The sequence below is a fragment of the Gymnoscopelus braueri genome, assembly GCF_963280865.1.
Source record: "Gymnoscopelus braueri genome assembly, chromosome: 4".
Lineage (NCBI taxonomy): Eukaryota > Metazoa > Chordata > Actinopteri > Myctophiformes > Myctophidae > Gymnoscopelus > Gymnoscopelus braueri.
This window is the reverse complement of record NC_137605.1, coordinates 9,155,409-9,299,587: the sequence shown is the minus strand read 5'-3', so window position 1 is coordinate 9,299,587 and position 144,179 is coordinate 9,155,409. Positions and strand designations below refer to the sequence as shown.

Here is a 144,179-nt window from a genome sequence, read left to right as displayed (position 1 = left end):
AAAAAAATTTAACATTGTCACTTTCTGACCCTACCTTAAAGGGATAGTTCAACCCCAAAAATTACTTATTTTCTATCAATTACACACCATTTGTTGTCCTAAGCCAATAATTTGATGACTGGCGGAAAGATGCTAATGTCTCCAGTAGGAGACATTAGCATTAGACATTAGCACCGGAGCCGCCGTGGGTCATCAAATTATCAGCTTTCGGAATGCGACAAGAACAAAAAAAGTTCCATGAGGTGTGTAATCGATAGAAAAGAAGGCATTTTGGGGGTGAACTATCCCTTTAAAATCGATTATTCAAGGCATTGCACATGTGCGTGCGTGTGTGTGTGTGTGTGTGTGTTTTGACCCATTAAAACCGGGAAAGCATCTGTGTCATTTATATATATCAATTTGTGGGTCCGTGGCACAAAAAGGTTTAAGAACCAGTGATTTAGAAGGCATTGTGTAGAGGTCTTAATGGGTTAATAGGTCAGTAGTTTCTGTATTGAGCTAAGAGGACGTTTTAACATCACAGCAGACTGGAGGTGATCGATTGGATTGATCAGAGAGCTAACGATCTCCTCTGTTCTGTTCTCTCTCTTCTCTATCTCCATCACTCATTCACAACATCTCTCTTTCTTTCTCTCACTGTGTTTTGCCCTCGTTTTCTCGTTTGCTCTCCATCCTTTCTTTCTTTCTTTCTTTCTTTCCTTCTCTCTCTCTCTCTCTCTCTCTCTCTCTCTCTCTCTCTCTCTCTCTCTTAATTCAATTCAGGCATCATGGCAAACATACGGTTCCATCGCAAAAGCAAGTGTGGAATGAAAACTAAAATGTATGCACAATAAAATATATAGGTCAACTAGAAAAACAGAAAGAAAAAAGAAAACAATGTAAAAATACAAAAAAAGTTTGCTCTTGCTGTTAAAAATAAAAGTAAAAATGTGCTGTGTTTGTAACAAGTCGTATGAGGTCAGTCCAGTGCAGATAGTGCAGGAATACTCATATCTGATAAGACAGTATTTACGGCGGTTATTACATTAGATGTCCTTTTAGCAGACAGGGATTTAAATCAGTGAGATTGCTGGAGAGGTGCTGGGTTCTCTGTCTGGCTCCGTGCTGGGGCGTCCTAAATCAGACCTCCAGCTCCGGGCCTCAGGCCATCTGAGGCTGACGGCACGGGGAAAACGCACGTGCTGGCCCACCGCTCACACGGCCGACCACTTACTAGCCGTGTTAAATGGTTATATGGGACCATGGGAGGGTCACGAACGCTTTCGAGATTTTCGTATGGGCCCTGATCCAGTAAAAGGTTGGGAATGGCTGAACCAAGACATTTAGCCGCAACAAATAGTATTGTGTGCACATTGAAAAACAAGTATATATAGGCCTAATCATAAAACAACCTGTGATATGTCTTCTTTTATATTCCTGGACCGATTATAAGACAAAGGTCGCAATCGTTCGGAAATAATGTTTGTTTACAGGATGCTCCTGTTACTGAACAAACACTCTATACTATATGATTATTATCAGAATATAGAGCTATTTAACACGTATTGTAACAAAACAATCAATTACCCTACCTTTAAGGCTTGCATTCTACATAACTGCTGCAGCATAAACACCAAGTCAAGTTACAAAGTCAAGTTACTCCACAAAGTCAGCGTAGTTTAAGTAATTGCATAGATCTTTGGGTATACCACATTCTCTCCCCTCCACTCTGAGTCACTTGAGGCTATAATGAGCAGGGAGAAGATGTGATCTGGAATGGAGTATAAAGGTCAAACCAATTTATTTGAGAGATTTTGCTAGCGTTCCAGGATGTGCAGGCATTGGAACACGTGCCTCTGCCAATATTTCAAGATGACTTCTATCTACAAAAGTGGATATTCTGGCTGGAACTTTTAGTTTTTGATTGACCTTTCCAGATAGTTTATTGTCTAATATACTTCTTGCTTGGCTGTAACAACTCTGTTTAGGGGTGACCGTAGCTGAAGCGGCCAGGCTGCATGGGGAAACAGAAGACCACAGGTTCGATTCCCAGCCCCGGCTTCGTGTCGAGAGCTGTCCATGAGCAAGACAAAAGGTTCACCCCCCAAAAAAATCGTATTTTCTATCAATTACACGTCCAGTTGGCTCTCGTTCCCTGCAGTGTTTTTCACTGAACGTCCGGTGCGAGTTTACCACCCATGAGCGACTCAGGGGTCATCAATGTGTCCGTACACGACACATGTGTCCGTGGCAAGACCTGTCCTTGTCCGTGACAAATTTTATATTTTTAGTTTTTTACATAACATTATAATTTTGTTTGTTTATTTGTTTGTTTATTTGTTCGGATCCCCATTAGCTGTGCCCTAAAGCACCGCTAGTCTTCCTGGGGTCCACATATAAAAACAATACATACATTTAAAAGTTAAAACATACATTTAAAAAGACAAAACATAAAGAAAAAAAGAAAGAGTACATTAAACTTTATAGTCCATATACAAAACACTTTAAGAACACATATACAGTAAGACTAATTAAAATGCATTAAAAACAATCTAGAGAGCATCTTACAACAAATATTTTCCCAGGTGTCTCTTTACTAGCTTTTTGAAAAGAGTGATTTCTGTGTCACTTTGATGATTAACAGTGGTAAAGAGTTCCATGTTTCCATTTCTCTGCATTCTACTGTGCGCTTCAAATAATTTGTGTTTGCCTTGGGAAGTGAAAACCGGCCTTGTGTTGCCTGTCTGGTGGCATATTATATGACTCTAAATTGTGTTTCAGCTGACCGTACCGAAATGATAAGGTTTGGATTGTAAAACCTTCCATGTTGAAAGTAGCAGTGCAACAGTCATTTTGTCTGTAACTTTTAGCCATTCTAAATGGAAGAGCATGGTGTTGATGTTAGTTCTAAATGGACATTGGCAAGCCGTGCTGCCTTGTTCTGCACTAATTGGAGTTTGCTTAAGTCTTTCTTTGAGGCATTCGACCATGTAAGTCGACCCAATTACTGAATGTCAGTCTCCAGGTTTTCTTCAGAATTTGTATTTTACACTGATTTACTATGACACTATTATGGCACATTAGGAGTCCACTAGGACACACACACACACACACACACACACACACACACACACACACACACACACACACACACACACACACACACACACACACACACACACACACTAATAATAGGGCGTAGCAGTGGCGGCCATTTTGTGGTGCCACAGATAGAACACCCATTCATCTTTCCCATAGCAATTTCCCCCCCCAAAAATATATATACATGATTTTAAGCCTGGAACCAAGCCATTCAGGCTCCTGGTGAATCAAGACCATAAAACATTTGTCACAAAATATTTGAAAACCGCAAAAAAGGTTTATATAGTGTCCTTTTTTAAATATTCAAATATCTTTTTGACACAGAATCAAATGTTTTATGGTCATGATTGGTTCCAGGCTTAAAATAATTTATATTAATATTTTCGGAAATCTCTATGGGAAAATTGAACGAGGTTTCTGTATGTGGCACCGCAAAATGGCCGCCACTACTATGCCCTATACTATATCAATGCTAGAAACATGTTGGGAGCGTATAAAGGAATCCAATTACGCATGTGTGAATGAATCCCTCTTATCTCGCAGAATGGGTCCCATGTACAGCCCATAGGCCTAGATTAGGCCTATATATACATCTAGTTAGAGTGTAGCTGCCTGGATACTGAAGAGGTCTGTTTCGTGCATTCAGTTCCACCATCGCAGTGTGTACTGACAAAGCATCTTCAAACTAATGAAAGTAATTGGGGTAGAGAGACACAAACACTTAAAGTCTAGTGCTCTGCTTACGTGTCAGCATCCACATCAGTGTGCATTAATTACAGTGGTGGACAAAGTACTCAGCCCCAGCTCTTGAATCAAAGTATAATTTAGATAGTCTACTCCTGGTCAAATATTACTTTACTACAAGTGGAAGTTTCCCTATCAAATCTGTATACTTGAGTTAAAGTATACTGGAGTGCTTGCTTTAAAAACATACTCAAGTACTCAAAAGTACTAATTACAAAGTACAATGTGTTGCTGTATATACAAAAAAAATCACAAAAGAAATCAAAGATTTCCCCCCAAAATTTAAAAAATACCAATTATAGTCAAATTAGAAGATATTCAAGCTTGGGTGGGTTAGGTGTTCAGTTCAGTTAATACAATACATTTCCCCCTTCCTAGTGGAGCCAAAAGTCCAATATTTGTCTTTGTAGTGGAGTGAAAGTATATCCAAAAATACAAATACTCAAGGACAGTAGATATACTCAACAGATGCACTTAAGGACAGTAGCCTACTCAAGAAAATGTACATTGTTACTGTCCACCACTGATTAATTACGAACACAACAAACAACACGAAAACCGGCAGTTAATGCGTAACCAGGTGTCAGTGCTCTGACATGTACTGTAACTCCTTTCGACTATGAAGGGACCCAGAATCTTCCACAACCTGAAACTTCCCCGAATCCGTGAAGTTCCGTGATTGTTTTCTGTTTATGTTCCCATTACAGCCACAACCACCCCTGAAGGGAGAGGTATACCATAAAACCCACGAAAATAGCCCATCTCAAGCTCACAAAGCTCACAAGTTTGTATTTATTATATACAATATTTGTGCTATTTTCACAATTCTTTGCTATTTTCACTATTTGCGTAAATAAAAGAAAGGGCACTACACATGGTCATAGCCCTGGTCACTACAGAGTCTTAATCCGACCCTGGTCCCGGTCTGGAGCCTGCTGGTCCGGTCCAGGCATTGAGGCTACAGAACCACTTGCCAGACTGTAACAGCTCAAACAGTCCATGTTTTGGGTCCTTGATAATCCTACGGGCTTTACTGACACACCGTCCATTGTTTACGTCCTGGATAGAGGGAAGCTCACATCCACTGATGTATTGGCTGTCCGCACAGCAATGCTTTGTGGTTGAGCTCGGTACAGTTCCCATACCAGGCAATGATGCATCTGCAGAAATCCCAAAGAACCTTGGGACCCATGCTGAACCTCTTCAGTCTCCTAAGGAAAAAGGGAACTACGGTACGCTGTCTAATGTGATGATCAGGCCCATGTCCTGTTGTCTGCTAATCTCTCAAGAAAGATTCAGCTAAGGGACTAGTGGAAATTTACAGAAGGTGGTCCCTGGAGGAAAATAGGGGGGGGGGGGGCATGCCTTTCTAATTTTAGTCCAAGGTACGGTGAGCTAATTTTATTTCGAATCCAATGGAGGGTCATGCAAATTTGAATTAATAAAACAATCCGTTTTTTATATACCTTTTTAGTACAGCAATGACCCCTCTCTATTTCAAATGATACAAAGGATTCAAATCAAGTAACACATTACTCTCTACACATTAAGTTAGAGCTGTGGGTGCGGCCACAATCGTGGTTGTACAGAGAGGAGACGGGGGGACTCAGAACACAGCACTGTTTATATCCCCTGTTTCTACTGTCAGTTGGTGTCATTGAGCCTGGATTGGACTCAACAATTCCCTCATGATCAAACACTTGGCAACGGTGGCGGGGGAAAAAAACTCCCCTTTGACGGGTAGAATCCTTGAACAGAACCTGGCCCTGGGTTGGCGGGTTGACAGAGAGAAAGCGTGTGTGTGTGTGTGTGTGTGTGTGTGTGTGTGTGTGTGTGTGTGTGTGTGTGTGTGTGTGTGTGTGTGTGTGTGTGTGTGTGTGTGTGTGTGTGTGAGAGAGAGAGAGAGACAGAGAGAGAGAGAGACAGAGACAGAGAGAGTAACTGACCCATTGGCAGCCTTCTGATTGGTCCCTGGCCAACCAATTAGCAGGCTCCTTCCGCCTTGTTCCGCCTTCTGGTTGTTTATTAACTACAACAAACAACAAAAAACAAAAACAAAACAAAAAGACCTGTTATGCCCACTTGCCCAGTAATTATATTGCACTATATTGTTCCTTTTGACCGAAAAGACAAGTTTTAAGACAAGAATTGAATACATTAAAAATCAATACGAGTGAAAAACATGTTTTTTTCAATGGTAGTGGATGGAGAAAAAGGGTTTTTGTCTATAACCAGGCAACAACAACAACCAATGGGTGCGAAGAGGGGGCGGGAGTTGGGAAGGACCTGCAGGTGGGGCTTGACAAAGAGTAAAATGTTTTTGTTATCCCCTTGCTCTTCTTCTCATGTCAGTGTCAGAGCAGGGCCCTCAGCAGCGCCAGCTGTTGAGAGAGTTGCTGAGACATTACAACCCCATGGAGAGACCGGTGGCCAACGACTCGCTGCCTTTGACCGTGCGACTGTCCTACACCCTCCTACAGGTCCTAGAGCTGGTACGTGCACAAACACGCACACACACACACACACACACACACGCACGCACACACACACACACACACACACACACACACACACACACACACACACACACACACACACACACACACACACACACACACACATACACACACACACACACACACACACACACACACACACACACACACACACACACACACACACACACACACACAAATACACACACAGATGCAGGGCTGGACTGGGACAAAATTCGGCCCTGGCATTTTGGCCCAAACCAGCCCATCACAACCGGCACGCAGATAGCAGATACCCTACCGCCCCACACACCTTAATATCTTTACTGAAAAGCATCCCATGTTCTGGAGTTCTGAAGCCTTCAGTAAAATAAATGATAACTACACGCGACCCATACATAACTACACAACCCATACATATGATAGTTAGCCTACAGTACTCACAAACAATTAGAGTGTGTTGCTCTTATAAGGAGCTCTACTCTGGGGAGATCATCTCCACTCGAGATGATGTATTGGACCTATTACAAACCTGGACATGAGCAGTAGAGGACTATTATGAAAGGGTGAAGTATGTACATAATTACATGCAAAAATGTGTGTGCATGCAATCAGAACTTTAGTTTGCTAAAGTAAAGAAAACAAGGCTAGGCTATAATGATCTGAGAATGCATCTGTTATAGGCTAGATCTACAGCCTTCAAGGCCACGGCCCAATGGCTTATCCAGCCATGGTCCCATCAGATTAGCGCCTTTTCTCTCTTTCTGCCAAGTGTGCTGCCAGACACATGCCTTTATTAATGTTTCGTCACACAATGGTGACTCGCACTTAACATAGAAGATCTACAAGCCCACAACGCGTCGAGGCAGCGACGCGTTGTGGGCTTGTATATCAGTTATATATATGTTTGGGTGGGCCTGTGAATGGGCCAGTAGGCCGGAATTCAGATGATAGACAAGCCAGTGGGCCAATCATGTGATGTCTCTCAGCTCTGTGAGCCGGTGCTACTGAAGGATTGGCCCTCTCCACTTAGAGGCCACCCAGCCCAAACATTACCATAACTATCCTAAAACGGGGTCAAAAATATTTTCAGTAAAAAATAAATCTTTTTTTTTTAATTATTTTTTACCACTGGCACACAGGCCCACCGGGCATGCCAGATGCTCAGTCTGCCCCTGCACAAATGTTAGTATTGCGAGAACATGCATTCTGTGAGGGTGATTTTATGAATGTTTTGCAATTTTTAGGAACTGCAGATGTCAATGAGCTCGTATAGCTAGCAATAAATATGTTGTGCATTGTCCCTCTGCCAAATAAACAATTAGCAATTCACACACACACACACACACACACACACACACACACACACACACACACACACACACACACACACACACACACACACACACACACTGAATGAAATATTTCTGCATGGTATAATAAGATAATAAACACACTCATCTGTCTTGTTGTTCCAGGATGAGAAGAACCAGATATTGACAACCAACGCCTGGCTGCAGATGGTGAGAGCATGTGAGTGCGTGCGTGTGTGTGTCTGTGCGTGCGTGCACGCGTGCGTGCGTGCGTGCGTGCGTGCGTGCGTGCGTGCGTGCGTGCGTGTGCGGGGTTGGGGTCAAACAATATGTTCTTTTATTTACTCCTGGCCATCTATGTCTGTCCAGACTGTATTACTATGCGTAGTGAATAAAGACTTAGAAGGAATTTAATGAACGTGGACGTGGTTTGTGAGGTCACAGTGACCTTCACCTTTGACCTTTGACCCCTACTTGTAACCAGTTCATCATTGACTCCAAATGGACGTTTGTGCCAAATGTCATGTAATTCCATCAAGATATCGCAATCAAAACATTGAGAGCTACATGTGTACATATGGTACATATATGTACGGATGGACATGTCTGTCTGTCCTTTCGTTTGCTTGGACTGACAGTCGGACAGATGGACAACCCGAAAACTTTATAAATATAAAATATACAATGATACAGTATACAAAACTGCATTTACATACAGTATTTTGAACTAACTTAAATGACCCAGCAGCCTCTAAACTAGATGCATGAGCCTGTCTGTCTGTCTGTCTGTCTGTCTGTCTGTCTGTCTGTCTGTCTGTCTGTCTGTCTGTCTGTCTGTCTGTCTGTCTGTCTGTCTGAAGCATGACCTGCCACTGATGATACAGTGATACAGTATGACAATCGGTTGACCCTTATGTGTATTTACCAACCCGATCGCCAGAGGAAACGTTCTCATTAAACGTTTTTCAAATTCCGTGCATAGACAACTGGAAAACCCGAAAATCTGTGCATAGCCGCCTCGCATCTCCCCCATTGTGACTAAACCATTTCGGAGGCGCACAGTCTCAAGGGAACTGTCACCACGTAAGGGACCACCGAGTGAGCTAAAGCGAATGAGTTGCCGTCCCGAACGTTGCGACGTTCCCTTGAGCCTACTCAGCGCCGTTTGAGTTACGTACCGATAGGCACAGAATCGTAAAGCTCTGCTTCCGGGTTTTTCCTGGTTGCAACTGGTTACGCCCACCATGGGACTCGCCGTACATATGCACAGATTTTTGGCGTTTCTAGGCGACTATGCACGGAATGACGTGCACTGGATCCGTGCAATGTATACTGAATTCTCTGGCGATCAGGCTGGTATTTACTGTGGTGTGTGTGTGTGTGTGTGTGTGTGTGTGTGTGTGTGTGTGTGTGTGTGTGTGTGTGTGTGTGTGTGCGTGCGTGCGTGCGTGCGTGCGTGCGTGCGTGCGTGCGTGCGTGCGTGCGTGCGTGCGTGCGTGCGTGCGTGCGTGCGTGCATGAGTGTGTTCTCAGCAGTGGTATGACCACTACCTCCAGTGGAACCAGTCTGACTTTCCTGGAGTGAAAAACCTTCGGTTCACAACAGACCAGGTCTGGACCCCAGATATACTGCTGTACAACAGGTATACACACACATGCACACGCACATGCACACGCACACGCACACGCACACGCACACGCACGCACACACACACACACACACACACACACACACACACACACACACGCACACGCACACGCACACGCACGCGCACGCACACGCGCACACACACACACACACACACACACACACACACACACACACACACACACACACACACACACACACACATACATTGACCTCCGGCGTGTTATGTCTGCAGTGCTCATGATAAGTTCGACGCCACGTTTAAGACCAACATCCTGGTGAACTCTAGTGGCCACTGTGAGTACCTTCCTCCAGGTAAGACCACACACACGCACGCACGCACGCACGCACGCACGCACGCACGCACGCACGCACGCACGCACGCACGCACGCAAGCACACACACACACACACACACACACACACACACACACACACACACACACACACACACACACACACACACACACACACACACACACACACACACACACACACACACACACACACACAGGACATAGTGAGAGAGTGGGAGTGATATTTGGAGGGAAGAGATAGTTTATCCCACACAATAACCCGGCCAATGCTGGGTACTGGAGCTTGCCTTGAACGCGCTGATAGATGATGTGTCATGAAGCTACGCGCCGTCAGCACAATAACCCCGGCAACGCCGTGCAAGCTGATAAACACAGTGCACCGTGGCACATTTATGTATAGCCTATATCCTATATTAGAACTGCCTTGTGGGTGGACGGTGGACACCACAAACGTAACATGCCCATATGGAGCTGCCCCCACGCCCCACTCTATAGGGACTCTTAAAAACAACAAGCTTAAAACCCAACTTTTCACTGTGGAGGTTCACCTGTTGTTTTGTTTTATTTTGTTTTGTTTTGTTTTGTTTTGTTTTGTTTTGTGAGTGTGTGTGTGTGTGTGTGTGTGTGTGTGTGTGTGTGTGTGTGCGCGTGTGTGTGTGTGTGTGTGTGTGTGTGTGTGTGTGTGTGTGTGTGTGTGTGTGTGTGTGTGTGTGTGTATGTGTGTGTGTGTGTGTGTGTGTGTGTGTGTGTGTGTGTGTGTGTGTGTGTGTGTGTGTGTGTGTGTGTGTGTGTGTGTGTGTGTGTGTGTGTGTTCTGCTCCCTCCTGTTGTGACTGACAGTGTGACTGAGTTCTTGTTGTCCTAGTCTAGTCTTTTTTCTCTTTTTTCTCTTTCATTCTTCTCTGTATGGAGACTTTTCTGATGTGCAGACAGATATATTAACCTTTTTTTTATTGAATACTTTATTAGTCACAAATGTAAACAGCACGAGGTACAGTCAGATATCAACCACTTGAAGTACCCCAGCATCCATATTGTGGCGAAAGCTTTCGCTGAAAATAGCAGAAAACAGAAAAGACACTAACTAGTATTGAGCCCTGAGGGATTCCGGTTTAACCCATATGGGGTTTAAGTGGTCGAGGCTAAAAGGATAACACAACAAAGTCCCAGGGACTCGTTTCCATTGTGGTCCTATGTATTCATGCTGGTGTCACTGATGATGTCTCAGCCCCCCAAGCCCCCAGAACCCAGTGGTTGCATTGAAGCGCATTGGACATGCTGGCCATTCATAGGTACTGCAGATGGGGCCACTGTACGTGAACGAGCGAAAACGGTTTCGACCAATGGGCTCGACTCACGAGCTTGCGCACAAGCTCGCACACGGGGCTGCGCACCGAGGTGACGCAAAACGCGTCACAGAAACACGTCGCAGAAGCCCCCAAATAGGCCTCGCCCATCACATTTCCAACCCGGAAGAAGGGATGATTTCGGCCCAGACGCTGGGTGAGCAATTCAATGCAAGTGGATGGGAGGGGATATCCGGTGCCCTCTCTATTATTTTAACTCTATGCAGCTCCTGTGTGCATATCGCCAAGGACCCAAGGGAGTGCGACACCCGGCGTGAAGTCGGTCGGAGCGGCGGTTGTTCTGAACCGCCGATCCAACCGATATGCTATATATGGGCATATACTGATGACATCAGGGATCTCCATATATGGGCATAAAAGGGATAAGGACAGATACTGAGATGTATTATACGTATATGGGAATAAAAGCGACACAGGCAGACATGCAGTTATTACGTAACCGGGTGGAGCATGCGTTCCCAACTTGCATCGTTCCCGACTTGAGCTATTCTCGAGTATGGGCACCAGTCCAGTATAATTGCAAAATACCCGGGTTATAAGACTGATATATACTCAACATATTGATTGATGGATTGATTGATGTTTTTCCTTACAGAAATGCATGTACATGATGACCATATTTCTGCATATTTTGTCAAAAGGATAAAAAATCGAAAATGCTCGAGAGCTTATTTCCATTGTGGTCCTTTGAATAAATGTGTGTAAACATAGATGTGTTCACAGGGATCTTCGTCAGCACGTGCAATGTGGACGTCAAATGGTTTCCATTTGACATCCAGCGCTGTGAGCTGAAGTTTGGTTCCTGGACGTTTGACGGCTGGCTGTTAGACCTCCAGATGAAGGAGGCCGACATTTCGGGGTTCATGCTCAACGGAGAGTGGGAACTGATGGGTGAGACGGCTGCTGTCAGCACTGTCAACACTTTGATTTGTGTTTTATAGATATAAATTGTTTCCTTTAGTAGTTATTTGTATTAGTGTTATTTTTCATTAAAGGTGCTATAAGATTCAATTTTTGTGTTAAAAAGTTGAAGCCTCAGTAATCATTGCTATTATATAAAGTGTTCAGTAACAGGGGTCTTCCTGTCTCCCCATGTCTTTAATAAACAGAAATGTCATTTTTAAATGGGTCACCAATCCTCCTATAATTTGAGAAACCTTTGTGGTGGTGAGGCCAAAACTGTCTGCCCGGTACTCCTCAGTGGCTGGAGCAATTGATCTGAATTTGCACACAGCCATTGCCCATTACCATGTGCACGGAACTGCAAAGCCCGTTTTTTGAGTTAACCAAATCTCAGCTGTTTATTAGCGTTTTTGTGTAAAAGAATGTCGCCATGGCTACGGAGCTGCCCAGCTATGGGACAAACTGCCTCCTGGGTTGCCAGATCATGTGCGCATATCCCCCCACGGATGCGTCGACCGGGTATGGACTAGTTCATTTAATCAGGAGAGAGAACCCATTTATCAGCTTCAATTATATTGCGTTCCATTGCCAATTATGTGTTCGTTCACTTCCAATTCCGATTTATCCTGTATCCTGATTGGATAAGATTGGTATCCCAACCTGAATTTTTCTTTTGTTCACTAAAGAGCTAGAGAGATGGGGAGATCCCTGTTATTGAACAAACACTCTATAGCAATGATTATTATTATCAGCATATATAGCTTAATTCGTTTAATAAGCTTGACAACATTCAACTGAACAGAACCACTGTTCATGAACATTAAAGGGTTATTTTTGTCTCCCTCTAGAGGTGCCGGGAGATCGTAACGAGGTGTTCTATGACTGCTGTTCAGAGCCCTACCCGGACGTGACCTTTGTGGTGACCATGAGGAGGCGGACTCTGTATTATGCCCTCAACCTCCTGGTGCCCTGCGTGCTCCTCTCCTCCATGACCCTCCTGATGTTCATGCTGCCCGCCAACTCTGGAGAGAAGATCAGCCTGGGTAAGACTGAGGAGAGGAAGAGAGGAGAGGAGAGGAGAGGAGAGGAGAGGAGAGGAGAGGAGAGGAGAGGAGAGGAGAGGAGAGGAGAGGAATAGAGGAGAGGAGAGGAGAGGAGAGGAGAGGAATAGAGGAGAGGAGAGGAGAGGAGAGGAGAGGAGAGGAGAGGAGAGGAGAGGAGAGGAGAGGAGAGGAGAGGAGAAGCGAGATAATGTTATGTACAGACTCCTCCACCATAGTCTCTCACCAACAACCTTCTAGAAAGAGTCTGTAACTGCACCTCGCAAATTAAATGAAGGAATTTCCATATAAACAGGCTAGATTATGCTTCAAGCAATTTCATTTTCAGTATACTGTAGGATTTACTTAGTGACTGATAAGATGAAATGGAAGTGGTGGAGGTGGGACATCTCATCATTGTTTGCGCTTCCCATATACAGACTGTTATGGTGCGTTCACAAGGGCCAGATACAAAGATACAAAAATACATCTTTATCGCTGTGTCGCTTTGTATCTGTGTTGCTCAACATGGTCGTTGACGTCATCTTCATCATCATCATCATCGGAGCTACAGTTAGTAGTTTTGTATCTTTGTATGTGGAAGTTGAACCCAGCTCAACTAGCTGTATCTTTGTCGTTAGAGCAAACAGCGGATGCATCTTTGTCTCTTCATGTCGCTGGCTTCTATTGAAAATGAATGGTAGCATGTATCTTTTTATCTGTGTGAACGCACCATTAGGCTGAAGTGTTGGAAATGGTATGAGCAATGCAACATTCTGTCTTCAGAGACCCTTTGTGGGGGAAAAAAATCTATTCCGTAATTCAGAGCTTCTCAAAAGTGGGGTCCAGGGGTGGGGTGGGGTGGGGGGGGTCTGTAACTCTGAGAGTGTAAATAGAACCAAATGGACCAGTAACACACACACACACACACACACACACACACACACACACACACACACACACACACACACACACACACACACACACACACACACACACACACACACACACACAAACACACTGTCTGTGTGTCCTATGTCCTACAGGTATTACGGTGCTGCTGTCTCTAACGGTCTTCTCCCTAATGATCGCTGACATCATGCCTGCTACTTCAGACTCTGTTCCACTCATAGGTGAGTGAGTGAGTGAGTGAGTGAGTGAGTGAGTGAGTGTGTGTGTGTGTGTGTGCGCGTGCGTCGTGTGCGTGCATCGAATAGATGTGTTCTAAAATCACGGTAAACCGCAGCCTCGTGTGGCTCATAGCTTTTATAAAATGACTAACAAATACTGTATCCTAATTGAAACAATTGTAATAACAATATTACTACAAAAATAATTCCATCAAGGAAGTACAAGTCCCTGTGATTGCCTGCACAAACAAGGAAGTTGCTGTGCAATTGCATGGAAGGTTCTGTTATAGAAACTACAGTGAGTAACTCTGTGATAACCACGACAAGTGACTTGACCCCGGAGACAATGATGTGGTCAAAAATATGTATTATAATCAGCACTGATGTCTCCAGGTCACATTAAGCATTAAAAGGTTGATGAGAGTCGAAGCAAAGCACATAGTTACATCTTAAATACAAGTTATAGATCTCTGCCCACACAGCATGTGCACGTCACAGACTTCACAGACTTCACAGACTTCACAGACTACATCCTGATTCTGTAGAACAGGACGTGAACCATTTGTGGTCCAGAGAAGGACACATACAGCTGAGCTAGGCCATTACAAGAGCGTAGATTGCCGAAAAGGTGACAAAAAGGATGATAAAAAATAGTTACATCTGCCGGGTGCAAAGGCAACTCAGGCAGTCTACGTGACTTCTGCCACTACAGATCCCATAGCCTGTGGCAACATTTTTAATAAATAGCTAGAAAAGTAAAAAATCAGCTTCAATCAGTTTTGAACATTGCCCGTCTCCGGCCCTCTGTGTCATTTTCTGCATCCATGCATTCACTACATCCCGGCTTGATTACTGCAACATTATCCTCCACTACTTTTTGGTTTTCTCCATCCGCCTTGTGAAGCGACTTTGAGTCCTTAGAAAAGCGCTATATAAATTGGAGATATTATTATTATTATGATATACCAACCCACTGAGGAGAAAAATGAGATAACAGTAACAGTAACTTAACTGTATAAAGTCCCAGTCCGACGATTGGTCGTTATGTGTCGCTTTATTGACCGGCTAGCCCAGCCTTGCATTTAAATCAAAGTCCTCGATAAGAGAGCACAATTAGACAATTGGAAACACCTGATCAATCAACCCTGGCACTTCTCCCATGATGAGTCACTCCCCTGTCTCCACCCACAGCATTGGGTGAGAGTTCAATGGAATGCTAATAAACAGCTTAAATTGAAAAGTTTCCCTTCATGCGTCAATGGTGGTCAAGAAAAATGGTTGAGGACAGACAGACAGACAGACAGACAGACAGACAGACAGACAGACAGACAGACAGACAGACAGACAGACAGACAGACAGACAGAGGTTACTAATTGTATTCTTTCGGCTACAGTGACGTCACACGTTAGTAAATCATCCGTCATCTTGTTGTAGGTGCAAACCGGTGCATAGAAACCATAGAAGCGCAAAGGCAAACAGGTGCTTCTTTCTCGGATAGTTTGTGATTATCTTGATTGATGCTTTTTTTAATGTCAGCCGACCACATTTGCGGGCGCCAGCCAAGTGTGCTGGTGCGCTATAAGCAAATATTGGCACTTTGCACACTGAATGTCTATACAGACTGTCTGCCGATGTCTGGATTAATAATCCTCAATAGTGGCCATTAGTAAAATTTGGGAACATTTACATTTAGCTGATAGACTCCTTGTCAGAGCAGTTTAATCTTGAAATATTTCCATATGTAATGGGTGGCTGGTATTGATTAACGTTGCGTTGTTTGAAATATTAGCATGATGTTGATGATCTATGTCGTAAATATTTGGACCTGTTTTTAGATCAGCTGTACTTTAATTCCATTTATTGTAAACTATCCCAAAACAATTGATTAAGTGCTCCAATTTTTCCCCAGATGATTTGATTTATTTATTTTTGTCCTAAAAGGGTCCATTTAGCAGATGACTATACTTGTGAGAAAATCATTAATCGCTTTCAACCTGGCATCCCTATTTTTTTTCAAAAATAAGCCCCAGAAACTCTAAAGGGGAGGGGGGGGGGTCCGTATAATTATTTTCATGAGATGGTGGTTGTTGTGGTTACCTGCACTAATACTTAACCATAGTTTTGCACTAGGACAGAACAAAAAAAACACTGTATATTATGTTCCGTCACGCAACCCCATGTGCTGTTTGCTGGTGATGGTGCATTTGGCCATGCCCCGAAATACCTGTGTCTCATAGAATAGTATAGAGGGAAAATAGTAGGATGGTAGGATACAGGAGCACTTCTGTTATACTGCCATAGGAAAAACTAAATGGAACATTGGGGAATACTGTAAAAACCAATGACTCTCAGACTTTTTCATTTCAAGGACCACCAGTTTTTTCAGGCCGTGACCCCGCAAAATAATCATATTTGAACTGGGAATATCCCACCTTAACAACCACTTGGAATTGTAGGAGTTGAGGCAATACATTTAGTTAAATTTAGTTCCTCAGATAAATATTGTGAAAATAGCCGATCTACAAGCTGCACAACGCCTCCCATTGGTCAGGCGTTGTGAGCTTGTAGTTTGGCTATTTTCACATATTTGCCTCTTTAATACTTGACAATTTGGATTATGTTTGACCATTTCTATAGCATAGTTTGTTGGTTACTTTCGACGTAGTAATGGTCTTATTATTACTTTTTTATTTCAGAGGTATTAAAAAGGTCACTCTCAGAGTTACCAATCATTTAGCTGGGGACCCCCTGGAACCCCCTCAAGGACCCCTGGTGGTCCCCGGACCCCACTTTGAGAACCACTGCTGTAAACTAAAAGTTGGTGGATTGATAGTGATACATGCGGTCCTGTCTAGGGACTTGTACAATTCTTACGAACTTAACCAATCAGAATCAAGCTATGGAACTATCCATTAGAGAATGTGCATTCTACCATGGTAAAACGGTACATATACTGTAATAGTTATTGATTGATTTTTATTAGGATCCAGAAGTCATCCCATGAGAACAAGAGGCGATAAAGAAATCCAGAGGATGGCACTATAAAAGCATTACTTTTAACATTTAATTCCACTGTGGTCTTTGAAGTAAAACTAACAAAACACACTCAAATACACATAACATAACAAATACCGTCTAATTTCACTTACAAAATAAAACCAACTCACCTAAAAAAAAATGAAATAGAACTTCAACATATAAAACTAGAAAATGTGCTCCTCGGAGCACAGGTCTCCGCCAGTACTGTTCCTGATTAATCCTGTCTTACCTATTTATATTACATATTGTCACGTGTCACTTGACCAATGTTAGCTTGACCAATGTTACCTCACTTCAAAAAACATAAATGGCTTTTTGAAGTGACACACCTATTTATAGGATTTTATTTCGTCATGCGTCTCGCTAGCCAATCAAAAGCATTGGTGACAACATATTGTCACGTGTCACGTGAAGCTTGACCAATGTTAGCTTGGCTAGGGGGGGGACACACAGCGGGACGGGAACGAAAACATACTCTCCACCTCTGGCGGAGACAACAAGCAATAATTTAAGTTAGATCTAGAGTCTACATGTGAAATTCTAATGTGAAGTAACATGGACTGTATGTACTGGGTATCAACAGTAAAAAGGATCAATATAAGTGTGTGTGTGTGTGTGTGTGTGTGTGTGTGTGTGTGTGTGTGTGTGTGTGTGTGTGTGTGTGTGTGTGTGTGTGTGTGTGTGTGTGTGTGTGTGTGTGTGTGTGTGTGTGTGTGTGTGTGTGCATGTGTGCGTGCATGTGTGCGTATTTGTGTGTATAGGTGCAGCTGCATGTGAGTGTGTGTAACAGGCAGACAGGCAACAAGCCTCAAGTGTCTAATGTTCCTAGAAGCCTGGTTGCCTGGTGTAGAAAAGCTGTCCAGGAACCTGATGGCCTGGACCTTGAGACTGCGGTACTATCCGCCAGACCGTAGCAGCTGAAACAGTCACAAGCTTACAATGATGAACTGGGCTGTCCGCACGAAGCTCTGCAGTGCTTTGCAGTCGAGGGCAGTGTGTGTGGGTGCTTATGTTGGTGCTATATCCACTCAAACACTATAGTCTTAGTAAAACAGAGAGTACTTTGAGCACTTTTTTTTCCATCCACACCAAATCCAGGGTTCCTATACGCAAGTATGGAAGTATATGGAAAAGTGATTTGAGTCATTTCCAGGTGTGGATAATGGAAAAATTACAAGAGAGCATTTCATCTAGCTTTTTGTACCTAATATCTTCAAATATGGTCAGAAGAAAATGCAGAAATGCCTGGAAATTTGAGTCTGGAAAAGTATGGCATTTTCCAATGGAAAATTTATAGGAACCCTGCAAATCTCTTTGCCAAAAATAGCAGATCTACAAGCTCACACCGCGTCGGCACTGCAGCACTTGTAGATTGGCTATATTTGGTGAATGTTCCCCCCCAGAATAGGCAGGCTGGGGCTCAAGTGGCTAATAGTCAAGTTCCCCCTCAGCACCCCCACTAAAAATCTGCTGACATGGCGTGGGCGCCATCAGTTCATCACTCATAATGAACCAATGATTTATATTGTAATGTTAGAAAAATCAATGCTTCATTACTGCTGCAATGCATACTAAACAGAACTGAGGTCAAGACTTCAATTAAGACAAAAGACAAGACAACATATTTTAGTCCATAGACCAGTGGTTCCCAACATTTTCTGGATCAGGGCCCACTTGAACATTTTTAAAGTGTTCGCAGCCACCCATCTGACCACTTAACTGTTATATCATCAATAGGCCACCCATCTGACCACTTAACTGTTATATTATCAATAGGCCACCCATCTGACCACTTAACTGTTATATTATCAATAGGCCACCCATCTGACCACTTAACTATTATATTATCAATAGGCCACCCATCTGACCACTGAACTGTTATATTATCAATAGGCCACCCATCTGACCACTCAACTGTTACATTATCAATAGGCCACCCATCTGACCACTTAACTGTTACATTATCAATAGGCCACCCATCTGACCACTTAACTGTTATATTATCAATAGGCCACCCATCTGACCACTCAACTGTTACATTATCAATAGGCCACCCATCTGACCACTTAACTGTTACATTATCAATAGGCCACCCATCTGACCACTTAACTGTTATATTATCAATAGGCCACCCATCTGACCACTCAACTGTTACATTATCAATAGGCCACCCATCTGACCACTTAACTGTTACATTATCAATAGGCCACCCATCTGACCACTTAACTGTTATATTATCAATAGGCCACCCATCTGACCACTTAACTGTGATATTATCAATAGGCCACCCATCTGACCACTTAACTGTGATATTATCAATAGGCCACCCATCTGACCACTTAACTGTTATATTATCAATAGGCCACCCATCTGACCACTTAACTGTGATATTATCAATAGGCCACCCATCTGACCACTTAACTGTTATATTATCAATAGGCCACCCATCTGACCACTTAACTGTTATATTATCAATAACATCTTGAAGGTTGGGAATCGCTGCCATCCAACTGTGGATGGATTCAAATAAAGCATTGAAATGTGTGTTTGAGTCTAATCCTCTCCTCTCCTCTGCTCTGCTCGCCCCTCCCCCTCACCCCTCCTCTACCATCTCCCCTCCCCATTCTCCTCTCCTCTCCTCTCCTCTCCTCTCCTCTCCTCTCCTCTCCTCTCCTCTTCTCTTCTCTTCTCTTCTCTTCTCTTCTCTTCTCTTCTCTTCTCTTCTCTTCTCTTCTTCTCTTCTCTTCTCTTCTCCTCTCCTCTCCTCTCCTCTCCTCTTCTCTTCTCTTCTCTTCTCTTCTCTCCTCTCCTCTCAGCTCAGTATTTTGCCAGCACCATGGTGATAGTCTCCATGTCAGTTGTAGCTACAGTCCTCGTCCTCACGCTCCACCATCATGACCAGAACTCTGGCACCATTCCTCACTGGGTGAGCTGCAGTGTGCGTTCATACAGTACGTGTGTGTCTACTGCGTCTTAATGTCCCCACTTATAGCAGAATTTGAGAAATAGACAGTGAGAGAACAATTTCCCTGCATGGTCCTCACAAGAGAAATGGTTGTTATACTGTTAAAATCAGTTGGTAGATCTCTCGCCTTTGGACCACATGGGTTTGATCCCGGTGCAGAAAGTCGTGCGGGAGCTGATAGGTGTTGTGCTCCACCTCAGTAATCAATCTCCCAGGGGTCTAGTGCAGTGGTTCCCAAACGTTTTAGCTCAAGACCCAAAATAGTCCATGGGCCAGACGAGATGTCGGTACCCGAAAGGTGGCAAAGGTTACTTATCATTTTTGAGAAGCTCTATGTCTGTAGATAACATTTTGGTATGATAACCCTTCCTGAGTCACAGCTAAATTGGTGTTATCAGCTGCTGCAGTTACCCTCCCCCATTGAAAAAAGCCATTTTAGATGCAGGTGCATATCTTGCTATTGGCTCCTGTTGAGTACATATTTCAATATTTATCACTATAGTGTTTGGTATCATTTTTAAGGGGACACTTTAAGCTTTCATTCAAGCCCTTTTGTGTATATGTAGGACAAGTACAGTGGTTACTGGAGCTCTTCAAACTTCGAATAAAACATTTTTTACACAATATTTGCCTAAATCATATATTTTCTTTTAGTCCTGTGCCATCAAGAAACATCAGTGGCACAAAACACAAAATCTGGAATGCTGACATGACCCTAAGGATTCAGGAAATGTATAATTTACCCATATTATTTCATTCTGAGGGACAGATTTTCAGCCTTATATTAAACAAGCAGTTTTAATGCGAAACTAATCGGACTATAGTCAGTTACAACACAGACTCGTTTTAAGTATTTGTTCAATAGTAGCATTTTATAATAAAGCAGTTCATGAGTCACAGTAGTAGTCAGATCAACATGAAAGTATGTGCATGAAATGATGTGTCATTTTATCTACATATACTGTATATCAGCAGTAACAACAGTGTAGTAACATCAACAGTATATAGCTATAGTCTACATTGTGCAACATTGGGTTGATCGCACTATACAAGAGACTTCAGTCCCTTGTGCCAACCCACTTTATTTTTTGTTCAGTTTTGTCTTTGTATGGCTTATTCTTTATTTGCTTTTTTCTCTTTTTTCCTTATGTCCTTGTTCATGGTTTAGCTGCCGGGTAGATGTTTTTTACAAGCCTAGGGCCATGTCACACATTAAAACTGGTCATCAATTTCTTCATCTGACTCCCCAAGTTCAAATTCTGGTTGTGGATCATCTGCCTGTTTTTGGTTGCTGCAGGTCTGCAACCTGCACATGTCGGTGCAGGTCAGTCCATTTGACAGGCACGTGCAATCTGGCAGTTTGCACGAACGCACACACTTGCAGGACAACGGCTCCAAGACCACATCTGGTGCAGATGGGGAACGCATCCAGTGAATGGCCAGCTTGCCATCGTTGTCAGTCCATCCATGGAGAATAGGGCTTGGCACAACAGGAGATGCTTGTAGACAGCAGTTCTAGATTGCTGCCTGGTAGTTTGCCCGTTCAATAACACGTTTCTTCGCAGGTCATGTACAGGACTTTGCCTTGCAGCAGGTGTGTGTACTCTGGGAGTTTCCACTCGACTAGAAATTTCACTCGACCGGAAATTTGATAAGGCTTCTCTTAATTTTCGCCACTGCCTTACATAGTGTCCACCAACAAGGTGCTTGTGCTCGAGTGTTGTGTCTGCACCCCGGTTGACTCGTTCTGCATCCTTGGTGGAAGTCCTGCGGTAGACATCGAATACAGCATCAATACGTTCACTTTGTGCGCCTTCCTGGAGGACCCGGTTCAAAACTGACTTTGCCCCTTGTTTAAATGTTACGTTTTCACCATTCAGTTTTTGAACTAGGCTCATTCCGTCGATGATGCAAGTAGATGGAGTTGGGATGTGTTTTGCTGGAGACACATTCTTTTCCAGTTCTCTGGCAAGTGCATCCTTGTTGGTTTTCCGTGAAGTCCCATCAGCATTTGCCAGTGCCCATGGCAATGGGCCAAGTGGGTGAGCAAGAACATCCTTCATATTGACCTTCCTACTTTCAGCCACCAGGATCATGTGACTGAACAGGTTCCTATCAGCCTTTAGAACAACATTCTGACCACTCTTTCCATGAGATCTTTTTGTGTAGATATTGGAGAATGTTTTTAGGCTTTGCTTGGTCATCTTGTCATGGAATTTAACAGTTGGTGGGCCTTGTTTGTCTGAATACCTGGTAGGCCTCTTCGCCTATCTCAGGATCTCTCAAGAGATCCCTGGTCACATCAGGCGGAACAATGGAGCCAGTGGAGAGGCCAACCAGATCAATGCCATTTGGAGCCACAGGATTGAGCCTGTTATTCTCCATAAGGTCAATGAAAGCCTTGATATCCTCATCATCTCTTTTGATCCTTGGACCCTGTAGATCTGGATGCATGGGACACCTTGGAACTGCCTTGACCTATCGAGTCTCTCAGATGTCTGAGGAACACGGTTCTGTACTCGGCTGTAAGGTAATATTCAGTCACAGTTCCTGGCTTCAAGCTGAATCTCTTTGTCCCTCCAGCTGTCTGGGTGTCTTTGTTCACCGTTTCTTCTATGGCTTGGTCAACAGGGATTCGGGTAAAGGGATTGGTGGAGCCCATTTGAACTGAGAAACCCCCTTCCATGAATTAACAGGTGCAACTAACCCATGCCTAAAAGTTATTTAATCATATTTACTCTATTACCCCTTTTAAAATGTTTGTGACAGGACTTTAACACTTTTTAATTGTTTGCTGTTCTGTTTTCATGGGACTTAGTTAATTGTAATTTATGAATTACAATATTTACACCTGGATGAGTTAGAAATACATTAATTTATATTATAAATTATATCAATAAATTCAATCAAATTAAATGATATCACTGTGTCACACATTCATGTGTCAAAATGAAATGTGACCTTTGGTCTGTTTAGCTTCTTAAAATTGTTTGTGTAATATAAGGCTGAAAATCACCCCCGCAGAATGACATATTATAGGCAAATTATACATTTCCTGAATCCTTAGGATCATGTCAGTATTCCAGGTTTTGTGTCACTGATGTTTATTGGTGGCACAGGACTAAAAGAAAATATACGATTTAGGCAGATATTGTGTAAAAAATTCTTTTATTCGAAGTTTGAAGAGCTCCAGTAACCACTGTACTTGTCCTACATATACACAAAAGGGCTTGAATGAAAGCTTAAAGTGTCCCCTTAAAAATGATACCAAACACTACAGTGAAAAATATTGAGATATGTACTCAACAGGAGCCAATAGCAAGATATGCACCTGCATCTAAAATGGCTTTTTTCAATGGGGGAGGGTAACTGCAGCAGCTGATAACACCAATTTAGCTGTGACTCAGGAAGGGTTATCATACCAAAATGTTATCTACAGACATAGAGCTTCTCAAAAATGATAAGTAACCTTTGCCACCTTTCGGGTACCGACGTCTCGTCTGGCCCATGGACTAAAAGAGAAATTAGACGGTTGCCCATGGGACCCAAACTAGTAAAAATTGCAGATCTACAAACTTGTGTATCTGCTATTTTCATTACTTCTTCAACGTTAAAAAAAGGAAATGATTAGATTTTATTTATGAAATACTTTTGGAAAATGTTGCTATTGTTTTTAATTCATGAGAAGTTGTGATTTGTTTCTGTTAACACGTCTTTTGAAATGTCTTTTTTATTTTTTTATGTGGCAGGGATATTTACTTGGTTAAAAAAAAGATAGTCTTTCTGTGTGGAGTCTGCATGTTCTCCCCTAGGGTAGGTACCCTCACAAAAAGACATGCAGTAATCCTGGTCTCTATACTGCCTCCCCCTGGTCAGGGGGTCAAAAAGGCATTCATAAAATTGCCGTCCTAAACTTCCTGTGTCCTAGAAGTACAAGTATAGCAATACAAACGTGTGTGTGTGTGTGTGTGTGTGTGTGTGTGTGTGTGTGCCCTGACCTCTGACCTCTCCGTCCACCAGGTCCAGTTAGTCCTCCTCCACTGGGTCCCCCGCTTCCTCCGCATGAAGCGGCCCGACCGCCCGCGGCCCTGCTGCGGCCAACCGGACGCCCCGAGCAGGACCGTCGTCTCCCCCGCCTCCTCCTCCTCGCGCGACACCACCAACGCCTCCTCCATCGTCAACACCACCTCCTCCCTGAGCCTCCTCCCCCGCTCCCAGCTCCTCCTCCACCCCCCCGACCACCGCCTCCATCAGCCGCAGCTCAACGGCCACCTCCCCCACGCCGCCGCGGCCTCCGGGTGGAGGAGCCAGAACTCCGCCACGAGCCACGAGAGAGGCGGAGGAGACCACCCGCACCTCCCCGCGACCTCCTCCTCCTCCTCCTCGTCCTCGTCCTCCTCCTCCACGGTCAGAAGTCCTCCGTTCGAGCAGCGGGCGACTCCCCTCTCGCCCCCCGACCTCCACCCTTCAAACTCCGATGGGCAGGGGGTGGGGGGAGCAACGGCGGCGGCGGCGGGCGGTGGTCCGGTACCCGGCGCCCAGGGCGGGGGTGGTCTCGAGGAGTCCCCCATGGAGGAACGGCAGATGAAGGCGCTCCTGACGGAGGTGCGGTACCTGGTGGAGCGAGCGAGGGAGCAGGACAGGAGGATGAGCCTCGAGGAGGACTGGAGGTTCGCGGCGGCCGTGGTCGACCGCCTCTGCCTGGTCGGCTTCGGGCTCTTCAACATCGTCTGCACCATCGCCATCCTCGCCGCCGCGCCCAACTTTGGAGAGGCGGTGTCCAAGGACTTCATCTAGACCCAGGGGGGGTTCTCAAACTATGGGTCGGGGGACCCTCGAGTGGGGCTTGGGGAAGGTGGAAGGTGGGGTTGCACATTACTGAAAAAAAGATGTATCTTTCCAATTAAGTCGGTGTTATTTGTTTTAAAAAAAAGCATAGCCTATGAATGCGTTAATTTTTTTTAATTTCGTTCTGACAATAGGCTATTATGCTTCCATTTACACATGTGAACAGAAATAATTTTCTATAGCTTTTAAACCACGTTGATAAGAACAGTAATCACAACGTTGTAAATGTATTTTCTAATAAATATTCCTATTCAAGGCTACCAATTCATTTTTAAATATGCTTTATTTCAACTTTGAAATTGCACAATAATTCAAGTGTAGGGGCGCCAAAAAGTTTCCCCCATAAAATGGAGGAAAAACGTTTGCGAACCCTGTTCTAGCTACATGAACTCTAGCGACAGACAGTTCCTGATGTAATCGTTTTAGGAAGATTTTCTAGGTCTAAACAACAGCCTTGCACATTAAAGCAGAACTATTATGTAACTTTTTAACAACTATATGGCATATTATATCCCATAAAATTATAAAGTAACATTTTTAAGCAATAACAAACATCTTTCCATAAATGTATAGACTCAGGGGGGTCCCTAAAGGGGCTTTACTGTATTTCTATGTATAGGGGGACAATGAGTTTCATCCGGGCATTCGAGCTCCAGTGTTGCACAGGTAGAAACGTCAAACACGCAAGAGAATATTTATCGGCCCTTACATACTGTGTCATTCACACACTGTGTGCAAGGCGAAAATAGCAGACCTACAAGCTCACATCGCATTGCGATGTTATGTGAGCATGTAGATCTGCTAATAATTCTAGCACTGCCCCTACCTGCTTGCGATTGGCTGAATTCACGAAGGGGACCGCCCCTTCTTACTAAATCACGCTGGTCACACCAAGGCAGAACTGCCAATCAAACGCATCGACTGGCCAATCCTCGTGACATGCTTGTTCCTCGTGACATGCTTGTTTGTGTTTACAAAGTGGATCGAAGAACGTTAAGTGAAACAAAATTTGCCAAACTATCGAAAGTCAACAGTGGAGTCAATATCATGACAATCTGGGAACCCATTGCCAAATAAAAAGTTAAAACAGCGCCCTCTGCTGTTTTTTACTTATTCATTTGGCTCTGGGCGGAGCTGAACGGACGACCCGTGCGCAGGGAAACCAGGGTTTTGGTCTGCCTTCAGCCTTTCACTTACGGTGGTGCGACTATGTTTTCATTCCCACTAACAATATTTCTCCACGGAACACTAACACCACTTCTCCCAAAGAACATGGATCGTTTTGGTTATAAGCCCACTTGTTTCTATGATGAAAGAGCAATTTAAAATGTTACTAACTTTCCGTGGTTTTGTCGGCTTCGAGGACGCTATTGTTAAATGAGTTTCGGTTTGTTTCTAGTGGGGAAAGAACGGCACACACGTAAATCCCGCCCACTACATTTGATTGGGTAAAGCGTGGCCTGCTTCCTGATCTGATGGCACGCCCACTTGTAGCCAATGCGCACAGGTTGTCAACACGGCTACCGACAGATTCAAGCGCAGCGATGGATCTGTTCTTGAGAGATTAATATCATGAAGATGCAGTAGCCGACATTGACAATCTTCAATGGTAAGACGATTGACACGTTAATTATGAAAATGGCAGTGTGTATAATGGGTAAGAATCTACCATATAAAAGCGATGCCTTTCATGGTCAATTTTCAAGCCCACACAAGTGTAATCAGGGTAAATAGCCATGCTAAAACATTGTAAGACGTTTGCTTGTCAGTGTAACGCGGGTGGTCGTTTGTCTGAGTTTGTTCCCCCCCACGTGTGTCTGTGTAAAACTCATGACCCTGCACTGTGCAGTGCACGAGCACAGGCATGGAGCTTTCCAAAGCGTCATTCACTGCTAGTTCCTGCAAAGCCACGCCGATTCAGACAAAAGAGTCAAAGATAGAGTGTCACGTCACTTGCGCAACTGAGCAGGGGCGCAGAGAATCTTGGGTAATGAAGGCAAAGACGTTGGCTGCCACGTTATTTGTGTCCAAAATGCCTACTGATAGCTGAAACGACATAGTGCAACTTTAAACATACAGTACAGTATTTATTTATAATTTTTTATTACGTATGACTGCTTTGTTTTTAAGGATTTTTAAGACATTTATGGTTATACATATAATACCAAACTGAAAGATCGAAAACGTAATTGGACTCAATACTACTACCTGAACCACCATGAACGGTGACCCATCCATTCTGCATTATTTTATAAATGTGAAGTATGATTTACTATTTATCGTGTTGCTTATGTGTAAACTGAAACAGCTGCTATGGCATATCTTGACGTTTAATAAATAAACTGCTCTTACAATACTTCACGTGTGTGTGTGTGTGTGTGTGTGTGTGTGTGTGTGTGTGTGTGCGCGTGCGTGCGTGCGTGCGTGCGTGCGTGTATCTATCTATCGATTGAATACTTTATTAACAGTTTGCAAAAGGTACAGTTACACAATAATGCTAAAAGGATAACAAGCCCAGAGCGCTTGTTTCCATTGTGGTCCTGCATTAAATTCATCAAGACATACAATATATACAAGAGATCATCAATACTAGGAGCAGTTAAAGTATATTTACAGAAAAGTATTAGGGGGTCATTTATTTTGGCAAGCTAGAAGACTTGTCTAGGTCCAGTTGCAAATTGCAGACAGGTGCTCTGTTATGGCGGTTTTGAAGGAGGGTAGGGAGTCACACTTTAGGATGGCTGTTGGTTGGGCATTCCACATTTTGGTGGCATAATGATGAATTCATTCATGTTTGTGCCGAATCTGGGGGGAATGAGATCAGTGGAGCTCCCTCTGGTGGTGTTGTGCCTGGGGGTGTCATTCACTTTTTTGAAGAAGTCAAACAGGTACACGGACATTGGTCCCTTGAGTATCTTGAAGACCAGGCCCATTGCAAGTTGCTGTACTCTGTCCTCTACCCTGAGTCATCCCACCCTAGCATAATGAGCAGGGCTTAGGTTGGTGTGAGGTTTAGTAGTAACCTGATCAGCTTGTTTTGAGAGGTCTGAAGTTTTGCTTTTAATGCCTTTGCAGTGCGAGAGTACCATGAGGTGCATGCATAGTCACAATTACATTACAAGAATATTCATTTACACTTGATTGTATTACCGTGGTAAACATTTCATAAACACTTTATGTTTTCAATCGCTTGTATACATTATTTTTTAAATGATCGTGATATGCTTAATAAGTAAATTATGGTCCCATACATTTTTAATTCATGATAAAGTAGAGTATGTTTCTAGGGCTTCTATGAGGTCTTCACACGGTTCTACCGAGTGAAGACCCGCCCTCTCTGCGGTTGCAGCCAATGGCAGTCGTTTCAGTTTTTTTTTAAAAGCAGTCTGTAGAAACCAATGGGGCTCCTTTCGTCCATATTCTTTACAGTCTATGGTTCACATCCACCACCTGCGGTTCTCTCACCTCCAGATAGGATTTCATCCAGTTTTCAAATCAAAACCGATTACCTTCAACTTATCTATCAGTATATAGTATCTATACTGTAGCTACAGTATCTGTCTGTCTGTCCGTCCGTCCGTCCGTCCGTCCCTCCGTCCGTCCGTCCGTCCCTCCGTCCGTCCGTCCATCTCCTCTGTGTGACACAGTTTTCTTGGGTCTATGAAAAAGGCTTTATTCCCAACCCTCAAGTTGCTCTTTTTGGCTGGTCAGAGAATCTCACAAGCACTCAGTCACGTCTGAAGAGCAAGAGGCTTTGATGTTTGGAACGGTTGCAGCCAAGACAATGATTCTATTGGACTGGAAGTCACCCTCTGGCCTGTTTAAAATAATAGCTTAATGAGATTATTGTAATCATACAGATGGAGAGAGAATCCATTTCCAAAGATCCAAGTCACACAAGCAATTCTCAAGATTATATGGAGCCCTTTATAGACTATTAAGAGGAATGGTGAATATTAAGTACAGTAGGCAAATGAATTTGAGGATAATCAGCAGTCTCCAGTCTGCCAATCATTCTGTCACCTCCTCTCCTCTCCTCCCCTCCCCTCCCCTCCCCTCCCCTCCCCTCTCCTCTCCTCTCCTCTCCTCTCCTCTCCTCTCCTCTCCTCTCCTCTCCTCCTCTCCTCTCCTCTCCTCTCCTCTCCCCTCCCCTCCCCTCCCCTCCTCTCCTCTCCTCTGGCATGGCTCCAGTAGATGGAAGTGGTAGTTAACAGGACGCACAGGGAGTGTGTGGGAGTTAGAGAAGAAAGGACAAAAGGCAATGAGGCAGAAAGAAATAAAGGACAGAAGGAGAACCACTGGGGGGAAAGAGAAAGAGAAGAAAGAAAGTGAGAGATAATGACAGAAGTGTGGTGGACTCTGGGGAGAGAGAGAGAGAGAGAGAGAGAGAGAGAGAGAGAGAGAGAGAGAGAGAGAGAGAGAGAGAGAGAGAGAGATAATGCTGACAGAGCGAACCAAGACCAATAAGGCTTTAAGTTATTGGTCATTAACAAGGGAGAGAGAAGGAGAGGAGAGATAGAGAGATGGAGAGGAAGTTAGAGAGAGAGAGAGAGAGAGATAGAGAGAGAGAGAGAGAGAGAGAGAGAGAGAGAGAGAGAGAGAGAGAGAGAGGAGGAATCGAAGGAGAGGGGGAGAATGAAGCAGGAAATAGAAGGAGAAGGAGGATGAGGGGAGAGAGAGAGAGGGGGGGTCAGGGGATCTTAGTATAATCTGAGCGATAATTGGAATTGACTTTTTTTTCCTGATTTTCGTTTCAGAACCAAAATCAAGAAATTGGTACATTTCTTTAGATTTCTTGTCGCCCAAATAATCTGGAAAATGCTGATTTATATTTGACATTTTTTTATTTGGGACTGACAACGCTAAAAGCTCTTTAAAAAATGAAGAAATGGGTTCTTTTTTTTTCCACATAAAAAGTCAGGAAAATGCTCAATTTTTGTGATTTATATTTTGGATTTTTTTTTATTTGGGACTGACAAATGTGAAAGGTCTTCATTTGTCTTTGTTTTTCCTAATTCATCTGGAATCTAAAAGCCTGAAATGGTTATTATTTGAAATGTCAGTCATCTTTTAATCATCCTTTTTCATCTAAACCACGTGTCGAATCACGTGGTATTTATTTGTCCTTCAAAAAGTTGTAGTCTAACATGCAAGCAATAGGATCTAAAGACAGACAGATAGATAGATAGATAGATCACAGTACAGCGACCCCAACCCCACTTATAGGAGCGGCTAGTGGCTACACCGCTCAAAAATGGGCCATACTGCTATCTTACAATAAATGCACCGAATCTCTGTATGTATGTATGTAATCCACGTATCTCGAGAACCGCTCAACCGCCGGACTTCAAATTTGCCACACACGTCACAGACGACCCGAGGGAGTGCAGTGCCCGGCGCCGAGTCGGTCGGATAGGCGGTTGTCCAGAACCGCCAGAAAGGGCTGTGGCCGAAATGAGCCAATTGATTGCCATGGCAACCCAAGCCTAGGATTGATTTGGCAAATTCCACACACCTGCCATTTGATTACTTAGTCATTGCGAACGCGGAAGGAGGCGCGGAAGGAGGCGCGGCCGCGCCTCCGACCAAGTGGAGCTTACTATGTCACCGTGCTCGGGTTGTGTGTGTGTGTCGGTGTCTCATTGGCTCGCGCCCCCATGTGACTCGAAACTCCGTGCTGAAATGCCAGCAGCTGCACTGCCTGTCTGCAGCCGCCAGAGTGCGCCAGAGTGCAGTACTACAGTGTGCTTGAAATATAGCAGCCACAGTCAATCTGCGTTGGCTTCCAGCGTTCACGCGTCTTACTTGTATCAGTCCACTTTCCACAGTCAGTTTCACACATTTTCCACAGACCCACTGCACATGGACTTTACCCCCCCCCCCCCCCCCCCAGATGCCCATATATGGGGATACCCATATATGGGCATTTACTGATAACATCAGGGATCTCCATTAATGGAGTTGTTTTCACCTCATGACCCACACAAAGTACCATTTACTTGTATAACGAGACAATAAGGAAAAACCAGACTCAAACAGGCAGCCAAGGGTGCAAAGAAACATCTTTGTATTCAGATCAGAGAGACATAGAAGGTTACAGTATCACAGGTATGGTTCAGCATCATCGGTCGGCATCTCTCTGTAGTGTAATAGAGAAAGCACTAGCTTTTAACATTGTCCAGTAACATAAACATAATGACATCATAGGATGTGACATCGATGAGGTTCCGGGCGAAGGTGGACTTCTCGGATTGGATGAGAGCGATGATTACGTCGTCGTCTGATGATGGTAGATGATGGTAGATGATGATGGTAATGATGGTGTGACAGTCTATCTCTGGACAACAGCGTCCCCATGTCTGGGTCAACACATTGGCATCTGCTGACCTGTCACTGGTCAGTGGAGATTTGGGTGACACTGACATGGAAGACAGCTGTAGAGAAGAGCATATCTAGATACAGTGTTCCCAAAACAATAGATTGCAGAGAAATCCTGCAGCATGCGTTTGACCTTGGCTGGCAGACAGAGGGACTGAGAGTACAGAGTACTTTTACCATGACAAAGTACAGGCCCGTATGAGACCATAATTAATAGAACATTTTAACCAGGTTAATGGACCCTAGACACATTATGATAATTAAGATAAGAGATCAAATAACTCTATCATCCATATATCGGCATAAAGGGACAAGGACAGACATAGAGATTTCCATATATAGCCATAAAAGGGACACAGACAGACAGACAGACAGACAGACAGACAGACAGACAGACAGACAGACAGATACAGAGATCGCCATATATGGGCACAAAAGGGACACAGACAGACAGACGGTAAAACGGGTGCTATGAACGGGTATAACAGGTATTGCATAACAGGGTGGGGCATGCATTCCCTATTTTCCTTGTTCCCAACTTGCATCGTTCCAAAGTAGGCCAGTGACCGACGGGCACTGGTCTTGTAAAAAAAAAGAAAATCTCCCAACTTGATTCCATTTTCTCCTCATTTAGTGTTGAGGCCCTTGGCCGATATGCTACTGACCACAGTTCACTTTGAGGTGCTGCTCACTGCTGCCTATGGATCACCAGGCTCAATGTTTAGTGCTGATACTAAGCCTTTCAACTGCATCCTCCTGGCTATGTCTGATGTCCTGGGAGGTTCTCTGCCAAGTCAAAGAATCGCGGTTTACTTAATATTATACAAATTCTGATTTGCCATGGGAGTCCACATTAGTAGTGGGTCCTTTTCTCTGGGGACATTAAAACCATGAACACTCCAAAACCTGAACAAACTAGCACACCCCAGTCTGAAGTGAACATGAAGTGGCTTGATAAAATAAATAAATAATAATAATAGTCTACTACTTATAATTTAAGCATTTAGCAGACGCTCCAGAGCAACTTACAAAGTGCAAGATCAGAGTAAATGTCACGGACCCTAGTCAACAACAACAGGGTAAATGGCCACATAAGTAGAGTCCAAAGAAAAACTATTTAGTGCTGGAGGGGTGAGCTAGGGCTAGGGGGTGAGGTGCATGTAGTGATACAAGGAGAAAAGAGTGCTAGGGGATGGGGTGAGGTGAGGTCAAAAGAGGTGAGTTTTCATGCTGTGGTGGATAATGGGGAGTGAGTCTGTAGTCCTGACTGAGAGACGAGGTCAGAGGTCATTCCACAACTTGGAGGCCAGAGTAACCAGCAGGAACCGAAGTGAAACCTGCAAACAACGATGTAAAGACAGACGTAAAAGGGGGGGAGGGGGTCCCAGCAAAAGTAGTTAATACAGCATCACAATCATTGTAGCCACTTTATCCATTTATATGTTGGCTATTCAAAATTAGCAGATCTACAAGCTCACTGCGAGCTTGTAAATCTGCTATTTCTTAAATATCGAAAATGTTTGGAAAGTTTTGAAGATTTTTTTCATTTACATAAATCTTGGCACAACACCTTTTCAGATGGGGGTCCCCTTAGCCTGGTAAACCATCCCAGTCGTGTCTTCTGCAGAAGAATCTGTGATTCTGCGACTGGGATGGTTTACCAGGCTAGGGGTCTGCGGTCAAATACAACTTGTGGGTCCTTGGCATGAAAAAGTTAGAACCATGGTTAGTTAGAACCATTGAATTAGTTAGGGTTGCGTTTATTTTATTGGGCTCAAATTAAATTTGGTGTTAATTTTCTTATTTCTTTATTTTATGACGTAGGTGCCTGCATAGCAGCAATGTATACAGTGCATGATATACTTATGAACGTTGGTTAAGGTGCTTAGAGAAAAAAAAAGAAAAGCACAATAAAAGACAAAAAAGTCAGTGAGTTAAACATTAAGGATTAAGGTGCAAGGTGTGCTTGTCGACCGCATTATCCACATAAAATGGACTGACCCTGGTATAATCCGCAAGTAGTTCCATGAGGGAGAGCAAAAAAAGAACGTCACTTGTACCCACCGAAGAGCTAAGTCCAAGTCATTTTGTCCCTGGTATAATCCACAGGTGTGTTCAAGGAAGAGCAAAAAAGGTCAGAGACCAGCTAGACAGTAATGCCTATAGTCAGGCTAGTGAACAATTCAGTGACATTCAGCAGTCTGACAGCAGCCAGATTAAAACTGCACCAGAACCTGATGGTGCTACTCTTGACACTGCGGTAGGGCCCCTTGCCCCGCCGCGGTCGTTGTAGGGTTTATGGCTGCCATTTCCCACCTGAGGTTGTGTGGAAGTCCCGACTGCTCCAGACCGTACTGCATAACTGCTAGCTTGGACAACGTCTTCAGACTAGGACTTAAGTCTAAGGCCTGTAAGCAACAGCAGACGGGTTGTTGTGTCTGGGCTGTGTATCCAAAGAGGAGGATACGATCTCTCACCATGCAACTGAACATACCACACTTCCAATCCAGGCCTTTCCCCTTGGGCTCAACCTTCTTCCAGAAGGTCTTTGGGTTGAATTTCCACAGATCATTGAGGTTCGGACCAAGGTTGTTGTAGCCGCCATATATGTACAGCTCTCCATTATAGGCAAAGGCTGCATGACATATGCGTCCCTCTGGAAGAAGCTGTGCAGAAGGTGTGCTCAGCCAGCAGTTGGTCTCTGTGTCAAACACTCGGATGTTGTTGTCGTACGTCTGGAAAGAATTTCCCCCAAATAGAAACATCTTTGTCCCGATGATGGTGGCAGAGTGACGGCATGAAACATATGACGACAAAGTGCCTCCGGTGTTAATTAAAGACCAGACCATTATGCTGGTGTCCAACTTGTACAAGTCAGTATTAATACAATAGTAACGGGTGCTATGGGCTCTTCCTCCATAGATGTACATGACCTTCCCTAAGACACAAGCCGAGTGGCCCTCTTTCCCCATTGGAACAGTCCCAGAAACCTCGAGATTTAACCATCTGTGGGTGTCGACATTAAGTGCATAAAGAACAGGGTCCTGGCGGTGGTCCGTGTTTTTTTTTCCGTTTTCCATCATCTCAAACTTCACTGTTCCCCCCCAAATGTAGATGAAGTCCTCTATCAGCACAGCTGTGTGGCCCGAGCGCGGGGAGGGAACCTCGAGGGGACGTTCTCCTTTTCCATTTGTCACCGGGGACAACTTCATCCAGTGAGAAGACACTGTGTTAAAGACCTGCACATCAATCTGATCCATGTCGCTGGTCCCGGCAAAACAGTAAACGTTGTCCCCCACTGGCACAGCAGCACACTGAACCTGTCCGCTTTCGGAATGCACCAGTTCTCTTTTCAGGGTCACCGACCAAGACAACATCTTTCTCTCTCTCTCTCTGCGTCTGTTTCTGTCTCGTCTGACTGTGTGAGTTTCTCTCTTAACACTTTTAGATCTATCTATCTCTCCGGGAGAGTTGTAAGTAAATGTCTCTATAGCTCTCTCTCTGATATCTCCGATACCTTATATATAAGGCTGTCCAGAGCTCTGGTATGATGTCACACCCAAGTGTTGACACGCATGCGTAACAACGCTGATTTGTGCAGGTGTTTTTATCTGCACACATTTCTCTCTTAAAGGGAATACCACTCATTGAACTATGTCTTTAATACACCTTAGAGCTGTTGTGTGGAAATAAGAAAAACGTCCCCCCGTTCTATGTTGCCTAGAACTGGATAATTGATTGAGGTCATGTGATCAGTGACATACGCAGGGTGTAATTTTGGCTGAGGGGGCGGAGCCAAAAGTACACCCTGTATCTCACTGACCAAACTGACTATGTTTTAGCTGATCTAAGGAAGGGAGGATGGATGGAGTGGAGGATGGATGATGGGATGATGGAAGAGAGGAGGTAGGGCTAAATGGAAGGAGGGTAAAATGGAGTGACAGAAGAATGAGAGGAGGATGGAGGGATGAATGAATGAATACAAATAATGGATGGAGGATGAATGAATGAAGGCTGGAGGGAGGAGACTGGAAGTCGACTGGAGCTAAGTTGATATGTTGTATATGTTTTATTTGGCATTCCAGGTGTAGTAGACTGCTAACTACAACCCACACCAGTGGGGGATTGGGGCAGGCACTCTCGGGGCAGTCATGGTGGTGTCATTGCTGTGTGGTGGCTCTGATGTTTTATTCATATAATATTATTATTTTAAGACTGCAAAACAATTGTGTAACATGACACTTAAAATGTATAGCTTCCATCGAACATTGTAGTGTGATAGTTTGTTCAGGTTTTGGAGTGTTTTAATATCCCCAGAACCATAGACTGTATAAAAAGAATGGACGAAGCTACGCCATTGGTTTCTACAGACCGTAAATGAAGCCGATTGTTCAGGAATTTCAAATCCGCCATCTTTCAATATCTCGTCATATCGCGTCATATCCTGCAGAATGCAACCAGACCAGTATTGGTTGGGTAGCTTGTCATTCAAGAGCGGGGGCGGGGGCGGGGAATGAATGCTATTGGTTGTGTAGCTTGTCAATCAAATCATCCCGCCCCTCCTAGAGCATAGGCTACTTTATCGTACTTAAGCCTCAAAGTTGACTAATGGACAAAGGACCTCTTCAGTATGACCTTATTGTATGCTGGAACACCGTATTTCCTTCCTGAAGGCAGAAACCTATATTCTCCATAATACATGGCTAATGTTTGAAGTGATATTTCTTGCCAACCTTAGCATACTGTTATTATACGTAGATGTATAGAGCCTCTGAAGTGGTCGTACATGCATCAAATGCATAGAGACAGCTTTACAAATACAAAGCTGATCTCAGAACTGATGATGTCAGATGTAAAGGACTGAAATTAGTCACATGCAGAGGTGGACGAAGTACTAGACCCCAGTACTTGAGTAAGAGTACAGATACTCCTGGTCAAATTTACTCCACCTCAAGTAAAAGTAGCTCAGTCAAAATGCTACTCAAGTAAGAGTAAAAAAGTCATTGCTTTTAAATATACTTAGGTATTCAAAAGTACATGCTTTGAAAAATACTTAAAGTACAATGATTTTATAAGACCTTATAACTCTTATTTCAGAGAAAAAAAGTACAGATTCTCAAAATCTGTACTTAAGTGCAGTACTCAAGTACATTTACTCTGTTACTGTCCACCACTGCATGTACCAGAATTTTACCAGATTTTTTTTTACTTACTGCTTCTGGATATTAGACAGACAGACTGACAGACAGACAGACAGACAGACAGACAGACAGACAGACAGACAGACAGACAGACAGACAGACAGACAGACAGACAGACAGACCCGGCGCCACAGGGGTGCCTGAGGGGGCCTGGCACCCTCAGTTTCAAATTGTGCCCCCTCAGTCTATTTTGAAAATAAATAAATAAATGAAATTAAATTTTTAGCTGGTGTGCACCCTCACAATTTTCAACTGCACCCTCAGTCATTTCATCCTGGCGCCGGGCCTGAGACAGACAGACAGACAGACAGACAGACAGACAGACAGACAGACAGACAGACAGACAGACAGACAGACAGACAGACAGACAGACAGACAGACAGACAGACAGACAGACCGCAGCTGTCAGGACCTGAGTAAGCTGTGGGTGGAAATAGCATTTCTACTAAATAAAAAAATACCCTTCGTATATCATTTCTGCGAAATAACATGTGGCTGAGTTTGTGTGTGTGTGTGTGTGTGTGTGTGTGTGTGTGTGTGTGTGTGTGTGTGTGTGTGTGTGTGTGTGTGTGTGTGTGTGTGTGGGTGTGGGTGTGTGGGTCCGTGTTTGTGTCCTCATGTTTTTGGTGCGAGTGGTTTTGATGTGTTTCCGTTCCCCTGTGGTTTAGAAACGTACAGCTCACTTCCTGTGTGTGTGTGTGTGTGTGTGTCTGTGTGTGTGTGTGTGTGTGTGTGTGTGTGTGTGTGTGTGTGTGTGTGTGTGTGTGTGTGTGTGAGATGAGAGAATGATGTTTCTGGTGCCCATGGTTTTGATACGTTTAGTCCACAATGCCCTACATGCATGTGTCTCTGTGCCCCATGTGTTTTTGAAACTTGCAGATCACATCCTGTGCTGTGTGTATTCTGCGTATGTGTATGTGTGTGTTAGAATGTGGGTATCCGTGTGGTACCGGACTGCTTCCCTTCTGCACTGTGCATGTTGAGTCTTGTTGAGAAACATCATTGTAGATTGTTCAAGGTTATTATTTATTGATAATTTTTTATAATCCTTGATTATTTTATTGGGGGTTTCAAAGTTAAGGGTTAAATACAAATTAAGCGTGTGCTTATTCATTAGTAGATTTTCATGGTGCCCCTTTCATATTTTTTTTTTGACTCGAATACTCATAATTACAAATGTATGATTAATAATGTGACTAATATTAATAATACCACCGATCAAATCTACCCCATAAATACGTGGTTTTCCACGGATTCGGTCACTTTTTGGGGGGCTTTTTGTCACTTTATTTCGGTTTTAGGGTTAGGTTAGGGTTATGTTGTTTAATTCTTATTTTTGCCTGATTTTACCAATTTATTATCTGACGGCCCGGGCCCTCCTGGGTCGCGGGCCCGGAGGCGGCCGCCTCCCTGGCCTCCCCGGACGCTCTGCCACTGAGTAGGACGAAGGCGCTACGTCCACCTGGTGGGGGCTCCTCACTGGCAGGTGAGTCAGTAGCAGCAGTGAGTGACAACACAGAAATGTGTGTGGGGAGGAATCCATTGGCTTAATGACTAAATTGGGGAGAAAAACGGGAACAAAATAATTGGCTACTCTAAATTAAAAAATAATAAAAAATACAAAGTGGGTAAATCAGTGCACCTGATGTAGCCAACAGGACCAACATGTTAAACTGAATTAAAACCAGAAATAGCATGCAAAGTGGATTAACAAATAAACTGATTCCTATTGTGCATACTTTGATCACTGTCAGGGTTTGGCCCTACAGTGCATGGGTCATGGGACACAAGAGCATTGTAGCACAAGAGCAAATATATGATTTGCTCTTTGCATGCCGCTAATACACATCAATGCAAAGCGTAGCCAGGGAAATAGAGGACCAACGTTGATGAATGTCAGCTGTCTCTAATCAATACGATCTCAAGTAAGAACAGGTAGATACCTTCCTCAGACCAGCCGAGTGTATGCTGGGGAATGAAACCAGGAGAGGGGCATGTAGTGACTGAGTACCATGTATTGAAGGGAAAAGACGATCAAGGCAGTGTTTGCACCTGGGGAGAGATACAGTAAATAGGGCCAAAATATTGGGCTTTGTGTATTTGATTTGCCTGTGCTTTCCTGTTATTGACCTGTTCTGTGTTAGGTGTTCCTTTCCTCTCTCTTTCCCTATATATTCCAAAGGTCAGTTGCAACCCCTTGCAACTACTTGCAACCATCATTCCCAAATGGCAGTTGCAAGGAGTTGCATTGGTGTGGACGGGGCCTTTACTCTTCCTGTAACTGCAATGGTGCTTGCACACAAAAAATTTTTTTTTAAATGTAATTATACTGTAGAGTTGGATCCAGTCCATGTGCAGATCAGTGGGTTTACACAATGACATACACGTATCACACTGTATAGAATTGAACAAAAAATATATCTGAAGTGATGCTATGCTTACTATTACAATACAACCAAGTAATTTTATAAAATACCTATTACATATTTAGCAATACAAACAGCACTGTTGTTTTAACTGTAGCACATAATAATAGGAGGCAGGATGTGGGCAGCTATGTTTTGAACACACTCTCTTTCCTGTCGTGACAACTAAAAGCAGAACGAGGACTTTACATTATTTAGAGTACAGTATATAAGAGTACAGTATATCCGAAACCACTTGGAAGAGCTCAGTTTGTTCTGCAACAGTGAAGACTAATGTAGGACAGCACAGCTATTGGACAAAGTAAGATAACATTTAAACATATTAATAAATATATTACATTATATTGTACTCACACAAAGGTAGGGTAAGTGATTTACTTTGGTTAAAAATAAGTGGTAAATTCAATGTTCAGTAAAAGGAGACTCCATGTCTCTCCAGCTCTTTATTAAACAGAAAATGCATTTTCAGAGCTCTCTCCTGATTGGCTTACATTTTGTCACCTACCTGAAAATGTACTATATTCTGTTGACTAAAGAGCTGGAGAGACCCCTGTGACGGAACAAACGCTCTGTAGCAATGATTACTAACAGAATATAGTACTTTTTAACAAAAAAATGAAAATTACCCAAAAATATCACTTACCCTATACATTTAATAACATATGGACATTATTAGCATATACAGTACTTCTACTAATTAACTAAGTTACATTTTTGTGTCACAGATGTCTGGCAGGCCAGGCAGACCAAGGAGGGTGAGGAACGTTGGAGGAGACAGGGAGGAGAGGGTAGAAGAGGACAGCGAAGTGTACGTTAATGTAGACAATCCCAGAGATCAAGGTACACAGTAGCACACTTACACTGTTTCGCTCTCCTCTCACATACAGATTTCTATCCTCCATGTGCTATCAGTGTGTGTTCTTATTTAGTTTGTTTGATGATACTACTGAAGATTAGGTGATGAGCTGACAAGCCTAGTCTCCTACGAAAAAAAAAAAAAAATCCAGTGTAACACAGCGTGCCGCTGATTTTCTGCACCGTTGGTGCCAGGCAGTGGCTGCATGTCATTATGTCATTTCTAAGCCTAAAGGTCCTTACCTTTTTTCATGCGATTTTTTTCATGCAAATATATTTTAAATCTTATAAAGTCAATGCAAGCTTCCACATCACCGATGAAGTTTTGCGGAGCAGTTTAACCACTTTAACCCTAATATAGCCTACGTCAGCTATTTGAAATCTAGAAGATCTACAAGCTCACTACGCGTCACGATGCGACACGTTGTGAGCTTGTAGATCTGCTATTTTCAAAAACTTTTGCCAAAATGTTAAAACTTTTTTGCAAACATTTTAACACCACAAATATTATATGGTGGTCCCTGGCACTAACCTCGTGGTTGAACATGGACATAGTCAGTGGAAAAAGTATTCATATTTTTTACCTAATTAAAGTATCAATACTGCAATGTAGAAATACTCAAGTAAAAGTCCGGAATTCAAAATGTGCTTACATGTTTTTTTATTAATTCAAATTCTCAATACTTTTACTTCTAATCCACTACATCGCAGAGGCAAATATTGTACTTTTACCCTTTAGTTATTTTGTAGATTTTGATTATTATCACAAAACACACTTCAGCCCCATATACATTTCGGCCATTTGAAAATATCCGGTCTACAAGCTCACAATGCATCGCGATGCGAGGCATTGTGAGCTTGAAGATCTGCTATTTTTAAAAGATTTTTATACACCTACTTATACATTTGGGAAAGAGATCTCCCAGCTTCCGACGCCACACTGATTTCATTGTTTCGGGATAAACACAACAACAACATATCACATGTCACCCCAACACTAGTCACAACACTAGCCACAACGTGCGCTATTAATTTACGGGTGGCGTAGGCTACTTTTCATTGCTCACTATACATTTGCCTCCTCGGGGCATAATTTATTCCACTCACCACATTACGACCACACCGGACGGGGAAACACTTTAGATGCTTCAACTTTCACTTTGCTAATGTCTCTATCCCACCACACTCACGCTAATATGTGCATCAATTTTCGTGGCATGCACATCCCAAACAATACATTATCACCCGCGACAGCATGTAAACGCAGCCTCGAACACCACCGGCTCGCCAGTCAGTCAGGATGCCAGTTTGGAGAAAAACAAGCGCCAGAAACAAGCAAGCAGGTTCATGAAAAAACTAAAGCCAGAGGGAGCAAGACGGTGGATCTATATAAATTATATACATTTCAATATGGGGTCCGAAGGAGTCCGCAATGTTTCGCGGGGGTCCCAAGACTCCCAGGGGGTCCGCGGACCCCCAGGGGGTCCCCCATGTTTTTTATTTTTTTATTTTATTCTGATTGTGATTAAAGTTGAACTCTATTGTGCTTTTATCCTCCAGTTGTCCAGAGAGCCATCATCATTGAGAGAGGCATCCTCAGATTAGCTGCAGTGTGTCTCACAGCACTATGTGTTCTAGGAGTTGTGAGAACCACAGACAAGGTCATGGACTGTGAGTATCCGCTGGTCAAAGGTCAAATTCATGCTCTTATAAAATAACCAGTAAAACGATGCGTCACCTTTTATAGTGTGTGGTTTCACTTGTTCTTTATTATACACATGTTGAGGTCCATTAACATAAAACACACCTCATCTCATCATGAACAGTAAATACAACTGTGTTTATTGTCAACTTTTGGTCCTTTGCAGATCATTCAACCATTACTGAGTTACAGACAAAGTATGACAACATGACCCTGGAGAGAAACCAATTGCAAAGTGAAGTAAACCAGCTTAATGGAGAGAGAGCAGGTGAGAGAAATTACAAACCTTTCTAAAGGAATATGTGTATATTATTATTGATAATTGAACTATTGTCAAGGAAGTCTGAGTTCATGAAATACTAGTTAAACATACTGTACATCTTTTTAAAAAACGGTGCTAAAACACAATTTAATAGATAAATACATACATACATACATACATACATACATATACATACATACGTACGTACGTATGTACATTTTCCTCAAATATTTTCATGTCATGGACCCCAAAATTAATATTTAATTGTCCACGGACCCTGAAAGATACTTTGGGCTGGGACCACCATACCAGTTTTGTTTTGTTGAAATCTTTCACAAATATCTAAATTTATTTCTCAAGACCGTTTTTGAAAATATCAGATCTACAAGCTCACAACGCATTATGAGCTTATAGATCAGCTGTTTTCAAATAGCCAATGTATATCAGGTTAAAGTTGTTAAACTGATTTTGATGCTTAACCGTGTGTGTCATGCAACCTAGTTGCTTCTTTTGGGCTTTTTTCATAGACCTGGTTGCTTGTTTCTCTCGCAGAATCTGGCAACACTGTCTCTGACTACTATTATTTGAATAACTACTCTTCATGTTAGAATTGATCATCAGTGCATTGAAAATCCATCAGTAAAACTCCTGTTCGATGTTTAGTCAAGTCGTGTCCCAGTGGATGGAAGGAGTTTGGATGCAGATGTTATTTCAAATCTACTGAAGAGACAACCTGGGAGGAAAGTAGAGAACAATGTCTGAAGACATGAGCAGATCTGGTGATCATCAACAGTCAAGAAGAACAGGTTAGCGGATCTGTGTGTGTGTGTGTGTGTGTGTGTGTGTGTGTGTGTGTGTGTGTGTGTGTGTGTGTGTGTGTGTGTGTGTGTGTGTGTGTGTGTGTGTGCGCATGTGTGTGTGTGTGTGTGTGTGTGTGTGTGTGTGTGTGTGTGTGTGTGTGTGTGTGTGTGTGTGTGTGTGTGTGTGTGTGTGTGTGTGTGTGTGTGTGTGTGTGTGTGTGTGTGTGTGTGTGTGTGTGTGTGTGTGCGTGTGTGTGCGAGCGCAGGTGTCCATAACACATACATAAGTATTGTTGCACGTTATGTAATTCTGATTATAGTGAAAACCTGAACACATTAGTGAAGATTAATCGTTTCTATCATGCACAAATGATAAGGACTTCATCAGAGGATTGACCACTGGGAATGAGCATGGATCATGGATTGGTCTGAACAGGACTGCAGGAAAATGGACCTGGGTGGATGGAACACCGCTGACAACACAGTGAGGCATTTTACAGTTTTTCTATTGTCATTGTATCAAAGTCACTGTATGTGTATGTGAGTGACTGAGTGGATGTGATTAAAATCTCATAAAAAAAAAACTCATGTTGTTTGTTGTTTACTCTGCAGGTACTGGAGTGGATATCCTCTTAACAATGGGAACTGTGCATACTACCGGCACGGTAAGGGAGGATGGGGTGATGCGCCATGTACACAAACTATAGGCTTCTGGATGTGTGAGAAGTGATGTTTCTCTTATCTTCATTGATGAAACTGCAGCTTAGTGTTCTTCTTTGTCAAGTTAAATAGCAGTAATTAGTAGTGAAAATGACCAAAACCCAAACATTTAGTTGTACAGAAGTACAAACTGTTGTAATCACATGAACCCCATGAACGCTAGCATCCCTATTCTGGAGTGAAGATTCAGCAAAAATAACCGATCTACAAGCTCAGGTCGCGTCACAACATGACGGGTTGTGATCTCGTGGTTCGGCTATAATATTTACAATGAAGATTCTGTGTAGTGAAAACAGGAGGGGGCCTAGTATAGAGCCCTGAGAAACTCCAGTCAACTAAGGATATAGGGTTTAAATGTTTAATACAAACCACCTACTATTATGACTCTCAGATTGACTCTTCATTCTTTCTGTACTAAAGTGAGTGAGATGTAAAGGACTTCTGACACACTGACCCCACGTCACAATCTATAGATGTGTATACTGTTGCTGTCGGGAAGAAACCTCTTATCTCCATTCTACAGAGTCACACAAAAGTATCAAAAGTAGCAGATCTACAAGCTTGAAACAAAGCGCGAAGCGACGCGTTTTAAGCTTGTAGATCTGTTACTTTTTTTTTTTTTTTTTTCCTGAAAAGTAACAGTTTTGGACGTGAGGTTTCCACCCGAAAGAGACGATATGCAATTTCACCATTTATATACTGTTTGGTAGACACTGTCACACAGCTAAAATAGATCTACAAGCTCAAAATGCTTCGCAAGGCGACGTGTCAAGGCGTGTATTCGCTATTTGTGACTTGTTTAGTTTAGTTTTTTTTTAACAGACTTTTACACATTTTACAAATATTTGCCTTTAATGACATGCTCCCATTTGTGATGCCAGGGCTAATTATATTTTACTTAGTTTACTTAGTAATTTTGCTTTCATTATGGCTTTTTGATCTTCTCATATTTTTTATTGATGTCACAGCTGTATTGTAAGTACATGTGACTAGCTTTATTGTTACAGTGATTCTTTAATAATGTTTTGTATTTTAACCAGAGAGAATTTTATCAACTTGTAAACTGAGCAGTGGAAGAATTTAATAAAACGTTTCTCGACAATAGTATTTTTCCAGTGTGTTTTTTCATAGCTTCAAGTCTGTGTCTGAGATTTGGGACTTTTCATCTTTATTTGGGACGGTGGAGAGAGACAGGAAACAGGGGAGAGAGTCTGGCAGTGACATGCAGCAAATCCACCACGTTTTCAGGTTGGGACACGCTGTCAGGCATCAAAGCATATATGGTATGAACCTTAAAGGGCCATTTCACCCCTGGAAGAAGTTTTCGGTCTTTTAATGAAGTTTAGGAGTCAAGAAACAAGATCCTGGGTTTTTTTTGTGAATAATCTGTGTTTTTAGATATCTAGTAATCTTCGCAATATTCGTGACGTTATTTGCATCATGAGAGATTGGTCTCATTCCTTTCCGCACTACATGTCTCGGCGTGTCTCAGTCAGACCATCTCAAAAGACAGCCCCAATGGGGTGTCCGTAACACTTTGTTCAACCTTCTTTCGCCACTCGGCCACTCCCATTAGCTGCGGCCAGCGGCCCTTGCAGAGTGAGGCATTACTTTACCTGAGTTATCTTCTGATAGTTGTACTTGAATGTTGACATGAAATAATAATCCTGTGTAGTGTTTCATAAGCGCAAGCTTGAAAAAAAATATACAGCGTGGAGTAGCAGCGCTGGTAAACAAACACCGTCACGAAAGGCTAGGATCATAATACCAAGGATGTGACAGTGATGTCAATACTATGCGACACGGAAGTGAAACTGCATGAAGATACTTATATGTCCCAGTGATATGACATCACTAACGAATCCTTGGACATAATATGTAACTAGATGAACGTTTGCGAGGACAGCCAGTGTTGCCAGATATTGTGAGAGAAATAAGCAGCCAGGTCTATGAAAACAAGCCCAAAAGAAAAATAACTATGCCAAGAGCACTTTACCTAGACATGGGATATTATATATTTGAAAATTGCTGATCTACAAGCTCACAACGCTTCGCAACCCATTGTGAGCTTGTAGATCTGCTATTTACAAAAAAATCTTGAGGGGGAAAAAGTCCAAAATGTGGATTTTTTGCAAAATATTTTTATTTGCTTTTCAAAATGTGGAATATTTTTGACACATATTTGTTAGGGGCTCCCTGCCACAAATTATAATTTCAGATGGGGGTCTGTGGAAAAATACATGAACATGTTTGAGAACCACTGGTTTAAACAGCAATCAAAACATTTGGAAACAAGCCCAAATATCAACTACATTTTAGAAAGAAGCCGCTTATAATAAGCAGACATGGCGACACTGGCATGCTGTTTGGATGTTATTGTTGGAGATCACACCCACATGGAACCTCCCCTGCCACAAGGCACCAAAGCATTCTGGGAGTTGAAGTTATAGGCAGTGATACGCTGTGGTCCCCCCTGTGGTCCCCCCTGTGCCTGGAACTTCTTCCAGGGGTGAAATGCTCCTTTAACCTGTTGACCATCAGCACCCCCAGCCTATTCATTAACAATTATACTGACCTATGGAAAAATAGCTCATGTATTCTTCATGGGCTTGGGTCCAGACTAAGACTATCAATGTTTGAAGGACTTACTGTATCTTGTCTCATCACTGTCCTGACTCTCAATACCAACGTAAAACGATTAAAGTTAGTGATATTTTTCAATACAATAAGTGTTAAATAGCTCTATATCCCCATAGTAATCATTGCTATAGAGTGTTTGTTCAGTAACAGGGGTTTCCCTGTCTCTCCAGCTATTTAGTAAACAGAAAATACATTTTCATTTTGGGACAAGGTGTTCAATTGGAACTTGAACACTATAAAATTGAAGCTGATAAATTGGTACTCTGTCCTAATTGGATGAAATTGGCAACCCACCAGAAACAATTATGGTATGTTTACTAAAGAGCTGGAGAGACAGGGATACCCCTGTTACTGAACAAACACTCTATATTAATGATTACTATATCAGAAATAGAGCTTCAACTTGTTTTTATAACTTTTTGTTTTAACCAAAAAATACACTACCTTGAATAAAGTGATTATTACAATTACAATACAATGGCCATGAAGTAATGTTACAAAATACAAATCATATATTTAATGAAACAAACGGTGCTGCTGGTTTTACTGTAGGCAATAGAACAGATGGGTCGATAGGACGTAGGGAGATATAATATTTAGCAGCATCCTGTTCCCTGCATTACCGACCACAAACTACATGTTTTCATTATTTATGATGTCAGTCAACATCATATACAGTGTTTATCATTGTTATCTACACTACCACACCGTCACCACTATTACCTCTGTTTTGTTAACTGTATTTACTATGAAAACCTTGGCTGATCAGGTGTGCAGAGTGTTTAGACCACCAGTAGATGGAAATAGAGGAGTGGTTATTGTGTTCATTCAATCAACAATAAATAACCTCATAATAGACTTAAAGACCAAGAGATTGACCTGGGGGTCTGCACTTGGACTGACTGGACATACATAATACTGTGCAATCAGGAACATGTGAGCATGCAGGGGGTGGAGGGGGGTTATAGGGCTAGTAATCTAATGATGTGTGACGGGGGGAGCATGTCCTTAACGCCGGGGTCAGAACAGTAACCCAAGGCTAATCACTGGATCAGTTGGACAATCAACGGAATGAGTGCCAGCTGTGCGTGCAAGCCTAATAACACCATATAGTGCCACATTGTTTGCCCCATCGTACCTTATGTTCGGCAGGCATCTTAGTCTCCCGGTACATGTTGGGTTATAGGTGTTTTGCATGAACAGCTAAATTGTGGTTCATGGGTTGGGTTCGTGACCACCATCAAAAGCTGACCAATGCTTATATTTTAGCATGTGATAAGATGACCAAAACTGCTGAGCAGTCTAAACACTGCTATGACCAGCGAGCTGATGCCACCCCTTTATTGACTGGTGAGCATTTATAGGATAATAGAAACAGACAGGGGCAATAAGGGAAGCTGCTGTACATGGGGGTTGGGATCCCGAACCTCATCTTATCTGTGAAACAGTGGGAGACACAGGCCTATAGTGTATAGAGTGAAGCCAGAGAGGGTGTGTGTGTGTGTGTGTGTGTGTGTGTGTGTGTGTGTGTGTGTGTGTGTGTGTGTGTGTGTGTGTGTGTGTGTGTGTGTGAGTGTGTGTGTGTGTGTGTGTGTGTGTGTGTGTGTGTGTGTGTGTGTGTGTGTGTGTGTGTGTGTGTGTGTGTGTGTGTGTGTGTGTCAGTCCATGGCAACATGTGATATTACATTATTAATGCATCAATACAATAACATGTCAATTTAAATTGTCTCACTTATGCTATTAGGTACCGTATACTGTACTGTAGGTCAGGGGGCTTCAACGTTTTTCAGGTCAAGGACCCCTTAGCTGACAGAGAGATGAAGCCCCAATATTACATTGTGTTGCAGATTAAACTTTTTCATAGATGTCATAGACATATTCAGACTTGTCTGACAGCACTATCATCAGTGATGTGCAAATTAATGTTTTTGTTTTGTTTTGTTTATTTGTTTACACACAATCTTTTTTATTAATATGTTGGATTCATGTTAATGCAGGGGTGTAACTACCGTGACGCAGACAACGCAGTTGCGTTGGGGCCCAGAGTCATTTGGGGCCCACCCGTGTCGTCGGTAAAATAAAATAATAAATACATACAGTAATGCATGAGTTGATTGAAGTTTGGCGGAGGCCGGTGGCGTCTGCTAGCACCTGCGGGCCCCCCAACAGCTCTAGTGGAGAGGGTAGGCTAATAACATGAAGGAAGTCAGAGGAGGTTAGAGCTCCCCGGCTGCGCTGAGCTGCAGTGTTGCCATGTCCGCTTATTATAAGCCACGATCTGCAAGCTGACCCCCAGAATAGAAATGCTATAGGGTTCAAGTGGTTAATGTAAAAAAAAAAAAAAAACTGTAGTAACAGTGAGGACCCCCAAGGGGTCCCGGACCCCTGTCACCCCTGTCATATTGTCATTAATGAGATACAGTATTGTAGGTTGTAGGCCAGCCAAAGGCATAATGTTGTGACACTGACAAGGGAAAAAGTTGTTAAACCAGCCATATGAACATGCTGTTCACAACCAGTCAGTATCTGTAACAGTTAGATAATGACAGAGTGCTTTAAAAACTGACACATATGATTTACTGTAGTGACCATGTGCCATCAACAACCAGCTGTAGAGCAGGGGTGGGCAACCATGTCTTGAAGATCGACTGGTCAATGCCATATGAGGAGCAATTTGAAAACCCAGACCAAAACATCCATTCATCCAATTCTGCTCAGGTTTGCTGGTCTGAATGTGAAACTCAGCTAATCACATTAGGGGAGAGGTGCAGCGTGAATTAACACAGGAACGACCTGGGCCGTGGGAACACGTCTTAGGTTACGGGTGCTGTATGCGTGCCTAGAGAAAATCTGTGGTTTTTAGGTGTTTTTTTGTTATTTTTTTTTGTTACTTTAATTCGGTTAATTCGGTTCCAGAACACATATTGCACTAAATCCCCCCCAAATAATGACCAACGACAACAGGCACATTATGCAAAAATATTTTTAATATATTTTTTTAAAATATATTTTTTAATATTTGTATTTTATTTTTCATACATTATTTTCAGGGGATGCTGCAGCCCCCTCAGCACACCTACCCACCTTCCCACGGCTATGGGAAAGACCCTGGCAGAATGCCATCGGTCCAGTTGTGTTACCTGTTTTGCAGAGCTGGATCAGAGCTGGATCCCTGAATTGAATACACAGGGCCACAATGGAAACAAGCCCCTAGGGCTTTTTGTGTTGTCTTCTATCTATCTTTGTAAACCGTACCTCTGCACAATCTGCAAACTGTTAATAAAGTATTCATTCAATCAATCAATGAAGGCTTGTCAGGCCCAGGCCCAAGGGCCAAAAGGTCAGGGGGCCCCCGCTGCACAGAGCCTGAATTTCAGAAACTGAACCGAAATCCCTTTGCTTTCCTCAGTACTCTCAGTTAGAAAGGTCAAAGGTGTTGTGAAATGTTTTGTGGTTTGCCTGCTGTAGTTCCCTTCCAGTTTCATGAACGTTAAACATCAGAGATTTCACTTCCTTTATTTGTTTTCTCAGCAGAAGTCTTGTGAAATGCATTGTGGTTCATTGGAAAGTGTCTTTCCAAGTAAGCTTTCTTCACCATCACTAAAATACATTTCCCATGTCTTGAAGATCGACTCCTCATTACCAAGGGGCGCGATACATGTCTCGACCAAGATCCATCCCCTGCTCTAAAAAAAACTGGTGTGTGATGGCATATGGCAGGTCACTACAGTAAGGCCTGATGTATAATGACCCTGTGTCCCCTTTACACTGTACAAGGTTTAACAACATTATGCTGGATAATATGTTACCCACCTGCACGAGAAGCATTTGTGGTTTCTCTAGAACCATCTATGAACAAAAGTATATAAAAGTACACTGTATGTAGATTGAACTTCAAGTAATTTACACTTCATTTGTCTCTGCCTTCATGTTATTGACCTGTAATGTCCTGTGGTCTGTATTCCTTTCCTCTCTATTCTCTCTTCTCTCTTCTAACTCTTCCTTTAACTGCACATGTTGACAGCTCTCACAAAACAATAATTTCACCAACTCTTTTATGTTGATTTTGATTGATTTATTTATTTATTTTAAGATTTGTTTTTGGCTTTTTCAGTGAAGATTGACAATAAAGAGGGAGAGAGAGACGTGGAGAGACACAAAGCAAAGGTCGCTGGGAACGGGACTCAAACCTGTGACGCGCTGTCAGGCTACATTGAGCCTAAGTACCCGGACCGCAAGGCCAGTGATTGGGGCCTCTGATTCTGATTCTTATCCACTCCCTGTGCAGATCAGTGGATACACAATAAGATAAGAGCTTTATTGTCATTGCATACACAACTAAACATAGTTTGGTACCTCTGCAGACAACAACAGTATTAAAGAAGAGCACTGAACATTGAAGGAACAATAAAAAACCTTGGTCAAAGTCAAAGTCAAGTCATTTTAGTCATTTTAAAATAAATAAAACAAGGATAAAATAATTAAGAAAAGAATAAGGAGGCCCCCATAAACGAAAAACATATCATGTGTACACATATTGCACTTCCCAGTAGCCTAAGCAACACTATTGGCATTAACATATCTGACTCTCAGATATACATTATTGCACTTGCTCAATAGTCTACACCAACGCACTGTCATCCTGGGCAGGGTCTCAAACAAGTGGTGGCTGGGGTGTGTGGTGGTGACAAACAGTTACCACCACACTGTATGGAATGATATCTTAAGTCATGTATGTGTACTGTTACAATACAATGACATTAAGTAATTTTATAAAATACTAAATATCTATTTATTGAACAATACAAACAGCACTGTTGTCTTTACTGTAGCACATATAATAGGAGACAGGATGTGAGGAGCTGTGTTTTGAACACACTCCTGTCTTTAGAAGAAGGTCTCATAAATAAAGGTCATTATTTGAACATCAATTCACATCATTGCTAGTTATCATTATTATCTACTATATCTCAGTGCTACTTACACACTATTATACATATTTTTGTGGCTCTTTACAACTTGTTTCAAAATCAGTATTTTTTATGATTTCGGTTTCATCTACAGCAGTAGGAAGTACTTTTGTTCTCTTTTCGCCAGAATCTGACGACTCATGTTCACTTGAACATCATGTGGTAGAGAGTTTATTGGCTATTCTGCATTGTGTGTGTGTGTGTGTGTGTGTGTGTGTGTGTGTGTGTGTGTGTGTGTGTGTGTGTGTGTGTGTGTGTGTGTGTGTGTGTGTGTGTGTGTGTGTGTGAGAGTGAGTGAGTGAAACTGAAAACCACTTGGGTGGGATGGTATTAAAGTCAGACTGGACAGAGCTCAGTCTGTTCTGAAACAGTGAAGACAATTGCAGGACAGTTTGACAACAAGACAAGACAATGTAAGTAACATAACATTTAAACATATTCATAAATATAGTACATTATACTGTAATCACTTGATGCATAAAATATGTACATTAATATTAGTGTGTACTTGTACTATTTAACTTCATGGTAAATGTTTGTGTTGTTTCTTAAAAAGATGTCTGGCAAGCAAGGCGGATCAGAGAGGGTGAGGTACTTTGGAGGAGACAGGGAGGACTTGTTAGAGGAGGAGAGCGAAGTGTACGACAATACAGACAGTGTCAGATGTAAGTAACACACTAAAGGGGGGCGCATGCTACCATGTTCTGTGATCACCCTCTCTCCGCGGTGGTTTGAAAACTACAGCATGACGTCACTGAGCCGTGATGATAAGCGACTCACCGCTCACCTCAACACATCTCTCTGTTTTTACTAACCGAAATCACCGGACTATGAGCGTCTAGTATCAAAACCACCGTTTCGGTGGTCACAAACGGTGATAGGGTGACCACCTCATTTGGTAGCATGCAAGGGCCTTTACAGTGTTTCTCTCTCCTCACATCACTGCGGCAGCTTGTCACCCAGTATTTAAGGTAGTAGTTACTATGGGTGTAACGGTACAGGGTGAATTTAACCCGTCCGCTGAGCTTATAATGTATTATGACCAGCACTGAGAATACGTCATAAGCCTTGTTATAAGTTGTTATGAATGATTATAAACATTTACAACAAGTGTTATAATGCTTTATAAGCACATTATCAGTATACAGTCTTACCTTGAACTCTGTTCTAATATCCTCCAGTTGTCCAGAGAGCCATCATCGTTAAGAGAGGCAGCTTCAGAGCATGTGCCGTGTGTGTCACAGTGCTGTGTGTTCTACTAGCAGCAGGAATCATTGGCATATCCATGTACTGTGAGTATCAGCTGGTCAAAGTTCATATTCATGCTCTTACAACCATTAAATGATAATTCACTGTGTTATATGTGATAGTTTGTGGGTTCACTTCACAAGTACTTTATTATACTGTACATGTTGAGACATAGGGCTCTATCTTCTACCTGGCGTAAAGCGGTGCTAGGCACAGTCTAACTGTTATTGCTATTTTCCAAACGATGCAGTTGAAATTTTTACACCCACACATAGTCTAAATACCAAATGATAGTGTGCCTATTTAGCGTGTGTGTGTGTGTGTGTGCGTGTGCGTGTGCGTGTGCGTTGGTCTTAAAATGAGGTGTGGTCTGGAGCAAGCAGAGTGCACTATCTGCCGCACAGAGAGAAGCAATTGCACTTAGACCAGCTTTTTAGTTAGTCTCTCAAGTTAACTGCCAGCAGATATTTCCTTATGACTTCAACACAACAACACTCATGTTCAACATGATAGATTATATTTCTGTGGGACTCCACATTGTGGTTAAAAAATATATTCATGATCTGGGCCAGATTAGTATATATGTTACAGTATGATTGGAGAACCAGTACGATTGAAGAAAGCGCGCTCGTTTTTACCACCCACCCAGCACTAGAGGGAGCCACAAGCCAGGCTTGTGCACAAACATATATGGCCACACACACACACACACACACACACACAGTCACACACACAGTCACACACACACACACACACACACACACACACACACACACACACACACGCGCACACACACGCGCACGCGCTCATGCTTTTTTTGGTTTATTGAAAGCAGGACTGTTTTCGATACTTTTATTGTGTTCTGGCTTTTGTTTTACTTTCTCCCTGACACACACACACACACACACACACACACACACACACACACACACACACACACACACACACACACACACACACACACACACACACACACACAGTGATCCATGAAAAGAACTATTCTGTCCCTATCGGTTTACAAATCAAACGGCGCTGAGTCGACTAGTGGAGCGTCGGCCGGTCACCGCGGGCACTCGCGCCTGGAGGCGCGAGGGCGCGCTTCCTCGGCCTCAAGCTCCACTAAGTCGGCGCGCCGTGCGTGTGAACGCGTGTTCAGCGTTCCCCTCATAGATATTATGGTTCCCCTAGCGTAGCTTCCTGGTTGCTATGTGGGGGGAACAACAAAAGACAGGTCTCCGTCGGCGCATCAAAGCCCCGCCTCTCCGCGCTCTCCTTCTCCTCCTCGGAGGAGGAGGAGAAGGAGAGAAGGAGAGGACGGGACGGGTTATTACGCGAGGAGGAGGAGTAGGAGGAGGCTCCTCTTCCTCGCGAGCCTCGCGTAATAACCCCCCGCCTCGCAGCGCCGTCCTCCTCCTCCTCCTCGCGAGCCTCGCTAATAAACCCTGTCTCGAAAAGCCCCGCCTCGCCCCGAAGGAGCCCCGTGCCTAAAAACGAGCGCTCTGTCTTCAATCGTACTGGTTCTCCAAACGTACTGTGACATATACAATGATGCACAATACATGGTTTCAGAGCTTATTTTGGTCAAGGAATACATATTTGGTGTTTATATAATGATTTGACCTATTGTTGACCTTATGAGCTCCATAAGTTGTTTTTTTTCAAAATCGTCACAGAGCCTTCTTATTAGGCTCTAATGAAAGCTCTGATCATGATGAGTTGAATAATATGCAGTATAAGTACACAATATAAATGCAGTATAAGTACACACTTTTGGCCTCAGCCAAAAGTACACACGATCACATGGCCTCAGCCATGTGGTCATGTGATCAGTGTCATACGCAAGGTGTACTTTTGGCCTCAGCCAAAAGTACACCTTGCGTATGTCACTGATCACATGACCTCAATCAATTATCCAGTTGTAGGCAACATATTGAGATATTCTTGATTGAGATCATGTGATCAGTGACATACGCAAGGTGTACTTTTGGCCTCAGCCAAAAGTACACCTTGCGTATGACACTGATCACATGGCTGAGGCCATGTGATCATGTGTACTTTTGGCTGAGGCCAAAAGTACACCTTGCGTATGTCACTGATCACATGATCTCAATCAATTATCCAGTTCTGGGCAACATAGAAGGGGGCGGAGGGACTTTTTTCTTATTTCCACATATTTCAACGTTGAAAATGAGTGGTATTCCCCTATAGAAAGGGATTAACAGGACACAGGTGAACTCAACAGACAATAAACACTAGGATGGGCTGGGGGACTAAGAGGACACAGGTGGAAACACTGACACAATCACAAGACTTGTTAGACAAGGCAGGTAAAAGTAAGTAGACAGACAGGAAACACTGGGAGCAATACTACAAAATAAGGGTGACAAATGAGTAGACCTTTAAATTCACCTCAAGCAACTAACCTTTCTAGCTTTGCATACAGAATACTATGTTATGTTAGGCTATAGTGCTAATTCATTTTTGGTTCATTATGAAAATGTGATGGGATGAACTGGACACCATATTCTCAGTAGCCTACACTATATCATGGGAAACCGCACGTCAGTAACTGTTGTTTACACACAAACATTGACTTTATTGACCTCAGAGATTACTTCTGTATTCAACTCATCATGAGCAGAGCTTTCATTAGAGCCTAATAAGAAGGCTCTGTGACGATTTTGAAAAAAAAAAAAAACATTTGGAGCTCATAATTGGCAGCCATCTTGCATTTGAAGGTCAACAATAGGTCAAATCATTATATAAACACCAAATATGTATTCCTTGACCAAATTAAGCTCTGAAACCATGTATTGTGCATCATTGTAGGTCAAACCATTACAAAGTTCATTTTCACGGCAGCCATTTTTGATTTTGGTCTCTCACAAATTTTCCCTGCCCCTTTTAACAAGGAAGTATGACATTAGCCTGGGACCAGACGAATCTGCGAGTGCAAAAATAAATTGCACTCTGGGATTTGGGTCTGGCACCGCTCCATAGAGAATCCATTTCCTGCTCCAGAAGACGTGGGTAACCAATCAGGGCCCAGTATTCGAATATGGGAGACTGTAATTGGTAGTTGGTTTGTAGGTCTAACCAATTGCGTCGAGAGTCATTGTTTTGATCCCGCCCCCTTGGAAAAAAAACTTCCTCATAGAAGCACCAGACTCATATCCACGCAGTGATATAGTCTGTCTACGCCAGGCTAGTATGACATAAGATGTCATGTGTAGACAGGTGAAGCAGGTCAGTGCCTCAAAGCTGTGTGTAGAGACGGGACTTCGTCATCCGTCTAAAAATACACCCCGGCTAAATTTGTTTAATAACCCTCCTAGATGACAAATCCATTGAGAAACTGACCTTTTCTCTCCACGGTCACGGAAGTGCCACAGATGACCCTTCTAAGTAGCCTGGTAAACCATCCCGGTCGTGGAATTCACATTTCATGTGTCTTCAGCTTGATGGTCGCACACTCAATTTTCCTCTGCAGAAAATTGTTTGCATCTCTTCCAGTCCGTCATTTAAATGCCAGTGTGCCAAGGTTGAAGCGTAGCTGAGCATACTTAGCTCTAAATGGGAGAAGACACTCTGATTAATTTAATTTATGATATGCCCAAAACACACCCATGACTAATTCAGAGGCTTAATACCACCCCTTTGCACCTAAAATCGAGCTTTGTGTTTGTGCCCGGATAACATCAAACTAGCAAAGTTTAGGCAGTTTTCACCCACGCTTAGTGCACCAGAACGTCTAAATAGGGCCCCAAGTCGCATAAAAACACACCTGATCAGGATCATTGAATTATCTTCTTGTCAAAGCTCCTTTTCCACACATATGCTTTATCTCATCATGAACAGTAGCAACAACTGCGTTATTGTCAACTTTTGGTCCTTTGCAGATCATTCAGCCATTACTGAGTTACAGACAAAGTATGACCTGGAGAAAGACCAATGGATGACCAGCTATGACAACGTCACCCTGGAGAAAGACCATTTGCAAATTGAAGTAAACCAACTTAAAAGAGAGACAGGAGGTGAGAGATTATTATTATTATTGCTATTATCATTATGGTTTCGGCCTGGCGAGAGAGTAAGTTTTTCCCCCTGTCCGTCCGTCCGTGTGTCTGTCCGTCCGTGTGTCCGTGTGTCCGTCCGTCTGTGACCAGCTAATCACCGTTGTCTTGATCGCAGCGAAACTGTGCGCACACACTCCCTGGATGCCAATTCAGAACCTCTGCCCCAAATTCTTCTCATGGGCCTTTTATAGCGCCACCAGGAGGCCGATTTGTGCAAAACATATTTTTTGACAGTACTCCTACAGATTTTGTCCAGAAATCACGCAAATCAGTACACAGTATCTCTATAGTCATTAAACAAAACAGGTCTTTCAGATTTCTCATATTCCATCATGATTGGCTAAAAATGTCTTCCAAAGTTTGGAGGAGTGCTCCGTTTTGAACAAAATGCCTCAAATCATGAACGCAGCATGCAATTTCCGTGAAATTTTGCACGCACATTCCCATTAGGCCAAGGAAGAACTATATTTTTTTCAAATCAGCCTCATGGTGGCGCTATAACAGGCCGATTCATGTTTGTACCTATAACTGCACCGATCTGTGTAAAACTTTGTATGCGCACTCCCTAGAGGTCAAGGAAAAACCTTTGCCCTGCATTTTTCACATCTGCCTTTTATAGCGCCACCAGGAGGCCGACTTATGTAAAACATTTTTTTTATATTACTTTTTTATATTATATATATATATTTTTATATTATATATTATATTACTTATTTACTATATTACTTATATTACTTTTATATTACTTTTATATTACTTTTTATTTCACGCAAATCGGTACACATGATCTCCATAGTCATGTGATCAAGACGGATGTGTTTGATTTTTCATATTCCATTCTCATTGGCTAAGATTGACATCTAAAGTTTGCAGTTGTGGCTTGTTTTGAACAACATTCCGCAAGTCATGAACGCACCGTCCGATTGCGGTCAAACTTTGCACGCACATTCACACTATGTTGAGGAACAAATGCCACCCTTTTAACATTGGCCTGTTGTAGCATCACCAGCAGGTCTAATTTAGCAAAACACATTTTTTTTCACAAAATGCCTCAAGCCATGAATGCAGTGTCCGATTGCCGTGCAAGGCCTAATAAGATTGGCCTATTATTGCGCCACCAGGAGGCCACAATAACCTACCCGACCTGGCGGAGACCTGTGCTCCAAGGAGCACTTTTTGTAGTTATTATTATTATTATTATTATTATTAACTAACTACTGCACATGTTAGAATTGTTTACATACATTAAAGCTCCATCAGTAAAACTCCTGTTTGATGTTTAGTCGAGTCATGTCCCAGTGGATGGATGAAGTTTGGAGACGGCTGTTATTACAGAACTGCTGGACTAAAATCTTGGGAGGAAAGTAGACAACAATGTCTGAAGACAGGAGCAGATCTGGTGGTCATTAACAGTAGAGAAGAACAGGTTAGTGGATCTGTGTGTGTGTGTGTGTGTGTGTGTGTGTGTGTGTGTGTGTGTGTGTGTGTGTGTGTGTGTGTGTGTGCGCACACACGCGTGTGCGCGCGCGCGTGCGTGCATGCGTGCGTGTGTCCATCATACACATACATAGTGCATATAATGAATTTGGATTATAGTGAAAACCTGAACGTTTCAATCATCTTCAATCAGGAATTCATCACAAGATGGACCAATGGGGATCACCATGGATCATGGCTTGGTCTGAAAAGGACTGGGGGCAAATGGACGTGGGTGGATGGAACACCACTGACAACACAGTAAGACATTTTACAAGTTTTTCTATTGTCATTCTATCAAACTCACCGTATGTGAGTGACTGAGTGGATGCGATTAAAATAACATGTTGTTTGTTGTTTTCTCTGCAGGCACTGGGGCAGTGGATATCCTCGTAACAATGGAAACGACAACTGTGCAGTATCCTGGCACGGTAATGGAGGATGGAGTAATGCAGAATGTATACGTACCGCCTTCCGGATGTGTGAAAAGTGATGTTTCTCTTAACTTCATTGATGAATCTTACTGGAAATCAGTGTTCACCACCATTTAACATTGCAAGAGGCTGCCGCCAGGGTTGCCCAATTTCAGGTTTATTGTTTATCATTTCCTTTGAAGTTTTAGCGCAAAAAGAAATATTATCAGGAAAAGTTAAACCAATAGTGGTACAAAATACATCACATACAATCTCCTTGTATGCGGATGATTTATTGATGTATATGAATGACATACCTTCCCACACTACATGCCGTTTTGGTATTTGAAAAGTTCAGTTCAATATCTAGCTATAAGATTCATTCAAACAAAATTTTATCAGCTTTACTACCGTTAAATAAGGAAATGTTAGACACTCAGATAGACACCACAATCCCTACAGTGCAGTATTTTAGATATTTGGGCAACATCTCATGGTTTTTGGGATAAGGTAAAAACATGTGTATCAAAATTCATTTGGAACAAAAATAAACCAAGAATAAGAACATCTATATTAGAATATAGTAAAGAGTGTGGATCCAAATCTACCAACATTTTAACTGTATTATATATCTTTTATACTCCGTCCTTTACAACAATGGTTTGAAGACGAGGGCCGTTCAGATAGAACAAAAAATTGTCTCACCGATTCTTCTGAGAGATACCTTGCTCTGCAATCTGGCTGAAGAATACTGTATGGAGCGTTGTGGTACTATTATTGCTCATGCTGTCCGAATATGGAAATATACAGAAAACATATTTAAATGGGAGAACCCATGGCACAAGAATACACCAATATTTATAATTAATCTGTTATTTATAGGTCATAGACCCATTACGTTTCATCAATGGCAAAGGTGTGGCATTAACATCCTTCTAGACATGATGAGCAATGATGGACTTATATCATTCGAAGAACTCAAATCAAAGTTTAATTTGCCTGGCTCGTAATTTTTCTTGTATTTACAGTTATGCACAGCAATGCGTACATATGGAGTGCCTTGGAAGGAAAACCTTCCTAAGCATCCAGTAGTCGAAATGGTTACTTCCAATATCGCCAATGATTTTGTCTCTCATGTTTATGGAGAATTACAACAAGTGTCGAATACTTTCATGGGGATTACAGCAATATGGAATATAGATTTCAAAGACCATGGACATGTAGATTGGAGGAGTGGAGTGTGTGGAACAACATTGCCATAATGTCCCGCAATTATAATCATCAGATGATTCACTATAAATTGATACGCAGATTGTATTTAACTCCAAGAAAATGTTCTCAACTTCAAATGGTACCAATCAAGCCCCTTATGCACTTTGTGTTGAAAACCGTGGGCACATATATGCACATGTTCTGGGAATGTCCCAGAGTCAAAATATTCTGGTCTAAGGTGGCCAGTGTAGTATCAGAGTTGTTTGAGGTTGAAGTTCCATGTTTGCCTCAGATTCTGTTGTTAAATGATGATTCCACACTCTCCTTACCAGTCAGTCACTCCAAAAACTGCTGGGAAAAAAAACTCCTTGTGTGATCTTTTCTGAATGTTTTAGGGTTGGAAGTGTCAATTGCAAGGGTAAATGGGGCCAAAAGGCAATCTATCGATGCACTCATGCATGCTGTAGAAAAGGTCAAAGCGCACTTATAATGTGCCTACATTTTTATATTGCCATCACAAGCCTGTATATATGTAGTCATTGTATTTTGTGGAATGTCTTTTCAGTTGTAGTCATGATGGAACCAATAGGAGGGTGGTATTGTAGGAAGGGGTGGGGGGAGGGAGGTAGTGAAGGGAGGGTAGCCCTGTGTACAAAAAAAAGGGAAATAAGTGACAGGACGTGTGGGTGATTGTGGAGGTATGCGTTCATGTGTTCTGCACACATGCAGGCAACAAATATATATGTCCTATTGTCCATGCACTGTAAATCAAATTGCTGAGAAAAATGGGTTGCTCTTGTAAAATGTAAAATTAACAATACAAATTTGGTCACAATACATTTTTTTATGAAATTGCAGCTAAGTGTTCTTCTTTGTCAAGTTAAACAGTAGTAATAAATAGTGAAAATTTGAAGAGAAAAAAAAATGTAATCACATTAACCCCATGAACGCTAGCATCCCTATTCTGGAGAAGATTCAGCTAAAATAACCGATCTACAAGCTCAGGTCGCGTTGCAACATGACGGGTTGTGATCTCATGGTTCGGCTATAATATTTACAATGAAGATTCTGTGTAGTGAAAACAGGAGGGGGCCTGGTATAGAGCCCTGAGAAACTCCAGTCAACTAAGGATATAGGGTTTAAATGGTTAATACAAACCACCTACTATTATGACTCTCAGATTGACTCTTCATTGTTCTTTCTGTACTAAAGTGAGTGAGTTGTAAAGGACTTCTGACCCACGTCACAATCTATAGATGTGTATACTGTTGCTGTCGGGAAGAAACCTCTTATCTCCATATTCTAACTTTTTGTAAATTAACGCCCTACTTGATCATTCTACAGCGTCACACAAAAGCATCAAAAGTAATAGATCTAAAAAGTTGAAGCAACGTTCGAAGCGACGCGTTTTAAGCTTGTAGATCTGCTACTTTTATTATGTTTGAATTTGAGTCCTGAAAAGTAAAAGTTTTGGACGTGAGGTTTCCACCCGAAAGAGACCATTTATGTACTGTTTGGTACTTCAACGTAAGACACTGTCACACAGCAAAATAGATCTACAAGCTCAAAATCTTGTTGTGAGCTTGCATATCGGCTATATTCGCTTTTGTTTAGTTTAAACATTTTTTTTTACACATTTTACAAATGTTTGCCTTTAAAGGCAAGCTCCAAATTGTGACGCCAGGGCTAATTATATTTTACTTTATTTGATTCTATTTTGCAGCATATGCTTTGCTGTTATGGTATTTTGCTTTCATTATGGCTTTTTGATCTTCTTATTACATTTTTATTTGATGTCACAGCTGTATTTTAAGTACATGTGACTAGCTTTATTGTTTCAGTGATTCATTAACTCTTTCAGTGCCAAGAGTATTTTCATAAAGTACTCCCCCAGTGCCAGCAATTTGCGTTTTTTTTAAATTTTTAAATTTTTCATTCAAATAAATGATCTGATTGGGTTTTTAAACCCATAATACAGTTCTACCAGTAGAGAGCAACAAATCGACACATTGATGACCTCGCTGCATGGCTCACTCGCCCCCTCCCAAACAGGCTCACGTCACATCCGGTCATAACCGGATGTTGACATTTTTGACAATCGTTGATCGGGCTAAATTACGATGTGATACACGACTACGATGACTGATCGTCACCCAGACCAAAGAGAGTAGACGTGGACCTCTCCGTTTGTTTTTTATACCGTGTGAAAAACCGTGACTTTCCCTATTCTGGCCAAAAATGATCGCGGGAAAAAAATTAGAACCGGAAACGGAATCTGCGTCATGAAACCGGAACCCAATGAGTCTGAAGGAGTCAGGAAGCGAACGTGATCATGAAAAATAAACAGTATAGCGCGACCACAGTCAAAAGTAAAAACTCGGGATTTCTCGTGCTGGCACGGAGGGTACTCGGGAAAAACTCAGGATATCTCGGGGCGTGGCACTGAGAGAGTTAATAATGTGTCGTATTGTAAACAGAGTTTAAGAAAACTTTGCATCAACTTAACGTAAACTGAGCAGTGGAAGAATTGAATAAAACTTTACTCGACAATATAGTATTGTTCCAGTGTGTTTTTTCATAGCTTCAAGTATGTGTCTGAGTTTTGGGACTTTTCATCTTTATTTGGGACAGTGGAGAGAGACAGGAAACAGGGGAGAGAGTCAGGCAGTGACATGCAGCAAATCCACCACGTTTTCAGGTTGGGACACGCTGTCAGGCATCAAAGCATATATGGTATGAACCTTAACCTGTTGACCATCAGCACCCCCAGCCTATTCATTAACAATTATACTGACCTATGGAAAAATAGCTCATGTATTCTCTGGCCTTGGGTCCAGACTAAGACTATCAATGTTTGAAGGACTTACTGTATCTTGTCTCATCACTGTCCTGACTCTCTCAATACCAACATGTACAACGATTAAAGTTAGTGATATTTTTCAATACAATTAGTGTTAAATAGCTCTATATCCCCATAGTAATCATCTTCTGCTACTCCTGTGACCCAGCAGCCCTGTATATAACACACATACACACATAGACACATTTGACATAACACAGAAAACTAAACTAAATTGCATACATAAAAACATAAAGACAAGAGCAATATCCACCATTCAGCCTAGCCCTGGCCTTAACTCCTGATTAAGCCTCAAAGTCGACTGAAAGACAAAGGACCTCTTCAGTCTGACCTTATTGTATATTGGAACACAGTATCTCCTTCCTGAAGGAAGCAACCTATATTCTTCATCCAAAACATGGCTAGTGTTTGAAGTGATATTCCTTGACAACCTAGGATACTGTTATTATACATAGATGTATAGAGCCTCTGAAGTGGTTGTACATAGATCAAATGCATAGAGACAGCTTTACAAATACAAAGCTGATATCAGAAGTCAGAACTGATGATGTCAGATGTAAAGGACTGAAATTAGTCACATGTACCTGAATTTTACCAGTTTTTACTTTTGTTTCTGGATATTAGCAGAGGATTATGGCTGACAGACAGACAGACAGACAGACAGACAGACAGACAGACAGACAGACAGACAGACTGACTTGCAGCTGTCAGCTGTCAGCACCTGAGTAAGCTCTGGGAGGAAATAGCATTTCTACGAAATAAAAAAATAGCCTTCGTATAACATGTGGCTGAGTGTGTGTGTGTGTGTGTGTGTGTGTATGTATGTGTGTGTGTGTGTGTGTGTGTGTGTGTGTGTGTGTGTGTGTGTGTGTGTGTGTGTGTGTGTGTGTGTGTGTGTGTGTGTGTGTGTGTGTGTGTGTGTGTGTGTGTGTGTGTGTGTGTGTGTCCTCATGTTTTTGGTGCGAGTGGTTTTGATGTGTTTCCGTTCCCCTGTGTTTTAGAAACGTACAGCTCACTTCCTGTGTGTGTGTGTGTGTGTGTGTGTGTGAGCAGCAGTCGCGGTGTCACTGGGCAAGACACTTAACCCTATAACACCCTTTGTGTTCACTCTTTAATGGTTTCTGTTAGTAAATCCCCCTGGCTCTGATGTTGTTGTGTTGATGTATTGATAACTTCTTTGTTTGTGTTTGTTGTTTGTTGTTTGTGTTTGTATTGTTTTGTATTGTATGTCATGATTATTATAAATAAAGATTTTGAGAAAGAAAAAAAAAACTACTCCCCCCTGTACTCAAGTCTGACCACTTAAGCAGCAATCAGCAGGGTGAAGCTGAAAACTGAATTTCTATATACGTTGGACAATCGATGAACTGAACTGGTGCAGGGATAGATGATGGGGGGCCAGCAACCCAACAAATGAGAAAAAGAGGGGTAAAGATAAAGAATATGAACTTGAACATGGGTTTTATTGTGCCTCTGTATTTTGCTTTTCCTGTCATTTTTCCCTCCTTGCTTCTATTTTTTCTTTTGTTTTCTTTCCCATTTTTTACTGACGTATATTTAGTGTCAACGTTTTTTCTTGTTTTTTTGTTTTGTCTTCTCTGTTTCGATGTTGTACTTTGTGTCTGCAGTCGATATGACTACATCACTGTGGTGTCCACATGAAAATATAAAGTACAAAAAAAGTACAAAAGTACAAAAAAAACTGAATTTCCTGTGCGGAATAAAAAAGGTCTGATTACAGTACATATGCCCTGGATGGAGGGAAGCTCACATCCAATGTGCTTGGCTGTCCACATGACCCTTTGCATTGCTTTGTGCTTGACGTCAATAGAGTTTCCGTACCAGGCAGTGATATACTCTCAGTGATACCTCAATAGATGACCCATAGGACCTTGGGGCCCATAACAAACCTTTTCAGTCGCCTGAGATAATAGAGGCGTTGCTGCACATGGAAAGAAACTCCTCCCTTGCCTTTGTCCTCGTGGAGATAATACACTTTTAAGATAAAATCATGCACACAAAGTAACATTATAATCATGACTCTGAGGAAGGTCGAAAGACCGAAACGTCAGTCACTCTGTATACTTGCACCTAAATAATAAAAGGCTTAAAACTGTCCGTGTTGCTCCAGCGTGTGTGTGTGTGTGTGTGTGTGTGTGTGTGTGTGTGTGTGTGTGTGTGTGTGTGTGTGCGCGTGCGTGCGTGCGCAAGTGTGTGTGCACATGCGTGTGTGGCTGCAAATTTTATATGCTGTTTTCCACCTGCATGAGAAGCATTTCTGCCTTCCGTACTAAAATCTATTGTAAATATGTTGTATATTTTTTATTGTGACCATGGCAGAGTGAGTAAAGTTCTGGACAGTACTAGCTACTAGGACTACGCCACCTTTGGAATGTCACCCAAATAACTCATTAAAGAGGGCTAAAATACCCAGACTGAACAATTATAACATTTTAAAGAAGTGAGCAGAGACATTCTAAAGATTACAATGATAGGTTTATTCATTTCAAATTAGCCACTGTGGATGAAATAGATTAGGCCAATGGGAGCAGATCAGTTGGGCTTTATTATAAAAAATATGTTTTCATTGTTCAAATATTTCATACAAAATCTAGAAGAACAAAGACAGTACTGGCATGTAGAAGCAACTGTGGGTTAACTGCAGGGGAAGAAGGGGAATGGTTAGTGGATCTGACTCACTCATGCAAAAAAAAAGCACTAATGAAGAACACACACACACACACACACACACACACACACACACACACACACACACACACACACACACACACACACACCCAGCCACATGTTATTTCTTAGAAATGTATATACGAAGGCTATTTTTCGTAGAAATGCTATTTCCTCCCACAGCCAGTGGCACAGTCAGACACACACACACACACACACACACACACACACACACACACACACACACACACACACACACACACACACACACACACACAGAAAGTCAAAACCACACATACCAAAAACACAATACGTGTGTGTGTGTGTGTGTGTGTGTGTGTGTGTGTGTGTGTGTGTGTGTGTGTGTGTGTGTGTGTGTGTGTGTGTGTGTGTGTGTGTGTGTGTGTGTGTGATGAGAGAATGATGTTTCTGGTGCCTGTGGTTCTGTGTTTTTTAAACTTGCAGATCACATCTTGTGCTGTGTGTATGTGTGTGTTAGAATGTGGGTATGCGTGTGGTACCGGACTGCTTCCCTTCCGCACTGTGCATGTTGAGTCTTGTTGAGAAACATCATTGTAGATTGTTCAAGGTTATTATTTATTGATTATTTTATAATCCTTGATTATTTAATTGGTGGTTTCAAAGTTAAGGGTTAAATACAAATGAAGCTTGTGCTCATTCATAAGTACATTTTCATGGTGCCTCTTTCATTTAAAATGTTCTTTGACTCGAATACTCATAATTACAAATGTATGATTAATAATGTGACTAATATTAATAATACCACCGATCAAATCTACCCCATAAATACTACAAAGACCTGTGGGACCTTAGGGCCCGTACTGCTTCTGTCGTCTGAGATAAAAGACAAAGCAACAAAAGGAGTCCAATAAAAGCAAAAGCATGCAGGGGCTATGCTGTTAAGCCTAATACAAATAAAAGATGTTAGCACCCCATAATATACAGTAGCCTAGTCATACCGCTGTTAAAATCAAAGTGGGTATATCGGCGCTCGGGCAGCCAAGGAGGTTGTGGGTTCCAATCCACCGTGGTGCATCCGGTTTTGTCGAGTGTCTACACGAACACAATTGGCCCGTGTTCGAGGGAGGGAAGCCGGACGGGGAGGGTCATTGCACATACTCCTACTGGCTGGGGCGGCACCTGTCAGCGGGGAGTGTTGGGCGGGAGGAGTAGGACGAAGGCTCTACGTCCTCCTGGTGGGGGCTCCTCACTGGCAGGTGATTCAGTAGGATACCACAGCAGTGACAACACAGAAATGTGTGTGGGGGAGGAATCTATTGGCATAACGAAAAAGGGGTACAAAATAATTGGCTACTCTAAAAAATTAAATAAATACAAAGTGGGTATATTAGTGCACCTGATGTAGCCAACAGGACCAACATGTTAAACTGAATTAAAACCAGAAATAGCATGCAAAGTGGATTAACAAATAAACTGATTCCTATTGTGCATACTTTGATCACTGTCAGGGTTTGGCCCTACAGTGCATGGGTCATGGGCCACAAGATACACAAGAGCAGGCCTCTTTGCATGCCGCTAATACACACCAATGCAAAGCGGAGCCAGGGAAATACAGGAGCAACGTTGATGAATGTCAGCTGTCTATAATCAATACGATCTCAAATAAGAATAGGTATATACCTTTCTCAGACCAGCCAAGTGTATGCTGGGGAATTAAACCAGGAGAGGGGCATGTAGTGACTGAGTACCATGTATTGAAGGGAAAAGACGAGCAAAGAAGTGTTTGCACCATATCTCTGCTGCCGGGCCGAAACCAGCTATGTCCAAAATATTAACTTTTCAGGAAATGAAAAAAACATCATGTTTTTAGAACACAATACTGTGTCATCAAAGGTGCGACAATATGCACCTTACTGTATGTATTATTGGGCTTTGCATATTTGATTAGTCTGTACCTTCCTGTTATTGACCTGTTCTGTGTTAGGTGTTTCCTCTCTTTCCCTGTTCCAAAGGCCAGTTGCAACTCCTTGCAACTCCTTGCAACTCCTTGTAACCATCATCCCCACATGGCAGTTGCAAGGAGTTGCATTAGTGTGGAGTCTGTGGACTGACCTTATACAGGTTTTGTTGCAAGGAGTTGCGAGGAGTTGCATTGGTGTGGACTGGCCTTTACTCTTCCTGTAACTGCAATGGTGCTTGCAGGGCCGGCCTTAGGCAATTTGGCGCCCTAGGCAATATTGTTCCTGCCCCCCCCCCCCACACACACACACATTTAAAAGTAAGAGCACCTCGGTCTCTTTTAAATAGAAAGTAATACAAAGGACAGGAGCCTATCCTATGTCTGACAGCGCCGCGCCACCGTTTTCTGCCACAGCGCCACCTAGAGCCTTTTTTTTTTTGCCCCCCCCCCCCCCCCCTAGTGGCGCCCTAGGTAACTGCCTACTCTGCCTAATGGGCGGGCCGGCCCAAGTTGCACTCACAATTTTTTAAATGTAATTATACTGTAGAGTTGATTCTGATCCACTCCATGCGCAGATCAGTGGGTTTACACAATGACATACACGTACCACGCTGTATGGAATTTAACGAAGATTATATCTGAAGCAATTCTATGCTTACTATTACAATACAATCAAGTAATTTTATAAAATACCAATTACATATTTAACTAGAAAAAGTGCTCCTCGGAGCACAGGTCTCCGCCAGGTCAGGTAGGTTATTTTGGGCCAGCAATGTTCAGATTTCGCCAATCAGGATGGAATATGAAAAATCAGACGGAACCACCTTGATCACTTGACTATAGAAATAATGTGCACCGATTTGCATGATGTTTGGACAAAAGCTGTATAGACGTAATATAAAAAAGAAAAGTGTTGCAAAAATAAGCCTCTCAAATCCTTTCCTATTCATCTTCTTCATATTGTCTAATACATTTTTTTTATACCATTTTTTAATTTGATAAATATTTGTACAACATTTTAAGTCAGTGTGGAGCGAATTCCACATTCTGATTCCTACAACTGAAGGACACATTTGCCTCTGAGTGGTTCGTGCAAACTGATGCTTAAAATCAAATTTCCTCCTACTGTCCCCACTTTCTGAACTACATACAAACAGCTTTTGGAAATTAACTGGCAGCGTTTTGATTTTTGCCCTAAACATGATTAATAATGTCTGTAGCTTCACTAATTCTTCAAGTTTCAATACTCTCGAATGTATAAATAGTCTGTTTGTGTGTTCTCTATAATTGACATTATGCATGATTCGTACCGCTCCCTTCTGTAGTATGTATAATGGTTTTATGGTAGTCACATAAGTAGCCTATTCCCCCAAACTTCAGCACAATAACTGAGGTATGGTGAAATAAGTGAGCAATATAGTATTCGCATTGACTCATAAATTAACACATGTCTTACTTTATTTAAAACAAAATTGCTTTTTTTTAATAGTGGGAATGTGCGTGCAAAGTTTCACGGAAATTGCATGCTGTTTTCATGATTTGAGTACTCCTGCAAACTTTGGAAGCCAATTTTAGCCAATCAGGATGAAATATGAAAAATCGAAAAGAACTGTTTTGTTTAATGACTATAGAGATACTGAGTACCGATTTGCGGGATTTTTGGAAAACATTTGTAGGAGTACTGTCAAAAAATGTGTTTTGCACAAATCAGCCTCCTGGTGGCGCTATAACGGGCCCATGTGAAAAATTTGGGGCAGGGGTTCCGAATTGGCATCCAGGGAGTGTGTGTGCAAAGTTTCGCTGCGATCAAGCCAACGGTGCCGGAGATTAGCTGTCCACAGACAGAATGACGCACGTACACACGGACGGACGGCCTGGCGGAGACAACAATACAAACAGCACTGTTGTTTTTACTGTAGCACATATAGCAGGCAGGATGTGGGCAGATATGTTTTGAACACACTCTCTTTCCTGTCTACACAACAAAAAGCTGAACGAGGACTTTACCTTATTTGTACATCAATGCATATGCATGCACGTTCAAGAGTATAACCGAAACCACTTGCTGGGGTGGGACAGTGTTAAAGTCAGACTGGAAGAGACAGCAGCTCAGTTTGTTCTGCAACAGTGAAGACTAATGTAGGACAGCAGAGGTATTGGACGGTAAGCAAGATAACATTTAAACATTTTCATAAATATAGTAGATTATATTGTACTCACTCAATGCATAACATATGGACATTTTCAGCATAATTCGTTGCTGTCCGGCAGGAACCAGCTAACTCCATTTTTCCGCATTTGCATTTTTTCCCCCATAAATCAGTGCTATTGAACACCCTTTATATCTGTGTGTTGGTAAAAAAATATATATTGAACCAATGAAAAGTATTAAAAAGTGCTGCTGACAAAAGCAGCTAACTCCATTAGATCTTCAAACTTTCTGCCAAACCAGCTAACTCCAGCAAAGGGGGGTGGAGTTAGCTGGTTTTGCTGACTCCAGGCTCCACCCCCTTTTGACCTCCAACCTCATTGTGAGCTTGGAGGTCCATTCAGCTGTTCTTATCAATGATAAACAAAACATCCTAACTCTTTTTTCTTTTGTTTTTCATTTCCTGAAAAATTAACATTTTGGAGCAGAGATATACTTCTACTAATGAACAAAGTTACATTTTTGTGTCACAGATGTCTGGCAGGCCAGACAGACCAAGGAGGGTGAGGAACGTTGGAGGAGACAGGGAGGAGAGGATAGAGGAGGAGGAGGAGGAGAGGATAGAGGAGGAGGAGGAGAGCGAGGTGTACGCCAATGTAAACAATCCCAGAGACCAAGGCTCACAGGAGGCTACAGGAGATCAAGGTACACAGTAACACACACAGTGGTGGAAAAAGTTCTCACATTTTTTACTTAAGTAAAAGTATCAATACTGCAATGTAGAAATACTCTGTTACAAGTTAAAGGCCTGTGTTCAAAATGTTACTCGTGTAAAAGTAGAAAAGTATTGGTATCAAAATATACTTAAAGTACCAAAAGTAAAAGTACTAAAATGTTTGCAAATAGCAGATCTACAAGCTAAAAACGTGTCGTGATACGATCGACACGTTGTGAGCTTGTAGATCGGCTATTTTCAAATAGCCTATGAATAAAATAGGGCTAAAGTGGTTAATATATGTTTTATAATATCATAATTTATATCTGCAAAGTAACTAGTAACTAGACGCATCGCAATTCTGGGAAATTGCAAAGTGTGGTTGCGCCGACGCCGGTCGCGGGTCGCAGGCGGCCGCCGGGACGTGAGGAATACGCTGGGAGGTTTAACGTTGGAGGCCGCGCGACGTGCGATTCGAATTCGGTGCCGATCGGATCCCGCATTCGTGACACGTGCCGTTTTGATTTGAGGAAATAGGCCCCTCCCACAAATGTAGCGGGCCAATGACATTGTCATGTCACTCCTGAGATCACTTGCTTTTCTTTTTGAGAGAACTGATCCCCCCAAAAATCATGTTTTTGCATCAAACGGTTACATTTTGCGCATTTGTGGCACCGCCTATGGATCAAGGTGGAAATGCTTTTGGGGATTCGTTGAGTAAATCACCCTCGACATGTGATTCAAATCTGGGATTGATTGGACGTTTCGTTCGTGATTTTTGGCATTCTTTGTAAAACGGGCCCCTCCCACTAACTTTGGAAGCCAATTACGGACGAACGGTAAGGACTATCAAAATGCCGTTTGGATATGTTTATTGCTAGGGTCCAGAGATTTTTGTGAAATTTGGATAAAATATGTGGGAAGAGGAGCTAAAAGTGTGTTTTAAAGAAAATTCAAAATGGCGACGCAAATGGGCGTGGCCTATATGGGGAGTTGCGTCATATGACCCAAGGAATCCAGGGGTAAAATCTAAACTTTTGACCTACGGTTCAAAAGTTATAGGCCAAAAGGTAAAGTGGGCTGTTATAGCGCCACCATGTGGCCAACTGGTGTAATTATTGTATTGATAATTTGGCAATAAACAATGAACCTCCCCTCCAAGTTTTTTAACTCTAGCCTTTACGGTTTCTGAGAAAAAAATACTTGAATTTGAGTTTTTTAATTTTCCCATTAAAGTGGATGGGGAAATTTAATGCACTAATACATCAATAGCAATTAAACTATGTAACCAATCTCTTAGCAAAATACAAGCAGTCTAGTCCCGGTGAAGCCGGTCATTTTGACATATGGCACAACATTTAAAAAAAAAAAACTGTGGGAGAAATAGCGCACAAGAAAAAGTTTATCTAGAAAGAATAATAAAGTGGGAAGAGTACTATAGTCTGGTTGCCCTATTCGGGCAACCACACTAACTAAAGTTTTCAAATAATTGTAGTGGAGTAAAAGTATAAACAATTGAAAATACTCCAGTAAAGTAAAAGTACCTCAAAATTGTACTTAAGTACAGTACTTGAGTAAATGTACTTAGTTACTTTACACCACTGAACACAATTAGAGTGTTATTTTCTCTTCTCACATCATTACTACAGAACTGACAAGGCTACTCTCCTACGGAAAGAAAATAAAATCCAGTGCAACACAGCGTGTCGCTGACTTTGTGGGCCGGTGGCGCCGGGCAGTGGCTGCATGTCATTAGGTCATTTCTAAGCCTAAGAATTGTAGTCGATCTGTAGGTGGCCTTTAATCTTTTTTCCTCTTTGGATTAATTGGTATTTTTTCTTATATAATGTAAAGGGAGGAAAACATTTGTTGGTTTTTGAATGGGAAAGACGCGTCACGCGCAGTGTACTGAGCATCCCACATTGTTGATTTACCGTTTGCAACATGCAGCAATGAAAGATTACCACAAGCGTTGTCTAGCCTTATGGAGTTTCACATGCCCATTTTAAGTATTGTGCAACCTGTTGTTTCATGTCAGCTCATATAAGCCACATTTCCTGTGACTACGTATGTCCCTGTACACGGACCCTGCAGTGAGCGTGAGAGGGAGGGAAACAGCAAAGTGTCTTTTCTACCATTATTACGCATTAAGTTGTATTTAGGTGTTTATCAAGAACGAGCGGCAGGGCGGCCGCATCCATTGAAGTTCAATAGAGAAGTGGCTTCATGTTATATTACGTTCCTCAAGCTCGATTGCCTTTAATACATACAGCCCTATTCAGGGCCGAAGTGGCTAAAGCCACTAATATCGGATTTAGGACTAGGCAAGGGAAGTTCCCCCGCAAAAGTTGCTATTCTGGGACACCTCCCTTACCCGCTAAACACCTGCACTACCCGTTACATTATGCATAGGTGTGGTTTGGGCATTACAATGATAAAACCAATCACTGTGCCAGAAGCCATTGCCTTTAAGAGAAGACTGCGTAAGCCGTTATCCCCAATCCAATATACGCTCCTATCTCCCTGTCTGCACTGTTGCCTGGTCTGATTATTATAAACCACATGGGCTTGTTTTCCTGCCGGATCCAATTGGTCACGTATTTGTCGGGCTTTGGGTTGGGCTGGGCTAGGCAACAAAATTATTTTATTTTATTTTATCCAAATACATTTGTATATTAATTAATTTGTAGCCTATTGTGTTCACAATAAGCAACTTGTCATATTAGTCAGATCCGGAATAGTATATGAAAGCCATTTAAAATATGTATACTATTGGAATCTTACACACCTGCTCCCAAATAATTAATTACATCACCTGTTTATTTAATTATTTATTTATACGACGTAGCCTAAGGCTGAAATACAGTTATGATGGTCCACAAACCCAACCCGAAATGAAAAAAATGCATAGAATGAATGTTTATCAAAATAGTAGGACACATTAATTTAGGCTCCTTTGCGTCTTATAGCGCAGCTCAACTGTGGTAACGACAGGCTCACACACAGCCTGACCAAGGCTACTGCTGCTAATTAGTCTACATATGTTTTATTAAGGAAGATTGACATGTCAACGTATTTGGGTATAGCCTACATCTAAGTGCACACTGCTGTCTGTGCTGTCTCTTGAGCGTAAACGAGAGCGCTCGTACAGCCATGGACCTCCCCCGACCGACCCGCGGGCCGGGCGGTGGTACACAATCACACGACATACAGTAGTATATGGCTATACATTGGCCAGTTTCAGGAAAGGTCTATGTAGGCCTACTCACGTTGGCTGTTATCGTTAACGTTCCATTTCCACCATTCTAATGGATTCCAGGGGTGTGTAAACATCTCTGAAGTAGCACCATTTAGTTTCCTCTGAAGTGACGCAGTTACATACAAGTATTGTCCCCGTTCGCAAAGTGCAACTTTTTCATCATCCACCTTTGTTCAATAATCCCGAGCAGAGCTACAATAATGTGACAACTGCCAGCTATAATCTAGTAGGCTATTGTAAATGTACATCAATAGCCTCTCCAACCCAGATACATTGCTACGACGCGTAATGATGTGCGTCGCCTACCCAAAATAGCAGACATACAAGCTATCAACGCACCGCGTCATGGCGCGTCGACTGCTTACAGATCTGTTCTTTTGGGCAGCATAAACAATGAGGCGCATGAGGCGCGCATGAGGTGCGAGCGCGAGCCGCGCCACGGAGCATTTTGGAAACCAAAATAAGCCTGTAAAGCCTCTAACATTACGTGGTCAACAACACAGACATGTAACTTGCTTGTAGCTTAAGGCCTACTTTAATGCAGTGGTTCTCAACCTGTGGGTCGGGACCACCACAACAGAGCTCACAACGCCAGGCATTGTGAGCTTGTAGATCTGCTCTTTTCACAATATTTATCTGTGGAACCGAGTCAAATAAAATGGGGGTCCCCAGTTCAAATATGGTTATTTTTGGGGGAACCCCTGCTTTAATGCAGTAAACATGAACGTAGCGTTTACGTGGGGAAGTGTTGGATAATATTCACCCAGCTGGGTTTAGTGGCGCAAAATGAAAATGCTACGTTTCCTAAACGTGCTGTCACAGATGATCCGATCATCTTATAAAAAATTTAAACATATGCCAAGATAAGTGAGACTATATAGCTGATGCTGAAATAAACATATTTGTTTGATTTCAATGTTTTTATATATAAACTTTATGATGAAAGGCCGCACACAGCTGCTGTTGTTATTTGTTATAACAATGTGCTAATAAACTAAACTAAACTAAAATAAACTAAACTAAACTAAACTAAACTAAGCATGACAGCAATATGGAAAAAACTAAAATATCTCAATTAAAAATATATTTCATAGAATAACCGAATATCATTTTGAAAACGGTTAGTAGGGGCAGCCCCGTTTAATTGAATATCCACACACACCCCTACCTAATTGTATATATTTATATAGCCCTATTTGCTCCAAGCTGTTTTTTTTTTTATTATATAGACTGTTGGAATAGGGTAGAATGACTCCTGTTCTTAACGAATTACCAAGATTTAATGACAAAAAAGGCTGCATGCAGCAATTAACCTTGTTTAGAAAAACGACGGGTGACGGGCTGGGCTGGGCCCAATTTGTCAATTATGGGTCTAGCCAGGCTCAAATATTTAGGCCCCATGAAAGCTGTAGTTTGAAGTAGTCGCTTCTTTTTGTTTTCATAGACCTGGTTGCTTATTTTTTCGCCAATTCTGGCAACATGGCTCATGTTCCAACATGAACTCTGTGGCCGCACTGAGGGGATTTAACATGGGCACACACACCCAATGTTTTGTTTCTAAAGTCTTGCCTTTCAGTAAAACCACATTTGATAGACATAAATATCACCTACATATTACTGATTAGAGAGAATTTTATATTTTTGTAATCAGTTAATTATTTCTTTAATAATGTATTATTAAAGTGGAGCATTGCATTGCGGATGCACAAATTGTCTTCTTTAAATAGACTATCATCTTAGATACAATTGACACCCTCCCTTCTGCTGATTATAGTCAAATTAGAATCACAGAGATTTGTTGACAATAATAGCCTAGTAGAGAGAGGTGCGTCCGGCCGTCTCCACAAAGCCATTGCAGTGTCTGTGTGCCCTTTGCGGTTGGTTTTAGAATCCGCTGTGCCCTTTCCCAAAGCCGCACCTGTGTGTGTGGGCAGAATAGCAATTTTGGGGATATAGCAACAACACGCCCACGGGCACGCCTCCACCCGCAAATAACGGTGTCGGCATAATGGGTGACGGGTATTGGTGCAGAATAACGTTTAGGGACAGCACCAGCTCCCTTATCCGTATTTAACAGGTTTAGGGTAACGTTTAGGGGTTTAGCCGGCCGCGGAATAGGGCCCAATATGTCAATATTTTGTGTGTTGTATATTATTCCATGTTGACTTATCATGCGTACAGACCTTGTGAGAGAAAAAAAATGTAATAAAGTTATAATAAAGACAATACATTTTATGTTAAGTATTTTTCCCCTTTACGGTACCATAGATGAAAGGAAACGTATAGCTTCAAAACCAAAAACGGCTAAATGTTTAGAGTAGTTGCAGATGGTCACAATCGTCACAATCGTATGTTATAAGATGAAGACATGTTCAACTACATGAATGTACATCAGACATATGAACTTAACTGCAGAAATTGAAGATGAAAGGTTCAGAGTTCATTGGACCAAATCACTTAAAAGTAAATGTTCCCTCAGTGTTCTTCGAAATGAAACATTGAAGCTGATCATATTCTATATCATGAACAGTATACTGCAGCAGCTGCTATGCTCATGGACCTTATGTCTAACCTCACCCACTGTTTTACACGTGTAAGCCTGTGATGTGACAATAATTCTGATTGTGATTAAAGTTTAACTCTATTGTGCTTTTATCCTCCAGGTGTCCAGAGAGCCATCATCATTGAGAGAAGCATCTTTAGAGCAGCTGCAGTGTGCCTTACAGCACTGTGTGTTCTAGGAGTGGTGAGAACCACAGACAAGGTCATGGACTGTGAGTATCAACTGGTCAAAGGTCAAATTCATTCACTTTTGATAGTGTGTGGTTTCACTTGTACTTTATTATACAGTACCTGTTGAGATCTATTAACATAAAACACAGGAACATTGAGATGTATTTTTCTCAAAGCTCCTTTTCCACACAGATGCTTCATCTCATAATGAACAGTAATGACAAATGTGATTATTGCCAACTTTTGGTTCTTTGCAGATCATTCAGCCAATACTGAGTTACAGGCAATGTATGAGAACGTGATCCTTGAGAGAGACCAATGGAAAACCAGCTTTAACAACGTGACCCTGGAGAAAGACCAATGGAAAACCAGCTATAACAACGTGATCCTGGAGAGAGACCATTTGCAGAACTTGTGTGAGAAAGCAGGTGAGAGAGATTACAAAACCATTTTGAAGGACAATTAATAATTGATATTTTAACTATTGTCAGGGAAGTGTGAGTGGCTTTAAGAGTTTATGAAATACTATTTAAATATTTATACATACACTAAAAGAGCTGCAAAAACACTATTTAGCCTAAATAATACACAAATTAATAAATAAATAGGTTTACCCTCCACTACACCTCCAACTAGTATTATTATAGCTATTCTATAAGTTAAAATTGATAATTGGTACATTGAAAATCCATCAGTAAAATTCCTAGTTAAACATACTGTAGATCTTAAAAAAGGTGCAAAACACTATTTAATAAATAACACACATACATACATACATACATACATACATACATACATACATACATACATACATACATACATACATACATACATACATACATACATACATACATTTACCTTCCACTACATCTCTGACCAGTCTTGCCATGTCTGCTTATTGTAAGCGACATTGGCCATTTTTTTCCTGTAAAGCTTGTAAATATTGGTAGTTGCAGGTTGCAGGTTTTGTTGGCTTGTTTCTAAAGTGTAGTTGCTTATTTTTTTTTTAAACCAGTTGTTCTCTGTGTGTGATCATGCAACCTAGTTACTTCTTTTGGCCTTGTTTTCATAGAACTTGTTGCTTGTTTCTCTTGCAAAATCTGGCAACACTGTCTATAACTACTATTATTTTAATAACTACTCAACATGTTAGAATTGATTATCAATGCATTGAAAATTCATCAGTAAAACTCCTGTTTGATGTTTAGTCAAGTCGTGTCCCAGTGGATGGAAGAAGTTTGGATGCAGCTGTTATTACAAATCTACTGAAAGGAAAACTTGGGAGAACAGTAGGGAACAATGTCTGAAGAAAGGAGCAGATCTGGTGATCATTAACAGTCAAGAAGAACAGGTTAGTGGATGTGTGTGTGTGTGTGTGTGTGTGTGTGTGTGTGTGTGTGTGTGTGTGTGTGTGTGTGTGTGTGTGTGTGTGTGTGTGTGTGTGTGTGTGTGTGTGCGTGCGTGCGTGCATGCGTGGTTGTCCATAATACACATGTAGCCCTCCCATTCGCCTGGCTTATTCACATTTACTAATGTAAAACCTGGGAGGAACTATAGTAGGACCAAAATGTTAGCTTGTGAGCCCCCACCCTGAATACACTCAGGGAACTAGAACACATTGAATAGCTGTGACAAATTTAAACCATCATTAATATCCACAGTCAAAGACCACCTGTACTCAGCACTTTAACTATAGAGTGTGTATTTTATTCACCACAACCAAACTCTCATAGTTAAAGGAGAATTCCGGACATTTTAAGTGTTATCTTTGATGTGTCGTTACTCACCTACCGACGTAAACAGTGGCATTGTTTATTTCCAGATATTCCCCTGTCGTCATATTTTCAACCTCCTCCGTTGTCATAATGGGAGCGCGTGTCATAGGGAAATTCGTCTATTATAACCGATGCAAAGTTATTTTTTTCTCTACTACTACTCATTGTGGAGTCTGATGATAGTCAAACATGCAGTGAAAGTTCCTGAGAGGCTACCGCTAATGACGAACGAGCTAACGCTAGTTGCTTGTTTCTCTCCCAGAACCTGGCAACTTGGTGTTGCCATGTTGAGAAACAAGCAACTAGCGTTAGCTCGTTCGTCATTAGCGGTAGCCTCTCAGGAACTTTCACTGCATGTTTGACTATCATCAGACTCCACAATGAGTAGTAGTAGAGAAAAAAATAACTTTGCATCGGTTATAATAGACGAATTTCCCTATGACACGCGCTCCCATTATGACAACGGAGGAGGTTGAAAATATGACGACAGGGGAATATCTGGAAATAAACAATGCCACTGTTTACGTCGGTAGGTGAGTAACGACACATCAAAGATAACACTTAAAATGTCCGGAATTCTCCTTTAAACAAACATTCAACCCAAAAATATAAAAAAGAAAAGAATAAGAAAAATACCCGGGGTTTTAGTCTATGGTACCATCGTTGGTGCACATGTTGGAGCTCATTGGATTACACACTTAATCCACCAGATAGTTCAGTTGCTTACTCACAGTCTCTGTCTGTAGTGATGTGAAAGAGGTAATTCACAACCAGAAAACACACAGCAAAGGTCCAACACCCTTCTCCACGTGTGCACGTGTAGCGTGCGTGGGTGCGTGCGTTCTCCTGCACAGAGTGAATATTTTACTGTATTTGTTTTGTCTTCTGTACTATGTCTACTTGTTTTGTATTGTTGACGATGTCTCTTTTTGTATGGATAACTATACCACTTTTGTTAACAGCCTGCTCAGGGACTACAGATGAAAATTAGCCAACTCTGGCTAACTCTGGCTCATTTACATGGACGTGAATAACTGACATGTTGATTAATGTGCATTGTCCCTGTTAAATAAATAAATAAATAAATAAAACCAGCTATAGTCGCGAAATCGCGGTAAAACGAGCGGTATGAACGTGACTCTCAAACTCACGTTGACATTAATTAAAACAAAAGAAACGCGGACTCTGTTGCAAGTCAGTTGGCACTACTAAACAGTGTTCATTTAAGTGTTCATCTACAGACAACAGCTAGGCTAAACGTAGCCAAACATGGAAACTGGTGGCTGGTTCACTCTTTCTCCACCGACGTCCACGTTCTCTCTCCGTCCCCCTACGTACTTATCACTTATGTTACGCTTATAAAACAATCAAACAGTTTATCTTGAGTCATATATCTCGCCACATAGCATGCAGCTCAACTTGAAGCTCTCTCCACACTTTTGTTTCTTCCGGCTTCTCTTCCGCAACAACAACACAGCCCTCCCCCCATTTCCTGTCTTCTTAAAGGAGCAGTGCATAATATTGTCTTTTCACCATCGAAATACCCACTATCTGGCAGTTTCAAAATTATACTTTGACATAACATGTTCAAAATAAGAAAAAGTAAATGACTTAGAATAATTAATAATATAAACAATGAACATCATTATTATTATTCCTCAGGGGTACTACACTCTCCCCCCACCAAAAACAGTCGTATCCTCACGACAAACGTGAAAGAAATTAGCCTGTGGCATTTCAAACTTTTTGTCCATAAAACAAAACAAAACCAAAATCACCCTGAATTGTCAGACCTTTATGTTTTCTGAAATGTGCTTATGTACCTAACATCAGGGATAAGAAGGGCAGGTGGGAAACCTAACTTATTGTGACCTGTCACTAGAGTATTTGTGTATGTCTTAACAACAACTGATGATGGGGCACCAGGTAAGTCATATATCAACCTTTTAGGGGCTCTCCTCTGTCTATGAGGCCGGGTTTCATTTTCATGAGTATCTTGTGTCTCTTGATTCTGGTCAACTTCCACAGGATCTTCTAGGTCAACAACATTGTCATCCGGGGTCTCTTCAGTCTGTGACATACATTCCACTGATGTGTCAACTTCTAGAACCACTTCCGGTAGTTCAACATCCAAGTCCAAACTGAATGGTTCAGAAGGATCCTCTACGTCTGAGCCAACATCTTCCATTTGCGTTGGGGTAGGGTAGCCGTACCACATACCAGTCTCCTCATTGTCATCATCTGAATGAGACTCAATGTCATCTCCCTTGTCAGAACTTATGCCCTCAGGAAGACAAAAGGACTCTGTTTTCTTTGCCTTATGCCTTGGACTTCTTCTCCTCCTAGGCTTCGGCAACTCTGGCAACTGCTCTGGTTCCAAGTGTACTTCCTGTCCCAAAGGCAGGAGATGATTACGATGAAGGACTTTCACAGGCGCATTACCTCCCTCTGGTTTGAGTCTATACACCGGCATATCTGGCATCTGGCTCTCCACGATATACTCAGTTGAGTTCCAACGATCAGCTATCTTGTGCTTTCCCTGCAGTCCCAGGTTTCTTATCAGCACCCTATCACCGGGGGCAAGGGGAACATAACGAACCTTCTGATCATATCATTGTTTATTCCCATCATTCTTCTTATTAGCCATGCTCTCAGCCAACTTGTAGGCAGCTTGAAGTTCACGCCTCATTTGTTTCACATATTGTATATAAGATTTTATTGAGGATCCATCACTTGAAACTCCAAAGCACAAGTCTATGGGCATCCTGGCTTCACGTCCAAACATGAGATAATAGGGAGAATATCCCGTAGACTCATTTTGTGTGCAGTTGTATGCATGGACCAAGTGACTTATGTGTTGGCTCCATTTGCTCTTCTTCACAGGGTCGAGTGTCCCAAGCATGTCCAGCAGCGTTCTGTTGAAGCGCTCGGGCTGAGGATCGCCTTGAGGGTGGTATGGAGTGGTCCTCGATTTCTTTACTCCCAACATGTTCAAGAGCTCATGAATGAGACGGCTCTCAAAATCTCTTCCCTGATCAGAATGCACCCTCTTGGGTGGCCATAGTGAACAAAGTACTTCTCCCACAGCACTTTCCCCGCCGTAGTAGCCTTTTGATCAGGCGTGGGAAAGGCTTGTGCATATCTGGTGTAATGATCTGTGATGACCAGTACGTTGCAGACATTAGGGGTGTCTGGTTCGATGGACAAGAAGTCCATGCAGATGAGATCCATGGGACCTTCACTGGTCAGATGTGACAAACAAGCAGCCCGTTTCGGCAGTGTCTTCCTCTTGATGCATCGTGCACAGGATTTACAGTACCTCTCTATCTCAGTCCTCATGCGAGGCCAATAGAATCTCTCTCGCACCAGACCATAGGTCTTGTCAAACCCTAAGTGGCCAGAGTCATCGTGCAAAGACCTGAGCACAGTCTTCTTCAATTCCTGAGGGAGCAACAGTTGCCGACGAACTGGCTTGTTAGGGGGATGTGAAAACCTATAGAGCATGGTGTCTTGAAATTTCAACTTTTCCCACTCCTTAAGCAACAAAGGGATGTCAGCATGCTTCTCTTTGATGGCTTTGTTGATATCGTTTTGATGGACCGCTTCCCATACTTCCCCAATACATGGGTCTTCTGTCTGAAATCGGGTAATCTCTGCTGAGCTCAACTTTGGTAACTCCTGACTGCTGACAAAGGCTAAGTGGGAGTAGGCTTTTGGGACAGCATTGTGAGAAGTGCCGAACAGATCAATGGCCCTGTGTGGCCGTGAACGTTTTAGGTTAACATGAGTGGTATGGCACATGGCTTGGACATTTTCAGCAGGAACTGTCTTCCACTCAACATCCATTACACTTGAATGAGGCCGACGAGATAAGGCATCTGCATCAATATTCTGCTTGCCAGGTCTGTATTTCAAGCTGAAATCATATATGGACAGCGCAGCCAGCCACCGATGACCTGCAGCATCTAACTTGGCCGTGGTCAACACATAGGTTAGCGGATTATTGTCCGTCTGCACTTCAAACTTCACTCCATAAGGGTAGTCATGTAGTTTGTCAACAACTGCCCACTTTAGCGCGAGGAACTCCAGCTTATGGGTTGGGTAGTTCTTCTCTGAAGGAGATAGACTTCGGCTGACAAATGCGACAGGTCGTAACCCCTCTCCTTGATTCTGATATAGCACGCCACCCAAACCTTCTCTACTGGCATCGACATGGAGAACATAGGGCAAGTTTGGATCAGCAAACGCCATGACAGGGGCCTCTGTGAGAGTCATTTTTAACCGTTCAAAGGCATTCTCACAACCTTCGTCCCACCTGGAGCCGAATGGTTCTGATGAGTGGTAGAACTTTTGAGAGCTATCGTTTTCTTTAGCATTCTTCCTAGGCCTCCCAGCAGTAATACAGCCCTGCAACAGCTGATTAAGGGGGTGACTAACCCTGGCGTAGTCCTTCACAAATCGACGATAGAAACCACAGAAGCCAAGGAATGATCGTAGGGCTGAGATGGTCTCAGGGCGTGGCCAGGACTTCACCGCTTCTATTTTTGAGAGATCGGTAGAAATTCCATCTGCAGAGATGATATGCCCAACATATTTCACAGAGGTGCGACAGAACTGGCATTTATCCAGGGATAACTTCAACCCCTCCTCTTGGAGCCTATCCAGCACCTTCAGAAGCCGTTCCTGATGTTCCTCGAGGGTTCTGCCGAAAATAATGAGGTCATCCAAGTAGACCAACACTTCCAGGAGATTCATGTCTCCGACAGTTCTCTCCATGACTCGCTGAAAAGTGGCTGGCGCACCACAGATTCCTTGAGGCATCCTCTCAAACTGATAAAAGCCAGCTGGGCAGATGAAAGCTGTCTTCTCCTTATCAGCGTCACTCATGGGGATCTGATAGTAGCCGCTTCTGAGATCGAGAACACTGAACCATTTGCTCCCACTCAAGCATGCGAGTGCATCTTCGATACGTGGAACTGTGTATTGATCAGGCACTGTTCGTCTGTTCAGCGTTCTGTAGTCCACACACATGCGAATGGTCCCATTCTTCTTGCGCACCACCACAATGGGTGAAGCGTAAGGGCTTCTGGACTCTGAGATGATTCCTGCCTTTTTGAGGTCATCTAGATGCGTCCTAACATCTTCCACATCTCCAGGAGGTAGACGTCTTGAACGCTCTCTAAAAGGTCTGTCATCAGTCACTCGGATGGTGTGTTCTGCACTTTTTGCACATCCGACATCAAATTCACTGCATGAGAAAACTTCCTTTCTCTCCATCATCTTATGAATCAACTTCTCCTTCCATTCTTTGGGCACTGGAGAGTCACCAAAATTGAAAACAGATGGGGTCAGTTCATCTGGGGCTTTACCCATTTTTGCAGGGGCTGACGCCAGGACGTCAACTGGATACAGGTGAGCAATGGGCATGCCACGCTTGAGAGTCACTTCACGAGTGGACACATTCCTCACAGTGACTGTGACTCGATGGCAGTGGGCAGAAGCAGACTTCTTGATTTCAGGCATCACCAGTAGCTCTTCAGGAAACTCGCCCCCTTCAAGATGATCTATCAGGACTGCTTGAGTGGCAAGGTTTCCTGGAAACTTTGGAATACCGGTAACATTTGCGGCTCCCCCTGGGGGTAATGTCAATGTGTTTCCCTTTGCCAGCCAGACAGTGCCTCTCTTCATGTCAGCCCGGTCATCTGGAGCTTTGAGCAGCTCTTGATAGGCTCCTTTCAGTATTGGATGAATTGGCATTGTGCTCAGGAAATTGTCTCCTTCTTTTTCCTTGCAGACTTCCATTATTCTCCTTACCACAGAGGTGTTGGTCCCCACCAGAATAGAGACTTCACCCTTTCTTGCCGGGTCTGGACACACAAGCACAAGCGTTTCCACGATCTCGGTTACTCCAACTACATACCTTCCAAACTCCAACTTCAGGCAGAGATAGCCATCATAGGGGTATTGCTCTGTGCTAAGCCCCAATATTTCTAGAGCCTCTATGGGCATCAATGGCAGGTGCTTCAGATACTGGTCATAGAAGGAGCGGTATAGGAGAGTAACTTGAGACCCGCTGTCCAGCAAGGCTCTGGCATAGATGCCCTCAATTTGGACAGAGACAACCGAACTCGGGCCTACTAAGCCTTTGGGTAAAACAGCCTTGGTGTCTCTCAGCATATCACACTTTGTGGAACGTATCCTTCCCGGGACGACAGTGCGTTCCTCTACTGGGCCCCAGGGAAGTTTCCCGATGGTCGTTTCTGTTGCAGGAGGCGTTGATTCACTCTTCTCAGATTCTCAGGGTTCTGGCATTCACGCCGGAAGTGGCCATCTTCCCCACACCTGTAGCAGAAAATGTTGGCACGATTCAGCATTCTTATTGGCTCCTGAGAATGTGTCTGTGGGCTCCCCCCTCCAAACTCATTAGAACTCTGCCGGGGAGGTTTTGAACCTGCTGTTGACATGGCTACTGTCGCAGAGCGTAGGTTGACCATTTCACTCTTCAGCCCTTGTATTTCTTTCCTCAGCAGATCTACTTCATTGCTCAGTGGGAGCACTAATGGCAGTGGGAGCTGTGGCAGATGTAGCACAGGCTGAAGCAGCAGTAGTAGGGGCTAATTCAACAGGCAACACTGCGGCTGAAGTGACACCCTTTTTAGCATCATGTCTGTCAAGGATCATGTCTTCCTCTTCTCTCACTTCATGGAGCAATTCAGCGAAGCTGGGGGGTGTTCTAAGCTTATGTGTCATTCTGATACGGAGAGCTACCAGGTTGTTAGACAAAGCACCCCTCACTATTTGCTCCATACGAAGTCGGTTCATATCAGACAGCGCAATTCCACCTTTACGGTACACAGAGTGCAGCAGTTTGTCCAATCTTAGCAGATATTCTGACAGCTTCTCCCCTTCAAATTGGACGGTATTGCGTAATCTCACCACGAGATCAGAGGCACTCTCAGTTGTCCCAAATGCATTTTCAAGGGCTTTGAAGTAATCATTGGCAGTCACATTGGTATTACTGACTCTCAAGAACCTAATGATATCTGCAGCTGGTCCTTTGAGGCTCTCAGCTACTCTCTGTTTCTTCACAGTGTCAGAACACTGCCACTCCTCAAGCATATGAGTGGTCTGCTCAGCCCAGACCTCGTATTCTTCTTCTCCATTTGGAGTAGGCTTCATGCCAGAGAACAACCGCAGCTTGCGGTAGCTCTGTATCTCTGCAGGGGAAACTTGACACTTTTGAACAAGAGAGGATATTGCATTCACTAACTGGGGGTTCAAATCAAGGGCATTGGGCATGGGGGTAGTGGGAGTGAACAGACCCTTAACCTCATCTAAGGTCTTCCCTTCATTTGTCAGAAATGCCATCAGTTTTGACTGAAACTCTTCTTCCTCAGTGGGGCCGGGCACTGACTGGGGTACTACAACATGGATGGGCCAGGGACCTAACTCATCTGCAAGAGCTACCTGATCGGGTACCTTGATTTGTGTCAAATCACGTGCGGCCTCAACTAAAATGAGCCGTGTTTTACCTGTTGTGTTAAGACTGAGTTGTGTTCAGAACCCAAATGCAACCACTCAGGAGACAGGAAAGGGTTAATGCCTTGCGAGGCGTTTTAATGTCCAAAATAATAAACAAAACTGAACATGTATAGATATATCTATATAAATCTACATGGATATACATATATAACTAGTGGCACAATATATATGTATACATGTAGATATTATATAATATAAAACTATACTTAGGGAGAGTCCATGAGAGTTGTCAGAGTCCAAGCATGTGGTCGGTAGCCAAACAAACGATCCAGAGGAAATGGTGGTGGCAAGCAGGGAGTGGCACTGCAGATCTGGAGTGAGACAAAAAACAAGCGATCAGAATGATTGCAGCAAAACCACAGAAAATAGCTCTACAGGGTACGGATAGCAACAATGTAGGCTTCAGCTATACTTGCCAGGTAATTCTATGGGAAAATCTGGCAAGGGGCGGAGTCAAGGCAGGGTTCTTGAAGACTCTGGTGATGATGGGAAAATGGAAACAGGTGTGCAGTGCCACACCCAGTCAGCTTGCCACAGGGAGGAGAATGATGAAGTGAGCCTGAGTGTCTAGGTGGAAGAGTGAGAACGGCGCACTGGATTGTGCACAGGAACTCCAGACGTAGAAGGTGGAGGTGAAGGGTTCGAAACCGTAACAGGACCCCCCCCTCTACGGGAGCCTCCTGGCGACCTGCCAGGCGCATCAGGATGGTCTCGGTAGAACTGCCGCAGAAGCTCAGGGCTCATGATGAGTTTTCGGGAAACCCAACTACGCTCCTCCGGCCCATACCCCTCCCAGTCGACTAGGTATTGGAACCCACGACCATAACGGCGCACCCGAAGTAGCCTTCGCACCGCCCACTGAGGATGCCCATCGACCATCTGTGGGGGTGGGGGTTTAGGGGGTGGAGGTGTCAAAGGGCACGAGGAAACGGGTTTGACCTTGGAGACATGGAAGACTGGGTGGACACGCCGCATGGAGGAGGGAAGTCGGAGGCGCACTGCAACCGGATTGATGATGCGCTCAATAGGGAATGGTCCTAGGAACCGGGGCGCTAGCTTCCGGGACTCCACCTGCAGCGGAAGGTCAGAGGATGAGAGATACACCTGCTGACCCACTCGGTACTGTGGGGCCTTGGTGCGCCGACGGTTGGCTCCTCGGCAAGCACGGGTGTTGGACCTCAGTAGAGCTGCACGGACAGTCTTCCATACTCTGCGACATCTTTGAAGATGGGCTTGCACAGAAGGGACGGCAACCTCAGTCTCCTGGTCCGGAAACAGTGGAGGCTGGTATCCTAGGGAGCACTCAAAGGGTGACATGCCAGTGGCAGAACTGACATGGGCGTTCAATGAGTATTCCACCCAGGGCAGGTCCTTACTCCAGGAGGACGGATGGAGAGCAGAGGCGCACCGGAGGGCGGCCTCCAGGTTCTGGTTGGCCCGCTCTGCCTGTCCGTTTGACTGGGGGTGATATCCCGAGGAGAGACTGATGGTGGCACCGATGCCCTTACAGAGAGCCTTCCAGACCTGGGAGGTGAACTGGGGACCACGGTCACTGACGATGTCAGCTGGGAGTCCATGAAGGCGGTAAACATGTTCCATGAGCAGCTCAGCCGTCTCCTTGGAGGAAGGGAGCTTGGGGAGAGCCACAAGGTGCACAGCCTTGGAAAAACGATCTACCACCGTGAGGATAACGGTGTTGCCCATGGAGGGGGGAAGACCGGTAACAAAATCCAAAGCGATATCCGACCAAGGCCGACAGGGGACAGGAAGGGGACGCAAGAGACCAGCAGGGGACTGATGGGATGACTTGCCTCGAGCGCACACCGTGCAGGCAGTGACAAACCTCCGGACATCTGCCGCCACTGTAGGCCACCAGAACCGCCGGCGTACGAAGGAGAGGGTGCGAAGGACCCCTGGATGACAAGTAACCCGGCTGGCATGGCACCACTGGAGGACCTGGGATCGGACCGCATCAGGAACGTACAGTCGGTTGGCGGGTCCAGTTCCTGGATCAGGTTGAGTGTGCTGAGCCCTCCTGACCGCTGCCTCGAGATTAGTGATAACCACTCCAATCACTTGGGAAGCAGGGAGAATGGTATCCGGAGTGATAGGATCCTTCTCCTCCGAGTGAATCCGAGACAGTGCGTCAGCCTTAGTATTCTTCGAACCCGGACGGTAAGTGAGAGTGAAGTTAAACCGGCCAAGGAACAGGGCCCAGCGTGCCTGACGGGAGTTCAACCGCCTGGCCGCCCTGATGTAAGTAAGATTCTTGTGGTCGGACCAGACAGTACTGGGGTACTCAGCCCCCTCTAACCAGTGCCGCCACTCCTCGAAAGCCTCCACAACAGCCAGGAGCTCCCTGTTGCCGATGTCGTAATTCTCCTCAGCCGGGGTAAACCGGCGAGAGAAGAAGGCACAGGGATGCAGCCTCTCGTCGGAGGCAGACTGCTGTGAGAGAACTGCCCCAATACCAGTGTCAGAGGCATCCACTTCCACTACAAAGGGTCTTGAGGGATCAGGGTGGAGCAAGACCGGTGCAGAGGTGAACCGCTTCTTGAGGGCGTCAAAGGCGGTGTTGGCTGCAGGTGTCCAGGCAAAAGGACGCAAAGAGGACGTAAGAGCTGTGAGGGGGGCTGCCACCCTGCTGTAATTTCGAATGAAGCAGCGATAAAAATTGGCAAAACCCAAAAAACTTTGTAACTGCTTCCGGTTGGCCGGTTGAGGCCACTCAACAACAGCCTGGACCTTCCGTAGGTCAGGCAGAGTCTGCCCACTCTCTATGATGAAACCCAGAAACTCCACAGAGGAAGCATGGAAGGTGCACTTCTCTGCCTTGATGAAGAGGCGGTTCTCCAGGAGGCGCTGGATGACTTGGCGGACGTGTTGGATGTGTTCCTCAGCACTCCTGGAGAACACCAGGATGTCATCCAGGTAGAGCACTACAAAGATGTCCAGCATGTCCCTCAGCACATCATTCATCAACGCCTGAAAGACTCCAGGGGCATTGGTAAGGCCGAAGGGCATGACAAGATACTCGTAATGCCCCCGGGGAGTCTTGAATGCAGTCTTCCACTCATCCCCCTCACGTATCCGGACGAGATGGTAGGCGTTCCGGAGATCCAACTTCGTGAAGATGGAAGCGCCCTGCAGAGGTTCGAAGTTGGAACTGATGAGGGGGAGAGGGTACTTGTTCTTGATCGTAATCTTGTTAAGCTCCCTGTAGTCGATACATGGCCTAAGGTCTCCTCCCTTCTTCTTGACAAAGAAGAAACCTGCTGCCATCGGGGACCGAGAAGGACGGATGAGGCCTTCGGCCAGGCACTCTGAGATGTATTTGTCCATGGTTGCCTTCTCAGGGAGTGACAAGTTGTACAGTCGACTGGCAGGATAGGCTGCGCCCTTGAGGATATCAATTCCGCAGTCGTACAGACGATGAGGAGGCAGAGAACGGGCTCGGTCCTTACTAAACGCCTCACCCATGTCGTGGTAAGCAGGAGGCACCAGAGACAGATCAGGAGGAGAGGGAGTGTCCCTAGGAGGGCCCGAGGTAGAGTAAGCAGCAGCACGGAGACAACGGGCATGGCAGGCGGTGCTCCAACTGAGGATAAGCCCTGTGCTGTAGTTGATGTGGGGGACATGCAACTCCAACCAGGGTCGGCCTAGGATGAGAGGAGTGCCAGGGGAAGGTAACACATGGAAACGAATCTCCTCAACATGGTTACCGGACAAAGTCATCTTGAGGAGTTGAGTACGGTGAGTAATAAGGCCAATCTTGTGTCCATCAAGAGCAAAGGCAGGAATGGGTTCAGTCAGGGCAATGAGAGGAATGTTAGCCTGACTGGCCAATTGGAGGTCGATGAAACTCTCATCGGCGCCAGAGTCAATGAGGGTGCCGACTGAGAGTGCTCCTCCCTGCCAGGAAAGATGGACCTTGAACTTAGCAGGGCCGGTGGAGGTGGGGGAACGAGATATTCGGCTCACCTGGAATCCCCTGGTCTCCGGTGAGCCTAATCTTTTGGCAGCTTGGGACAGCCATCCCTCAGGTGCCCCTTCTGCCCACAATACATGCAGAGGCCTTGTGTCCTCCGGTGTAACTTCTCCGCAGCAGACAGACGCATTCGGCCCACCTCCATTGGCTCTGCGCCTGAGTCTGCGCCTGAGTCTGACACGAATGTCTCAGAAGGATGAGAGGGACTGGTGCTCTGACTGGGGGTCAACCGGGAGGGGCATTGAAGTGAATGTGCCCTGGTCTTCTTACGCTCACGGAGACGTTCGTCGACATCAATGGCGAGACTGATGAGCGTATTGAGATCGGAGGGCTTATCCCTAACTAGCTCGTCCTTCAGCGCCTCCGTGAGGCCCTCTCGAAAGATGCAGCGCAGCGTGGAATCCTCCCATCCCGTGCAGGCCGCGAGCGTGCGGAACTCGATTGCATAAGCAGCAACTGGGCGGGAGCCCTGCTTGATGTGGAGTAGACGTGAGCCCGCATCCTGACCAGCAACGGGGTGGTCGAACACCCTCCTGAACTCCTCCTCGAAGTTGGCATAGTTGTGTCGTGCCCCCGGGTTGGAGCTCAAGAATGACTGGACCCAACGAAGAGCCTCACCGGTGGTATGGGTGGCAATGTATGCTACCTTGGCTGCATCAGTGGAGAACATGCTGAGCTGCAGTTCAAAGACAAAGTTGCACTGCAACATGAAGCCCCGATAGTCAGTAAATGCCCCGTCATAAGGCTTGGGTCTAGCCAGGTAAGGTTCCCGGCCAGGCTGGACGACAGGCCCAGGAGTGGGGGGTGGGACTGGAGCGGTAGCTACTTGAAACGGCTGGGCTGGTGGAACTGCGGCAACCAGAGCAGCCAACTGGGCAGACATGGTGTGCATCTGTGTTAGCAGTGCCTGCTGCTGTTGCGACTGGGTCCGCTGCTCACCAGCAATGCCTTGCATCATTGTGGAGGCCTCTTGAAGTAGGCGGGCGTGGTCAGCAAGCACTTTGTCCTGGCGTTGGATAGCAGCACGGGCAGGGTCAAGGAGAGGCCCAGGTGGAGAGGCTCGCACTGGGGCCTGGTCTCCTGAGGGTGCTGGGTTCATGTTGGCCAGATTTTCTGTTAAGACTGAGTTGTGTTCAGAACCCAAATGCAACCACTCAGGAGACAGGAAAGGGTTAATGCCTTGCGAGGCGTTTTAATGTCCAAAATAATAAACAAAACTGAACATGTATAGATATATCTATATAAATCTACATGGATATACATATATAACTAGTGGCACAATATATATGTATACATGTAGATATTATATAATATAAAACTATACTTAGGGAGAGTCCATGAGAGTTGTCAGAGTCCAAGCATGTGGTCGGTAGCCAAACAAACGATCCAGAGGAAATGGTGGTGGCAAGCAGGGAGTGGCACTGCAGATCTGGAGTGAGACAAAAAACAAGCGATCAGAATGATTGCAGCAAAACCACAGAAAATAGCTCTACAGGGTACGGATAGCAACAATGTAGGCTTCAGCTATACTTGCCAGGTAATTCTATGGGAAAATCTGGCAAGGGGCGGAGTCAAGGCAGGGTTCTTGAAGACTCTGGTGATGATGGGAAAATGGAAACAGGTGTGCAGTGCCACACCCAGTCAGCTTGCCACAGGGAGGAGAATGATGAAGTGAGCCTGAGTGTCTAGGTGGAAGAGTGAGAACGGCGCACTGGATTGTGCACAGGAACTCCAGACGTAGAAGGTGGAGGTGAAGGGTTCGAAACCGTAACATGTTGTGTCTAAACAACGCCCCTTTATTTTAGTACGACCCAACACTTTGACAGCATCCAAAACCTTGTAAATGTCCTCATCAGATACCCCAACATCCACCTCACAGAGTATCAATGCATGTTTAACATCAAGTGATTTCTCATCGCAACAGGACAGTATCTGACTTGCCTCCATTTTGTATTCACTTAACAGGCAAAACACCATGAAACAAAAACAGTATCAGAGTACAATGGTTATTCTTACAAACTGACCAGTTTCTTTTTTTTTTTCCAGTTTTAAATTATGCAAATAAACCGATCCCGGACGAGCCCCCACGTGTAGCCCTCCCATTCGCCTGGCTTATTCACATTTACTAATGTAAAACCTGGGAGGAACTATAGTAGGACCAAAATGTTAGCTTGTGAGCCCCCACCCTGAATACACTCAGGGAACTAGAACACATTGAATAGCTGTGACAAATTTAAACCATCATTAATATCCACAGTCAAAGACCACCTGTACTCAGCACTTTAACTATAGAGTGTGTATTTTATTCACCACAACCAAACTCTCATAGTTAAACAAACATTCAACCCAAAAATATAAAAAATAAAAGAATAAGAAAAATACCCGGGGTTTTAGTCTATGGTACCATCGTTGGTGCACATGTTGGAGCTCATTGGATTACACACTTAATCCACCAGATAGTTCAGTTGCTTACTCACAGTCTCTGTCTGTAGTGATGTGAAAGAGGTAATTCACAACCAGAAAACACACAGCAAAGGTCCAACACCCTTCTCCTCAACCTGCATGCACGTGCGTGTGCACGTGTAGCGTGCGTGGGTGCGTGCGTTCTCCTGCACAGAGTGAACCAGCTATAGTCGCGAAATCGCGGTAAAACGAGCGGTATGAACGTGACTCTCAAACTCACGTTGACATTAGTTAAAACAAAAGAAACGCGGACTCTGTTGCAAGTCAGTTGGCACTACTAAACAGTGTTCATTTAAGTGTTCATCTACAGACAACAGCTAGGCTAAACGTAGCCAAACATGGAAACTGGTGGCTGGTTCACTCTTTCTCCACCGACGTCCACGTTCTCTCTCCGTCCCCCGACGCACTTATCACTTATGTTACGCTTATAAAACAATCAAACAGTTTCTCTTGAGTCATATATCTCGCCACATAGCATGCAGCTCAACTTGAAGCTCTCTCCACACTTTCGTTTCTTCCGGCTTCTCTTCCGCAACAACAACACAGCCCTCCCCCCGTTTCCTGTCTTCTTAAAGGAGCAGTGCATAATATTGTCTTTTCACCATCGAAATACCCACTATCTGGCAGTTTCAAAATTATACTTTGACATAACATGTTCAAAGTAAGAAAAAGTAAATGACTTAGAATAATTAATAATACAAACAATGAACATCATTATTATTATTGCTCAGGGGTACTACACACACATAGTTGCAGGTTATGTAATTCTGATTATAGTGAAAACCTGAACACATTACTGAATATTAATTGTTTCTATCTTGCACAAATGATCAGAAATTCACCAGAGGATTTACCTCTGGGGATGGGTTTGGAACGTGGATTGGTCTGAAAGCGACTGCAGGAAAATGGACCTGGGTGGATGGAACACCACTGACAACACTGTGAGACATTTTACACGTTTTTCTATTGTCATTCTATCAAACTCACTGTATGTGTATTTGAGTGACTGAGTGGATGTGATTAAAATACCTCATGTTGTTTGTTGTTTACTCTGAAGGTACTGGGGCAGTGGATATCCTCGTAACAGTGAAGACGGCAGCTGTGCATCATACCTGTACGGATGGTATGATGTGATATGTACAACTTTTAGATATGGTATCTGTGAGAAGTGATGTTTCTCTTAACTTCATTGATGAAACTGCAGCTTAGTGTTCGGCTTTGTCAAGTAATTAGTAGTGAAAATGACAAAAACCCAAACATTTTGTTGTACAGAAGTACAAACTGTTGTAATCGCATTAACCCCATGAACGCCAGCATCCCTATTCTGGAGTGAAGTTTCAGCAATAATAACCGATCTTCAAGCTCAGGTCGTGTCGCAACATGACAGGTTGTGATCTCGTGGTTCGGCTATAATATTTACAATGAAGATTTTGTGAAGTGAAAACAGGAGGGGTCTGGTATACAGCCCTGATAAACTCCAGTCAACTAAGGATATAGGGTTTAAATGGTTAATATAAACCACCTACTATTATGACTCTCAGATTGACTCTTCATTGTTCTTTCTGTATAGTGAGTGAGATGTAAAGGACTTCTGACACACTGACCCCACGTCACAATCTATAGATGTGTATACTGTTGCTGTCGGGAAGAAACCTCTTATCTCCATATTCTGACTTTTTCAGTGTTTTTGTAAATTAACTCCCTACTTGATCATTCTAAACTGTCACACAAAAGTAACATATTTGGGGGGTGCCCGCTGGCCTAGCGGTCCAGGTGCATAGCACATACGCTGGTAATCCAGGTGATAGCGTGTCGCGGTTTCGATTCCTGATCCCGAAGACCTTTGCTGTATGTCATCCCCCCATCTCTCTCCCCAATTTCTGTCAGTTTACTGTCCTGTCAATAAAGGCCAAAAAAGCTCCAAAAGAATATCTTTAAAAAAAAGGTAACAGATGTACAAGCTTGAAACAAAGCGTGAAGCGATGCGTTTTAGGCTTGTACTAATTTTGCTACTTTTGAATTTGATTCCTGAAAAGTAACAGTTTTGAACGTGAGGTTTCCACCCGAAAGAGACGATATGCAATTTCACCATTTATATACTGTTTGGTACTTCAACGTAACTTAAGACACTGTCACACAGCAAAATAGATCTACAGCTCAAAATGCTTTGCAAGGTGACGTGTTGTGAACTTGCAGTTCGGTTGTATTCGATATCTGTGACTTTTTTTTGTTTGTTTTTTACAAACTTTTACACGTTTTACAAATGTTTGCCTTTAATGACATGCTCCCAATTGTGATGCTAGGGCTAATTATATTTTACTTTATTTTATTCTATTTTGCAGCATGTGCTTTGCTGTTATGGTATTTTGCTTTCATTATGGCTTTTTGATCTTCTTATCATATTTGTGTATTGATGTCACAGCTGTATAGTAAGTACATGTGACTAGCTTTATTGTTACATTGTTTATTGTGATTCATTAATAATGTGTCGTATTGTAACCACAGTTTAAAAAAAATTATAACAATGTTCTCAACTCGTAAACTGAGCAGTGGAAGAATACAATAAAGCTTTACTCGACAATAGTATTGTTCCAGTGTGTTTTTCATAGCTTCAAGTCTGTGTCTGAGTTTTGGGACTTTTCATCTTTATTTGGGACGGTGGAGAGAGACAGGAAACAGGTGAGAGAGTCAGGCAGTGACATGCAGCAAATCCACCACGTTTTCAGGTTGGGACACGCTGTCAGGCATCAAAGCATATATGGTATGAACCTTAACCCGTTGACCATCAGCACCCCCAGCCTATTCATTAACAATTATACTGACCTATGGAAAAAATAGCTCATGTATTCTCATGGGCTTGGGTCCAGACTAAGACTATCAATGTTTGAAGGACTTACTGTATCTTGTCTCATCACTGTCCTGACTCTCTCAATACCAACATGTAAAACGATTAAAGTTAGTGATATTTTTCAATACAATAAGTGTTAAATAGCTCTACATCCCCATAGTAATCATTGTTATAGAGTTTTTGTTCAGTAAAAGGGGTTTCCCTGTCTCTCCAGCTCTTTAGTAAACAGAAAATGCATTTTCATTTGGGGACAAGGTGTTCAATTGGAACTTGAACACTATAAATTGAAGCTGATAAATTGGTACTCTCTCCTAATTGGATGAAATTGGCAACCCACCAGAAACAATTATGGTATGTTTACTAAAGAGCTGGAGAGACAGGGATACCCCTGTTACTGAACAAACATTCTACTGTATATTAATGATTATTATAGAGCTTCAACTTGTTTTTAAACGTTTAACCAAAGACTACACTACCATGAATAAAGTGATTATTACAATTACAATACAATGACCATGAAGTAATGTTAAAAAATATAATATATTTAATGATACAAACAGCACTGCTGGTTTTACTATAGGCAATAGAACAGATGAAAGGAAGTGATGGGGAGGTGAATATTTAACAGCATCCTGTTCCCTGCATGACTGACCACAAACTACCCATGTTTTCATTATTTATGATGAACATCAACCAGTGTTTATCATTGTTATCTGCAATACCACACTGTCCCCACTATTACCTCTGTTTTGTTAACTGTATTTACTATGAAAACCTTGGCTGATCAGGTGTGCAGAGTGTTTAGACCACCAGTAGATGGAAATAGAGGAGTAGTTATTGTGTTCATTCAATCAACAATAAATAACCCCATAATAGACCTAAAGACCAAGAGATTGACCTGGGGGTCTGCACTTGGACTGACTGGACATACATAATACTGTGCAATCTATCAACAAATCAGGAACATGTTCATGTGAGCATGCAGGGGGTGGAGGGGGGTTATAGGGCTCTAGTAATCTAATGATGTGTGACGGGGGGAGCATGTCATTAACGCCGGGGTCAGAACAGTAACCCAAGGCTGTAATGACTGGATCAGATGGACAATCAGTGGAATGAATGGCAGCTGTGTGTGCAAGCCTAATAACACCATGTAGTGCCACAGTGTTTGCCCCATAGTACCTTATGTTCGGCAGGCATCTTATAGTCTCCCAGTACATGTTGGGTTATAGGTGTTTTGCATGAACAGCTAAATTGTGGTTTGTGTGGTTGTTGGGTTCGTGACCTCCATTAAAAGCTGACCAATGCTTATATTTTAGCATGTGATAAGATGACCAAAACTGCTGAGCAGTCTAAACACTGCTATGACCAGCGAGCTGATGCCACCCCTTTATTGACTGGTGAGCATTTATAGGATAATAGAAACAGACAGGGGTAATAAGGGAAGCTGCTGTACATGGGGGTTGGGATCCCGAACTTCACCTTATCTGTGAAACAGTAGGAGACACAGGCCTATAGTGTTTAGAGTGAAGCCAGAGAGGGTGTGTGTGTGTGTGTGTGTGTGTGTGTGTGTGTGTGTGTGTGTGTGTGTGTGTGTGTGTGTGTGTGTGTGTGTGTGTGTGTGTGTGTGTGTGTGTGTGTGTGTGTGTCAGTCCATGGCACCATGTGATAATACATTATTAATGCATCAATACAATAACATGTCAATTTAAATTGTCTCACTTATGGTATTAGGTATACTGTACTGTAGGTCAGGGGGCTTCAACGTTTTTCAGGTCAAGGACCCCTTAGCTGACAGAGAGATGAAGCAGAGACCCCCCAATACATATTATATTGTGTTGCAGATTAAACTTTTTCATAGATTTCATAGACTTGCTTGACAGCACTATCATCAGTGATGTGTAAATTAATGTTTTGTTTTGTTTATTTGTTTACACACAATCTTTTCTATTAATATGTTGGATTCATGTTAATGCAGGGGCGTAACTACCGTGACGCAGACAACGCAGTTGCGTTGGGGCCCAGAGTCATTTGGGGCCCACCCGTGCCGTCGGTAAAATAGAATACAGCTCTAGTGCATTGAGTTAAAAATAAGCTCTAGTGAGGGTAGGCTAATAACATGGAGGAAGTCAGAGGAGGCGAGGGCTCGCCGGCTGCGCTGAGCTGCAGTGTTGCCATGTCCGCTTATTATAAGCCACTTTGGGCTTCCTTTTCTGTAAAGTATTTTCTGTAAATATTGCGTTTTTTGGGGCTTTTTTCTAAAGTGTAGTTGCTTATTTGGGCTTGTTTCTAAAGTGTGGTTGCATTTGGGCTTGTTTCCTAATGTTGTTTAAACCATTGGTTCTTAAACATTTTCATGGCAAGGACCCCCAGATGAACCCCCCCCCCCCCCCCCCCCATCTGAAAATATGTCATGAGCTTGTAGATCGGCTATTTTCAAATAGCCGTAGCCTAGTCGCTTCTTTTTATAGACCTGGTTGCTTATTTCTCTCGCAGAATCAGGCAACACTGCTGAGCTGCTGCTGCTGCTCTGTTCACAATCATGGGGCAGCTGCGTCGTTCATCTTGACCTTGCAACTACTGTACAGTATGCAGCTGTTTATAGACCGAAATGCGCAGTTTGGGCTGTTTTCTATGTGTTCTGTTATGTCTCAAATGTATTTTCCTTTATTTTCTAAAATTAAGGAAACAGAGAACCAACTATTCTTTCTATAAAAGGCCAAATCTCCCTAAATGTAGGCTAATGTTCCAATTACTATTTTATTTGTGGCCATGTGTTATGCAAGCACAATGAATAGGCCAATCTGAATTTAATTATTATATTAGGCGTTTCTTATGGATTGTATCATGTAGGTTTTGCCTGGGCGTTTATTGTTGATAGTCTCATCGGTGGAATTAACGGCCAGGGGGTTTGTTAGTTACGCCACTGTATGTATGTATTTTCAGACATTTAACCTCTTTAAACCTGTACTTGGTCTGCTCCTTTTTCCCTCTACTACACCAAACCCCTTCGCCGAAAATAGCCAATCTGCAAAATGACCCCCAGATTAGGAATCCTAGGGTTCAAGTGGTTAATGTAAAAAAAAAGAAAGAAAAAAGTATCTATCACACAAACATTTGGCGGCCCACCTGTAGTAACAGTGAGGACCCCCAAGGGGTCCCAGACCCCTGTCACCCCTGTCATATTGTCCTTAATGAGATACAGTATTGTAGGAGGTAGGCCATTCAAAGGCATAATGTTGTGACACTGACAAGGGGAAAAGTTGTTAAACCAGCAATATACAGGCTCTTCACAGCCAGTCAGTATCTGTAACAGTTAGATAATGACAGAGTGCTTTAAAGCCTGACACATATATGACTTACTGTAGTGACCATGTGCCATCAACAACCAGTTGCAGAGCAGGGGTGGGCAACCATGTCTTCAAGATCGACTGGTCAATGCCATATGGGGCTTTTTGGTCAAATGAGGAGCAATTTGAAAACCCAGACCAATGCATCCATTCATCCAATTCTGCTCAGGGTTGCTGGTCTGAATGTGAACCTCATGTCACATCAGGGGAGAGGTGCAGCGTGAATTAACACAGGAACGAGTCGAAAGACCCTGGCAGAATGTCATCGGTCCAGTTGTGTTACCTGTTTTGCAGAGCTGGATCAGAGCTGGATCCCTGAATTGAATTCACAGGACCACAATGGAAACAAGCCCCTAGGGCTTTTTGTGTTGACTTCTATCTATCTTTGTAAACCGTACCTCTGCACAATCCGCAAACTGTTAATAAAGTATTCATTCAATCAATCAATGAAGGCTTGTCAGGCCCAGGCCCAGGGGCCAAAAGGTCAGGGGGCCCCCGCTGTACAGAGCCTGAATTTCAGATACTGAACCGAAATCCCTTTGCTTTCCTCAGTACTCTCAGTTAGAAAGGTCAAAGGTGTTGTGAAATGTTTTGTGGTTTGCCTGCTGTAGTTCCCTTCCAGTTTCATGTACGTTAAACATCAGAGATTTCACTTCCTGTATTTGTTTTCTCAGCAGAAGTCTTGTGAAATGTATTGTGGTTCATTGGAAAGTGTCTTTCCAAGTAAGCTTTCTTCACCATCACTAAAATACATTTCCCATGTCTTGAAGATCGACTCCTCATTACCAAGGGGCACGATCCATGTCTCGACCACGATCCACCGCTCGAGACCTGGATATCCACCCTGTTCTACAAAAAACTGGTGTGTGATGGCATATGGCAGGTCACTACAGTAAGGCCTGATGTATAATGACCCTGTGTCCCCTTTACACTGTACAAGGTTTAACAACGTTATGCTGGATAATATGTTACCCACCTGCACGAGAAGCATTTCTGGTTTCTGTAGAACCATCTATGAACAAAAGTATATAAAAGTACACTGTATGTAGATTGAACTTCAAGTAATTTACACTTCATTTGTCTGTGCCTTCATGTTATTGACCTGTAATGTCATGTGGTCTGTATTCCTTTCCTCTCTATTCTTTCTTCCCTCTTCTAACTCTTCCTTTAACTGCACATGTTGACAGCTCTCACAAAACAATAATTTCACCAACTCTTTTATGTTGATTTTGATTAAGATTTTTTTAAATCATTTTTTAAGATTTGTTTTTGGCATTTTTTCTGCCTTTATTTATAGTTTTTCAGTGAAGATTGACAATAAAGAGGGAGAGAGAGACGTGGAGAGACACAAAGCAAAGGTCGCCGGGAACGGGACTCAAACCTGTGACGCGTTGTCAGGCTACATTGAGCCTAGGTGCCCGGACCACTAGGACAGCGATCGGGCCTCTGATTCTGATTCTTATCCACTCCCTGTGCAGATCAGTGGATACACAATGACAAACAGTTACCACCACACTGTATGGAATGATATCTTAAGTCATGTATGTGTACTTGTTGAGAGCGAGCGCATCGATCGCAAAGTGGCCCCTAAACCTTCCACTTCCTCCTCATCTCACAACAAGAAGACAAGGGAGAAGAAGAAGCCCCGTGCTGCTGGGCCATCTTCCTTCTACAGGGGAAAAAGCCAGTCCAGTGGGGTGCGATGCCGCACCCCCACCCATACACACCGAGTCCTGATCTAGGATACTACAGAAACCCACAGGGTCGACACCATCCCGCTCAAAGGAGACAAGGGCCCAGTTATTAGCCCTTCAGAGAAATGCTAGCACAATATGACTCAGCTATAAATGTGTTTTCTGCTAGAAATGTTTCTCATGCACTGTCTAGGTAAAAGCTGATAAGATACTAGACGCTCAAGGTCACGCACCGGCTGCAGCTGTGATGCGTCACCGTGGGAACATGTGTACGTGCTCTGAGGGATGGGAGTTGACTTTGGTGGGTGGGAGGTGCAACTACATGTCTTGTAATATGACACGACGGACTGCTCTTTCTATAACCCGGCCGCCCTAGGTTGGGCGAGACATCTCTTCCTGGACTTTTTGCATCTAGAGACATATATACAGCAAATAGCCACCTCGTGGCCTCTTCTCTTTTCAATACTTTACTACTCTATATTTGTAACTCACTTCTTAATAAATACTTTTTATTGAACTTCATCTTTGTGCGACGACTGCCTCCCCACTGCCTCATTAGCTGAGAAAGATATCCAGGTTCTTTGTCCTTTTCCTGTATTTCTGTGGTAAGATTGGTAACACAAATTACTACTTTAAGATAGGAGCCAGCCTGTGTTTGAGAGTTCCTCTCTAACTGGCACAGGTTGGGACAGGCCCTGTCCACAGCCTTAGGTTTCATTCTCACGATATTTCCCCAGTGGAGATATCTATCTGTTGTTCATTACTGAGTAAGACGGTTGGCGCTAAGTCAATCTCTCAACGAGTGGCTCTCATTTATTTCCTATACAAGCAGGATACAGAGCGCCGCTCACGAGAGATCACTTGGCACTAGCCGCTTAGTGATAACACAGAGCCAAGAGTGAAATTAGGTCTGTACAGTTGATGTTGAAGCACACACAGATACAACAGCAGTTGTGTCCCGTAGCTGTTGGTAAAAGACGCCAAAGCAATAGTATTGGTCTCTGATCACTGAGTGTTTTCTTAAATCTAATTCTAGATTTGTGCCTGAGTTTTGAGCAATGTCTAGTCCAAGTCTGAGTCTAGTCATTGTCGGAAGCCACTTGTAATCTACCGAGAATAGATCCTCTAGGTTGAACTCAAGAGACGGAGTTTATCCATTCTAGATAAAGCGATAAGTAGGAGTAAGGTTAAAATTCCGGTAACCGGAGAGACTATAGCACATCTCGAAGGGGTTCCGGTGGGGAGTCTGGGTGATTACTGACCCAGGGTCTGATTCCCTCGACAGTACTGTTACAATACAACAACATTAAGTAATGTTATAAAATACTAAATATCTATTGAACAATACAAACAGCACTAGGAGACAAGATGTGAGGAGCTGTGTTTTGAACACACTCCTGTCTTTAGAAGAAGGTCTCATAAATAAAGGTCATTATTTGAACATCAATTCACATCATGCATTGCTAGATATCATTATTATCTATACCTCAGTGCTACTTATACACTATTATACTTTTTTTTTTACTCTTTACAATTTGTTTCAAAATCCTTTTTTTTATGATTTTGGTTTCATCTACAGCAATATAGAAAGTAGTTTTGTTCTCTTTTCGCCAGAATCTGACGACTCATGTCCACACGAACATCATGTGGTAAAGAGTTTATTGGCTATTCTGCATTTTGTGTGTGTTTTCTCAGCAGAAGTCTTGTGAAATGCATTGTGGTTCATTGGAAAGTGTCTTTCCAAGTAAGCTTTCTTCACCATCACTAAAATACATTTCCCATGTCTTGAAGATCGACTCCTCATTACCAAGGGGCACGATCCATGTCTCGACCACGATCCACCGCTCGAGACCTTGGATATCCACCCTGCTCTACAAAAAACTGGTGTGTGATGGCATATGGCAGGTCACTACAGTAAGGCCTGATGTATAATGACTAGGGGTGGGACGATATGGGTACCTCACGATACGATATGTATCACGATATTAGGCCCACGATAACAATATATATCACGATATCTGAAAATGCCGATATATTGCGATATCACGATATATTGCATGAAATTTCACCAACGATATATCACGATATCTGAAAATATCGATATATTGCGATACCACGATATATTGCATGAAAATTCACCAACGATATATCACTATAGTCCTTGTATTCAATTCATAAACACATAAAATTGCACCAAACAGTTCAAAATCATCATTATACAAATACAGAGTAGGAAAAACAACGTATCACAAACATAAAAAAAAAAAAAAAAAACTTTTTTTTTTTTTTTAATATCGATATTTTTCGGGAGGATATCGATTATTTATCGCGGGAGAAAGTATCGCGATATATCGATATATCGATATATCGTCCCACCCCTAATAATGACCCTGTGTCCCCTTTACACTGTACAAGGTTTAACAACGTTATGCTGGATAATATGTTACCCACCTGCACAAGAAGCATTTCTGGTTTCTGTAGAACCATCTATGAACAAAAGTATATAAAAGTACACTGTATGTAGATTGAACTTCAAGTAATTTACACTTCATTTGTCTGTGCCTTCATGTTATTGACCTGTAATGTCATGTGGTCTGTATTCCTTTCCTCTCTATTCTTTCTTCCCTCTTCTAACTCTTCCTTTAACTGCACATGTTGACAGCTCTCACAAAACAATAATTTCACCAACTCTTTTATGTTGATTTTGATTAAGATTTTTTTAAATCATTTTTTAAGATTTGTTTTTGGCATTTTTTCTGCCTTTATTTATAGTTTTTCAGTGAAGATTGACAATAAAGAGGGAGAGAGAGACGTGGAGAGACACAAAGCAAAGGTCGCCGGGAACGGGACTCAAACCTGTGACGCGTTGTCAGGCTACATTGAGCCTAGGTGCCCGGACCACTAGGACAGCGATCGGGCCTCTGATTCTGATTCTTATCCACTCCCTGTGCAGATCAGTGGATACACAATGACAAACAGTTACCACCACACTGTATGGAATGATATCTTAAGTCATGTATGTGTACTGTTACAATACAACAACATTAAGTAATGTTATAAAATACTAAATATCTATTGAACAATACAAACAGCACTAGGAGACAAGATGTGAGGAGCTGTGTTTTGAACACACTCCTGTCTTTAGAACAAGGTCTCATAAATAAAGGTCATTATTTGAACATCAATTCACATCATGCATTGCTAGATATAATTATTATCTATACCTCAGTGCTACTTATACACTATTATACTTTTTTTTTTAACTCTTTACAATTTGTTTCAAAATCCTTTTTTTTATGATTTTGGTTTCATCTACAGCAATATAGAAAGTAGTTTTGTTCTCTTTTCGCCAGAATCTGACGACTCATGTCCACACGAACATCATGTGGTAAAGAGTTTATTGGCTATTCTGCATTTTGTGTGTGTTTTCTCAGCAGAAGTCTTGTGAAATGCATTGTGGTTCATTGGAAAGTGTCTTTCCAAGTAAGCTTTCTTCACCATCACTAAAATACATTTCCCATGTCTTGAAGATCGACTCCTCATTACCAAGGGGCACGATCCATGTCTCGACCACGATCCACCGCTCGAGACCTTGGATATCCACCCTGCTCTACAAAAAACTGGTGTGTGATGGCATAATGGCAGGTCACTACAGTAAGGCCTGATGTATAATGACCCTGTGTCCCCTTTACACTGTACAAGGTTTAACAACGTTATGCTGGATAATATGTTACCCACCTGCACGAGAAGCATTTCTGGTTTCTGTAGAACCATCTATGAACAAAAGTATATAAAAGTACACTGTATGTAGATTGAACTTCAAGTAATTTACACTTCATTTGTCTGTGCCTTCATGTTATTGACCTGTAATGTCATGTGGTCTGTATTCCTTTCCTCTCTATTCTTTCTTCCCTCTTCTAACTCTTCCTTTAACTGCACATGTTGACAGCTCTCACAAAACAATAATTTCACCAACTCTTTTATGTTGATTTTGATTAAGATTTTTTTAAATCATTTTTTAAGATTTGTTTTTGGCTTTTTTTCTGCCTTTATTTATAGTTTTTCAGTGAATATTGACAATAAAGAGGGAGAGAGAGACGTGGAGAGACACAAAGCAAAGGTCGCCGGGAACGGGACTCAAACCTGTGACGCGTTGTCAGGCTACATTGAGCCTAGGTGCCCGGACCACTAGGACAGCGATCGGGCCTCTGATTCTGATTCTTATCCACTCCCTGTGCAGATCAGTGGATACACAATGACAAACAGTTACCACCACACTGTATGGAATGATATCTTAAGTCATGTATGTGTACTGTTACAATACAATGACATTAAGTAATGTTATAAAATACTAAATATCTATTGAACAATACAAACAGCACTAGGAGACAAGATGTGAGGAGCTGTGTTTTGAACACACTCCTGTCTTTAGAACAAGGTCTCATAAATAAAGGTCATTATTTGAACATCAATTCACATCATGCATTGCTAGATATCATTATTATCTATACCTCAGTGCTACTTATACACTATTATACATATTTTTTTTGACTCTTTACAACTTGTTTCAAAATATTATTGTTATGATTTCGGTTTCATCTACAGCAATATAGAAAGTAGTTTTGTTCTCTTTTCGCCAGAATCTGACGACTCATGTCCACACGAACATCATGTGGTAAAGAGTTTATTGACTATTCTGCATTTTGTGTGTGTGTGTGTGTGTGTGTGTGTGTGTGTGTGTGTGTGTGTGTGTGTGTGTGTGTGTGTGTGTGTGTGTGTGTGTGTGTGTGTGTGCACGCACCACTTTGGTAGGACAGTGTTAAAGTCAGACTGGACAGAGCTCAGTCTGTTCTGAAACAGTGAAGACAGTTGTAGGACAGTTTGACAACAAGACAAGACAACGTGAGTAACATAACATTTAAACATATTCATAAATATAGTACATTATATTGTAATCACTTGATGCATAAAACATGTACATTATTAGCGTCTACTTGTACTAATTAACTTCATGGAACATTTTTGTGTTGTTTCTTCAAAAGATGTCTGGCAGGCAAGGCGGATCAGAGAGGGTGAGGTACTTTGGAGGAGACAGGGAGGACTTGTTAGAGGAGGAGACCGAAGTGTACAACGATACAGACAGTGTCAGATGTAAGTAACACACTTACAGTGTTTCTCTCTCTCCTCACATCACTGCAGCAGCTTGTCACCCAATATTTAAGGTAGTAGTTACTATGGGTGTAACGGTACAGGGTGAACATAACCTGTCCGCTGAACTTATAATGCCTTATGACCAGCATTTATGATACTTCATAAACCTTGTTATAAGTTATTATACATGATTATAAACATTTACTACAAGTGTTATAATACCTTATAAGAGCATTATCATGCATTATAATAGCATAATGCATTATAGACCTGACCTTAAGATACAGTCTTACCTTGAACTCTACTGTACTAATATCCTCCAGTTGACCAGAGAGCCATCATCGTTAAGAGAGGCAGCTTCAGAGCATGTGCAGTGTGTGTCACAGTGCTGTGTGTTCTACTAGCAGCAGGAATCATTGGCATATCCATGTACTGTGAGTATCAGCTGGTCTAAGTTCATATTCATTCTCTTACGACAATGAAATGATGCTTCACTTGTGATAGTTTGTGGGTTCACTTCACTAGTACTTATTATACTGTACATATACTGGTGCACGCACACGCACACACAGTTTTATTTTAAAACTCAAAGTGATACAGGGTATGGCAATAGTATAAAATAATAAAAAAGGGAAAGGTAACATTTCTGGTAAAACAGACAACAGACCCCAAGCTCTATCTCCACGTCCTCAATCTAAGGTGCCCGGCACAGACAGAAAGATATCCCCAAATTCACTTAATTCAACCAAGATACGGGCTTGCCTAGAATTCTTGTTTGAATGTTAAATCTGGATAATATTCCTCAATTCCTGCGACCTACACGGTCATTGACAAACACATCCCCAGAGTCAGATCTGGAAATAATCTATCATTTCCCATGCAATAAGGCTACCTAAGATAAAGCGACCCAGCAATCGGTAATGCAAGGAGCTGACAAAATTCTCTGTTTATTCAACCAGATTATGGGCAATGCCAAGGTCCCAGTCGAATACAGCAGAATTCAATATCGCTCCAATCAACCTCGTTGCAGTCTGGTCACCAAGACAATCTGAAAGGAGAGAGCCCAATAGAATATTGGGGGGGGGGTAAGGAATATGGGAGAAGCTCTGTACAAGGCTAAGTCCCTCGCCCGATCCTAAGTCGGGGGAACATTCTGACACCTCATACGCTACGCACACCAGGCTCCTCTACCAACCAACCCCCCGAACAGAGATATACAGCAGCATTTATACCATATTGGTTACATCCGTCACACCAAATATGGGATCGCCTCCCTCATGGTAAGATCATTTCCGTAGACAAACCTAATATGGTGCTGGTTTGATCATTTCAGTATACAAACCTAAATATGGTGCTTTCTTTCTAACAGTTAAAACATTTCAGCTGTTGCTATAGCAATTTGGTCATGTGAGCAAAAAGTATAGTTTTTCTAGCAAGTCATTACGTAAAAGGAAGTTGTGGTGGCTTATAGCATCAAGGAGCAGAGATGGTGTCAACAGCAGCAGTGAGTTGATTGGCCTTCCAACGTCTACGTTGTCGCCCTCCGCGCTTGTTCCTCTTCTTCAGCAGAGAGTGTTTGCTTGGCAAGGTCACCCAGCTGCTGCGGGGTCAACAAAGGCCGGTGAATGACTAGGCCATATCTTAGCCCCACCATGTCAGTAGGGCTGACTGCCATCATGCAAGTGTTAAATACCAATGTGCCAAGGTTCAAGTGTGAGCGCCCCTGGCTCTTAAAGGAAATGGGAGAAGACACTCTGATTAATTATATTTATGTTATGACCAAAACACACCTATGACTAAGGCCGCCTTTACACGACAACGGTCTCTAGAGAAAACGGCGATTGTGGCTTTATTTCTGAGAAGACTCAGCTCCAAAGTGCAATGAACACACTCAACACAGACATGCCCTAAATATGAGCAATAGATGAGGGGCGCATAATTATGCTCAGCTTGAACAAAATACTTTTCCTCAACGCCTGAAATAATTTACCTCTGCTCTTCTCCAACCACCTCAGAGTCTTCAGTGTCACTCTCCATGGATTCACCCTCTGAGTCTGTGCTGCTGAGCTCATCCTGTTCAATAGTTTTGAACGCTGCAACCATGTTGCTTCCGTTGTCGGTTATGACTGTCAGAATTTTGTGTTTAGGTATTCCCCAGTCCTCTGTACATCGGTCAACACATGCTTTTATAGACTCTGCAGTGTGTGCCTGAAATGATGCTGTGAGCCCTTTTTTGGACCATATGTCCAGCCCGATTGTTATTTTGTGTGCTGTGGCAAGTCGCACTTTGAATTTTAGTTTTTCGTCATTGTACAGCTTGTCAATTAAGTTGTTTACTTTTGTTCTCTTGGGTATGGTCAGCCTCCTATCAAAGGTCTCCATCATGAGGATGAAATCTTCATCCTCAACTGTGCAAGCAGGTAGACCTGTGCGTCCAATCCAGAGAGCGATTGCCTTTTCTTTTACACGTTGCTCCTGAGAGTTCAAGCTATATTTGGATGCTGCGGCGAAGGCTGCTTCGATGGATGACTGAGCTCCAGCTCCACGAGGACAACCAGGTCTCAATTTTGGAGTTCTGGTCTCTGGGATCTGTATATGGAAAAACACAAAGGGCCAATTACTCTGAGTACATAGTAGACCTCCTGTAAATGCCTACAGATCAAGACAGATATGACTGTGCTAACAGTATTATAATAATAATAATAATATATATTATTTAATATGGACAGGAGACATGTCAATACAATATTATTATATTGCATAGTAGATAGATGGATCTTTATTGACCTGTGGTGAAATTCAGGTGCTGTTGCAGCAATAACAATAAGCACTTTTAGGCAGGCTACAGGTGAGAGTTGATAGATATGACTATTAGATTAAAACAGTATTATAATAATATATATTATTTAAGATATAATTGTGATAACTGTATTATCATAAAATATATTGCAGTTTTAATTTGCAGAAGATTTAAATTATGGGATTATAATAATATAACTAACTAGCCTATTGATATGCATATATATATGTATTGTTATTATCCCATAATTTAAATCTTTAAACTGCGATATATTTTATGATAATACTGTTAGCACAATCATATATTAAATTATATATATTATTATAACTCAAACTCTCACGTCTCTCGGTTTTGACGAGATATAGACAAACACACAGTAAACTAAGGATTTGCACGTGACGTCACTTTCATACGGAAGACAAAGTGCTCAGAAAACTGTCTGTGCCTGGGGCTGTGTGACGTCACTGACGTACCCTTGTGGCTAGCCCTGGTTCAGAGCGTTAGTGAGTTCCCTCTAACGCCCTGGAAGACCCCTCGCTCTGCGCATGTACAAGGAATTCCACTGCCCTGCCAGCGCTCAAGAGTAGTGAAAATAAACTAAACCATTTCGCTACTCACCGAAGCAAAGGCTGTTTTGTGTTGTTGAAAGTCTATTCTCGGAATGCGCGAGCCTCTCAGCACCCCACCTACTCTGTAAAATACACTTTTTGGGCAGAAAATAAAATATGTCAGCGAGACGGAAATAAAATATTTAAAATATTTACTCCACAGTGCCCTCTACAGATCTGGAGGATTTGCTTACCATCAACCAAAATCTGTAGAGGGCACTGTGGAGTAATCGCTGTTTCCGTCTCGCTGACATATTTTATTTTCTGCCCAAAAAGTGTATTTTACAGAGTAGGTGGAGTGCTGAGAGGCTCGCGCATTCCGAGAATAGACTTTCAACAACACAAAACAGCCTTTGCTTCGGTGAGTAGCGAAATGGTTTAGTTTATTTTCACTACTCTTGAGCGCTGGCAGGGCAGTGGAATTCCTTGTACATGCGCAGAGCGAGGGGTCTTCCAGGGCGTTAGAGGGAACTCCCTAACGCTCTGAACCAGGGCTACCTTGTGGCTAAAGGCTTTAGCCTAAAAGCTAGCAGACTCGACGTGTAATAATAATAGAGCACACATAACTGAACCTGACCATAACACATTGCAACGTGCCGTGCCGATTTAACATAAACATGCTATAAATACAAATAGACGACCACGCTGTCCCAGAATATAAATATTGGCTAAACATGCTGCTAATGTTAAGCTGCTGTTTATTGAGACATAGGGACCAGCAACAGGTCTGAAAGCTACATTTCCCTCCGTGTTGCCCAGTCACTCAAACTGGGTCAAAGAATTTCACCGTCCATAAATCCCTAAAGGTTTTATTCATAACATGCTAAATGAATTGAAGTTGGTTTAACGAAGCCAACTTTAGCTCTGAGCTAGAAGCCCCATTCACGATTAGCTAAGCTACAACTAGCACTGCAGTCCCATTCATTTGCGCCGTAAGTTATGGAAAACTTTAAGCTTACTAAAACGTATCTCAACCCTAATCTTGACTAAAGCTACCATATGCATAATGCTTTGTTAACAGAACTTGTTGCAAACAATTTACCGTCGCAAAAATAGCCTCATGTTTATTCTTCAGGTGCCTCTTGAGGTTGGTGGTATTCTTCCCACATATTTTGAAGCCAAAGTGTGTACCTTCGTCTCCTCCCGACACAAAGCATTCTGTTTTATTTTCTGCTGGATAATATTTAAAATATGTCCATAAATCCTCTCTTTTTCTCCGACCACCAAGCCCCACCATGGTTGACGCTGAAGCCATGGTCCATCGATTCCGTGTGTGTGTTCAGTGAAAAACAGTCAGTGTGTGTGCCTGTGACAAGAACAACAACAACTTAACGTGAAGCCGGTGTCAGTGTTGCCAGATTCTGTGAAAGAAACAAGCAACCAGGTCTAGGAAAACAAGCCCAAAAGAAGCAACTATGGGCCACATGAGCACTTACAAATTAGTACTTAAACCTACTTTATACATCGGTTATTTGAAAATAGCAGATCTACAAGCTCACAACGTGTCGCATCAAGGGCGACACGTTGTGAGTTTGTAGATCTACTATTTTCAAATAAAGTTCTTGGTGGAAACTTATAATACAAAAACATGGCAACACTGAAAAGACCGGTCCGGTATCCAATCACAAAGCCGGATGTTGCTATGCATCCTAGAACCGTCCGTACTATTGGCTACTATTCCCCCATTGAAATAATATCGCTATAATATTTTGATCTCTTCAATGCATTTTGAACGTCCCACCCAATAACATTTTCATCTCGTCTCGTTGACGAAAACACACATTCGTCTCGTCATATTTTAGTCATTAAAGAGCTATGTTTAGCATGTCAACGTTACGTCTTCGTCATGAAAAAAAGGGGCGTTGACGAAATCATATCGTCTTCGTCATCGATGACGAAAACAACACTGGGGTTGAATCTGCAACAAATTGAAACCACCTTCCAGAGTGGAAATGTTTGAAAACGTCTCCATGTAAACGGTTACGACGGAGGAAACAGCAAAACGTGTGATGTCATGGTACTATTGCCAGATTTTGTGAGAGAAATAAGCAGCCAGTCCTATGAAAACAAGACCAGGAGACCTGGTTCTGCCAGACCCAGACTTCACATGACGTGTCAGCCTGTGTCTATGCCCATGTATGGACGAAAGGGGGACAGACTTTTATGGCTGGGGCCTAAGGACAAAGTGACCAAAACCTGTTTTTTTCCCATGTATGGAGAAAACAGGTACAAAACATGCCCATGTATGGACGAAAGGGGGACAGACTTTTATGGCTGGGGCCTAAGGACAAAGTGACCAAAACCATTTTTTTGCCCATGTATGGAGAAAACAGGTACAAAACATGCCCATGTATGGACGAAAGGGGGACAGACTTTTATGGCTGGGGCCTAAGGACAAAGTGACCAAAACCTGTTTTTTGCCCATGTATGGAGAAAACAGGTACAAAACATGCCCATGTATGGACGAAAGGGGGACAGACTTTTATGGCTGGGGCCTAAGGACAAAGTGACCAAAACCATTTTTTTGCCCATGTATGGAGAAAACAGGTACAAAACATGCCCATGTATGGACGAAAGGGGGACAGACTTTTATGGCTGGGGCCTAAGGACAAAGTGACCATGCCCATGTATGGAGAAAACAGGTACAAAGCCTCATGTAAGCCAGACCCCCTGGGTCCGGCAAAAAGCCCAAAAGAAGCGACTAGGCTACATGAGCACTTTAAATCTAAACAGTACATCGGCTATTTTCAAATAGCCAATCTACTAGCTCGCAACATGACGCATTCGCGACGCGTTGTGAGCTTGTAGATCTGCTATTTTCAAAAAGATCTTGAAATAATATTTGGAATATATACAGTATATAATTTAAATGCAGATGCGGAGAAATACAATAATTTGACATGCACATGTTTGAGGACTGTTTAAACAATAATACAATCAACAATCTAAAAATCAACTACACTTTAAAAACAAGCCCAAAAAAACGTAACAACCAAATTTACAAGAAAAACAATCCCAAAGTTGTTTATAATAAGCGGACATGGCAACCCACGCATGTAAACAAATAAGCTGTGACAGGAAGTGGTTAATACGCATGCGTGACTGGTCTATCTGGCAGTGCATCACCGCCACCTAGCCACCTGGCATGCACACTACAGCGTTTTAAATCACTGTTGTGTCTCCATGTAAACACAAAATAAAAAGTGACAACGCAATGGCACTTTGTCGTTTTCTGTTCTGATCGTTGCCGTGTAAACGTGGCCTTAATTCAGAGGTTTAATACCACCCCTTTGCACATTGAGCTCCCTTTCCACACAGATGCTTCATCTCATCAACTGTGTATATTGTCACCTTTTGGTCCTTTGCAGATAATTCAACCGTTACTGAGTTACAAGCAAAGTATGACAACCTGACCCTGGAGCGAGACCAATGGAAGACCAGCTTTAACAACATGACCCTGGAGAGAGCCCAATGGAAGACCAGCTTTAACAACATGACCCTGGAGAGAGACCAATGGAAGACCAGCTTTGACAACCTGACCCTGGAGAGAGACCAGTGGAAGACCAGCTATGAAAACCTGACCCTAGAGAGAGACCAATTGCAAAGTGAAGTAATCCATCTCAAAAGAGCAGGTGAGAGAGATTACAAATGTTTTAGTATTAGTATGTATTATAATTAATATTTTGACTATTGTCAAGGAAGTGTGAGTGGCATTTAGATTTCTAGATTACTAGGGGTTTAAACATCCAGAACTCCAGTTCCCAGTATGCTAAAGGCTTCAAAATTGGTAGGTGGTCTTACGGGACATGCTGTAATTGCTGAAACCCCGCCCCCTCTGCTTTCCTATTGGCAGGGGTTTAAACAGCCATAACTCCATTTCCCAGCATGCTACAGGCTCCAAACTTGCTGGGTGGTCCCACAGACTTCAAATGTCATTAAAAAAATGACCACTTCCGGTATTTCTTTTTGAAACTTCACCCACACACTCTCTGAGGGGTGTGGAGTTCAATGGTGCAACGCAGAAGTAGATCTGTTCACTTCCGGTTTGGCCAGGAAGTGGTCGTAGACACCCAAAACTCTGCCTACCCTCCAACTTTTGGGTACAAGGAATCCAGCGGCAATGACCGGAAGTCGATCCGACCACCAGAAGTGGATGAAATTGCAATTTGTCCCCATTCTGATCATTTCTTTGCCCCTACCTCCTGAACGCAAGGTCGCACAGGTATGATAGTGGACCTGGGTGCTGCAAGTGCATCACTGCTCGGCAGCAGTGTTATAGCAGTGTTTTACACTTCAAATGGCTATACTTTGGTGAATTTTGCTCTTATCAGTGCAACTTAGTACTAGGCGGACTGAAAATCTAGTTAAATGAAAAAAAAAAAAATTCCCTCCACTACATCTTGGTCCAGTGTTGCTGGTTGTTGGGCTTTTTCTTTCTGTAAAGTCGCTTGTAAATATTGATAGTTACAGGTTGTGGGTTTGTTGGGCTTGTTTCTAAAGTATAAGTGCTTATTACCCAGCACAATACTTTGTGCTGGGACCGCCATACAAGTTGTGTGTTGTTAAAATCTTTAAAGAATCTAGAATCTATAAGCTCACAGCTTTTTTGTATTGTGATACATTGTGAGCTTATAGATCAGCTGTATCAGTAAAACTCTGTTTGATGTTTAGTCAAGTCGTGTCCCAGTGGATGGATGAAGTTTGGAGACAGCTGTTATTACAAATCTGCTGCAGTGGAAACTTGGGAGGAACATAGAGAACTATGTCTGAAGACAGGAGCAGATTTGGTGATCGTTAACAGTCAAGAAGAACAGGTTAGTCTATCTGTGTGTGTCTGTGTGTGTGTGTGTGTGTGTGTGTGTGTGTGTGTGTGTGTGTGTGTGTGTGTGTGTGTGTGTATGTGTGTGTGTGTGTGTGTGTGTGTGTGTGTGTGTGTGTGTGTGTGTGTGTGTGTGTGTGTGTGTGTGTGTGTGTGTGTGTTATTAGTGAAAACCAGAACACATTAGTGAAGATTAATTGTTTCTATCATGCACAAATGAAAAGGAATTCATCAGAGGATTTACCACTGAGGATCAGTATGGATCATGGATTGGACTGAAAAGGACTGCAGGCAAATGGACGTGGGTGGATGGAACGCCACTGATAACACAGTGAGACATTTCTATCATTCTATCAAAGTCACTGTATGTGAGTGAGTGACTGATTTGGATGTGATTAAATACACAATGTTGTTTACTCTGCAGGTACTGGAGCAGTGGATGGCCTCGTAACGATGACGACTGTGGATTAATCTTTCACAAAGTTGGAGGATGGGCTAGTGCGGTATGTTCAAGGAAAGCCCACTTGTTGTGTGAGAAGTGATGTTTCTCTTAATTTCATTGATGACACTGCAGCTTAGTGTTCTGCTTTGTCAAGTTAAACAGTTGTAATTAAAATGAAAATGAGAAAAGGCCAAACATTTTATTTTACAGAAATACAAATTGTAACCCCATGAACGCTCCTGTCCCTATTCTGGAGTGAAGATTTGGAAAAAATAGCCGATCTAGAAGATAGCACAGAACACACGTAGCACAGAGCAGTCGTATTAACAAGAGCTTTGTAACTAAATAATAACTAAGTTATTATTAACTAGTTACTAATTAGATCCATTGAGGTTCTTTTTTTTTTCATTTTCTGAAAATCTTTCTTTATGGACTTACAAGGTTTCTGCCCGAAAGCAAAAATATTATCGTTCCTGTCGGAAACCTCTTATCTCCATATTCAAACGTTTTTTCTTAAAGACGGGGTGCCGTGATTTTCAGTGATCCCCCCCCCCCTAAAACATAATCATGAGGTATTATGGTTATACTAGGAGGAAGATTTTTTTCAAAAAAGTGTACAGATATTGTTAAAATGTATGTTTTTATGTTGACACACCTCCAGTTCATTAAGTATACCTGGTTCTCACCTTAGCACCTCCTCCACCACCTTAGCACCACCCACCTGTCCTAGTCCCTCCTCCTCCTCATGCCCACACCTGTTGTGTTATGATAATGAGTGGGAGGGTACAATTTTACTATGTCACTAAAGGGCTGTTTTTCTATTGGCACGTTTGACCCTCAAGGTTTCAGCCTCCAGTTAGAAACTCAAAATAGTCAGAGAAGACATAAAACACCATAAAAACACCACCAGGGGGCTTAATGAAGTTCTATCAACCTCATAGACACATGAAAAACTGAAAAAGTGCAAAACCATGGCACCACCTCTTTAAATGAATCCCTATAGGCTACTTGATCATACTACAGCGTCACACACAATTATCAAAATTAGCAGATCCACATCCGCGAAGCGACACGTTTTGAGCTTGTAGATCTGCTACTTTTGATGCTTTTAAATTTGAATCCAGAAAAGTAACAGTTTAGTTTTGGACATTATGAGGTTTCCATCCGACAGAGACGATTTGTTTTTTGTCATGAGTAACACAGGTCATGTTTATAAAGATTCTTCTGTTTGGAATAGAATATGCTCCCCATCAACACCACACAAAGAGTACTTCCTATTATTTTTTTTGTAAAACTAAAATGTATCTTATTGTGGCTTTTACTGTTCATATTATGTGTGTGTATTTCAGACAACTTTATTTGTAATTGATTGTTTATTTTTGAGAGATTTTGCAAATTAACCGGGGTTAATAAAACAGATTCTATTCTATTTTGCAACATATGCTATTTTTACGTTTTTTGCTATTTTGCTTTCGGCTTTCGGCTTTATATCTTATATTTCTATTGTTAGACTACAGTAAATTCACTGCCAAAGTGACAAACAATCTTTACTGTTACAGTGAAACATTAATACTCTTTGTAAACAGGTTTTTTGCTAACTCAGCAATGGACGTATTTAATAAACCTTTACTTGACAATAGCATTGTTCCAGTCTATTAATTAACCATTTTACTGACCTATGAAAAATACTGTAAGGGTGCAGTGCAGTCACACCGAACTTTAATTTTACCTATGCGGGCGGATTCTGCCAATGCTTTTCAATGGCAACAGAGCGTTTTTTGTTTTTTTTTAAATCCTCGAATGGTAACAAACCGCTCCCTTCCCATTGAAAGGCACTGCCAGAATCCGCCCGCATAGACAGAATCAAAGTTCGGTGTGACTGCACCCATAGTACCTTATCTTATATTACTGTATAAGTATTCAAAGGACATTGTATGTATCCTTAAGGGTGCAGTCAATACCGGGCCGGGGGGGCAGAACGCACGATCCCCCCCGCCCCTCTAAAAAAAGAAAAAGATTGCTCGGTTAAGTCACGCTGGGGACGGTGCCTCAGACTATACGATATACACTAAGGTGCAATATAATAACCCATCAAAGTTGACATTACATTCAACTGCAGCTCTTACAAGCCTCGGCTACTGCCGTTTTCTCTCACACACATACAAAGCATTTGAGAGTTAAGAGTTCAGCACCACGGTGCACGGCGGACCCTAGCCCTGGTCCAGAGCGTTACCGAGACTCGCTAACGCTCTGGACCAGGGCTAGGCAGACCCACTTCAACGAATTAACTCAAATGTTTAGAAGAATTGGCACGGCGGCCAAACAGTTCAAGTACAAGCACAAATTCAATTTCAAATTCCCACTATTAGCCACCGGTTGATGGGCATGATATAAGCAGGCTAAGCGGCTATAGTGAACATCAATGTACTCACATCACATTGTTGCAGACAGTGACAGTATACTGTAGCCTACCTGTTAATGTGGCTGCCTGGCCCACATGAAGGTATTGTTAGTTGAATGGATTATTCACTGTAACGTCAGGCTCATGGAGTTACAACAGATAGAGGATGAGAGCGAAAAAATATATATGCACCTAATTTGGATCACACCTTACTTGTTTTTTTTGTCTTCACGTTTTTATCAAAATAAATATTAGCCACTGAGCGATTCCGTTTATGATTAGATTGATATCCCACATCTTTGACAACGCTGCACCGTGCAGCCAGCGGAACCCATTCACACACTGTTGACTAAATGATTGATGATGACGTAGCAGGAATGGACTTTTTTGGGCAGCTGTTGATGACGATTTTACGCAAAATACATTTAGAGACAATGGAGGCTTTTATTGGTAAATGTGCATAGGCCCTGCACCTACTGTTGATGGTGTAGGGGGTAAATGATGATAATGCTTTAAATGGGCCCGCTGCCTGCTGCTCCACATGTCGAGAGGAAGGGCTCGCAAAGTGCGACCAAGTAAAGTACTGTGTGATCGTGATCTGACGGCTGGAGCAGGACTTGTGTGTGTGTGTGTGTGTGTGTGTGTGACCCAGGCGCACAGCAAGGAAGAGGCAAATGGAAGGTTTGATTGATTGATTGATTGAATATTTTATTAGGCAAAAAATGTAAAACAGCACAGTTACATTTAAAATACTTTGTCTAACAGGTCCGTTCATAAAAGTCCTTGCGGACTTGTTTCCAATGAGGGCCTTGGTATTCAATTCATAGGCATATATAGTGGCACCACAGTTCAAATATGTACAACAACAAAAATAAAAAAGAGGGGGGGAAAAAAAGGGCGAGTTTATTAACCAAGGGTTAACAATAAGGCAGAGATGAGGGGAGGAGAGAAGCAGGGTCTGTGAAAATGGTCACAGAGGAAAACAACAGAGGGCTGGCACTGCAACTGTGTCAAGTTGAACAGGCTAACAAGTGAGGTAAAGGCATGCAGCCCAGGCTCTTGAGAAGTCTGGAACTCCAACTCTGTGTGAAAAAACTGATGACAAAAAAGAGAGAAGTATGACTAAAGTTACAGAAGCAGTCAATTACACCAGCATAGGGAGGCTAGGTTAAATACAGCAATACATGTTTACAGCAAGTCGATCACATGAACGGATCTGGAGATAGTGAAATACAGAGAGACAGATATTCATACATACACATTAATGGAACGTATAGATAGAATTGTCCTGTATAAATAAATACAAAATGTAATAACATTTTGACACTTCTAGGTCACAATTAAAAACGTATTTTATCTCAAAATGCAGGGTAGGATTTCATGTTAGACTGTTTGTTAATGCGTGGAGAGGACCCAAGTGTAGATGATCGGGTAGGATGAGCAGGACAGGTTCATATCCAGGGACGTGCTGGCCACTGGGAAATTTGGGACAATTCCAGAAAGGCCACTCCATTCCAGGCCGACCAGGCCGGCTGTTAAAAAAAAAACGGCCGACATTAAGAACCGGCCGGCCGGCCATTTATGGCCTGAATTAGGGGCCCAGCACGTCCCTGTACACAGGTTACAGGTTAAACTGCATGCTACACAGGTTACATGTTAAACTGCATGCTACACAGGTTACATGCTAAACTGTATGCTACACAGGTTACATGTTAAACTGCATGCTACACAGGTTACATGTTAAACTGCATGCTACACAGGTTATGTTAAACTGTTTGCTATACAGGTTACATGTTAAACCGCCTGCTACACAGGTTACATGTTAAACTGCATGCTACACAGGTTACATGTTAAACTGCATGCTACACAGGTTACATGTTAAACTGTATGCTACACAGGTTACATGTTAAACTGCCTGCTACACAGGTTACATATTAAACTGCATGCTACACAGGTTACAGGTTAACAACTTTGATCATGGAGAGGGCCACTATATTTCCACACTCACTCCAGACGGCCACACATATACTGTCGGGCCTTCTATGTCACACAAAAGTAGCAAAAATAGCAGATCTACAAGCTCAAAACGTGTCGCAGTGCGACACGTTTTGAGCTTGTAGATCTGCTATTTTTGAATTGGAATTCTGAAATGCATTTAGTTATACTTATGTTAACTTTATGAACCTAAATACAAATACATTGGACATACAAAAAAGATAATTAGAATTGTAATACTAGTCATTAAGCTACTAATAGACTAAAGTAATTAAAGCGGGTCATGAATTGTAACAGCTGAAATCAATTATATATCAGTATTCCGATATTAACCTGCGGGCCACATTAAGTGAAGGTGAGGGCCGCATGTGGCCCCCGGGGCCGCCAGTTTCCCATGTATGGAGTCACTCGTAACGTTGCCAAAGACATTAGTGCTGAATTGTCAGATGTCATGAAAGCTGTGAAGAAGCTGTGAAGAACACCCTGCTCTACTTCACCATTTTGAGGTTGACACGGAACAGTGTTCTCACGCATGTTGAAGTACTATGTATCTAGTCAGGAGTTTTTACTTCTCCAAAACTGCACAGAGCTGGCTGACCATTTCAATGACGATGTCTGGGTTGTGAGCTGAACAGAATTTTAAAGTTCTATGCAAGGCCACAATGCACACGCCATTCACGTTTCTGTATGACAGAATGGAAAGCATTCTAAAAAATCTTCATCTTCATCTCTCTATCAGCTAGGGGGTCCTTGACCTGAAAAACGTTGAAGACCCATCTACATAAAAGCGGAAATACGTCATCCAGGCGCACAAACCTACCCAACTATACCCCCAACCCTGTGAGACCGTGTTGGTGTTAAGGACAGTAGCAATTTAGGCAACATAAGTTAAACCAGTCTAGCAAAAGTGTACATACTTCATATAATTACAAATATGAACGATAATGATTCATAGATAAGCCCTAATAAAAAGCCCGTCAACAGAACCTACTGTAGCAAGTTCACACTTTTGAGTGTTACTTGCATAGTCTAAATGTAAACCACACTTAACACCCACATATGTCTGAGAAACGTTTACATTTCCTTCTTCTGCTGCGTGTTTTTAAAAGTGTTGCATAGCGAGTGCTGACAACTTAATTTGCTATTTTCGTGCCTTTTATACTTGGAGACTGCCATGCTCAACTAAAACGTTTTCAGTGTTTTCAAACAAAGCGACCTAACCTACATTGTATTGAATGAGAGCAGGGTGGAGAGCAACTGTGGTTCAGCCATACCGATATTTAAATAAGAGAAGGGCAATTGCTCCTGTGAAAGCAAACAGGCAGGTGCTCAAGCTCTGGTTGGATCCTATGTGTGCACAGGTTACAGGTTAAACTGCATGCTAGACAGGTTACAGGTTAAACTGCATGCTACACAGGTTACAGGTTAAACTGCATGCTATAGGTTACAGGTTAAACTGCATGCTACACAGGTTACAGGTTAAACTGTATGCTACACAGGTTACATGTTAAACTGCATGCTACACAGGTCACGTTAAACTGTATGCTACACAGGTTACAGGTTAAACTGCATGCTACACAGGTTACACTGCATGCTACACAGGTCACGTTAAACAACAGGTTACAGGTTAAACTGTATGCTACACAGGTTACAGGTTAAACTGCATGCTACACAGGTTACATGTTAAACTGCAAAAGATCCGGGCCTCTCTATCTGAGATTCCCAGGCTGAATTAGGGGCCCAGCACGTCCCTGTTCATATCATACTGTACTGCACAGACTTATGAAACTATCTTATTCTTTATTTTTTCACTAGGTGCTTTTTTCACTGTATGGGAGGGGGGAAAAAAAGAAAAAATATATATAAAAGAGAGTCTCTGCCTGATTGAGCGTTAGTTGGATTGAATGTGAAGCGTGTATTTAGTTTATAAAGGCTATTCCTATTCCAAAGCATTACCTTATATTATACATGGGTTTGTGGTTTTCTAGCGTCCCTCCCCCATTCTGCCTAACAAAAACAGTACCTATATTAAAACAGTCCTCTTCTACCCCGAATTTGACCCTATGTTATTGTGTTAACATACACTAACATACAGATTCGATAAAATTACATTTTATTCATTAAAAAAAGTTACATAGTGGAAATCAAATAATTACAAGCTAAAGGGCCCCAGCATGACGTTCTAAGGACCAGACCACTATGGTCTGTTTTGCAAACCATAGTATTTGCACAGGCTTATGAGATGAACTCATATGTTGACACTACCCGTTTTCCTCTTCTCTATGGGAGGAAACTGGTGACAAAAAAAGATTAAAAAGAGAGAAGTGACTAAGTTACAGAAGTGGTCAACGTTGTCATCACCTTCATGTTGAAATTTGTTGTCCAGTAGATCGTGTCTCGCACCAGGCCTGGCATTTCATCATTTTAGGGGCATTTCATGTTATTGACCTGTTGACAACTTTTTCGGTTTTCTGATCCGGTCTAGAGCAGGGGTCTTCAACAGGGGGTCCGGGACCCCTAGGGGGTCCTAAGAATTACTACAGGGGGTCCCCCAAATCTTTGTGTGATATGATTTTTTTTTTTTACATTAACCACTTGAACTCTAGTATCCCTTTTCTGAGGAGAACTTCTGAGGAGAACTTAGCCAAAAATAGCAGATCTACAAGCTCACAACGCCTCGCAGCGCTATTTTTGGCAGAGTTATAGGTGTGTAGAGGGAAAAAAAGAGCAGCAAAAGTTTATCTGAAACACAATTTTGTACAATATAGAGGGGGTCCCTGCTTCATCTCTCTCTCAGCTAGTTGGCCTGAAAACTTTGAAGACCCCTGGTCTAGAGCATACAGTATATAAACCACGGCCGAACCCAAGAGCACTGTGTACCTCCAAAATGATTCCCCTAGTTCTTTTGGAATAATATCATCGTTTGGTATATCCATCTTTTATTCTATCTCGTATCTCGACTAAACTAATTGATCCGCATTATGTGGGAAACAAAAACAATGCGACGCCAACCGTATCACATGGCTCATGAGTTCTAGAATGAAATCCAAGCTTTACTCTGTGGTGGAACGCCTGGTGACGCGAGGATATTGACCTGTCATGTTCTGTGGTCTGTGTTCCTTTCCTCTCTATTCTCTCTTCCCTGTTCTATTCTAACTCTACCTTTAAGTTAAAGGGATATTTCACTTTCAAAAAAACTTTGGGTCATTTTATCTTCTACTCAGGCTTTTGTGAGCCCCCCAGACAGTTTTTAAGATGCTTGATTCACTATTTAGATATTTGATATTCATTTTATCAGACACGCCCCCTTCCTATACAAATCCATTATAACTTCAAACAAAAGTTTTAACATGTTAGATTCATCAAAAACACCCGTCCTTGGTTCTGGTGACTCACCCTGCCCTCCTAATACGCGAGGGGGCCGTGTTTTTTCGATTAGTTTTTTCATTTATTTTATAATTTTTTTTATTGTATTAAAAGATTTTAATTTTCCAAAAAATATATAAAAAATAAATGAAAAAAGTTATCGAAAGAACACGGCCCCCTCACGTATTAGGAGGGCAGGGTGAGTCACCAGAACGGGTGTGACGGGTGTTTTTGATGATTCTAACATGTTAAAAATGGAGTTTGAAGTTATAATGGGTTTGTATAGGAAGTGGGCTGGAACTGTCTGGGGTGCTCACAAAGGCCTGAGTAGACGATTAAAATTACCCAAAGTTTTTTTGAAAGTGAAATATCCCTTTAAGAGTGTATTGGCTGTTCTGCATTTTGTATGCAAATGAGTGTGCTCAAAAGTATATCTGAAACCACTTGGGTGATAGCCTACAGTGTTAAAGTCAGACTGGACAGAGCTCAGTCTGTTCTGCAACAGTGAAGACTAATGTAGGACAACACAGTTGGACAAAGTGAGTAATAACATTTAAACATTATGCATACTGTATAATATACAGTATACAGTGTATATGGTACATTATATTGTAATCACTTAATGCATAATATATCATATTGTACAAGTGTACTATTATCTACTATTATCTTCATATATATTTCCTTAACACATAAAGACCGGGAATGCATCTGTGTGTCATTTTTTTTATGTCTTCGGCTATTCAAAAATAAAATATACAAGCTCATAGCACGGCACTACGCTACGAGCTTGTAGATCTGCTATTTTTTTTTTAAATCGTGAATATAATATATAATATATATATTTTTAAAGGGAACATTTTTGACTCAAATCTTCTCTCTCTATTACAAACTATTTTGAGATGGGGGTCCGTGGCCAAATACATATCATTTTGGAAGTCCTTGACATGAAAAAGTTTGAGAACTACTTTAAAAAAAAAAAAACTGTTGGATTTAGAAGACATTTGCAGAACCCACAGAAGCAAAGATTTGAGTTAAAAATGTTTGCTTTAAAAAATTACATATATTAAAAAAATGTGCACAAACTATCACGATTTATTTAAAAAATAGCAGATCTACAAGCTCGTAGCTTACGAGCTTGTAGATCTGCTATTTTTGAATAGCCAAAGAAATGTAAAAATGACACAGATTCTTTCCTGGTCTAAATGGGTTAAGATGTCTGGCAAGCCAGGCAGATCAAATAGGGTGAGGTACGTTGGAGGAGACAGGGAGGAGAGGGTCGAGGAGGAGGAGGAGAGCGCTGTGTACGCCAACGTAGAGAGTCTCAAGGAGGCTACAGGAGATCACGGTACACAGTAACACACTTACACTGTTTCTCTCTCTCTTCACATCACTACAGCAGCTTGTCACCCAATATTTAAAGTAGTAGTTGGGTGTAACGGTACAGGGCGAACCTGTTCATAAACCTTGTTATAAGTTGTTATGCATGATCATAAACATTTATAACGAGTGTTATAATGCCTTGTATGGGCATTATATAATATATATATAATATATATATGCATTAATATACAGTCTTACCTTGAACTCTACTAATATCTTCCAGTTGTCCAGAGAGCCATCATCGTTAAGAGAAGCCCCTTCAGAGCATGTGCAGTGTGTGTCACAGTGCTGTGTGTTCTACTAGCAGCAGGAATCATTGGCATATCCATGTACTGTGAGTATCAGCTGGTCAAAGGTCAAATTCATGCAACAACAAAATGATGCTTCAATTGTGATAGTGTGTGGGTTCACTAGTACTTTATTATACTGTACATGTTGAGGCCTAGGACCTGTCTTCCACCTGGCTCAAAGCAGCGTTAGTGTAACTGTCATTGCTATTTTTCATTAATTTCATAATTTCATTCCATTGCCTATTTAGCATCCGTATGGGTGGTCTTATAATTAGGTGTGATCTGGAGCAAACAGAGACATTTCCTTAGTAGGGTTGTAGTCGAGTCCACGTAAAGCGAGTTCAAGTCAAACAGGACCTGCAGTCACATAAAAACTCACCTGATCAGGATCATTGAGTTTTCCCTTTCCACACAGATGCTTGATCTCATAATGAACAGTAGTAACAACTGTGTTTATTGTCAACTTTTGGTCCTTTGCAGATCGTTCAGCAATTAACGAGTTACAGACAAAGTATGACGACGTGACCCTGGAGAGAGACCAATTGCAAAGTAAAGTAAACCAGCTTAAAAGAGAGACAGCAGGTGTATTAGTCTATTATTGTCTCCGCCAGGCCGGAGGCGTGGCCGAGACGATGTTTTCGCTCCTGTCCATCCGTGTGTTAGGGTGTGTGTGTGTGTGTGTTAGTGTTAGTGTTAGTGTTAGAGAGTGTGTGTGTGTGTGTGTGTGTGTGTGTGTGTGTGTGTGTGTGTGTGTGTGTGTGCGTGCGTGCGTGCGTGCGTGCGTGCGTGCGTGCGTGCGTGCGTGCGTGCGTGCGTGCGTGCGTGCGTGCGTGCGTGCGTGCGTGCGTGCGTGCGTGCGTGCGTGTTTGTGTCCGTCCGTCCGTATGTGAGCAGCTAATTTCGATCGGGATGAAACTGTGCATGGCGGCCAAGTAAAAACCGCTTCTTGCAAAACACATTTTTTTATATTACTCCTACAGATTCTGTCCAAACATCACGCAAATTGCTAAACATTACCTCTATAGTCATGTGAGCAAGACGGATCTGTCAGATTTTTCATATTTCATCCTGATTGGCTAAGATTGGCTTCTAAAGTTTGTAGGAGTGTCCCGTTTTTAACAAAATGCCTCAAATCATGGGCAGTGTCTGATTGAACGCATATTCCCACTAGGCCAAGGAAGAAATGTCACCCTAAATTTTTTAAATATGCCTCATTCACCACACATTCACGTTTTGGCCTATAACTATATTCTTCAAAACATACTGTACTTTTTACCACTACTCCTAAAGATTTTGTCCAAAACTCACACTAATTGGTAAACATTATCTCTGGGGTCATGTGATCAAGATGTATGAGTCAGACAGCTTTTTCAGATCACATTCCAATTGGCTATGACTGCCTTCCAAAGTCTGCGGCCCCTGGGTAGGCAACCCGGCCTGGTGGAGACCGATGCTTACACTTTTCTAAAATGGAGCAGAAACACTATTTATTTAATAAATAAAATACATTAATTAATAGGTTTACCCCCCACTACATCTCTGACTACTATTATTATTATAACTACTCTACATGTTAGATATATGATTATCAGTGCATTGAAAATCCATCTGTAAAACTCCTGTTTGATGTTTAGTCAAGTCATGTCCCAGTGGATGGATGAAGTTTGGAGACAGCTGTTATTACAAGTCTGCTGCAGCAAAAACTTGGGAGGAACATAGAGAACTATGTCTGAAGACAGGAGCAGATTTGGTGATCATTAACAGTCAAGAAGAACAGGTTAGTCTATCTGTGTGTGTGTGTGTGTGTGTGTGTGTGTGTGTGTGTGTGTGTGTGCGTGTGCGTGTGCGTGTGCGTGTGCGTGTGCGCGTGCGCGTTTGCGTGTGCGTGTGCATGTGTGCGCGTGCGTGAGTGTGTGTGTCCATCATACACATTGTTGCATGTTATGTAATTCTGATTATACTGAAAACCTGAACGTTTCAATCATCTACAATCAGGAATTCATCGGGGGATTGATCCATGAGGATCGATATGGATCATGGCTTGGTCTGAACAGGACTACAGGCAATTGGACATGGGTGGACGGAACGCCACTGACAACACAGTGAGACATTTCATACACGTTTTTCTATTGTCATTCTATTAAACTCACTGATGTGAGTGACTGAGTGGGTGTGATTAAAATACCTCATGTAGTTTGTTGTTTACACTGCAGGTACTGGGGCAGTGGATATACTCGTAACAATGAAGACGACAACTGTGCAGTTCACTTTAAAGGAGAATGGGTTAATGTGAAATGTATACTTAACGCCTTCCGAATGTGTGAAAAGTGATGTTTCTCTTAACTTCATCGATGAAACTGCAGCTTAGTGCTTTGTCAAGTTAAACGTCAAGTTGGTGATAAGTAGTGAAACTTTTAAGAGAAAAAAACGAATTGAAAATAAATCAAAATTGTTGTTATCACATTTAAGCTAGCATCCCTATTCTGGAGTCAAGATTCAGCTGAAATAACTGATCTACAAGCTCAGGTCAGGCCCGGCGCCAGGATGAAATGACTGAGGGTGCAGTTGAAAATTGTGAGGGTGCACACCAGTGCGGTTATTGGGCGGATTGTGGCCGTTTTTGGGCGTTTTTTTGTTACTTTATTTCGGTTTTAGGGTTAGGTTAGGCTTATGTTATTTAATTCTTATTTTTGCCTGATTTTACCGATTTTTTTATCAAAACATTTATCATAAAAAAATAAAATGTCATTATTATTTATTTTTTTCAAAAATAAACTGAGGGGGCACAATTTGAAACTGAGGGTGCCAGGCCCCCTCAGGCACCCCCGTGGCGCCGGGCCTGGCTCAGGTCGCGTTGCGACATGACAGGTTGTGTGCTTGGATCCATTAAGGCTTTTTTGACATACTGTGCAAGGTTTCTGCCCGACAGCAACAATATTATCGCTGTTGTCGGACAGAAACCTCTTATCTCCATATTCTAACTTTTGTGTTTATTTGTAAATGAATGCCCTACTTGATCACAGTGTTACAAAAAAACATCGCACCGCATTTCGAGCTTGTAGATCTGCCACGTTTGGTACTTTTAATTTGAATCCTGAAAAGTAACAGTTTTGGACACCCAAACAGAGACGCTATGTTGTTTTTTGTCATGAGTAATTACAGGTCATGTTTATAGAGATTCTTCTGTTTGGAATATACTCCCAATCAACACCACACACAAAGAGTAGGCTACTTTTAATACAGTTAATTAAATGTACTTGCTTGATTTTACTTAATTACTTTTTACTCTTATTATTCTATTCTGCAACACAGTTTTTGCTATTTTGCTTTTATTATGCCTTTATATCTTCTAGTGTTGGCATACTGTTGATGAGGTCATTTTTACTGTCACATTGATTCATTAATAATGTTTGTAAACAGTCTTTTTTGTAAACTCAGCAGTGGAAGTATTTAATAAAACTTTACTTGACAATAGCATTGTTCCAGTCTATTAATGAACAATTTGATCTGATATTACTGTGTAGGTATTCAAAGGACGTATCCTTAAGGTATGTTCACTCTAGCCGCCTTCAAAAAATAAATAGGCACTGCCTTTTTACATCAAAACTTATGAGAAATGGCCAATGAGTGCACAGTAGCCACTTTTAAAGTTGCTGGTCAGTGCGTTTTTTTATGATTGAGATCAGACATTTTCGTTATTTTTGAAAAATTGTGACAACATTTTGTGAAACATTTTGAACGATGCTATTACTGTTCTTGTATATATATATATATATATATATATATATATATATATATATATATATATATATATATATATATATATATAATATACAGCACACAGTGGATGAAATGAAGTTATGATTTTGTGAAACGTAAAAAAATGTTGCCTACTTTTTTCACACTGGTAGAAAACTGATGACAAAAAGAAAAAAAAGAGAGAAGTATGACAAAAATTACAGAAGCAGTCAATTTCACCAGCATAGGGAAGCTAGGTCATGTGGTTAATTACAGGAAAACATGTTTACAGCAAATCGATCACATGAACGGTTCTGGAGGTGAAAGACTGACAGGCATTCATACATACACACACACACACACACACACACACACACACACACACACACACACACACACACACACACACACACACACACACACACACACACACACACACACACACACACACACACACACACACATTACTGGACTTTATAGATAGAATGGTCCTTTTTTTTAAATACATCAAATTTAGACACTTTTAGGGCACAATTAAAAAGATGCATTTTATCTCAAAACGTAGGGTAAGACTTAATTTACTTGTTCCATTTGTTTTCATTTCTACTGTTTGTTATAATGTGTGGAAAGGACCCAAGTGTAGAAGAACGGGGCAGGATGACGAGCAAGTTCATATCATATAATATTGTACAGCACAGGCTTATGTGGTGGTGGACTGTAACTGTACTAAGTACACTTTTGAGGAATTTTTACTTTTCTGGAGTATTTCCAAATTTCAATGCTTTTACTTCTACTACACTACATATCAGAGGCAAATATTATACTTTTACTCCTCTATAATTATATGAAAACTTTAGCTACTAGTTATTTTGTAGATTTGTATTATTATTAATTTACAACACACACTAACCACTTCAGCCCTATATATACTTCGACCATTTGAAAATAGCAGATCTACAAGTAGCTCACAATGCGTACTTTTGGTACTTAAAGTACATTTGGATGCCGATACTTTTCTACTTTTCCTCAAGTACATTTTTAATTCCGGACTTTTACTTGTAACAGAGTATTTCTACATTATTGATACTTTTACTTGAATAGAAAATGTGAGTATTTTTTCCACCACTGGTCTATGCATACTGTATTTTTTCACTAGTTGCTTTTTCACTCTGTGGTAGGAAACTGCTGACTAAAAGATAAAAAAGAGAGAAGTATGACGTTAGCAGTCAATTTTAGTACCCACTTCATGTTGAAATGTGTCATCCAGTAGATCATATCTGACACAAAAACAAATGGTGCTAAATAGCACTAAAAGTGCTACTTTTTGGCTTGTTATCAGAGGTTGAATTAAGCCGATGAATCAGTATAGAACCTCTGAAGAACCATACAGCTTAGCACCATAAACTTCCCGATGGCCAGTCTGTGCCTGATTGAGTATGTGTTATTTGAATTGAATGTGAAGCGCTGTGTATTCAGTTTTTAAAGGCTATTACTTTTGTGTTTGTGGTTTCCTATAAATAAAAAGAATAGACATGCAGTTGTGTTGAGTGTACTTTCAGTGTATGTGTGTTTCCGGCTGTGTCACCGCTATCATGCATTTGGGTGTTAGGAGGAGAGGGGAGGGCAGGGGGGCTGAGGCAGTCTCAGACCCATGCAGGGGCCCATGGACTCAGGATCCGGCCCTGCACGGAGGCACCCACATGACTACCAACCACATCCCTCCTCCTCTTCTGCCAACCCTCCCCCCCATCCATATTAAAGGGAGGCTAAGTGATTTTCTTTGGTTAAAATAAGTGTGAGATAGCTCTATATTCTGATAGTACTCATTGCTATAGAGTGTTTGTTCAGTAACAGAAGTCTCCATGACTCTCCAGCTATATAATATCAGAAAATGCATTTTCAGGTCGGAATACCAATTTTATCCAATCAGGAAGGATAGAGAACTCAGTCAGGAATCAGGATACAGATTAAACAAGTGAAATCTCTGAGCTCTCTCCTGATTGGCTGAAATGTTGTGTTTTCTGTTTAATAAAGAGCCGAAGAGATGCGGAGACCCCTGTTACTGAACAAACACTCTATAGCAATGATTACTATCAGAATATAGTGCTTTAACCTTTTAACAAAAAAACTTTTGTTTTAACCAACAAATATCACTTACCCTACCTTTAAACATATTATTACCTAATATAATTGCATTGTATTCTCTATATTCAACATAGAGTTGCTATTTACTTAGCGGCAGACTTAGGCTATCTATCACTGATTCCATTAATAAGCAAGTTGTGGTACAACGTCAGACAGTAGCCATGTCCGTCGGGAGAGAGCTAGGGGACAGTCAGGGAGGAGAAACACAGACAGTTTGTCTGACAGCTGGTCTATAAAAGATCTATATAATTTACTATTTGCAATTAAGCATTTAGCAGATGCTCTTATCCAGGGTGACTTATAAGTGTGAGATCGGAATAAGCAGAGTAAGCATGAATGTCAGATCACAAATTGTCACATAAATAGAAAGCAGAGAGATTTATATAATGTTTTGAATTAACTAGCAACAATGGACCTACACTAGCATCTGTATCTATCTTATTTTTATCTCATCTTGATTAATTTCACATTTACCTGTTGTTATCAATATTTAGTACTTCTCAAATAGTTATATTAAAGTCTGTTTACAGTATGTTGACCGTGTAACCCCCCACCCTCTTTTTTGCAGTGTTTTATTCTTCATAATAGGCAGGGAGTATCAACACACCGTATGGAATTGGATCCAGTCTAAAACAACGTCTCCTCTCCCAATAGTATGGTGACTTGTGCCTGTTGACTTCAACCAGAACATTACAACATGTGAAGCATGTTGTAATGTGCAAGTCTAAGTGCAAGTTTATTAACAATCAACAACAGTTTACTTATACAGAGGTGCAGGTGCAACATGATTGATCCACAGTGGCTTGGAATCCATGCACCAATCAGGGACCACTGGTACATGGGAGACTCTCTGGAGGCTGATAGATGGGAGGATTGCTGGATACCCACAACCAATCATCTTTTTTGGCACACTGATTATGCAGAAACAGCACAGTACACATTACAGATAACATAACACATAACAGATACCATGGGACGTAACATAGGGCATAAAGTTATAGTTTGGAATAATTATTTAATCTCTGCAAAATCAGTCGATATATAGTTTGGATTCAGTTTTGCAGCATATAACATTATCTTTTTCAGTGATAGTGGAATTTAAAGTAGATCATTTCATAATAGTTGAACTACTGGTTGAAACACACAAGGTATTGGCTTAAAACTAGACTTATAGGCCTACAAGCATTTTCAATCTGGCTGAATTATTTACTCTATTGAATCTCTGTTGATTTCCCCTGATGCACTTTGGTGGCAGGAAGGAAATATCCTTACACCTGAATGCTGTTATTTAACTATGGGAGTGCATTTGGGGATTATGTGGTGGGCCTTTATGCCTTTATGTGTAGCATTGTGTCATGGTGTTCATCTGGTGATTTATGTTGATACGTATTTTGGTGTAACACCATGAGTGTGATGTCTATCTGTTCTGAAAACACCCTCTCTTGAGCAGTAACGTGGTAGGGTTGTGTGCTAATGCTGCAACAAACATTGACGACTAATGTATTTGGTAGAAGTATGTGTGTAAGAATGCTTATCTAGAAGTTCACACATGATGTATTACAAATGGTACAATGTAGCCTATTATACCCCCCAGTGATGCATTCTAGTCACCCTTGTGCCATAATTTGTTATTCAGTGTTATTATAAGTATCCAACAGTTACACCCTGTTGTTGGTGCTGCTTGATTGTGATGTACTAATGAGATACAGCCTGACTTCCATCGTTTATTCATGCATGCGCCTGCATTCATAACAAGTCATCCCATTTCATAGCGCTCTGATATCAATTAATTTACGAACATCATTTCAACAAATAAATGCATACATACACTGTAAGTATATGAACAGGTAGGCAGGCAGGCAGGCAGATACTTCCTCATTCCAGGAGGATATCATTATATTCCTTTCTTTTGTATTGGAGGGTAAAGTTGTTTAAAGTGTGTTAACGTGTAAAGCTTTGCTTGCTGACTGTTGTTTTATGATAGCAAGTCTGAAGTCAACCGCATGAACGGTTCTAGAGATATGTGAAGGACAGTGACAGAAAGACATTCTTACATTCACGCATTCCTGGAATTTATAGATAGCATTTTTTGTAAACATTTCTTATTTCATCTTGAAACTTGGTGTAAGATCCTTCTGATGGTTTTTAATTAATTTGCTTTCTACTTTACAATGTGTGGAACAATGTTATGATGGAAAGGAGCCAACTAAGTGCAGATGAACAGGGCAGCGTGAGCAGGTTCATATGAAAGTAAAACGTTTGGAAACTTTATTGTCTCCGCCAGGCCGGCCCGAAAGGCATGGCGAGAGAGTATGTTTTACCCCCTGTCCGTCCGTGTGTCCGTCCGTCCGTGTGTCCGTCTGTCTGTCCGTGTGTCCTGTCCGTCCGTTACCAGCTAATCTCCGGCACCGTTAGCCCGGTTTCTGCGAAACTGTGCACACACACTCCCTGGATGCCAATTCAGAACCTCTGCCTAATTTTTTTCACATGGCCCTGTTATAGCACCACCAGGAGGCCGATTTGTGCAAAATTCATATTACTCCTACAGATTTTATCCAAACGTCATGCAAATCGGTACACAGTATCTCTATAGTCATGTGATCAACACGGATCTGTCCGATTTCCCATATTCCATCCTCATTGGCCACGGTTGTCTTCCAAAGTTTGCAGGATTGGTCCGTTTTGAACAAAATGCCTCAAATCATGAACGCAGCTTGCGATTTCCGTGAAATTTCACACGCACATTCCCACTAGGTCAAGGAAGAAATGCCACCCTTTTCACTTTGGCCTGTTATACCATCAGCAGGTCTAATTTAGCAAAACACATTTTTGGAGCAAAATGCCTCAAATCATGAATGCAGTGTCCGATTGCCGTGAAAGACCAAAGAATAAATGACGCCCTTTTCACATTGGCCTATTATAGCGCTACCAGGAGGCCACAATAATGTACCTGACCTGGCGGAGACCTGTGCTCCGAGGAGCACTTTCTCTAGTTAAAAAAAAATAATAATTGTCTACTACTTTTTTTCACTGACGAAAACTAAATAAAAACTAAGTTATGATGACTAAAACTAAGACTAAATATATTGACAATTTCGTCAACAAATAAAAACTAGACTAAAATGTTAGGGAGGGACTAGTGGAGAAGAGATCCAGTAGAACTAAAAGACAAGACATTTTGGTTGTGAAAAGGCTCGAACGGCCAAGGCTCCATTGACCACCAATGCAGGGTTTTGCATTTTATTTACCTCAGAATGTGCATAATTATTCACAGTGCAGGCCCGAGCAAAAATAATTCAAAATAAATACGACTGGCCAAAACAAAGCTCCAAATAACAGAATTTAGGAATACACACTTGACAGCTAAATAAATAAAACAAATCAGGAACTTAAGAAACTATAACAAGGAAACCCTTCAACAAAGGCCCTGGTAGCTCTCCCCTGGATGTTGTCATGGCTAGCTTCAAGCCCAACTGAACTTATACCTTCACCTGTAGCATGCCTTTTAAGCAGGTGAGGCAAACCATCACATGATTACTAATTGGTAACTATATACTCAAACAAGGCTAACTAAGGCCCATGAGATATTTTACACAATTATGTCATAATGAAGTAAGTCAAATATGTTCATTACAATGTTTCCCATGCGCCAATTCATTCACCAATTCTTAACTAAAGACAAAATATAATACCAACATAAACACACACCCCTCCTCCTCTACAGTGCTTGGCCCATTCCAATCAAAAGGATTAACAGCACTGCGGAGGAGAGACAGGTGACCCCCCAAACAATTCAACTTGCCCACACAGTGTCAATCAATAAACATTTAAAAACCCTTTCAGTCACTGAGTGTTAGAATGTCTTCAGATATATCCATATAAGGACACATGCAATACAACACTACTAAATACTGTTCCCAGGCGGCTTGCTGGTAAATGCATTGGGAAGCAGTTGTGCAGTGTGTGCATGTAAAGTTCCTCATCAATGTCTATAGGGCACGGGTTGCCCCGTGACAGTTGCACTCAGGTGTTGCGCTCTGAAGAAGTTGTGAGCTTGTAGATCGGCTATTTTCAGCATGCAACCAGGTGTAAAATCAGCCGTTACGACGCCATCAAGGCACCGCCAAAATACATTTTAGTCGACTAAATCAACTGCAGATTTAGTCGACTATAATCTTATGGTATTTAGTCAACTAAAACTGCACAAAAACTAAAACATTTCAGATGACTAAAATATGACTAAAACTAAATGGAATTTTATTCAAAAGAGTATGACTGAAACTAAATCAAAAATCCGCTGTCAAAAACAACACTGCTTGTGGGTAGCGCCCCCTGTGACCGGCAGGTGCGTGTGCCATGTGACTGGCTACTTTGTTGAGTTTGTGTGTGCTCAACACGTTTGTCCCTGCAGGATAAGGCCTGTGCAATGGGGCAACTGGGGGATTTTGGCACATTTGTTGGGGCCGCTACAGTACCCACATGGTTAGCTGAGTTGCTCATTTCACGAATGCACCAAGTATTTTATTTAGCTTATGCAAAGTCCTTGAGCCAAGCTGCCTCTTTGGTCTGCTGTATGTAGGGTGACTAGTCCTCCTTTCAGTCTTTGGACGATGTGCTCCATTGTTTGCTCCTCTCCACCAGTGGTGGGAAAAGTACTCACAGTCTTTACTTAAGTAAAAGTACCAATACTGCAATGTAGAAATACTCTGTTACAAGTGAAAGTCTGGAATTCGAAATTTACATGAGTAAAAGTACAAAAGTATTGGTATCAAAATGTATCAAAAGTAGAAAGTACTCATTATGCAGACTGTCCAATTTCACAAGATTTCAAATTAATAAAATGTATACAAATATTTTGAAAATAGCAGATCTACAAGCTCACAATGCGTCGCGTCGCGACGCATTGTGAGCTTGTAGATCGGCTATTGTGAGCTTGTAGATCGGCTATTGTGAGCTTGTAGATCGGCTATTGTGAGCTTGTAGATCGGCTTGTAGATCGGCTTGAGCTTGTAGATCGAGCTTGTAGATCGAGCTTGTAGATCGGGCCATGTCCAGTCCTGAATCTATTGAGCGTAGACCACTGTCTCCTTGGGAGGTTGGTGCCAGGGACATGTTGGTAGGGGTCTGACACCATGCAGGTATTTGTTTGAGACCTCCTTGGACTTCCTTCCCATTCCTTTTCCCAAGCTGATTGGATGGTGAAGTCAGCTGGTGAGGTATTCTTCCAAATTGGTCTTCTAGAGTCATACATGGGCAACTGGTGGCCCGGGGGCCACATGCGGCCCTCACCTTCACTTAATGCGGCCCGCAGGTTACGTAATATCGGAATGCTGATAAATTGATTTCAGCTGTTCCAATTCCAAACATGCAATCATGACCCCCTTTAATTACTTACGTACGACAATATTATTAGTTTAATTTTAATTTTAATGTCCAATGTATTTGTATTTAAGTTAATAAAGTTAACTTAAGTATAACTAAATTAATTTGAAATGAAATGAATAGCTCAAAACGCGTCGGGATGCGACACGTTTTGTAGATCTACGTGAAGCTTGTAGATCTGCTAGATTTTGCTACTTTTGTGTGATACTAGAATGACGAAGTACGGCATACATTTTTATTGCAGACCCTGACACAGTTTTTGTCTGCATGTGTTGTTGTTGTGTTTAGAGGTTACGTGTTTGTTTGTTTGTTTGTTTGTTTGTTTGTTTGTTTGTTTGTTTGTTTGTTTGTTGGCATGTTTTGTTTGTTTCGTTTTATTACATTGCTTTTTTTTATTGTTGACTTTGTTCTCAAATTTTAACATGTTTGTAATAAAGCTATTCATTAATTCATTCCTTTTAAGAGTAATTCTATTATTTTCTATTTGTTTAATAAGGATAATCCTGTAGGCTTCCTTCTTTTCTTGCACTGTAACTTTTTTATTTTTTATTTACTCTTACCTGTCTCTCTTTATTGTACAATAAAATAAAGAGAGGAGAGATGGGGAGGGGGAGGGGAGGAGAGGAATAGAGGAGAGGAGAGGAGAGGAGAGGAGGGGAGAGGAGAAGAGAGGAAGTGTGTCTCCTCTGATATCAAGAGGTGACCGCAGTCTGGCTGCAGTTCTTTCTCATATGCGTGCACACACACACACACACACACACACACACACACGCACACGCACACGCACACGCACACGCACACGCACACGCACATGCACATGCACATGCACACGCGCACACACACGTGCGCGCGCACAAACCTGCAGTAACCACCTCCAACTTTCCTTGCGCCCACTCACTCTCTCTCTCTCTCTCTCTCTCTCTCTCTCTCTGCTGCAGTGTGTGTTCATGTGTAACAGCCACTGGGTTCCGCTCCAACACCTGCATTATTATACCCCATCTGTTCTGTTCCAACATCTAAATCCTGGACATCCTGTGAATTGAGAGCCAGTATTCATGTGTAACATTCTGCCTTCAAGAACTACAAACAGCAGTGGTGGACAGTAACTAAGTACATTTACTTGAGTACTGTACTTAAGTAGGCCTAGTACATTTTAGGAGGGTTTTCTTTTCTTAATTTTTTTTGCAAGATGTTGACTTTCACTCACAATATTTCAAATTAAAATATTGTACTCTACTACTTGTCTAAAGGACATTGGGATAGCTAAAACAACATTATAAACTAGAAAAAGTGCTCCTCGGAGCACAGGTCTCCACCAGGTCAGGTAGGCTATTGTGGCCTCTTGGTGGCGCTATAACAGGCCAATGTGAAAAGGGTGGCATTTCTTCCTCTGCCTATAGTGGGAATGTGCATGCAAAGTTTCAGGGCAATTGCACGCTGCGTTCATGATTTTTGTTCAAAACGAACCACTCGTGCAAATTTTAGATGGCAATCTTAGCCAATCAGGATGGAATATGAAAAATCTAACAGATCCGTCTTGATCACATGACTATAGAGATAGGCTATTGTGTACCGATTTGCGTGATGTTTGGACAAAATCGGACGGAGTAATATAATTTTTCTTTTTTTATTAAAGTTGGCTTCTTAGTGGCGCTATTAAAGGCAGATTAATTGGATAATCGGCCATGCCTTCGGCCTGGCGGAGACAATGAATTACTTAAGCCCTATCGCAAGAAAATAGTAGCAATTGTCATTATTTTTGAAAATGTCTGAGTTTTTTTTTTATTGGAAGTGTTCATAATTTCAACAAAGCAAACCATTGACGTACAAGAAAATGTATACTTTTTTAAAATGTATTATTTATTATTTTTGAATACTGAAGATATAGATGTTCAACTTCCTCACCTCCCAGCTCTAACATAATATAAACCCCTCTCAAGCGCACGCACGCACACACACACACACGCACGCACGCACGCACGCACGCACGCACGCACGCACGCACGCACGCACGCACGCACGCACGCACGCACACACACACACACACACACACACACACACACACACACACACACACACACACACACACACACACACACACACACACAGAACCCAGCCAATAGATTTTAATTAGGAGGTGCAGATGTTAGATAGTGGATGGTGGGTCGATACAACATGCTTAATTGGACGGCTGATAGATAATTGTCTTCAAGATCTCATTAACAAAAACTGAATTAACGAGAAAGAGGGGAAGGGAGGAGAGAGAGAGAGAGAGAGAGAGAGAGAGAGAGAGAGATTGAGACTTGATTGAGATCAATGGATCTTTCTCAGTATAAAAGTAATCTGTTCATTGGCAAATTAATTGGATAATTAATTGGATGGTTTATTAAAGAGCTGGAGAGACAGGGGGACCCCTGTTACTGAACAAACACTATAGTAATGATTACATTCAGAATATAGAGCTATATTTAACACTATTTGAACAAAACAAATATCCCTTCCCCTAGATTTAGTTAACCACTTAATCCATGTTTTATAATTTGGCTATTCGAAAATATCAGATCTACAAGCCCACAACAATCCGTGTACCAACACGAAGCCTAGACCTATTTTCAAACAATAAAAACTAAAATATACGTTTTGAAACGTTTTGGCAAATTGTTATTCCAGATTTTCAGAAATATAAAAAAACTTACAAGCTTGTAGATCAGCTAGGCCTACTGTATTTATTTTATGGTTCATTCATAATGGATTTTTTGGTATGTTTGGGTCAGACACCAAATGTATCTTTTGGGTCTCCGCTGAAAACGTTTGTTCTACACAGTTTCAACATGAATGATGTTTAAAAATGTTGGCTGGGCTCTACTACAGCATGGGTCTTCAACAGGGGGTCCGAGACAAAATCATTTGGGGACCCCCCGGGGGTCCCGTCCCGACCCACAGTTTGAGAACCACTGCTATATTCAGTAGCACCAGCAAAGAACCACTGAAAAAAAAAATGTATTTGAGATTTTGCTGTCTGATGTCTACTCTGAAATAAAACTGTTGCAGCTGCTAGATTACAGTGTAGACCCTGTTCTTTAAAGCATGTGTCACATCAGAGTGATTTTGACAACACAATACAGGCTACCTGTACTGTACTGACTGATGGATTACATGCTGTTGTTGTCAACGTGTGTGTGTGTGTGTGTGTGTGTGTGTGTGTGTGTGTGTGTGTGTGTGTGTGTGTGTGTGTGTGTGTGTGTGTGTGTGTGTGTGTGTGTGTGTGTGTGTGTGTGTGTGTGTGTGTGTGTGTGTGTGTGAGAGTGTGGGTCAAGTGTGGGTGGCCACTGGCCAGTGATGTCCTGTTGCCCAGAGAGCCAGAGGACAGGGGAAGTGTGACCCCCACTGTCTAGCCTGGGTATTGCACCCTGTGAATTGGCTGCAGTAAATGTCCAGTTCTACAATAATGGCAGATACATTTTCATGAATTCAGTATAAAGACATTTTAAATGTTCTCATTTTCATTGCGTTGTTCAATGAATGGTGCATACATTTAAATATATGTGACATACGATTCAGACATTCAGTAAATAAACAGCTACAGTGTGGGAGGTTCAGAGACAAATAGATAGCCTATGTATAAGTGCTTATAAGTTATAACTGTAATTATATAGTGTTAAATGCAGATAACAATGTATTTATGTTTGAACTTTAGTCATTATAAAATTCTTTGTATGAATATTTATGTTTGGTTCGTATCATTTAATTTAGATGTCAGGGTCGCAAATGTTGCAAATGATTTGTGCTGTTTCTTCTCATTCCACTTTTTTGCTAAATAATTGAATGTTTCAACATTACAGACGTGCCAAGACTCCTGTAATCATGTTTCTAAAGTCATCTGTGGTAATACATCATTTCTCTCAAGCTACAAATTAGTTTTTAATGGGTTTCATCAACAATTCAGACATACTTGATACTTAAATTATAAACACCTTTTGCTTGGTTAACTTAATCTCAGTAAACATAATGTAATTACTATTAACCACCAAACCTTGCGTTCCAGATTAGAGCAGTCACATCAACGCTACATGTAAATGCCTCAATCTCCTGCAAAATGGATGCCCATTAATCACAGTAATTAGACACACTGCTGCCTGGACCCCTGGCCCCTGCTGATAAATGTTTAAAATAACCTGAGAGAAACTTAGCATGGATTGCTGCCAGATTTTACGCTCAATATCATGGCACAGCACCAGGGACCCAGAGGGCATTATAGAATTGAAGGGGATACGTAACACGTTCTGTGCGTGTGCGCATGTGCGTGTGTGAAAATGTGTTACTTTTTTGGGGGGTTTTGTTACTTTATTTTGGTTAATTCGGTTAAAATGTACAAAAGATGTACTCCATGAAGTGCAGATGTCGGAGGTTTTTTCTTTTTCTTTTCTCTTCATCCCAAAAGTGGGGGGGATATCCCTGAGTCCCTGATAACTGAGTATGTTCAAACCCCCCCCCCCCCCCCCCCCCCCCCCCCTCCTGCGTCCCTGCACAGTACAGGAGTCAAACCCATGCAGCTCCATACCTTTCATCAGTACAAAATCCCCTGGGAGTAAAGTCAGCACTTACTTTACTCCCTGTGAGCTTCAGATCAGAAGTGGCTTCAAGGTTTTATTGATCACTTTTAAAGCCCTGCATGGACAGGCTCCTAGTTACATTTCACGTGTGCTTGTCCCCTATGCCCTATAAGCCTGTGTGTTGCCTTAGATCCTCAGAGAGGGTCCTCCTCGTTGTGCCGAAAAATCTGGGCCAGTGTCAATTTTGTCAACTAACTTTCGCTATGGCGAAAAATGTTCGTCGACTACCTTTTTTCTCACTGACGAAAACTAAATAAATTGAACCTATGATGACTAAAACTATGACTAAATATAATGACAATATTGTTGACAAATACAAAGTAGATGAAAATGTTAGGGAGGGACTAATGGACAAGAGATCCAATAGAACTAAAACAAGTAATTTACGTGGGTAAAATTAATACGCTGTCAAAATGAATACTGCACCCAAGTTGCACGCCATACCGGTCGAGCTGAGTTTAGCAACATCGGTGCCTTCGTTTAAATCACTTCTTATGACATACCTCTTTGTCAAGATATTTTCGTAACTATTTGCAGATCATTGCCATATTTTAAATCTGTTTTCTGTAGATTCTTTGCTGTATTCTGTTTTGTTTCTTTGCTTTGTTTGCTGCTTTTAACTTGTCTGTAAAGCAATATGTAACGTTGTTTCGAAAAGTATGGAATGCTAAACCTGCCGTATCTAGATATAAATACATAAATAAATAAATGCATTTATAAAGCAAGAAATGCTCAAGTAAATAAATAATTGTGCAAAGAAATATACAATTAAATATTGAAATGTATTCATTTATGTGACCATTTATGTATTTATTTATTTATTTATATATTTATGTATTTATTTAATTATTCATTTATTTTTATATTTATGTTTTTATTTGTTTTTAATTATTTATGTATTTATTTATTGATTTATACATATATGTATTTATTTATGTATTTATTTCCTTATTTATTTACGTATTTATTTATTTAATTCTTTATTTAAACATTTAATTATTTATTTAAACATTTAATTATTTATTTATGTATTTATTTCCTTATTTATCTACGTATTTATTTATTTAATAATTTATTTAAACATTTAATTATTTATTTAAACATTTAATTATTTATTTAAACATTTAATTATTTAATTATTTAAACATTTATTTAAACATTTATTTAAACATTTATTTAAACATTTATTTCATGCCGTATTTCATTGACGGTATGTTAATGAGGGGGCGTGTCTTGCCGTCCCATTCAGGCTTTAGCAATCAAACCCAGAGCGATCAAACACCAAAAAAAATTCTTCCAGCCTAATACAGCTGGTCAGTGGTCAAATGTATTAATATTTTGTTGATGATGATAACAGCGTTTATGTTCATAATAATTTGGTTTGATTTGATAAATTAACAAATAACAATGAAAGCCATAATATATTTAAAAATATGAAGCAAAACTAAATAATATATAACAATAAATAAATGCTTGGGGATAATCCCCAACATGTTCATAGGAAAAAATGAAGAAATGAAGACGTATTTACTCCTACCCCCTTCGTATATATCCTTCCTGATTCATATAAACAATTACAATTTTAAATCTATATCATAAATCCTATGATATCTGTATAAATTAAATATATATTTCAAAAAATCTTATACATATGATATTTACACACACAGATTTATTACAGAGAAAACAGAACCGAATGTTTGTGCAATCATCACACAGTAGCCTACTGTTACTGTATGTATATTAAACATATCATATTCATCTGCAGTCATCCATCACACAGTTGTTCTATTAAATAAATGATATTAATGTCTATTATGGCTGTTTTGGACGACTGGGCACCTGGACATCTGGGCACTATGGTACATGTGGGCACCTGTACAACTGGGCACTAGGTACATGTGGGCACCTGGAGAACTGGGCACTATGGACATGTGGGCACCTGTACAACTGGGCACTAGGGACATGTGGGCACTTGGAGAGGTGGGCACCAAAACCATATGGGCACTAGGGACATGTGGGCACCTGGACAAGTGGGCACTATGGACATGTGGGCACCTGTACAACTGGGCACTAGGTACATGTGGGCACCTGGACAACTGGGCACTGGGGACATGTGGGCACTATGGACATGTCGGCACCTGGACAACTGGGCACTAGTGACATCTGAGCACCATATTTTTGGGACGACTGGGCACCTGGACATCTGGGCACTAGGGATATCTGGGCACTAGGTACATGTGGGCACCTGGACAACTGGGCACTAGGGACATCTGGGCACCTGGAAAAGTGGGCAATTAGGGGTGGAGACATCTGGGCACTAGGTACATGTGGGCACCTGGACAACTGGGCATTAGGGACATGTGGGCACCTTGACAACTGGCACTAGGGACATGTGGGCACCTGGAGAGGTGGGCACCAAAACCATCTGGGCACTAGGGACATGTGGGCAACTGGGCACCCGCCGTTCTAAAAATGGTACCACCTGGACAGGTGGGCACCTTGACAACTGGGCACCAAAGCCATCTGGGCACCATGGACATGTGGGCACTAGGGACATGTGGGCACCTGGAGAGGTGGGCACAAAAACCATCTGGGCACTAGGGACATGTGGGCAACTGGGCACCCGCCGTTCTAAAAATGGTTTATGCCACTTTTCAAGGTTAATACCATGGTATGTTGTTTTATATAATGGCTTATACCGTATTTTTAAAATGGTATGCCTTTCCAAAACGGTATGTGCCTTTCCAAACCGGTATGCACCGTTCCTGGGAGTGGTATGCTGTTCCAAAATTGGTTTATACCACTTTTTAAATGGTATGTCGTTTTATATATAATTATCTATAATAACACTATTGTAGTGGCTATTTACTAACAATAAAAACTCAAAAGCGACTGAGGCACCAGGCAGCGAATCTTATGCAGATCAGGGGGTAATTGGAATGAGTCCACTGTCCAGACAGGCAGCGAAGTTTTGTGGTATTTATTTAGCTCTCCAAGATGAACAATATAGAAAAAGGATGTTGAAATGTTTGCACATTATAATCAAAACACTATAATAATAATAATAATAATAATAATAATAATAATAATACTAATACTAATACTAATACTAATACTAATACTAATAATTACCATTATTATTGTTATTATTTTATGAATTATGATGAATTATTTTGTATTATTATTATTATGTATTACTAGTAGTATTAATAATTATTATTAACATTAGGCCAATACATGTATCCACACAGCTTACAGCATTCAGTAACACTAGGTATAACTGCAGAATTAAATAACCCCTGTAGGCCTATTAATCATTAGCCCAAAATAAGTGTATAATTGTATTATCTAACACAATAATAATTATTATTGATAATTGAATATTGATTATTATTGTTATTATTATAAAAAATAGGCCAACACATGCATCCACACAATAATGAATATGACCATTCAGTAAAACTGGTATAATTGAAGTAACCTGTTAAATATGTATTCATTATTAACCACCCACTGTGTATAATGAAATCTTACTGCATGTCTTCATACTATCATAAAGGCACACAGTTGCTCTAATCCACACCAAACTGGGAACAAACACTGTTCAGGGGTCTGCCATGACAATAGTCCCAGCAGGGGCCACGTGTGCCCACCACAAGCCCCAAGGGGAACCCATAGGGCCAGAGAGGCGCACCATTGCTCCAATCTGCACAAAATGTGGCAGAAACACTGATCAGGGGACCACCATGACCACCACGCCTGGAAAAACGTTGAAGTCCCCTCTACACTTATGTAATATTACTAGAGATAATATACAAAGGCAGTCTGATTGAATAAATGACAGTAATAATGTGTGGGTATACTTTTGTGTATACATCTATACATCTATGTGCATTTTTAGTGTGACTATTGTCATGGTGGTCCCCTGATCAGTGTTTCTGCCACATTTTGTGCAGATTGGAGCAATGGTGCGCCTCTCTGGCCCTATGGGTTCCCCTTGGGGCTTGTGGTGGGCACACAATAGTCCCAGCCCCTGCTGGGACTATTGTCATGGCAGACCCCTGAACAGTGTTTGTTCCCAGTTTGGTGTGGATTAGAGCAACTGTGTGCCTTTATGATAGTATGAAGACATGCAGTAAGATTTCATTATACACAGTGGGTGGTTAATAATGAATACATATTTAACAGGTTACTTCAATTATACCAGTTTTACTGAATGGTCATATTCATTATTGTGTGGATGCATGTGTTGGCCTATTTTTTATAATAATAACAATAATAATCAATATTCAATTATCAATAATAATTATTATTGTGTTAGATAATACAATTATACACTTATTTTGGGCTAATGATTAATAGGCCTACAGGGGTTATTTAATTCTGCAGTTATACCTAGTGTTACTGAATGCTATAAGCTGTGTGGATACATGTATTGGCCTAATGTTAATAATAATTATTAATACTACTAATAATACATAATAATAATAATACAAAATAATTCATCATAATTCATAAAATAATAACAATAATAATGGTAATTATTATTATTAGTATTAGAATTAGTATTAGTATTAGTATTATTAATATTATTATTATTATTATTATTATTATTATTATAGTGTTTTGATTATAATGTGCAAACATTTCAACATCCTTTTTCTATATTGTTCATCTTGGAGAGCTAAATAAATACCACAAAACTTCGCTGCCTGTCTGGACAATGGACTCATTCCAATTACCCCCTGATCTGCATAAGATTCGCTGCCTGGTGCCTCAGTCGCTTTTGAGTTTTTATTGTTAGTAAATAGCCACTACAATAGTGTTATTATAGATACTTATATATAAAACGACATACCATTTAAAAAGTGGTATAAACCAATTTTGGAACAGCATACCACTCCCAGGAACGGTGCATACCGGTTTGGAAAGGCACATACCGTTTTGGAAAGGCATACCATTTAAAAAATACGGTATAAGCCATTATATAAAACAACATACCATGGTATTAACCTTGAAAAGTGTCATAAACCATTTTTAGAACGGCGGGTGCCCAGTTGCCCACATGTCCCTAGTGCCCTGATGGTTTTGGTGCCCACCTCTCCAGGTGCCCACATGTCCCTAGTGCCCACATGTCCATGGTGCCCAGATGGCTTTGGTGCCCAGTTGTCCAGGTGCCGACATGTCCATAGTGCCCACATGTCCCCAGTGCCCAGTTGTCCAGGTGCCCACATGTACCTAGTGCCCAGTTGTACAGGTGCCCACATGTCCATAGTGCCCACTTGTCCAGGTGCCCACATGTCCCTAGTGCCCAGATGGTTTTGGTGCCCACCTCTCCAAGTGCCCACATGTCCCTAGTGCCCAGTTGTACAGGTGCCCACATGTCCATAGTGCCCAGTTCTCCAGGTGCCCACATGTACCTAGTGCCCAGTTGTACAGGTGCCCACATGTACCATAGTGCCCAGATGTCCAGGTGCCCAGTCGTCCAAAACAGCCATAATAGACATTAATATCATTTATTTAATAGAACAACTGTGTGATGGATGACTGCAGATGAATATGATATGTTTAATATACATACAGTAACAGTAGGCTACTGTGTGATGATTGCACAAACATTCGGTTCTGTTTTCTCTGTAATAAATATGTGTGTGTAAATATCATAAGTATAAGATTTTTTGAAATATATATTTAATTTATACAGATATCATAGGATTTATGATATAGATTTAAAATTGTAATTGTTTATATGAATCAGGAAGGATATATACGA

The 144,179-nt window shown here is 42.0% G+C and overlaps 4 protein-coding genes across 4 annotated transcripts; all 4 read left to right on the top strand.

Moving 5' to 3' along the window:
* Window positions 1–6,205: 6,205 nt before the first annotated feature.
* LOC308084729 (neuronal acetylcholine receptor subunit alpha-7-like) lies at window positions 6,206–24,846 on the top strand. Its single transcript, XM_080427575.1, has 9 exons — window positions 6,206–6,317; window positions 7,799–7,843; window positions 9,166–9,275; window positions 9,516–9,595; window positions 11,686–11,853; window positions 12,714–12,908; window positions 13,952–14,038; window positions 19,892–20,001; window positions 24,061–24,846. Exons 1-9 carry the CDS (start codon window positions 6,240–6,242, stop codon window positions 24,835–24,837), a joined length of 1,650 nt encoding a protein of 549 aa, XP_080283701.1. The 5' UTR covers window positions 6,206–6,239; the 3' UTR covers window positions 24,838–24,846.
* A 26,377-nt stretch (window positions 24,847–51,223) lies between these two features.
* Window positions 51,224–58,135, top strand: LOC308083407 (CD209 antigen-like protein A; the record flags this gene model as incomplete). Its single annotated transcript, XM_080425724.1, has 7 exons — window positions 51,224–51,255; window positions 51,399–51,507; window positions 52,024–52,134; window positions 55,990–56,124; window positions 57,450–57,592; window positions 57,797–57,903; window positions 58,012–58,135. The coding sequence occupies exons 2-7, from the start codon at window positions 51,399–51,401 to the stop codon at window positions 58,133–58,135; spliced, it is 729 nt and encodes a 242-aa protein (XP_080281850.1). The 5' UTR covers window positions 51,224–51,255.
* Window positions 58,136–69,439: 11,304 nt separating this feature from the next.
* LOC308083406 (uncharacterized protein) lies at window positions 69,440–113,626 on the top strand (the record flags this gene model as incomplete). The annotated part of the gene is made up of 6 exons (XM_080425723.1): window positions 69,440–69,611; window positions 75,544–75,654; window positions 111,198–111,461; window positions 112,501–112,643; window positions 112,873–112,979; window positions 113,073–113,626. 6 exons carry the CDS (start codon window positions 69,440–69,442, stop codon window positions 113,188–113,190), a joined length of 915 nt encoding a protein of 304 aa, XP_080281849.1. The 3' UTR covers window positions 113,191–113,626.
* A 7,703-nt stretch (window positions 113,627–121,329) lies between these two features.
* On the top strand, window positions 121,330–125,893 carry LOC308083915 (CD209 antigen-like protein C). Its single transcript, XM_080426334.1, has 7 exons — window positions 121,330–121,391; window positions 122,068–122,200; window positions 122,459–122,569; window positions 123,006–123,074; window positions 124,160–124,302; window positions 124,521–124,627; window positions 124,739–125,893. Exons 2-7 carry the CDS (start codon window positions 122,068–122,070, stop codon window positions 124,854–124,856), a joined length of 681 nt encoding a protein of 226 aa, XP_080282460.1. The 5' UTR covers window positions 121,330–121,391; the 3' UTR covers window positions 124,857–125,893.
* The last annotated feature ends 18,286 nt before the right edge of the window (window positions 125,894–144,179 follow it).

What these genes read in the sequence shown, in the direction of transcription:
- LOC308084729 (XM_080427575.1), top strand. Translation starts at nt 6,240, where the DNA reads ATGGAGAGACCGGTGGCCAACGACTCGCTGCCTTTGACCGTGCGACTG. An exon ending in TCCTACAGGTCCTAGAGCTG is followed by an intron (nt 6,318 to 7,798) that starts GTACGTGCACAA and finishes TTGTTGTTCCAG; the next exon opens with GATGAGAAGAACCAGATATT. An exon ending in GATATACTGCTGTACAACAG is followed by an intron (nt 9,276 to 9,515) that starts GTATACACACAC and finishes TTATGTCTGCAG; the next exon opens with TGCTCATGATAAGTTCGACG.
- LOC308083915 (XM_080426334.1), top strand. Translation starts at nt 122,068, where the DNA reads ATGTCTGGCAAGCCAGGCAGATCAAATAGGGTGAGGTACGTTGGAGGA. An exon ending in GGAGAGAGACCAATTGCAAA is followed by an intron (nt 123,075 to 124,159) that starts GTAAAGTAAACC and finishes TTTGATGTTTAG; the next exon opens with TCAAGTCATGTCCCAGTGGA. An exon ending in TTAACAGTCAAGAAGAACAG is followed by an intron (nt 124,303 to 124,520) that starts GTTAGTCTATCT and finishes ATCTACAATCAG; the next exon opens with GAATTCATCGGGGGATTGAT.